General features: G+C 40.7%; 2 protein-coding genes across 3 annotated transcripts; both read right to left on the bottom strand.

The window, feature by feature from the left end:
* Positions 1–14,357: 14,357 nt before the first annotated feature.
* On the bottom strand, positions 14,358–15,962 carry LOC132884583 (general transcription factor II-I repeat domain-containing protein 2-like). Its single transcript, XM_060918433.1, has one exon. It carries the CDS (start codon positions 15,960–15,962, stop codon positions 14,358–14,360), a length of 1,605 nt encoding a protein of 534 aa, XP_060774416.1.
* A 45,014-nt stretch (positions 15,963–60,976) lies between these two features.
* Positions 60,977–140,966, bottom strand: mst1ra (macrophage stimulating 1 receptor a). Of its 2 annotated transcripts, XM_060919282.1 has the most exons (21): positions 140,689–140,966; positions 127,650–128,923; positions 98,357–98,527; positions 98,142–98,267; positions 97,170–97,340; positions 92,229–92,389; positions 92,019–92,154; positions 91,699–91,835; positions 91,425–91,601; positions 84,898–84,991; positions 84,615–84,815; positions 84,313–84,459; positions 81,820–81,973; positions 80,785–80,865; positions 80,273–80,479; positions 76,823–76,903; positions 76,324–76,505; positions 74,959–75,068; positions 63,599–63,764; positions 63,307–63,443; positions 60,977–62,954 (listed from the first exon to the last, which is right to left on the bottom strand). In XM_060919282.1, the coding sequence occupies exons 2-21, from the start codon at positions 128,841–128,843 to the stop codon at positions 62,708–62,710; spliced, it is 4,080 nt and encodes a 1,359-aa protein (XP_060775265.1). In that variant the 5' UTR covers positions 128,844–128,923; positions 140,689–140,966; the 3' UTR covers positions 60,977–62,707. The 2 variants fall into 2 exon arrangements, with proteins under 2 accessions (XP_060775265.1, XP_060775266.1); XM_060919283.1 differs by lacking the exon at positions 80,785–80,865.
* Positions 140,967–144,179: the final 3,213 nt, after the last annotated feature.

Below are 144,179 nucleotides of genomic sequence, written 5' to 3'. Positions count from 1 at the left end.
GGTCAGCAAACCATTTGGTAGTAGTTTTAGCACTGTGGGCATGTGCGAAGTACTGCTGGAAAAGGAAATCGGCATTTCCATAAAGCTTATCAGCAGATGGAAGCATGAAGTACTCTAACATCTTCTGGTAGACACCTGCGTTGACTTGGAACTTGATAAAACACGGTGGATCAACAACAGCAGATGGCATGGCATCCCAAGTCATCACAGACCATGGAAACTTCACATTGGACTTCAAACACCTTGGATTCTGTGCCTCTCCACTCTTCCTCCAGAGTCTAGGACCTTGATTTTCAAATGAGATGCAAAATTTACTTTCATCTAAAAAAGAGGACTTTGGACCACTGAGTAACAGTTCACTTCTTTCTCTCCTTTGCCCAGGTAAGATGCTTTTGATGTTGTCTTTGGTTCAGGAGTGGCTTGATATTAGGAATGTGACAGTTGTGGCCCCTTTCCTGAAGATGTTTGTTTGGGGTGCATGGAGTGTTGACGCGTTAACTTTCAGATTCTCCGCTAGTCTTAGAAGGCAATTTGTAAGTCCTGATAAGCCTAAATGCCTCTCACACTTAAGCCATACTCCAACTCCGTCAATAGGACAGGTGCACCCTGGGGAGCCTGGCTTTGCAGCTAGGCGAGCCAACGGAGCCACTGGCGCTAAGTTGTGAAGTAGCCTCTTCCTTCTTAGTTGGAAAGCTCAGTCAGAAATTTTTTGGAGTAGCTTTATTAAAAGGTTGAAAAGTCCTAGTCCTCTAGTCGGGATGACCATTTAAATATTATCTGGATATTAGTATCCGCAGCTAATCTTATTGTATCTTCTACCCACTTATATAGTTTGATTTATTTTCATTTACATTTAATTGCATTTAGTAGATTGTCTTATGAGTATGGTGGAATGCCACCAAACTGCAAAGCATCATAAAGCAAAACGGAAACCTAAGAATTACCATCGTGTCAAGATTGGAACAATAAATGTAAGAACTTCAAAATGCGAGATGTAGTTGGCAGAACATGTATTGCAGATTAAGAAATTACAACATGATATATGTTGTATACAAGAAACTCTCATGACAGGCCTGGGAGAGGTTGAGTTTGGGGATGATGTACTGAAGGGTTGGCAGGTCTTTTACTATGGGCTAAAACGAAAAGCTAATGCCGGTGTGGCAATAGTGTTGTCACCCCATGTTAAACTTGTTGATATTGAACACCTTATGGAAGGCAGAATTATTCTGGCTAGAGTGGCTCTGCATGGGATTAAACTTACCATAGTATCATGCTATTTTCCAAATGAAACATATGCCGCCTCGAGTAAAGAATTATTCTACAATACCCTCTCAAGGGTCATAACAACAGCAAAAAAATCACATCCTTCCTTCAAATTAGTTGTCTGTGGCGATTTCAATGCCACCATAGGAAAAGATTGCAGCCAGAGTAACAGCTGGGTATGTGTTGGCCAATTTAATGATGATGAGCCCACAAGTTTCAATGGCATGAAGCTTATTGAAGTTGCTGAAAACAATGGTCTCTATATTCTTAACACCTTGTTTGTTGCCAAGACACCTCAGCATAGATGGTCCTTTAAATCTAACTTAGGATACTTTAGACAGCTTGATTACATAATGGGAGAATGGTTTGTCAAAAGAGCCTCACAGAATTGCAGAGTGTATCCAAGTGCCAGTGTTCCTTTTGAATCTGACCACCGGGTAGTGGTCCTTGATGTTATGTTTCCAACTAAAGGCAAAAGGAAAATCATTTTCAGAAAGAAGTCATGCGATAGAGCCCGTCAGGTACCAAACATGCAAGTACTCAGGGACTCTGAAGATGTTAGGGTTGAATACAGTAGGCAACTTGATGATATTCTTAAGCAACCTCCATCCACTAAAGCTATAGATGAGATCACACAAGATATTGTCAGTGCTATCCACATAGCCACAGAGGAAAAGATTCCAACACTGCATAGAAACACTGACAATAAACCTTGGGTGGACAAGGAGTTCCTTACCCTTCTTGAGAAAAGGCGAAAAACAACTGATGCCATGGAAAGAAAACAACTGTCTAACCAGATACGTAAACTCCATCTTAAGTTGAAAAGCACATACTATAAAGTTAAAGCAAGTAAGATCAACTTTCCCTGTGAGCAGAGGAATACTGAAGAGGAATTCCGTCTAGCTAAAGACTATTCTGCACTTCAAAAACTGAGTCGACAGGTTATACAGCCAGAGAAATTGGAGGAACATTTTGCACAACACTTGGGAGAGAGAACATTTAGTATGCAACCTGAGATGCTGACCCCTGATCATTTCCCTCATATAGTACCCCCTTGCGATGTAGATTGTATTAACGAGAATGCACCTGGAGCCTCAGAGTTAGGGGAGTGCATGTCAAAGTTAAAAAATGGGAGATGCCAGGGAACTGACAAGATCTTCAGTGAGCAACAAAAGTATTCATACTCGAAACAACTTATCCTCTACATCGTGTTTCTGATGGGAATGATCTGGGAATGTATTATGGTCCCAAGTACGTGGCTGCTTTCTTCAATCACATGTCTCTACAAGAAGGGACTGAGGTCTCTAGCAGAAAACTACAGGGGCCTGTCTATTATTGCAACACTCTCTAAGTTAATATCTATGGTTGTTATTCAGCAAATAAGATCAATTTATGAAATGATAATAATGCCTAACCAGTTTGGCTTCAGAAAAAATCGTTCAACTTGTGATGCAATCTGCATAGTGCGGCACATACTAGAAAAAGAGAAACACCTGCTCTATGTGTGCTTCATTGACCTTAAAGCGGCATACGACTGGATCCCAAGAGAAGCACTGTTCCGTGTTCTAGAAATTTGTCTCCAGTGCCCCAAATTGATTTCTATTATGAAAGCCTTGTACACTGGCACAATGGCCTGTATAAAGGGTACTGGTCACTACTTTAATACCTATGTAGGCTGTCGTCAAGGTGCACTTGAAAGCCCTATAATATTCAATGTGTATATGGACTTTGTTATGCGATGTGCTAAACACGAGATCTCCAAACTGTTTCCTCAGACTGGTGCACGTATCGAGTTTGTCATACCAAATGAAGTTTCCCCTCGTGAACTTTGCACCAGTACAGTGTATGATGTGACCAGAATAACAGAGCTCATGTATGCTGACGACATTGTAGTGTTCTCCGAAAACATAGATGAACTGAAGAAGATCTTCGAGATCTATGACAACATGTTCTCTAGATTTGGGCTACAGATGTCCTACAAAAAGACCGAGACAATGGCCTTCAATGTGGAGGAGAATATTAAAGATCAGAAGAGCCTACTGACTGTCAGTGGTGTAGAAATCAAGAATGTGAGGCAGTTCCGCTATCTTGGCCACCTCCTTACTAACACTGGAAAATCATCATTATTCATACATCACAGGATCGCCTTAGCATATGAAATATGGAACGAGCTGAAACATGTACTTATTGATCACGAGATTCATCTGAATACCCGCATGAAAATCTTGACAGCATGTGTACGTTCCTGGCTATTATATAATGTTCAGACATGGGAGCTTCCCACTATCGAACTCCAGAAGATCAACGCTGTCTGGAATGGGTTCCTGAGAAGAATGATAGCTGGAGGCTATGCAAGGAAAAATGCCCCTACCAGAAACCAACACAAAAAGGGTATCGACCCATCATCCCAAGTGGATGGGGAACTGAACTGGGCATCTAAAATCTAACACGAAACTTTATGAAATTACCCAATCTCAACTTATCGAGGAGTTTTGCCACGTACAGTACTTAAGATATCTATTGCATGTACGGTATGTCGCATGCCAAATGATGCACTGCAAAAAAATTTTTATTTGACAAAAGGAGGAGTTGGAAGAAAACAGAAGAGTTGCTCGGGGTCGACCGTAAACAGGCCTTCAAAACCATGATGGACAAAAAGGATTTTATGCGACTGCTGGAATGCAGATTCCCAACCTCCAGACAGTCACGCCCCTAGGCCGATCTCGTGCCAGGTGGGAAACGATGATGATGATTTATGTGATGGCTCTTGATGCACTGACACCAGCATCAGTCCACTCCTTGTGAAGCTCTCCCAAATTGTTGAATTGACTTTTCTTGACAATCCTCTCAAGGCTGTGGTCATCCCTGTTGCTTGTGCACCTTTTCCAGTCAGCCTTTTCAGGAATGACCTTCTGTGGCTTACCCTCCTTAAGGATGGTGCCAATGATTGATTGTCTTCTGGGCCACTGTTAGATCAGCAGTCTTCCCCATGATTGTGGTTGCATGTACTGAACTATACCGAGAGATAAACGGTACTGTTTTACTCAAGCTCAAAATGAAATATTCTAATATTTTGAGATTTTTTTTGTGCTGTAGGTCATAATTATCAAAATTAAAATTGGAAAATTATTGAAACATTTTGGTTCACAAGTAATGAGTCTAGAATATATTAAATTTTCACTTTCTTAAATAACTGATGGAATATATTGAACTTTTTCATGATATTCTAATTGTTTGAGATGCTCTAGTAGATAATCAGGCAAGGTTCAGGCGAGGCACATAAAGGATATCAAGGGCAGAGGCAAAAGAGCAAAATCAAAAAACACAGACAAAATCAAAACAATAATCAGTACAGAAATCTATGGTTTGGTAAAGCCAGTTCAGCGGAACTGGGCATTTATTTCGCAAGGTGCATGTGCAGTGAATGTGCTTATTTAGTGTGCTGTGGTGATAGAGTCCAGGTGAGTGCAATCAGTTATCAGGGGACTGTGAGCAGGGAAGTGCAGAATGGGTGTTGTAGTCCATGGTGGCCATATTGAAGGCTGCTATGAATGCTGGGAAGTTGGAGTCTCGAGTGATTGTAGGTGCAGACATGACAGAACTACCCCCTCACTCTGGGAGCAATATCTTTTCTTGAGCAGGCCCGGGGCGAGGGCCTGGTTTGTTGGGATGCCTGGCATGAAATTCTTGACATAGGACTGGGTCCAAGATGTCCTTTGCAGGGACTTAGCAGTGCTCTTCAGGGCCATAGCTCTCCCACTCCACCAGATACTCTAGTTTGCCCTCTTTGTGGCAAGAATTTAATTTGTCATGGACAATATAGACTGGTTGTTTGTCAAGGGTGAGGGGTGCAGGAGGTGAGGTGGTGGGAACATTGGTGGCTAAGTGACTTGGAATGGCAGGTTTCAGGAATGATATGTAGAATGTGCACAAGAGCCTACTGTATCCAGGCAGGTCCAGCTTATAAGTCATGTGGTTGATGCATTGTAGAATTTTAAAGGGGCCAATGTATTTGGCACTGAGTTTCTTGCAAGCTTGTGGGTTTCTGATGTCCTTGGCTGACAGCTATACTCAGTCTCCTGGGTTATACTGGGGAGGGTTTCTCCCCTGTGGCAGTTACCATAGTGCTTCTAGCTTTGCACCACTTGCTCTAAGTGCTGGTGGACACTCTCCCACACTTGTTCACTGGATTTGAGCCATTAATCTACTGTGGGTATATCGGTGGAAGAATTGTCCCATGGGAAGAGGGAAGGTTGATAGCTGAGTACACATTGGAAGGGCATAAGATGAGTGGCAAAGTGAGGTAAAGAGTTCTGGGCATCTTCAGCCCATGGTAAGAACTGCATCCAGTTCCCCTGGTTTTTGGCACAAAAGACTCTGGGGAAACACTCAATCTCTTGATTGGCTCTTTCCACCTGTCCATTTGGCTGTGGTGATAACCAGATGTTAAGCTCACCAAAACTCCCAGTTTGTCCATGAATCTTGACCAGCATTGTGATGTAAACTGAGAACCAAAACCACTAACTATATCTTCAGGGATGCCAATGTATTGACACACATGGGAAAAGATTAATTCTGCCATTTTACATGCTGTGGAGAGACCAGGTAGAGGGATAAGTCTTAAAGACTTTGAGAATTGGTTGATGATTATCATGATTACTGTGTTGCCTTGGGATGTGGGAAGTTCTGTGATTAAAGCTATGCCTATGTAGGACCAAGGACACTGAGGCATGTGAAGTGGCATGAGTTTGCCTGCTGGAAGTGCTGAATATGAGGAGATGAAATGATTGATATCTGTTAACATATTTGGCCACCAGTATTTAGTTCTTAGCAGTTGGTAAGTGCACTGGCTGCCTGGATGCCCAGTGGCAGGAGTACTGTGTTCCCGGGTGATCAGCCAGCCCCAGAGTCATTGAGGAACATAGGCATTGCTGCTGGGGCAATCAGTAGGAACATGATATGGTAAAGCTTGTGTGAGCTCTTGGTCTATCTCCCAAGTCAGGGCTTTCACAAAGCAGGCTGGAGGGATAATGGGTTCTGGATCCTGATCTGTAGCTGTAGATGGGTGGATATGGGACAGAGAGTCAGCTTTTATGTTCTTAGAGCCAGGCCTGTAGGCTATGGTGAAGAAGAGGGCCCAGCTGGCTTGATGTGGATTCAGTCACTTAGCAGTCTTGAGATACTCCAGATTTTTGTGATCTGTGAAAATAGTAAACAGATAGGTTGCCCCCTCCAGCTAGTGTTGCCACTCCACCAGTGTCAGTTTGACATCCAAAAGCTTCCAGTTACCAACATCATAATTTTGTTCTGTGGGGATAAGTTTCTTGGAGTAGAAAACTACAGGATGCAACTTGAGCTTTTCACTGAAATACTGAGACCACACTGCTCCAACTGTGGACTGAGATGCATCAACCACTACAATAAAAGGCTTAGTGGGATTAGGGTGTTTCAGAACAGAAGCAGACGTGAATGCTGTCTTGAGTTAGGAGAAGGCTTTTTCAACCTCTTGGTTCCAGTGTAGGCCCTTGGGACCTGTTTTGAGCAGGACTGTGAGTGGAGTGGCAAGGGAACTAAATTCTCTGATGAATCTCCTGTCGAAGTTGGTGAATTCTAGGAAATGTTGGAGCTACTTGACTATGGTAGGAGTGGGCCAAGTAGTTACTGAGACATTGTTTTTATCCATGGTTACCCTCTCAGTGCTGATAATGTATCCCAGGAAGGATATCTGGGAGACATGAAACTCACACTTCTCTGTTTTGACAAACAGTTGGTTCTCAAGGAGTTAAGATAGGACCTTTTTGACATGGTGCACGTTACTTTTTTGAGTAGGATAATATATCAACATATTGTCTATGTAGGCAATGATTAATTTTTTGAGCATGTCCCTCAAAATGTCATTAATTAGGCATTAGATGACACTTGGAGCACAGGATAGCCCATACAGTAGCACATAGTGGCCAGAGATGGTGCTAAAATCTGTCTTCCACTCACCACCCTCCTGGATGTGCACATAATTTTAAGTGCTGCATAGGTCGAGCTTAGTATACTTTAGCTGAACATAGTTTTTTCAAGAGCTGAGGGAACTAAAGGCAAATGATAGGGGTACTTTACTGTGATATGATTGATTCTTCTATAATCAATGCACAGCCTAAGGCCTTCTCCATTGTTCTCCATGAAAAAGAAATCAACAGAAGGAGGTGATGCAGAATGGCTGACAAGATAATTGGCCTACTGCTCTGACAAATATATTAATCAAGCAGTTAGTGCAGGTGCATAGAAAAGAGAGAAAAAAATTACCAAAAGTGAATCAGGATCTTTGATGCTTTGGGGCTTGTTGGCTGCCTGGATAATATGTCCAGGAACCTGCTTGTTTCTGGACTTCCTTATCAACTGATGTATGAAAGGGTAGGAGATAGCAAGGGTCTTCAAAAAAAATATCCCAACTCTAAACCTACTTGTTAAAGAAAAAAATCAATCCTGGACAAGGAAAATGTATCATTTTAAGGCAAGAACAGTTATGTGTGAGGAGAAAAGCAGACCACTTAAAGCATCCATATTATATGTTGTATAAGTGAAAGAATCTTGTTGTTATGTGGACAGAACTGGTCACAAATGAGAATAAATATAGACCTTTAAAATTAAAATGTGGTGGAATCCGGATAACACAAATTACATTCAGGGATCTCTGCTCATTTGTACCTTAAAGCTGCTATACAACATAATGCTCCACATGTATAATCACAGGACTTAAACAAGATTTGAGTCATCATAACTCTTCTTCTGTTTTGTTCTTGTCATCTGTACTTGCCAGGGGCATTAGCTCAGACAATTTATAATTCCCCTTTATGGATCAAGATATTTTTTCTAATGAAGGGACTGAACCTCATAGCTCTGTCAATAGAAAATGATTGCTCTCAGTAGGGCTACAATTGGTGAACAGGTTTGACAAGAGAGGTCAGACAAAGAGCAATGAAAGTCACAAAAAGACTAATAAGTGTACCCTACCCAGATTTGGAATATGGACACCCACCCCTGGAGCCTGGCCTGGAGGTGCTGTCTGGAGATAAGTACCTGGTGACCTGGTCACCTTTGTAACCCAGTCAGGCTTAACCCAAAATGGCAGATTGGAACCATGTTCTACAGAGGGATAATAGAGAGAGGATCTGATATGATAACTTTAGTCTTGGACTGCAAGGCCCTACAGCAGATTGTGATAAGATGTCAAAGTCATTGTGGTCTCTCTACTCACCACTGACACCTCCTACCGGGAATGCTGCATGTGCAGTGCCACCAGCATTATGGATGATCCCTCCCCATCCCCTCATGGACTTTTCACTCTCCTGCCTTTTGGCAGTAGGAGGCAGAGTATCCATGCCACAACCAACAGTCTGCAAAACAGCTTCTGTCCTGAGGCAGTCAGACTATTCAACACACTGCTGCCTCCAACATCCACCTGGATTAGCCAAACCCTTCCCAACACTCACAATATGACAATAAAAACCCATTTGGCCTGACTTGATATTGTGGTCTTATGGGGGTCATGTGCAATGCCAGTTGGGCAGCGGTCGTGTGATGGACACTCTTAGGGCTAAACCTTTGCAATGGAAACTGGATTTAGGAATGTGGAATGACATTTTGCTGGCAGGAAAAAAGCTTATGTTAGTTTGTGAAACAAAAAAGTATGGACTTGATTTAGTCATCCTTAGATCCACACATAGTACCAAACTATTATATTTTTCCACCAGCTATAGGCCTCACCAGTTCCAGGCTGATAACCTAAGTACAGTTTTTCCCAGTGGACAAAGGGGTTGCCTATATAAGGTTTCAGATGTCAGGAAGGAAAACTGTATTTCTGTGCATGCACCAAATAGAGTATTCAATCTTCTTGGAGGAAGAAGAGCAGGTGACAAGAGGTTACCTCCTACAGATTCTATAGTGCTACTGGATGACTTCAGTGCTTATATTGGAGGAATGTGATTGGGAGTAACAGCCTCTCAGATTTGAACCTGAGCTGTGAAATTATTTTTTTAAGCAAACAAAAATTATACAAGAACAAACACACTGTTTGAACACAAGGTTGCTCAAAAGAGTACTTTGTACCAGACTAATAACATACCTCAGCAAGTGATGCAACCTGGACACATCTTCAGTGATGTTACCTGGGGTCTTCGAGTGTTTTGGGTCTTTCAAACATCATACACTCTCACCCAGGCGACCCAGCCAGGGGTGATCAAGCCCCAGCTTGTGTCCAGGTAGCGCTACCCTGCCCACGGATCTCCTCTTTTGATCCACAGCCACCGTGAGGCAACTTCAGCTGCCTCAGTGGCTTCCTTTATGGCCCTTGCCCCTGTGATGCCCAGCATGTTATAAGCCCGACAGAGGGACTGGCCTGCAAACCCTCTACATCCAACCTCAATGGGTTCACATCTTGTCCCCCACCCATTGCGACGGCACTCCTCCACTAATTGAGCATACTTAGCTCTCTTCCTCTCATTAGCTTCCTCAATGCGCTCCTCCCACAGGACAGTGAGCTCCAAGAGGACCACCTGTTTGATGGTTTCTGAGGTGAGGACTAGATCTGGTCTTAGTGTTGTTGTGGCTACCTTTTCCGGGAACTTAAGTTGCCTTCCCAAGTCAGCTCTCAACTCCCAGTCTTGAGCTGTTGCCAACAAACCAGAATACTTGGTCCTGGCCACAGCTAGTGGTTTCTCCCTGGCTCTCACAAAAGCGATGGTCTGCTTTGCAGGGCGGAGGCACTTGCACTGGTTGATTCTGTTGCAAATGGTATTCGCAATCGCCCTTAGTACTTGATCATGGCACCAGTGGTAGCGTCCCTCACCCAAAGCTCTTGGGCAGCTGCTAAGGATGTGCTCCAATGTCCCCCTTTTCTGGCACAGGGTGCAGGCTGGTGACTCTACCTTCCCCCAGCTGAACAGGTTTGATGGGCTTGGTAACACATCATAGACAGCCTGGATTAGGAACCAAATGCGCTGGGGCTCTGCTCTCCACAGCTCATTCCAGGAGACTTTACGGTCTAGTGCATGCTCCCATCGAGTCCAGGCTCCCTGCTGCCGCATCCCCACCACCTTGCTGGCTCGTTCCTCTTCGATGAATGCCCGCACCTCTTTCTGAACCAGTGCTCTCCTGTCCTCTCCCTTTACCTGGTCGAAGCGAGGTGTTACATTGCTGCCAAGGCCTTCTCTATCTTGAGCCACTGTCTCAACCAGTGTCCTGTATCGTAGCCGTGATTCAGCCACCTCCACAGCATCCACAGCTCTCCACTTCTGCCCCGTCCTAACTTCAATGCCGGCCTGAGAGACCTTTGGGTCCTTTGACTCTCAGTACTGCAACACCTCCCTTGTACGGCTCACTTTAAACTCTTCCAACAGGCTGCTAGTTGGGAGTTTCAGAGCACCTTGTTCAAAAAGACAATGATCAATTTTTTTTTTTAATTGTGTCAGGTTATATCAACTTAAGGCTTGAACTATGTTTTGGCCTAGAAAACTCAGGACAGCCTTCTGGTTTGCTTGGGAGCATCTTGCAAAATCTTCAGTGAGATACCTATTTAACTCTTTAAAGTCCTCACCTTCGTACCACATGAAGTTGAAAAGTTCAAATCCTAAATCATAGAAAGAACCTAAGGAGTTGTGGCTGTCGAAGCCTGTCATGGTGGTCACTAGGTGGGAAGGTGAAGCTATCAAGTTGAAGAAGGAGGCCTTCTGAGCAGGTGGTAAAGTATTCAGTTCCCCCCCCCCAACATGACACTGAAATAGTTTATGGTGAGTCTGTCTTATCTCCACTTCTACTTCTGGTTTTCATGTACAGAATATTAAGATGTTACCAAGAGATATGTCCAGAGTATGGGAAGCTAGAGGCAACATCGCTGTTAGATGTTGCTGCTCTCATTCACCTGAATCCCAACTACTGGTATAAGGATATGTCATGAGATATGAAACATGAGAGTAAGAACTTGATATGTAAGTTTCAAAATGCCACTAGGACATTAAGATCAAGAAGCCATATAGTTAAAATGGCAGTATGAAAAATGTGAAAAATCATGAACACAGGATAAACACTGACAAACCACATCAACAAAAGATACTTAACAGGATAGCAGTTGGAGAGACTTGCACAAAAAATGAATACATATCAGCATCCGTATGAAACAGTCTCAACAATAACTGTATTTTGTGCAGCACAGAACTGGAATTTAAGCATGACTGTTATTTGGAAATTGCTTTGTGTCTAAGTTCAGTGAACAGGGTACCACTGGTTGAATGGTACAGTCCCAGTTCCCTGACCATCTCATCTCATCTCATTATCTCTAGCCACTTTATCCTTTTCTACAGGGTCGCAGGCAAGCTGGAGCCTATCCCAGCTGACTACGGGCAAAAGGTGGGGTACACCCTGGACAAGTCACCGGGTCATCACAGGGCTGACACATAGACACAGACAACCATTTACACTCACACCTACGGTGAATTTAGAGTCACCAGTTAACCTAACCTGCATGTCTTTGGACTGTGGGGGAAACCAGAACACCCGGAGGAAACCCACGCGGACACGGGGAGAACATGCAAACTCCGCACAGAAAGGCCCTCGCCGGCCACGGGGCTCGAACCCAGACCTTCTTGCTGTGAGGCAACAGCACTAACCACTACACCACTGTGCTGCCTGGTCCCTGACCAATGCAAAAAAACCAAACAAACAAAAAAAAAGGAATTAAAATCAATGCTTCTAAAAATATCACATTTCAGTTTAACTGAAATACTCTGGTCTTGCTAACCCAAGCAGTTTTGTTTGGGGACAAACGTTTTTAGTGCTTGGTCTACTTGAACAACATTATTGTTGCTAGAATGATGCACAGCTTCTAGTCTTTAGTCTTTTATGCTGTTATTCAATAACATGTTTTGTTCCTCTAAGAAAGAACTAAATTGTAAAGTGTCGTTATTGAATTCAGCTGTATAGTACACAAAATATTTAGTGAACAAAGGGGTGTTTGCAAGTACAGTGTATATACAGTGGTGCTTGAAAGTTTGTGAACTTAGAATTTTCTATATTTCTGTATAAATATGACCTAAAACATCATCAGACTTTCACACAAATCCTAAAAGTAGATAAAGAGAACCCAGTTAAACAAATGAGCCAAAAGTATTATACTTGGTCATTTATTTATTGAGGAAAATGATCCAATATTACATATCTGTGAGTGGAAAAAGTATGTGAACCTTTGCTTTCAGTATCTGGTGTGACCCCCTTGTGCAGCAATAACTGCAACTAAACATTTCCGGTAACCGTTGATCAGTCCTGCACACCAGCTTGAAGGAATTTTAGCCCATTCCTCTGTAAAGAACAGCTTCAACTCTTGGTGGGTTTCCTCACATGAACTGCTCGCTTCAGGTCCTTCCACGACATTTCGATTGGATTAAGATCAGGACTCTGACTTGGCCATTCTAAAACATTAACTTTATTCTTCTTTAACCATTCTTTGGTAGAACGACTTGTGTGCTTAGGGTCATTTGTCTTGCGGCATGACCCACCTTCTCTTGAGATTCAGTTCATGGACAGATGTCCTGACATTTTCCTTTAGAATTTGCTGGTATAATTCAGAATTCATTGTTCCATCAATGATGGCAAGCTGTCCCGGCCCAGATGCAGCAAAACAGCCCCAAACCATGATACTACCACCACCATGTTTCACAGATGGGATAAGGTTCTTATGCTGGAATGCAGTGTTTTCCTTCTCCAAACATAATGCTTCTCATTTAAACCAAAAAGTTCTATTTTGGTCTCATCCATCCACAAAACATTTTTTCAATAGCCTTCTGGCTTGTCCACATGATCTTTAGCAAACTGCAAATGAGCAGCAATGTTCTTTTTGGAGAGCAGTGGCTTTCTCTTTGCAACCCTGCTATGCACACCATTGTTGTTCAGTGTTCTCCTGATGGTGGACTCATGAACATTAACATTAGCCAATGTGAGAGAGGCCTTCAGTTGCTTAGAAGTTACCCTGGGGTCCTTTGTGACCTCGCTGACTATTACAAGCCTTGCTCTTGGAGTGATCTTTGTTGGTCAACCACTCCTGGGGAGAGTAACAATGGTCTTGAATTTCCTCCATATGTACACAATCTGTCTGACTGTGGATTGGTGGAGTCCAAACTCTTTAGAGATGATTTTGTAACCTTTTCCAGCCTGATGAGCATCAACAATGCTTTTTCTGAGGTCCTCAGAAATCTCCTTTGTTCGTGCCATGATACACTTCCACAAACGTGTTGTGAAGATCAGACTTTGATAGATCCTTGTTCTTTAAATAAAACAGGGTGCCCACTCACACCAGATTGTCATCCCATTGATTGAAAACACCTGATTCTAATTTCACCTTCAAATTAACTGCTAACCTAAAGGTTCACAGACATTTGCCACTCACAGATATGTGATATTGGATCATTTTCCTCAATAAATAAATGACCAAGTATAATATTTTTTTCTCATTTGTTTAACTGGGTTCTCTTTATCTACTTTTAGGACTTGTGTGAAAACCTGATGATGTTTTAGATCAGGGGTCCCCAAACTTTTTCCTGTGAGGGCCAAATAACTTTTCCCTTCTCTGACGGCGGGCCGGGGCCAGTTTGTAACAAAAAGTGAGACGATCGCAGAGGTGTCTAAACGTAAACATTTATTGTTTTCCAGAAAGCCACACATAACCAAAAATTAACCCTTTCTGGGATCTTGACAGGAAAAAAAATCTGAAAATAAATAATAACATTATTAATGAAATATATAACACTATTTATGAAATAAATAATAACCAAATAACCATTTTCAAGTTTTTCACAGAAAAAAAGACCATGGAACATTAACTTTCTTGTAGACACAACTGTTTGCAGCTCTCTCTCATCATCTTCACTCTGAAAACCAGAAAGCAAGCAGGCTATGAAACCGAACTGATACCAACACCTACCAACACAATACATTTCACTACCAGTATGGTTGTAGAACGGATTTTATCTCAGTAGATTTCATTATGATTATATTTGTTTGTACTCAGAATGGCTCGTTCAAGTCAGAAAAGTAAGCTTACCTATATATGTTCATCAGTGTGAACTGTGGGCCTGCATCTGGCTGGTGAGAAGTTCAATGTCAGGTTCCATTTTAGTCACAGCAAGTCTCAAACACTGATGGAGATGTTCATCTGTCAATCTTGATCTCATCGGAGTTTTCAGGTGGTTCATGCATGAAAAGGTTTGCTCACAGATATACGTGCTGCCAAAAGCTGTGGACATCTTCATTGCGTGTTTTTTAATGTTTGGGTACGTGTTGTTTGGGAGGGCGGCATAGAAGTCAATGAGACTGTTGGGCTTGAATGCATCTTTCAGGGCATCACAGTTCTGTAACTCGGCCAACTCAAACTGATAAGAAGGCTGGGCTTCGTCAATGTCGGAAACAAAGGGGTTCTGGAAAAGGCGGATATCTTTTGCATTAACATGTAGTTCACGGAATCGCACACCGAACTCCGCCTTCAGCATTTCCAGTGCTTCCACACACTTTTCAGCTGGGAACGGGACCGCTGGGTTCTCTGTAGAGAGGTTTTGGGTAGCAGGAAGATGGATGAAGTTGTTGTTTTTCACTTGATCCAAAAGCAGCGCTAGTTTCACCTCAAATGCTTTTATGTGGGAATACATGTCGCAGATTAGTTTCCCTTGGCCTTGTAGCTGCAAGTTAAGGCTGTTCAGTATTTCTATCACGTCTGTTAAAAATGCTAGGTGCCATTTCCATTCTGGGTCGATCAGCTCGGGGACCATTTTGTCTTTTGAATGAAGAAATGCGTTTATCTCAGGTAGCAGCTCATAAAAACACCTCAAAACTCTGCCGCGGCTCAACCATCTGACCTCTGTGTAGTAAAGCACATCGCCATGCACAGACTCCAGTTCAGACAGGAATTGTTGGAACTGCCTGTGTTTAAGTCCCTTTGCCCTGATGAAGTTTATGCATGACGCCACAATCTTCATGACAGAATCCCACTTCAACACTTTGCAGCACAGTGCTTGCTGGTGAATTAGGCAGTGGACTTGTAGCGGGGCGATAAGACCCCGTTCTTCCATCTCCCGGTTCACGAGCCCGATCAGACCCCGAGACGTGCCCACCATACTAGGAGCTCCGTCAGTCGTGATGCTAACAAGCTTTGACCAGTCCAGATTCAAGTCTTCCATGGTTTGGCATACTTTGCCAAAAATATCCTCCCCCGTCGTAGTCCCTTTGAGACTTTGGAGGGCTGCCAGATCCTCGCACATTTCAAAGTTTGCGCTAACTCCACGAATAAAAATTAGCAGCTGCGCTGTGTCCTGCACATCTGTGCTCTCATCCAGTGCTAATGAAAAAAAGTCATATTCTTTCGTCTTCTGCTGCAGCTGGGCATATACATTACCCCCAAGTTCTTCAATGTGTCTTGTGATTGTAGTCACCAACAGACTCACGGCATTAAAGACATCTTTCTTCTCGGGACACACCTCCTCCGCGACAGCATTCAAACATTTCTTGACAAATTCTCCATCAGTGAAAGGTTTACCGCTGCTAGCTATCAGTTGAGCAACCCGAAAGCTCGCTCGAACAGACGACTGGTTCAGCTGAGCTTGGCGTACAAATGTATTCTGCTGAGCTAACAGTATACTTTTTAGCTTTGAGAGTTTGTCTGCTCGCATTTGGCCTTGCAAGCTATCATACTTGTCTTTGTGACGGGATTCATAGTGTCGGCGCAGATTGTATTCTTTGAATACAGCCACTGTCTCTTGACAGATGAGACAGCCTTTTCTTTGCATTGAACAAAAAAATAATTGTTTGTCCACTGCAGGTTAAATACCCTGCATTCTGAATCTATTTTTCTCTTACCTAATCTTTTCGCCATTATTCCGTGTTATTTGACAGTGGTGTGTCCAGGATTTTTTTTTTTGAGGGAGGGGTTTCAGATATGGCACAGACTGCAGAAGGGTGGAATAGAATGTTACGTTTCTATGCATGTACAAGTTGCGATCACGCGGCCAGACTGGAAAAAAAAAATCATAATGCATCTCTGGTATTGTTCAGGGGGCCGGGCAAAATGTGGAGGCAGGCCGTATCCGGCCCGCGGGCCGTAGTTTGGGGACCACTGTTTTAGATCATATTTATGCAGAAATATAAAAAAATTCTAAAGGGTTCACAAACTTTCAAGCACCACTAATATATATATATATATATATATATATATATATATATATATATATATATATAAATCAGTAAGAAAGCTGCAGTTTTTGTGTGTTTATACAGATTGAACAGTTTTTTTTTTTTTTTCAAGGCTGCTGTCTTGTGGATTACCTCAGATGAGGGCATGTCTTTCCACAATCAATACTCTACACCAGTGGTTCTCAACACTGGTGTGCCATAAAGCAAAGTGAAGTGTGCCGCAGAATTTTGAGGAACTCAATTCATTTTTATTCAGGCTCATAAAATATTTTTAAATACACCAATGATACTGCTTCCTAACTAAAACCATTCGTAGGTAGTCACTTATTTACAAATTTTACAATATGTTTTTACTCTAAATGGCCTTTAATACCATTCTCACTTTGATTAAAAAAAATTAGTCCATGGAGGATAATTATTTTTGTAACAACCGTAAAATGCGGTCATTCTAATTGTTATTCTTTCCACATTGCAACCACAAAGGGACTTGGGACTGTTAAAGTTTAAGCTAGTGGTTGGGGATAACTAACAATGAGCCACCATCGCCGAGATTCCTGCAGTAATTGATCACTTCCAGTATTCATAATAGGCATACATCATGTACAATTGCCTGTGCAATATGGATTAAATCTCACTAATGACATTATAGCCTATCATAATGTGTGTGACATTCTTCATATTCGATAACCAACCTTAATTTGGTGTGCCTTGGCATTCTAGTTTGGCCTTTCATGTGCCTTAGCCCCAAAAGTTTTAAACCTTTGCTCTATACTCTGAGCCATCCACTAGCATGCTCCATAAACTAGCAAAATACAAAAGCAGAGGTTACATAATCTCTCTTTCTCTCTCCTCCTTCCCTCATAATATTAATTAAGGCTTCTTTGTAATTCAGTCAGCTGAACTGTCATTTACTTTATTGGAGCAGTACAGATGGGTACATCAGTCTGCAGAGAAGACATGTTCCATCAGTGTCATATTAGCACTCTTCAGTCCTCACTCTCCAGTCACACCAACACAAATATTCAACACCAAATGCTCTGAAGCAGTGGCCTTAAATCTAAAGACATTTCGGCAGAAAACACTGAGAATGTTGCCAACTATAATAATAATAATAATTAGTATATATGTACACACACTCACTGTATAAAATGAGTATGTATGATGAGCAAATATGAAAAAATTACTTGTAGTGTTAACAGAAATTCAGTTTCAAGGGTATGTTGTACCAGATGGAAAAACATAACTACAAAGTGCTTAATGTTTAGAGGTACTGTTAGAGCAAAGAATACAAATGATCCATTTTCTAAGTATGGTATGGAAAGACCTCCCATAATTCGCACTATAATTGACTTGAAGCAATTGAGGCGACTGCCATTATGGGCTCTGCTTGGTTTCCTTGACAACGATTGTCTCGTCTTTTGCCAACATCATAACAGCATAGAGCTGAGAGGACAAAAAGCTTTTAATAACTAACAAGCCAAAGCTCAGTGAGAACAAACTGTCTTTATCACATGGATTTTTTTAAAAAAAAATCAATTTAGTACAATGGAGAGAAATAAAGGAGGTTTTCATGGTAAGATGAGTAGTGCAATATGACTGGGTGTTTTTGCTTCTTAACCTTTAAGTATACTCCATTACATTTAACACCAGTGCATCAAAGTGTAGTTTATTGCCACAAAGTGAGCAATAAGCAGTTGAGACAATGAACTTTATTTGGATCAAGGGTTAACACATGAAGCATTAACTGTAAGATTAAAGTGCAGTCTGCTTTGAGGGTCTTTGCATTTATGTTATGTGAACCTATAGTAATTACAGCTACTTTATATACAAAATCCCTGCATGATAACCCATATGTGTACTCTCAATCTTTTTAACCTAAAACCCTTAAGAATTCTTCAGTTTGTCACTCTGTGAGAACCTTAAGGTTTATGCAGGACTTCACAACTGTATTTTCCTTTCAGAGAAGTTTCATAAAGTGGACAGATGGATACAAGTGTACATTTCCTGGTTTTACTTAAACCAATATAGCAAACAAACAAAAAGGCAACTAAGTAGTCAGAAATGGGAGGTAGACAAATGGTCAGATGATTGGCAAGCAATATGAATAGGACAGGACAAAATCAGTAACTGTGAAGCAGGATGTGACTTTGCAAAGTGAGATAGGATGAGAAGTCTTTGGGGGATTTTGCTTTCAGTCTTGCATTCAGTAAGTAGAGGAGAGCAGGGAGACTTGGGACAGTTTGTATTCCAATAACTTAATTTCAATCAATCAGGTTTTAGATTAGATCAGAAGTTAGATGTTGACCCTTACAGTAACCTACTTCCTTTGGAACCACAAAGATGGACACTGTGGTAAGGTCTGTGGAGTTAAATATTTTTGTCAACCAAAACTTGTATTTTCTATTTCACAGTCCACCTCCATTCTATGGTGTAATATCTGCTGATGAATTCAGGATTTATTAGGAATTAAAGTAAGTAGCCTAGAGTTACCGTATGTAGTATAATTTATTAAACTTAAATTCTGAGGGGGAAAACATTTAACCCTTTGATGCAAAACATATGCACACCCCTTCTAATGCACAACAAGGGTCAAAAAACGCCCTGCGATGACCTGGTGTTTTGTCCAGGGTGTACCCCGCCTCTCACCCATAGTTAGCTGGGATAGGCTCCAGCTTGCCTGCGACCCTGTAGGACAGGATAAGGAGCTACAGATAATGGATGGATGAGTGGACTTCCATCCTCAGTATTCAGCAGTTTGATCTAGCACATCCTCAATGCCCATTTTCTGGCTATCTATGATTTTTGCCATGAATCTGTCTGTGCATCCATCTGAGTCTCGTAATATGTCAAGAATAGGTGGTTGAATATTTGTATGTTTTCTACAGAATTATCATTGTAAACAAAGGATGTATGATTAGATTTTGGAATTGATCCAAATGTCATGGTAATGGTCACAACAAGTTCAAATGTCTGAAATTATATATATATATATATATATATATATATATATATATATATATATATATATATATATATATTCAATAGCTTCCTTAGTGTTTGATAAAGGACTAGACTTTTGGCAGAAGCATCTCTGTCAGTACTGGTAGCATTGGGTTATATTTGTTTTATATTATAATTCAACAGTTAATTGTGCACACATGTTGCCACATAACACTAAATTGTGGTTATGAAATCGCAATGTGTTTGTGGGATGTAGGCTATTTATTTTTATCATGCTTTTAATTTGCTATTTTGATCTGCTGATGTGGTAAAATAATGTCAGTTTTTTATGTTCATTTGTTGCACTTTCCTGTAAAGAAAATATAGCAAAGGTTTGAAGAATAAACTGACCAAGAATTTCATCTGCTATAATTGCAGCTCAGTTACAGCTGGCAGAAGTAAGTGTCATTCATTATCTCATCCACAAAAAAGTATCCATTGTCTTCAATTAAGATACTGTCCCCTGTTAATATGAATATCCATGTGTGATAAACATATTTTCATAAACTTTAAAGGAACAATATGCTACTATTAATTAATTACTTAATTTCTTCCCAATATGGGCACCTGCTAATTCCCACCCACCAACCAGTGTATTTTGTCAGACATGTGTGAAGTTATCCAAACACAGCTTTTCAAACTGCTGCTCATGTTACACCACAGGGTAGCATAACTTTCAGTGGAAAGTGCTATCTGCTCTCTTCCACATACACGAGCTCACAGACACCCCTGATTGGCTAGTGTTGCTCTAATTGACAGGGGAGAGAGTGAGGTTAATTATCCCACAAATGGCTGTGGCTTTGTTGCAATTCGAACTTGTGATCTCTGGACAGTTGGGAGACTGGTTTTGTATTGCACCACTTGGGAAACTTATTTTTTATTTGTATTAAAAAGAAATTTCATATGGTATTTTAGTCCTTGGGGCGGCATGGTGGTGTAGTGGTTAGCGCTGTCACCTCACAGCAAGAAGGTCCAGGTTCGAGCCCCGTGGCCGGTGAGGGCCTTTCTGTGCGGAGTTTGCATGTTCTCCCCATGTCCGCGTGGGTTTCCTCCAGGTGCTCCGGTTTCCCCCACAGTCCAAAGACATGCAGGTTAGGTTAACTGGTGACTCTAAATTGAGCGTAGGTGTGAATGTGAGTGTGAATGGTTGTCTGTGTCTATGTGTCAGCCCTGTGATGACCTGGCGACTTGTCCAGGGTGTACCCCGCCTTTCACCCGTAGTCAGCTGGGATAGGCTCCAGCTTGCCTGCGACCCTGTAGAACAGGATAAAGCGGCTAGAGATAATGAGATGAGATGAGATTTTAGTCCTTATGTTTAGACAAAGGTAGCAAAGCTATGTTTAAATTATTTCACAATCCATTTAAGAATGAATGTCGTGTACATAAGATCACAACAGCATAATCTTTCTGCTTTTACCTGTGTGTGTGTGTGTGTGTTTTGGTTGCCACACAGACACTGAGTACATAATACCCTTAACACTTAGCCACTGTGGGTGACAAGTGTGTTGCCATGGTTACCACAACACAGATGCCCTAGTTATGTCCAGCGCAATGAACATTGGCACATTATCTATTACAGCGAGTGTCACAACACTCATACAACACAAATGAAACCTCAGTAAAGTGAGTTTTGAATCCAAGGTTGTTGTTTCTGGTTTAATACCCCTACCCTGTGTTTGGTTTGAGCAATCTAGCAAGACTTATCTGTGGTTGCAAGATGAAAAAAGTAAGAGTTAAAGTAATATGCAAAAGCCTTTGCCAAAACTAATTTTATTACTTGTTACAAAGTTATCAGTATCATGAAGACTGAGAAACTTCACTTCAGAGCTGAGGGTGAGTGATTAATCAAGATGATACCATGAGTCCAGTAATCTTGATTTGTTACTAACAAACACTCAAAATAACCTAGATGACTAGAAAATGTTCTAGGCATATAAGAGGTTGTGTATGTATACAGCAAATGAAAATGTACATTATATGGTCAAAGGTTTGTGGACACCTGAACATCACACCCATATGTGGTTCTTCCACAAACTGTTGCCACAAAGCTGGAAGCACCCAGTTGTATAGGACAGGTGTTCTCAACCTTTTCTGCTTTGAGGCCCACCTATTCACACTTGTACCAAATTGAGGCCTGTTAAAAAAAAGATCTCCAATTAGTTTGGCTCATCTATTCTGTTCAAATCTAATAAACTATTGTAAAGTGTATTAATGGGATGCAACATCACTCCCTGTTACAGATGGGAATTAAATAAATGCAATAAAAACTCATTTTTAGATTGTAGGTATTGTATTTACAACTGTATGGATGTGCCAGAAGCCAAACCATTCATGCAGGGCATTCTCAGTCAAAAGGAATTAATGATCCAAAAGTGGAGTCTGATCGATTAACACAAGAACTTATTGCCATGTTTGTGTTCAGCAAACAAGCTAGTTATTAAAACCAAGAAGTACACTCAAAAGAAGTGGATATAGAAACCACTCAATGGGATTAGATCCTTACACGCTAACAAAGAAGGATTTTTCTGATGAAAGAAAAATTTACTCTATAAATTTGACATTAGTAGAATAAAATTTGATCCTACTGCAGCCATAACTAAATACAAAGACAATAGTTATGCATGCTATTAATTAACTTAATGTGAAGATTATTAACATATAATCAACAGATTTTAAGGTTTGTTTGTTTTTTTAAAAGATTGTGTATATTTTTAGTCTTTTGTATTTGTAATTATTTGTATCTGTATACGACCCCACCAGCTCTGCTGATCAACTTATCCTGTTTAAATAAAGTTATTCATTCATTATGAGTTGGAAAATTATCCATCTGTTGAGTTCCCCGACATCTCAGACTACCTGGTGCTGCAGACATTGTTCTACATGGACACAGAGATGAAAACCTGGAAGAGCATGGAGGAGTACAACTTTTTATATGTGGCTAGGTTAAAGATCTGGGGATCAGGACACTACAAGATAAATCCTGTATTGTTTTTGCCTGGGTAAGGAGGAATTTCTGGGCTTTTTGTCCGCGTCTTTGTGATGGTTGGTAGGACGCTACAAGTTTTGGTACTGGGTGTAAACAAACCACAGCCGCTTGATTCCCAATCCTCCCTGCTCTTCTCTACCAGCAGGCATCACAGATCCATAGAATTTACCCACAAATGTATTTATTTATAGCGCTCTGTGTGTGTGTGTGTGTGTGCGTGTGCGTGCGCATGTGTGCACATGTGTGGGTTCAATGTAGAGGAGAAATGTGATAAAGTAAAGGCTTGTTCATCTTAATTTACCCACAAACGTATTTATTCCACTTGAAAAGTGTTTGGCAGGGGCGTCGTGGCTCAGGTGGCTAAGGCGCCATACCATAAATCCGGGGACCCAGGTTCGATTCCGGCCCGCGGTCATTTCCCGATCCCTCCCCATCTCTCTCTCCTGCTCATTTCCTGTCTCTACACTGTCCTATCCAATAAAAGTGCAAAAAGCCCAAAAATATATATTTAAAAGAAAAGTGTTTGGCAAACCAGCTACCGGATTTGGGACACAACAACATCCTGAACTATTTAGTATTTGGCTTCAAACTTGGAAAAAAATTCGCAGCCCACTAGATGGCACTTCGCAGCTCACAAATGGGCCGCGGCCCAGTGGTTGAGAAACACTGGTATAGGATGTCTTTGTATGCTATAGCATTACAATTTCCCTTCACTGGAACTAAAGGGGCAGCACGGTGGTGTAGTGGTTAGCACTGTCACCTTACAGCAAGAAGGTCCTGGGTTCAAGCCCAGTGGCTGACAGAGGCCTTTTTGTGTGGAGTTTGCATGTTCTCCCTGTGTCTGCATGGGTTTCCTCCGGGTGTTCCGGTTTCCCCCACAGTCCAAAGACATGCAGGTTAGGCTAATTGGTGGCTCTAAATTGACCGTAGGTGTGAATGTGAGTGTGAATGGTTGTTTGTCTCTGTGCCAGCCCTGCGATGACCTGGCAACTTGTCCAGGGTGTACCCTGCCTCTTGGGTGTTCCGGTTTCCCCCACACTCCAAAGACGTGCGGTTAGGTTAATATGGGACGGCCTTGGGCTGAGGTGCCCTTGAGCGAGGCACCTAACTCCCAACTGCTCCCCGGGCGCTGTTAGCATGGCTGCCTACTGCTCTGGGTATGTGTGTGTGCTCATTGTTCACGTGTGTGTTCACTGCTTCAGATGGATTAAATGCAGAGAGGAAATTTCACAAGTATGTGATGAATAAAGTTGTGCTTTCTTTTTTCTTTTTCTTTCTTTCTTAGTAATTTAGTGTTAATAATCCTACTAATGAATACGACTGTCCGTTTGTTCCGTTCAAATTACTTCTACCAGCTGATGAAGTGCCTCTATTTGTGCATTTATCTCTGCTGAATATTTTGTCAGTAAAATACCCTTTACTGATATGTTGATACCCAAATTGCATCAACCTATGGGGTTTTGTTACATGTTCCCTGAATTTTGAATCATAAAATGCCTGCATTATTTGTGAAAAGATGTAGCTGCCCTCCCTGTAGGCTATAAATATTCCATGGTTTCTCCTATAGATCCACTTCAATGCATTATGGCACCAGCTTCTCAGCTCTAGTATCTTCACTTCTCCAGTTGAAGTGCTGAAAGCCTAAAGCTTCTACCGTAGCATTACAGCTCCCAACACTACAAACCTAAGGCTAACACTGCATTAAATAAATAAATAATGGCATTGCAATTAATAGTTTGTTTTTACAGGGTATTTTAATGAAAACTTTTTTTTTAAATGTGTGACCAGTGGTTAACTGATATTATTGGATTTGATTTTTTAAAAATCTGCACCATGTTGTCGTCATTACAGATAAGGAAATGCCTCATATATTCAAGGGAGGAAAAAAAAAAGCCATACGAATCTGTAAAGCTTTGCTTTTACCTTCCTACATATTCAGAGTCAAAGCAAGGTTGCCATAGCAATGAGCTTGGAAGCCAAAACAGGGTCCTTGGATGACAAGTGTGCATGTGTAGTTGCATGTGTGAGGTAGAAGAGTAGACTAGGATTAAGGGAAATAGAATTAAGCTCTTGCTGCACCCCCTACCTCCCTAAGTACTTAAGGCCTTTCAGGTCAAATAATGACTCATATCTCAAAATTTGCTCAATTCACTTTAATTGTAAGCATCTTTGATACACAGAGGACATACTAGATACTGCAGCTTTTCTCAGACTGCTTTTTAACTACCGTACAGTTTCATCATTGAGCGTTCACCAGGCAAAATTAGATAATTTATTACAATGATAATAAAGTACCATTAAGTATCAGAAAGACCTGAGGTACTGCATGTTATGTATCCTTTCCTGGACACTCTCAGTATTCTACATTGCAAATGATATAACAGAGCTCTTCAGTATTATCCTCACAGGGCTGGTGTGGCTGGAGGGTGTTTTTCCCCCCAGCAAAATAGGAGCCATGCAAATTAGTCATTTGAAGAGCAAAACCAAGGGAAAATGTCTGCTTCTGATTGGCTGAAATTAAATCTGCAGTCACACTGACCCCCTGTGGATAAGATCGAAGACCCTTTAACTTGAAGGTAAAATAAAAGATACACATTTAAGCGTTTCATTAGCATTTCATAAATATATTTTTTTAATTGTGTGGCAGTAACAAGTATGTGTGCAGCCTCTTGGGACTTGGGCTTTTTCCATAATCAGATCAGGATACAGACAAAGTTATCACTGGTCATAATCAGAGTTAAGACAGATGTTCAGGGATCAAAACCAGATTACTTATAAAACAGGAAGTTCATATGGTCACCTCCAAGCTGCTTTCACCGATAGGGTTCATTTTCACTAAAACAAGGAAATATTGAGAGAAATATCTTGCTTCATAAAGATAGATGATGTAGACAGAGCTCATCATTCAATAATCTCTTGTAGAATATAAAGTCCTATTGCTGTGCCTGTTATGTAACTAAGAGCAGGTCATTAATAATGACTTATTTTATTTTGAAAATATATATTACAGTTTCATTCGGGCATAGGTTGGGATCTAAGTAGACAAGAACATGAGAATAGTGAGACATGCTTATAAGGATATGAGCTGTGAAAAATGTTTCTTAGTCACTGGTTGATTATGACTATGACTCATCCCTGCTTATCTCCCTGGGAGAAATAAAAGGCTTAAATAAGCCTTTAGATAAGATAATCAAGTTCCAAGGTGACCAATACATTGAAAGATACATTAACAAATTAAAGGACATATTAAATAGACTACATTATGTGCACAAAACAATCAACAAAATCAACACTTCTGTAAGAATAGTACAGCCGCAATTTACTAACCCTGACAACCTCACTAAAATAAAAATGTAATACTGCTGTCTCCTTCAGGGTGTATAGCTTTAGTGTATTGCACAGAGGTCTGAAATATAACATCTTCAAATAAGGAATCCTAAAGCAAAAAACAAACAAACAAAAAATCGCCATGTCACTACTATGTACTGTAGTTTCCACAAATATGAAACAACATAAGAAGAATCTGTCAAACAAGATTAGGGAAATTGGAATATTGTGAAACGGCAATAATGTAGGCAATGTGACAGACAAACAGGCAGATTTTTAAAAAAAAATCAGTTCTATTAATGCTTGAAAAATAAACAGAATAGTTTGATGAAAATATTTGATACTTGTTAATATTCTAATATTGTAAACATGCTATTTTTTTTCCCTCAAATAAAGCTTTGTGCTTACCCTCACTTCCTCATTAGAATGAGATTTCAGAGGATTACTCTTAAATCACTAATCACTCATCAAAGCTTGTTAATTATACATTTTTAAAGTGCCAGTGTCACAGGAACTGGAAAATTCTCCCAAATCTTTAAGGACTGATGTATTACAGCACTTTGGCTTTCTGGTACATTATGACGCTGAGGGCCAGTGAGTTCTGGACCAAATATGTGTACAGTAAACTGACCCTAATACCACAAACATACCCAACATGATTCTTCTGTGTCAGTTTCTAAAACTAACTGAAAACAGGAAACAATGCAAACACATAGACACATGTTTATGGGGGGCAGCCATGGCCTGAAGGTTAGAGAAGCAGCCATGGACCTAAAGGGTTGCCAGTTCGATTCCTGGGATCTACGGTAGGTACCCAGAGCAGTGGGCAGCTATGCTACAGTACCCAGGGAGCAGTTGGGAGTTAGGTGCCTTGCTCAAGGGCACTTCAGTCATAATATAGAGGGAGGGATTCATTCACTCAAGTCCCCTCACATTTGTCCTGCTGTTCCCAGGAATTGAACCAGCAACGCTTTAGGTTCCTTGTTCGTGTGTGTGCATGAGTGTGTTCACTGCTTCAGATGAGTTAAATGCAGAAGAGGAATTTCACTGTGTGTTTGTGTGTACATGTGACAAATAAAGGCTTCTTCTTCTTCATACACAATAAAGTGTCTGCTACGTTAAGGCAGTCTTTGGTCTGATTGAAGCCAGGCTAAAGAAATCACTGTGGTTCATATTTGGTGAGCTATGTGACTCAGACAGTATAACTATTTAATAGAAGATAGAGGTAAGCTGGATGGTGAGATACCTCACAAATAATCTTGTGGCTGAATGAGCACAAATCCCCACTGCTGTGCTCCAAAATCTTCCAGGAAGCATGGAGGTTATTATAACAGTAAAGTGGGACTAAATCTGGAATTGGGTTTTCGAAAAGCACATATGGGTTTGATGGTTAAGTGTCCACAAATTTTTGGCCATATAGTGCCAAAATCAGCTTGGAACCCTATGCTTTTCTACCAGCAAACCACCACAGTGAGCTAATGAAAGTACAACAAGATCTAATTATTATCTAATATTTTGGCTTGTTTGTTTTATTGCCAATGATTTAAATAAAATAAAAACTGCAACCCATGTATGAGCATCAATGGGGAACACAACATCTAACTAACAAGGTTTTCTGAAGCCTCCTACAGCCCTCAGGTGTTGGCCACTTAAAAAAGCTTTAGGGAGCAGGAAAGAAAGAATAATATAGTGTGGAATAAGTTTTCAAAGGCGATTCAAAAGACACAGTGGAATCACAGTCACAGAGAAAATAGGGTAAGGCATTCTCCAGTTTGGGGGCCATGGCACTAAATATCTTACCACCCACTGAAGAAAGCCTGGAATGGCATACCTCAAGCCATCTGCTGACAGAGTGCCTAAAGGTGCAAAATTCCATTTACAGATGGAGAAGCTCAGAAACACTGACAGGAGCAAGACCATAATCAGCTTTGAAATACAGAATAAATAGTTTATATTGAATGTGGGAAGAAACAGGCAACCAGTGTAACAGATACAACACCAGTGTGATATACAGTAAGTAGATAACCTTTGGATGTTTGTATACCAAAAGCAGAATTTCGGATGAAGATTGTTAGGATTTTAGCTGAAATAGCACTAATGAGAGCGTTACTACAATCAAGAACTAATAAAAGCATTAACTAGATAGAGATTAGATTAGATAAAACTTTATTGATCCCTTTGGGCGGGTTCCCTCAGGGAAATTAAGATTCCAGCAGCATCATTACAGATAAACATCTCATCTCATCATCTCTAGCCACTTTATCCTGTTCTACAGGGTCACATGCAAGCTGGAGCCTATCCCAGCTGACTACGGGCGAAAGGTGGGGTACACCCTGGACAAGTCGCCAGGTCATCACAGGGCTGACACATAGATACAGACAACCATTCACACTCACGGTCAATTTAGAGTCACCAGTTAACCTAACCTGCATGTCTTTGGACTGTGGGGGAAACCGGAGCACCCGGAGGAAACCCACGCGGACACGGGGAGAACATGCAAACTCCACACAGAAAGGCCCTTGCCGGCCACGGGGCTCGAACCCGGACCTTCTTGCTGTGAGGCAACAACGCTAACCACTACACCACCATGCCGCCCTACAGATAAACAGAGAAAATAAATAGAGAAAACTTCTAGATAAATTAAAATAAATTATTTACATATACAAATGTAAAAAGAATAAGATATGGGGAAAGGGGGGAAGGGGGGGCGGCGGCAGGAGAGATATTGCACTTTATATTGCACATTATATTGCACATTGTCCGGTATTGCTTATTGTTAGGCTAGGCTACTGCTCCTTCCCATCCTCTGTCCTCCTGTTACCCCTCCTCCCCCCCAGAGAGGAGTTGTACAGTCTGATGCCGTGAGGGACAAAGGAGTTTTTAAGTCTGTTCATCCTGCACTTGGGAAGGAGCATGCTAATGCTGTAGCATAGTTTATACAGTGTCTTGCAAAAGTATTCATCCCCCTTGGTTTTTGATCTGTTTTGTCGCATTACAAGCTGGAATTAAAATGAATTTTTCGGGGTTAGCACCATTTGATTTACACAACATGCCCACCACTTTAAAGGTGAAAATTGTTGTTTTATTGTGACACAAACAATAATTAAGATGAAAAAACAGAAATCTGGAGTGTGCATAGGTATTCACCCCCCAAAGTCAATCCTTTGTAGAGCCACTTTTTGCTGCAATTCCAGCTGCAAGTCTCTTGGGGTATATCTCTATTAGTTTAGCACATTTAGCCACTGGGATTTTTGCCCATTCCTCAAGTCAAAACTGCTCCAACTCCTTCAAGTTAGATGGGTTGCGTGGGTGTACAGCAATCTTCAAGTTATGCCACAGATTCTCAACTGGATTGAGGTCTGGGCTTTGATTAGGCCATTCCAAGACATTTAAATGTTTCCCTTTAAACCACTCAAGTGTAGCTTTAGCAGTATGTTTAGGGTCATTGTCCTGCTGGAATGTGAACCTTCATCCCAGTCTCAAACCTCTGGAAGACTCAAATAGATTTTCCTCCAGAATTGCCCTGTATTTAGTGCCATCCATTTTTCCTTCAGTCCTGACCAGTTTTCCTGTCCCTGCAGATGAAAAATATCCCCACAGCATGATGTTGCCACCACCATGCTTCACTGCAGGAATGGTGTTTTCAGGGTGTTGGGTTTGAGCCACACATAGCATTTCCCATGATGGCCAAAAAGATCAATTTTAGGCTCATTTGACCAGAGAATCTTCTTCCATGTGTTTGGGGAGTCTGCCACATGCTGTTGGGAAAACTTCAAACATGGTTTCTTAAGCAATGGCTTTTTTCGGGCCACTCTTCCATAAAGCCCTGCTCTGTGAAGTGTACGGCTTAAAGTGGTCCTATGGACAGATACTCCCATCTCTGTTGTGGATCTTTGCAGCTCCTTCAGTGTTATCTTTGGTGTTTTTGTTGCATCTCTGATTAATGCCCTCCTTGCCTCATCTGTGAGTTTTGGTGGGTGGCCTTCTCTTGTCAGGTTTGTAGTGGTGCCATATTCTTTCCATTTTGCTATAATGGATTTAATGGTGCTCCCTGAGATATTCAAAGTTTGGGATATTTTTTATAACCCAACCCTGATCTATACTTCTCCACAACTTTGGCTCTGACCTGTTTGGAGGCTCCTTGGTTTTCATGTTGCTTGCTTAGTAGTGTTGTGGAGTCACGGTCCTTCCAGAACAGGTTGATTTATACAGACATCATGTGACAGATCATGTGACACTTTAAGATCCACCTGTGTGCAGTCAATCAATTAATTGTGACGTATGAAGTGAATTGGTTGGACCAACTCTTATTTGGGGGTTTCATATGAAAGGGGGTGAATACTGATGCACACTCCAGATTTCTGTTTTTTTTTTCATCTTAATTATTGTTTGTGTCACAATAAAAAAACTATTTGCACCTTTAAAGTGGTAGGCATGTTGTATATATCAGATGGTGATTCCCCCCCCCCCCCCCAAAAAAAAAAAAAAAATCCATTTTAATTCCATCTGGTAATGCAACAAAACAGGACAAACACCAAGGGGGATGAATACTTTTGCAAGACACTGTATTTCGGAAAGAGGAAGGCAATGTTACAAAGTACAAAGAGAGATTTGTAAAATTAGGAAGAACAGATTTAACAGACACACCATGAATATCAATAGAGAAATCAGACAGCAATCCTTTGTCTTGTCTGTGTTTAATCTGAAGAAAATTTAGGCCCGAAATGCATGCTGTCAGTATTAGTATTGCTGGTATGATGGGAGACTTATTGTTGGGAACTGTATTCATATTTGCACTCATATTTCATATAACTGAATGGCTTCAGTATAATATTGAAAGTTGTGACCATCGGCACGGTGGTGTAGTGGTTAGCGCTGTCGCCTCACAGCAAGAAGGTCCTGGGTTCGAGCCCCGGGGCCGGCGAGGGCCTTTCTGTGTGGAGTTTGCATGTTCTCCCCGTGTCCGTGTGGGTTTCCTCCGGGTGCTCCGGTTTCCCCCACAGTCCAAAGACATGCAGGTTAGGTTAACTGGTGACTCTAAATTGACCGTAGGTGTGAATGTGAGTGTGAATGGTTGTCTGTGTCTATGTGTCAGCCCTGTGATGACCTGGCGACTTGTCCAGGGTGTACCCCGCCTTTCGCCCGTAGTCAGCTGGGATAGGCTCCAGCTTGCCTGCGACCCTGTAGAAGGATAAAGCGGCTTGAGATAATGAGATGAGATGAGACCATGACCATAGTAAATTTGTCCAACAAGTAGTATGGATACAATAAAAGTTAGTTAGTTAGTTAGTTAAGTTAAAAAAAGGAGGGGACCAAGAACTGAGCTTTGGGTCACCCCTTGAATGATAGGACCAGTACCTTTGTATAAGGGGGACTCAATCATTTGACCAAAGTCATCACATATATTGAGAACTCGATACTTACGACTCTTGGGTGAGAGTATGCAAACCCTTTCATAATACAGAACCAGTCCTCTGCTTCTACAGCCAATAAATTTGAATGCCCATGGCATGACTATCAGGATGCTGGTGGTATAATTTAAACAACAAAAGAATTAAATGAGAAAGCACAATGATAGAACATGCAGCCATTGCGGATGTTTATGTAACTGCATACATATTCTGAGGACACTGAGAGAATAGTTTTGAGAGGGCTTTCGACTGAGCACATTTCATTACATTGCAATGTTGCCAGGTTAGTTTTGCCATGACCTACTTTTGTAGTCAGCGTTTTTCATCATTTTTCATAATTCTCATTAACATGTACGACAAGACATTCCTTTGAAATACAGTGCATTTTGTAACAGTGGCCATGGTGTGTATAGGGTATGGTTGGAGTTTTCGACCCATTTTGCCTGTTTTTTTTTTTTTTAATACAAGGAAGAGTTTGCAGATTTGATTTTTGCCTCAAACATGTTTGCTTTGTTGCTTCAAAAAAAAAGTTAAACCTGGTAATCAAACTGTCACTTTATGCAGTGACAAGCAACTGTCTTATATTTAGACTACTCTCAGGCAGAGGAGCTCTCACTACAAAAGACACATTGAGTCGTATGCTGACCTTGGAAACTTAAGATCCTTCTGTGTTCTGCCAGTGTCCCTCAGACTTCTAGGGAGATTCACATGCATCTCCATCCAGATATCCATTGTAATACATCTCCATTGTTGATAACAACATCTAAATATTTTTCTACACCCACATTTCTTCTCACTTTCTGAATAGGAACTTATTCTTCCCTTCATGCAACCAAAAATTTTTTTTACCTTGAGCTTCTCCTCAAAAATAAATTTTGCATGTCTCAACTGAGGTTTCTTTTATTTATGTATTTTTTAAATTTCTTCTCGCAGGTTCCAAGTCAAGTCCTAAGTCTGACAAAATATAGAATTATATACAGTATCTCTGTTGTTTTGTCACTTAGGTTTGAGGTAATTCAGCCCATCAGATAAATTGTATTTGATTCCTTTTGATTTGAAGGTTAGCACAGAAAAATGTGCCCTTGCAACTTTCCCCTTGGATTGAAGAGAAGGTGTTAGAGTGAATGCAACGTTATAAATACAGTAACAGTCTCAAGACTCAAGAGCACATTTTTCTGTTTTATTTTTGCCTGATTCAAGATTATTGCCCAAATAGACATGCACATTACTTCTTGAAACACTTGTTTCAAGATAATAAAGTCTCATTTAATGTACATATGGGAACTGGTCACAACTTGAATGGCCGGTCTCATTTGACGGTCACCAGACATAATAATGGCTACAGGGTGTCAAGCTTGTTAAGAACTCACCCAGTGCTTCAGTGTGTATTTTTGAAATCCTGATGGTGATGCAAGAGTCTTCAGAGTATTGTACATGTGGCATGTTTACTGTCTTGACAGTGACATTTACCGTACTAGTGTGTTTCTGTGTAACACTTCAGCTAGGAACCTCTGATGCTTTATTCTGCAGTATCATTGGGCATAAGCCCCAGAGCTTCTCTGTTTTTCACTGATTACTGGTGGTCTTTATCACCTGCAGTAAAAGTACTTCATCTGCAACACAAGCACCAGAAAGAAGCGGTTTCAATTTTTTGTGCTTGACTCCAGCCCTTGGTAGAACAAAGACATCATTCAACCAGCAAATACTGCATTTAATGTCAGAATACACCTCATGTAGGCTGTTTTATACCTTTTTAGCAGCATACTGTTTAGTATACATCAGGTTGTGAGATTGTTCTGTGCTATTTTTTTTCTCCAAGGGGAAGTGATTTCAACTTTTCACTGCAGTCAGTGTTGTGAGCTTCATATCTAACCTGCTTGCTTACATCTGTATGAAAGCAGAAGGATCCTGTTTGCTCAACTCTCCTCTCAACCAGATGCCCTGCGAACATTTCTGGCAAGCTGTAAAACAAAACAAAACAAAACAAATAAGCAAACAAATAAATAGAAGAATAGTGCACCTCTGTTTATTATTCTGTTTAGATTATATGTTTATTCTGAATAATGTATTTGGTTACATCACTACTTGACAGTGGTCTTTTGTGATGTGTTTGTCTTTTTTTCTATGTCAGTGACAAAATTGTATTACCTAATTGTTAGGTTTATGGATTATAGGATTATGTATATGATGACTTTGCTTTCTTGTGTTTTGGTCACTACAGTGAGTATGTGAGCTGGAATAGATAGAAACTGAGGGATAAGACTGAAACATACTATGTATCTTAATGTAATCAAGTCATGAGGATTAATTTCTACAAAGTCACTTATTCCTAGTTGCCATTAAGGTTCAATTCAGGTTCGAGCTAAATGGTTCCTAATAATGTCAGGAAGTATTTTTCAGCACCATTCCTGTGGGACCCTTGTAATGCAAGCATTTTTATTTTTCCCCTAATTTTCCAATACAGCTCTCAGAAACTTAGGCCTACCTTCTACTGATTAAATAAATAAGTTCTTTAAGAGGACATTGCAGCACTTCTTCTTCTTTCTTCAAAGCAAACTCACTTGGAACCGATCATTGACTAGCTGCCTCCATGAATTCCTATCTTCCATCACTTTCATCAAGTTTCTCCTGTTCATCCATCCATTATCCATAGCCGCTTGTCCTGTACAGGGTCGCAGGCAAGTTGGAGCCTATCCCAGCTGACTATGGGCAAGAGGCGGGTTACACCCTGGACAAGTCGTCAGGTCATTGCAGGGCCAACACAGAGACAAACAACCATTCACACTCACATTCACACCTGCGGTCAATTTAGAGCCACCAATTAGCATAACCTGCATGTCTTTGGACTGTGGGGGAAACCGGAGCACCCAGAGGAGGCACACAGACACGGGGAGAATATGCAAACTCCACACAGAAAGGCCCTCGTCGGCCACTGGGCTCGAACCCAGGACCTTCTTGCTGTGAGGTAACAGTGCTAACCACTACATCACCGTGCCGCCTTCTCCTGTTCATATTTGTATCTTCTTGGAGCTGATTAGGGGGCAGCATGGTGGTGCAATGGTTAGTGCCGTCACCTCACAGCAAGAAGGTTTTGGGTTTGAGCCTAGTGGCTGATTGGGGCCTTTTTGTGTGGAGTTTGCATGCTCTCCTCATGTCTACATGGGTTTGCTCCGGTTTCCCCCACAGTCCACAGACTTGCGGTTAGGTTAACTGGCTACTCTAAATTGCTCATAGGTGTGAATGTGTGTGAATGGCTGAGAGGAGTAAACCTTTATAAATAATCCAGTAGAAGGCAACAGGAAACCACTACTGTAATTCTTCCCTAGAAACTGGGACCTGCCATCAGGCAGAACACTAATAGGGTAGTCACACTAGAGGCGGAATAAGCCGGAATGCCGTCAGAATGAAAATTCTTCGTATATTCTGGGATATTCGAAGTGCATTCTAAAAATTCTGACTGCATTCTGAGTGCATTCCAAACATTCGGGCCCATTATTGTGGCCAGCCCGAATGTTTTGCTTATGCTCAAAACATTCAAGGTGCATTCAAAGAGGAGAAATATCGAATGGCATTCGAAGTGTATTCTAACTGCATTCTGACTGCATTCTAAATATTCTTACGGCACTCCAACAGCATTTGAAACATTCTGATCGCATTCGAGGGAAAAATCAAAATAGCAAGCCACTTCAAATCCTGCCAGAATGTCCCAAATGTGCCTCGAATGAGGTGGAATGCCATCAGAATGAAAATTCTTCGTATATTCTGGGATATTCGAAGTACATTCTAAGTATTCGAGCTGCAATCTCTTTGAATTCTTAGACATTCGAAACATATTTGGCGGCTATTCCAGGAGCATTCTGACTGCGTTTGAGGTGAATTCGTACAGCATTCAAGGCACCTTTCGACCAGACTTCAGGTGGTATTCGGACAGCAATCAAACTGCACTCGTACGGCATTCGAAGTACATTCTTAATATTTTTACTGCATTCTGACAGCATTCTAGGTATTCCTACTGTGTTCCAACTACATTTGAACTGCATTCGAAAGCTAATACACCCGGAATGTGCAAGAATCATTCGAGGCGGGTTCAAAGCGCATTCTAAGTATTTGAACGGCATTCTTACAAAGCTGTAAGAATGATGGTCAGTTTGAAATTCCTAACTGAATGTGGCACGAATTTTGAAAAATTTTTCATTCCAGCTGGTTCTGCTTGATTCCTGCTAATTCCAAATAAGTGTGACGGGGGCCTAAAGAAGAAGAGGAGCTGATTAATGTAGTTTTTTCTTGGTCTGCCATGACTTCTTCCATGAGTCGGCTCCCACAGCACCAATTTGTTAGCTACTTCATCCTTTTTTTCTTCAACAGTGACCTGCAAATCTCAATCTACGCTTGCGGATTGTTTCACTAAGTGGTGGTAGATCTTTGTATAATGCATTGTTTGTGAGTTTTTGCCACCACAATACATTTAGAACAATTCTGAGCATTTTTGTGTTAGTCCCATTGAGCCTTCTCTCAAGAGCTTCTGTTAGTATCCAGCATTGAGCTCCATATAGCAATATGCTCTCCACTGCTGCTCTGAAGAAGTTGATTTTCACTGCTCAACTCAGACTGGACTTCCATATCAATGACAATTTATTCATGGTTGCCCATGCTAGTGCAATTTTTACTTTGTCTTGACTGGAGCTGCTAATCCAAGACCCCAGGTACTTGAAGTCTTCCACACAGTTCAATAGTTGGCCCTTTCCATCCATCCATCCATCCATCCATCATCTGTAGCTGCTTATCCTGTTCTACAGGGTCGCAGGCAAGCTGGAGCCTATCCCAGCTAACTATGGGCGAGAGGCGGGGTACACCTTGGACAAGTCGCCAGGTTATTGCAGGGCTGACACAGAGACAAACAACCATTCACACTAGTTGGCCCTTTGTTTATGTTAAATTACCTTCAGGTTGATTGAATACCATATATTCTGTCTTCAAATCATTGACATGAAGACAATCTTTAACATACACACATGCTGTAAAGCAGTGTACTTTCATAGGAAATATAGAAAAAAATATATGAAGCATTTGGCAGGCAAACTAAGATAAGCTCTGGATTTGAACTGTTCTCTCCACTGTAGATATTCTCTATACTCCAGAGTGCCCACATTGGCTTGCATGGCCTTGAATCTTTCAAAAGCTCCTTTTCATGGTGCAGCAAGCATTTTTCAATTAACTCACATTTACAGACACATTCAACTCCTGTGAATGTCAATAACAGCCTTGGCTCCCTGTGACCATTGTTTTTTATATATATATATATATATATATATATATATATATATATATATATATATATATATATATATATATAAAACCCTCACCACTGTGTGATAATACTGAAAAAGATGTGGAGGAGGTTAAAAAAAAAGTTCTGCAGCTGTTATTCGGTAGTTGCACTCCAGCTCAAGGCTAAATTAAAGGAATCTGAAAGGAAAAAGTGGAGGTAACTCAAGTGTACACATGAGGATGTGGTGGAGTTAAATGGATCCATGTGCAGAGCTTAGAGGTTACCCACATCTACAACATCCAAAAATCAAATCACGTTCGTGTGATCAGAAGCTGTAAAACTGTCCAAGTTCAAAGTAAAAAAGCAGAGTGAAATAGATACAGAGAGTAATACAAAGTCAACTAGAAGGGCACTCGGTAGAGTGCATACTTCCACTAAGCCACATATGTGGATTTGCATCAAAATCTCACGGGCGATTGCTCTAAGACAACGAGGGAGGCTCAGCCTCCTCTAAAAATGACGAACATCGTGTAGGATGAATTGCGCTAGGCTTATGTTATAGCCGACCTTATAACATTGCTATTTCAGATCCAGAATCATAGAAATATATGTGCTCAACCCAACTACAGTGCGAAATCATTCCGTTATAACTTTCCCCAGTTCGCCTAATGTGTGCGTGAGTTTTTCCCCCTCGTGACAACGCGATGCAGTCCAGCCTCAGTGCACTTCAATGGCATTTGGGAGCTATGCGCTTTTCAATATCAAAATCCAAGACGGTTATTGGACAAATACTGCGAAAATGCCCGCCTACAGATTCTGAGCCTCACAGTGGGAGGGACATGGCAGTTTCCGCGAGGAGACTGGTGATTGGTGAAAGCGGCCGGATATTTTCTTTGATTGACAGCTCGTTTCAAATATAGACAGACAGCGGTGAATCTCAGTTCAGTCCCATGCGGATTCGCAAGTGCTGTGGTGTATTGTAAGAGATCAGCTTACATTTCGATTTCATTCATTACATACCAGCTTTTTTAGTTTGTATATATTTTCATTGTAAATGAAGTGTAAATATAGTGTTGTCAAGTTTGCTATCTTAGTTCCAGAAATTTCGTTTATTTGAGTGACTGAACTTGAACTTGAGGGGGCTAGTCAGCTAGCAAGAAAGCTGCGCACGGATGCCAAGCATTGCTGATTTAATTTTGGTGAAGCCATTTGCCAGTCTTCCTTTCGAGGAAAAAATTAAAATTAAAGAGCAGGGTAGACCAATGTCTCAAATTGACTTGGTGAAAAAGGTAGGGAATAATACTCATTCCTTTCAGCTCTCCTGGTACGAGAAAGTGAATTGGCTAACAGCCAGTGACCCATATCAACAACAGTAAATAGGCTACTTTAGTAATGTGTCATGGATGGACCAAAAATATAGAATCTATTTAAAATATTTATGCTGAGTATATTATATTGGAATATATATTTTTCTGGATATGAATTAAACACAGCTACAATTTGGAAAACATTTTTAAACAAAAACACAGCCGAGAACATTTCACACTACAGACCTGGATTAAAAGTGAAGGGTTATCAAAATTGTCAATAAAACATTTCTCAGTCAAAATAAGTAAAATATAGGGAAAGTGTCATTGAATGAAATGTGTGGCACCCAGCTCTATGTTTGGCTCCCCAAGGTCAGTGCTTGTGCCTATTCCAGAACACTCTGCTGTTACTGCTGAGGTTCCTGACAAAGAGCTGCTTTCAATAATGATCAATTTTTAAACAACATGCCACAATTTTAAAATATAAAATGTTAAAATATACCCCCCAACATCATGTATATTGGACAGTAGGCTAATGGGCCAAAAGAACCTGTTATTTCACAGTTTGTGACCCTGCCAACAATCAGCCAGATCAGAGGCAAGAGTATGGGCAAAATTGATGTGTTTTTTCTTTTTTCTTTTAAAATCTGGAAATATCGTAACCGACCAGCCTCCCCTGTTTGAAAGACTACCAGCCGCCACTGCAAAATCTAATCAATTGTTCCTTGGCCCATGGCTCACCTTTCCTCAAAATTTCATCAAAATCTGTTCACTGTTTTTTCAATTATGTTGGGAACAGACAAACAAATGGAGGTGAAAACATAACCACCTCCAACAAACTTGGTGGAGGTAATTATTAGAAAAACAATTCAAGGTCAAGAAAACTGAGAATAAATAGAGCAGTAACCTAAGAACTATTAGCCTAGCCTAACTAATGAACTGCCAAAACTTTACAGCAAACACTCTGAAAAATGCTGTCTGTATAGAAAAGGAGTAGCAGGTGTGAAAGCACTCATTAACAAGAGAATGAGTGCTGAACTCCAGAGACTGAGACATCTGGTGGTGGAGTGTGGAGATGTGGCAATAATAGAGATATTTTCACTCTTTTTCTTATAAATACATTCCCTCTGCTTCTTAAAGGACACCAGTCTCGTCTCATCTCATTATCTGTAGCCGCTTTATCCTGTTCTACAGGGTCGCAGACAAGCTGGAGCCTATCCCAGCTGACTATGGGCGAAAGGCAGGGTACACCCTGGACAAGTCGCCAGGTCATCACAGGGCAAAGGACACCAGTAAGCAGTAAAATAAGACACATTAATTTGGACTGTAATGTGCACTCTCCACACCAATGCTTGTGTTACAAGTTCCATGCCAGGTAACACATAGCAACTTAGAGTTCCCTGGAAACACACAGGGCAGTACTGTGATGCAATGGTTAACATTATCACCTAGCAGCAAGAAGGTTCTGGGTTTGAACCTTGTTACTGACTGGGGCCTTTTTATTTAGAGCTTGCATGTTCTCCCAGTGCTTGCGTGGGCTTCCCCCTATAGTCCAAAAACATGTGGATTGGGTCAGCTACTCTAAATTGCCTCGGTGTGAATGTGAGTGTGAATGGTTGTTACCTCTGCTAACTTTGTTGAACGAGGTTATGTTTTTGCCCCTGTTTGTTTGTTTGTCTGTTCCCAGTGTAACTCAAAAAGTAGTGAACAGAGTTTGATGAAATTGAGGAAAGGTGGGCCTTGGGCTAAGGAACAATTGATTAGATTTTGATGCAAATCCAAATGTGTGGCTTGGTGGAGGTATACACTCTACCGAGTGTCCTTCTTGTTGGTCTCTGTGTTAGCCCTGCGATAGATTGGTGACCTGTGAAATCAAACTTTCGGAAAAAAAATCTACCTGCTATAGCGGTAAAATATCATATTAAGGTAGTGGAATACAACATATGTACAATGGTAAGGACATTCTGGTTTGGGGTACTGAGCTCATTTGTTAAAGGGTCTAGGTTACTGATCAGAAGATTGTGAGTTCCAGCACCAGTGAGCTGCTACTGCTGGACCATTAAGAAAGCTGGGGTCCAGTATCATGGCTGACTTTGCGCTCTGACCCCAGCTTACCAACAAGCTAGGATAGGCAAAGAAAAAAAAAATCACTATATTGTAAATGTAAGGAATGAATCAAAATAGATTGTACTGTTATAAGAAAATGATCACACTACCCCAAAGTTGACTGTTTTTCTTGAACAGCATGTCCATAAGTGTTGCCAGTAACTCCACTTTTTCGAACACACTCTGTCTTGAAGACTCAACCATTGTGGAAGACTTACTAACTCTTATAAAGCACTGACATGGGCTCCCAAGCTGTGCAAAAACCAAAATGTTCACTTTATTGATGAGAGATCAGAAGTTCAAATTCTTAAAGCCATCCATTTGTGTGATCGGGGCAGAGCTAGTTAGTGGGTGTGAACTGGCAAGATCAAATTGGTGGAAGGAATGGGGGAAAAAGCATTGACACACAAGCCTTCTTCCATGAAATGTGAAATAATCATCTCCTTAAAGATAATGTCAACAATTATACATTTTCCTTTGTGAAATAACATTTTTAAAATCCATTTATTAATTTTCTTAGATGTTTTGGTACATCTGTTGCTAGGAGCAACCAAGTTAGCTGTTAAAATAGAAACAAAAACATTAGAGCAAACATGTTAATATAAACCATTAACTTACACTGCTCCCTGGGTGGTGTAGGGGTTAGTACTGTTGCTTCATAGCAAGAAGATTCCAGGTTCAAACCTCATGGCTGACGGAGGCCTTTCTGTGTGGAGTTTGCATGTTCTCCTTGTGTCTGTGTGGGTTTCCTCTGGGTGCTCCGGTTTCCCTGACAGTCCAAAGACATACAGGTTAGGTAAAATCCCCAGCCACTGGGGTTGTACAAGCCAGTGCATACTTGGTGCTGGGATAGATGGAGGAGGGTTGTGTCAAGAAGAGCATCTGGTGTAAAAAAAAAAAAAGCCTATGCAGAACAGGTCTGCTGTGGTGAAATCTGTCAGTTAGCTGATAGAATAATAATAATTTACACTACTCCCTGAGGTAGTATAGAAAATTAATTGTCTTCTGACCAATCAGACTTGACAATAAATGATTTATTCTTTTCATAATCATCTAACAGTCAGTTGATATTTGTACAGAAATGAAAGCTCCACATTTCTCTGACATGACACTCGTGTATTACACTCACATTCACACCTACGGTCAATTTAGAGTCACCAGTTAACCTAACCTGCATGTCTTTGGACTGTGGGGGAAACCGGAGCACCCAGAGGAAACCCACGCAGACACGGGGAGAACATGCAAACTCCACACAGAAAGGCCCCCGTCGGCCGCTGGGCTTGAACTCAGAACCATCTTGCTGTGAGGCAACAGTGCTAACCACTACTACACCACTCTGCTGCCCTGTATTCAAACTTGTATAGTGTAATAGTTTGGATATAGATATTATGCAAGTAAATTAATGCAGATTCATGGTGGAACTGTATGTAAATAAATAGACCAGTTACCTACTCCTGCAGTTTTGCACTCATATTCTATTTTCACACACTTCACACACACACACACACACACACACACACACACACACACACACACACACACACACAGAGAGAGAGAGAGAGAGAGAGAGTGTCCTGTAGATGACAGATACTGACATTGCTGATCTTAGAGCACTAAATGCACCTAAAACTTAAATGCATTACCTTTTGTAACTATTTCTCTGGGGTCTAGATTTCATTAGTATTGCTACACACACACACACACACACACACACACACACACACACTGCCCACTTTATGAGGTACACCCATCCACCTGCTGTTTTATGCATAATCCACAATGCATAAAATCATGCAGATACAAATCAAGAGCTTCAGATAATATTCACTTCAAACATCAGAACAGGAAAAATTGTGATCTCTGTGACTTTCACTGTGGCATGGGTGTTGGTGCCAGATGGACTGGTTTGAGTATTTCAGAAACTGCTGATCTCCTGGGGTTTTCACACACAACACTCTCTAGAGTTTACACAGAATGGTGTGAAAAACAAAAAACACCGAGTGCATGACAGTTCTGTGGGTGGAAATGCCTTGTTGATAAGCGAGTCAGAGGAAAATGGCCAGATTGGTTCAAGCTGCCAGGAAGGATAAAGAAACTCATAGCAGCTCTTTATAACCATCGTGAGTGGAAAAGCATCTCAGCATGCAACAGCAGAAGGCCACATTGGGTTCCACTCCTGCCAGCCAAGAACAGGAATCAGACTCAAGAACAAGTTCTGATTAAAGTGGCCGGTGAGTTTATATGTCCAGCCCAATGAAGTCAAAAGGATCATTTAACAGTCAAACAGGGTTACCTATAATATGCCTTCTGCTTTAAACATTATTTTCTTCTGGAAAAAGGTCAAATGAAAAAACATGAAACATAAATATTTGGAAGTTTCAAAATTCCATATTTTATTCAGAATAGAACATAGATGACATATCAAATGTTTAAACTGAGAAAATGTATCATTTAAAGAGAAAAATTAGGTGATTTTAAATTTCATGACAACACATCTCAAAAAAGTTGGGACAAGGCCATGTTTACCACCGTGAGACATCCCATTTTGTCTTTACAACAGTCTGTAAACGTCTGGGGACTGAGGAGACAAGTTGCTCAAGTTTAGGGATAGGAATGTTAACCCATTCTTGTCTAATGTAGGATTCTAGTTGCTCAACTGTCTGAGGTCTTTTTTGTCGTAGCTTCCATTTTATAACGCGCCAAATATTTTCTATGGGTGAAAGATCTGGACTGCAGGCTGGCCAGTTCAGTACCCGGACCCTTCTTCTACGCAGCCATGATGCTGTAATTGATGCAGTATGTGGTTTGGCATTGTCATGTTGGAAAATGCAAGGTCTTCCCTGAAAGAGACGTTGTCTGGATGGGAGCATATGTTGCTCTAGAACCTGGATATACCTTTCAGCATTGATGGTGTCTTTCCAGATGTGTAAGCTGCCCATGCCACACGCACTAATGCAACCCCATACCATCAGAGATGCAGGCTTCTGAACTGAGCGCTGATGATAACTTGGGTCGTCCTTCTCCTCTTTAGTTCGAATGACATGGCGTCCCTGATTTCCATAAAGAACTTCATATTTTGATTCATCTGACCACAGAACAGTTTTCCACTTTGCCACAGTCCATTTTAAATGAGCCTTGGCCCAGAGAAGACGTCTGCGCTTCTGGATCGTATTTAGATATGGCTTCTTCTTTGAACTATGGAGTTTTAGCTGGCAACGGCGGATGGCATGGTGAATTGTGTTCGCAGATAATGTTCTCTGGAAATATTCCTGAGCCCATTTTGTGATTTCCAATACAGAAGCATGCCTGTATGTGATGCAGTGCCGTCTAAGGGCCCAACGATCACAGGCACCCAGTATGGTTTTCCGGCCTTGACCCTTACGCACAGAGATTCTTCCAGATTCTCTGAATCTTTTGATGATATTATGCACTGTAGATGATGATATGTTCAAACTCTTTGCAATTTTACACTGTCGAACTCCTTTCTGATATTGCTCCACTATTTGTCGGTGCAGAATTAGGGGGATTGGTGATCCTCTTCCCATCTTTACTTCTGAGAGCCGCTGCCACTCCAAGATGCTCTTTTTATACCCAGTCATGTTAATGACCTATTGCCAGTTGACCTAATGAGTTGCAATTTGGTCCTCCAGCTGTTCCTTTTTTGTGCCTTTAACTTTTCCAGCCTCTTATTGCCCCTGTCCCAACTTTTTTGAGATGTGTTGCGGTCATGAAATTTCAAATGAGCCGATATTTGGCATGAAATTTCAAAATGTCTCACTTTCGACATTTGATATGTTGTCTATGTTCTATTGTGAATACAATATCAGTTTTTGAGATTTGTAAATTATTGCATTCCGTTTTTATTTACAATTTGTACTTTGTTCCAACTTTTTTGGAATCAGGGTTGTGTATATATATCAGGGCTTTACATTAGCACCAGCCCACCCGCCAAATGCGGGTAAAATTCGGCTTTGGCGGGTAATGACTTTAGTCCCACTAGCCACTTTGGCGGGTGGTTTATTCTGTGGTATGACAATATATTTTAATTGTAGTTTTCTCTGAAGGCATCTGATATAATAAACACATTGCAATGTAATATTACGTGCCTACAACTCTTATGAGCACCTGCATAAACATTCTGACAACGTGTTAGAATTGTTGAGAACGTTCGTTAATGTCTCAGATAAAATCAGCGATACGGTAACCTGCGGTTAATGAACGAAGCAACAAAGTTGCTGACGACTGACAAGCGTACTATGTGGCGGCATATAGCTGGATTCAAACCCTGCTGCTCAGGAAAAAAGGGGCAGAGATGATCAGGGCCGGAGGCAGCATTTTAAAATCCCTGAGGTCCGTGATGCGCAAAGCGCGCACCAAAAATGTTCGCCATATTTAAATGAGAGGGGTGAATTACACATCACACAAGAGATCTATTCCTGAAATTACTTTTAATGGTGTTTGAACTGAATATAATCAGTTCTGGAAAAAAAATCATGTATGTGGCAAGAGTAAGAATAATTTAAGCTTGTTTAATGGTTTGATCTGGCCCAAGCAATGAGGACAAAAGATACCCTAACCATGTAGCCTATGGAACTAAGATACATTAACAATCTGGCATCCGTTACACCTACACAAAAAAAAAAAAACATTCTGGGGAAAAAAAAAAACAGTATACACCACCATGTTTTAGGCAAAGTTATCCAAGGCAAACATAAGTTGAAACTTTCCACTCTATTGCTTTGGCTTATCGAATGATTTATTTTTAAAATCACAAACAAGGCAGGCTACAACTGCGCTGCTTCGAAAATGTCAATTTAACAGCTTGATGAAAGCATGCTGATGGTTACCATGGAAACCCCATGTCTCCTGCACTGCATTCCTCCACCGAGTTGCGCGCTCATTCGCTTTTGTGTTCTTGGTCTCAGAGCCGCACGCACAAAACAGAATCAACTTTTTTTTTCACCTTTATTGGATAGGATAGCGTAGACACAGGGACAAGGAGAGATCAGGAAATGACCTCGGGTCGGAATCAAACCCAGGTCCCTGGATTTATGGCATGGCGCCTTATCTACCTGAGCCATGACGCCCTCAGAGTCAATGTTTAACGTAATTAACAATGCACTTTTTACGGAGACGTTTTAATGTTATTCTTTATTTTTTTATCCAGTTGAATATTTAGCGTACAAATGTATTTTCAGCTCTTAAAAATGACCGAGGTCTGGACTGCAGGGGCCTCAGAGCTGGCTCCGGCCATGGAGATGAACAAGACACTAATAGGAAGATAAGACAGTTGAATTACAAATGGAAGTTTGGGCGAGATTGGCTAGTTCATAGCAAAACTGAAAATACCCTGTACTGCGAAGACTGTAGAAAGTCTGGCAAAGACAGGCACCAGTAATTTTAAACTCGAAACTATAAAGGACCATGAAAAGTCAAATGCACACATCGGTACTATAACATCAAAACAGGCGGAGACGGCTGGTTCACTACAGGACAGCATTGCTTTCAGTCCCTGGCTGTCATGAAGTCGGCTGAGCTGGAAAGGATAGAGCTGCTGTTTAGAAACGTTCATGCGATTGGAAAGAAGTTGATCCCATCCCAGCTATCAACTTATGGCATGCTGGAAGCCTCAGGTCACGAAGACCATTTTTCATGGACCATTCAGACTCATCTGATGATGAATGTAATGAGGACATTTAATGTCTCTCTCTATACATGTTCACACACACTATTAATAGATAATACATAATATACATAATAATACTTGATAATACACATCATACTTGCATATCAAAACATCAAATGTTTTTCAGTGATAAATGCTTTGAATGGGACTTTTAATATTAGAATCAGTTCAGTTGTACTGAATGTTATTTTTCATGTTATATATTTCATATTGTAAGGGGCTTGAATTTGAGTTCAATAAACAGAATACTCTGTTTATATTTTTGTCTGAATTGGTTCCATGTTTTCATATAGGGAGCTACCTTAACAGCACTAAATACTTGAGTGCTACTGTAGAGATACATTATACGCTGCCATTCATAATTAAATCTAGATCTTCCAAACTTTAATGTATCATGCTGAAGAAAAAACTGCGATTTCCTGGCAACAAAATTGTGGCTAGTGAAAAGGCTGAATGGCTAGTGACTCAGGAAAACCACTAGCCACAGTGGCCGGTGAGCAAAAAAGTTAATGTAAAGCCCTTATATGAGAGAGAGAGAGAGAGAGAGAGAGAGAGAGAGAGAAAAGGGTTGTCTTGCACCAGATATTAACTTTGTTTCATTCGTTTTTTTTTATGTTGAGACATTTCACTATTTTTTAAGCCATTTTTGGTTGACAGCATTACATATAAAGAATTACATGTGCCTAAGACTTTTGCACAATACTGTATACTGGCTACTTCATAAGGAACATCATACTAATACTGATTTGGACCCTCTTCACTCAATAGCCCCAATTCTTCTTCACATGGATTCCACAAGAAACAGAAATAGAAACATTTCTTTAAGACTCAGATCCATGTTGACAGGATCACATCACATAATTTATACAGATTTGTCAGCTGCACATTCATATTGTGAATCTGTCATTTTTCCACATCCCAAAGATGCTCTACTGGATTTAGATGTAGATCTGGTGACTGGGAAGGTCACTAAAGTGCAGTGAGCTTATTATCATGTTCATGGAACCACTTGTGCTTTGTGATATGGTGCATTATCATGCTGGATTATAGTATCTATTATAAGATGGGAAAATTGTGGCTATAAAAGGATGCAAATGGTCACCAACAGTCCTCAGATAAGCTGTTGCATTCAAACAGTGCTTGATTAGTGCTAAGGGGCCCAATGTGTGCCAAGAAAACATTCCCCACACTATTACACTACTTCCTACCTGAACTGTTGACACAAGGCAGGTTGGGTTCATGGATTCATGCTGCTGATGCCTACATATTCATTCATCCAACCATTCATCTTCATTTACCACTTGATCTTGGTCAGGGTTGTAGCCATAAATAAATTAAAACCTATAACAGTTGCAAATTAGCCAAATAAGCAAACTAATGGACATTTTTGAAGAAAATTTGACACACACAAAAAAAAATCAGAATTGATCCTATCAGCCTAGAGCTGTGAGGTGGCAATGCTACCTTCTGTACTACCATGAGAATAAGGTGTAAAATAAGCTTATAACCACTGGAGCCACAAAACATTACATCTGTGCTAATTTTAGCTTTAGCAAATTGCCTATGCTTAGTAACCCGCTGCATGCAAGGATTGATCTCTGACTGTTATACTGCAGCATTCCAAAAATCAGAATGTTGATTATTTAAGTCTCTAATGAGCAAGCCATTGGTGACATACCGTATGTGGAGCAGTGATTCCCAGTTTTTTTAGCTGTTCTTCTGCTCAACCCAAAAACGACACTATGGTTGCTTTATGGTTTAACAGCCCATAGGTTGAACATCAATATTTTAATGATTTCCCCAAATATTCCAATGTTCTCCAATGTAAATTCACGTGCAGTTATTTTATAACATAGAACTTTATCCAAACGTATAACCACAAAATGTTATAAAACATGAAATGAACTACATTTCCAGTTCTGCAGTTCACCGCCATCTGCAGAGTAAGCCATGTAATAAACTCATTAACTACGAATTAAGCAAAAGCTTACCCTGGAGAATTGCTGGCAGCGGTTCCTCACCTGAATCATTTTGAGCCATTCTCAAAAGTTCATCACAATACACAGTACAACTGCAAAGCAATTTCTGGCAAATGTAGCACCAGAAAGCTCTCCCTCCCCATTCAGATGTCAGATGAAAAAAAAAAAGAAAAATATAATAATAATAATAATCTCAACAATTACCTATACCGCTTACCATGAGGGCCACAATGGAAGCTGGAATCAATCTCAGCTGACTTCAAGCGCGAGTTGGGGTTCACCCTGGGCAGGTCACCAATCTATCACAGGGCTACACAGAGATGAACAACCATTCACACTCACATTCACACATATGGGCAATGTGCAAGGGTGGCACGGTGGTGTAGTGGTTTGCACTGTCACCTCACAGCAAGAAGGTTCTGGGTTCAAGCCCAATGACCTATGGGGGGACCTTTCTGTATGGAGTCTGCATGTTGTCCCTGTGTCTGCGTGGGTTTCCTCTGGGTGCTCTGGTTTCCCCCAAAGACATGCAGGTTAGGTTAACATGGGGCAGCTACAGTGGTGCTTGAAAGTTTGTGAACCCTTTAGAATTTTCTATATTCCTGCATAAATATGACCTAAAACATCATCAGATTTTCACACAAGTCCTAAAAGTAGATAAAGAGAACCCAGTTAAACAAATGAGATGAAAATATTATACTTGGTCATTTATTTATTGAAGAAAATGATCCAATATTCCATATCTGTGAGTGGCAAAAGTATGTGAACCTCTAGGATTAGCAGTTAATTTGAAGGTGAAATTACAGTCAGGTGTTTTCAATCAATGGGATGACAATCAGGTGTGAGTGGGCACCCTGTTTTATTTAAAGAACAGGGATCTATCAAAGTCTGATCTTCACAACACATGTTTGTGGAAGTGTATCATGGCACGAACAAAGGAGATTTCTGAGGACCTCAGAAAAAGCATTGTTGATGCTCATCAGGCTGGAAAAGGTTACAAAACCATCTCTAAAGAGTTTGGACTCCACCAATCCACAGTCAGACAGATTGTGTACAAATGGAGGAAATTCAAGACCATTGTTACCCTCCCCAGGAGTGGTCAACCAACAAAGATCATTCCAAGAGCAAGGCGTATAATAGTCGGCGAGGTCACAGAGGACCCCAGGGTAACTTCTAAGCAACTGAAGGCCTCTCTCACATTGGCTAATGTTAATGTTCATGAGGCCACCATCAGGAGAACACTGAACAACAATGGTGTGCATGGCAGGGTTGCAAGGAGAAAGCCACTGTTGTCCAAAAAGAACATTGCTGCTCGTCTGCAGTTTGCTAAAGATCACGTGGACAAGCCAGAAGGCTATTGGAAAAATGTTTTGTGGATGGATGAGACCAAAATAGAACTTTTTGGTTTAAATGAGAAGTGTTATGTTTGGAGAAAGGAAAACACTGCATTCCAGCATAAGAACCTTATCCCATCTGTGAAACATGGTGGTGGTAGTATCATGGTTTGGGCCTGTTTTGCTGCATCTGGGCCAGGATGGCTTGCCATCATCGATGGAACAATGAATTCTGAATTATACCAGCGAATTGTAAAGGAAAATGTCAGGACATCTGTCCATGAACTGAATCTCAAGAGAAGGTGGGTCATGCAGCAACACAACGACCCTAAGCACACAAGTCGTTCTACCAAAGAATGGTTAAAGAAGAATAAAGTTAATGTTCTGGAATGGCCAAGTCAAAGTCCTGACCTTAATCCAATCGAAATGTTGTGGAAGGACCTGAAGTGAGTAGTTCATGTGAGGAAACCCACCAACATCCCAGAGTTGAAGCTGTTCTGTACGGAGGAATGGGCTAAAATTGCTCCAAGCCGGTGTGCAGGACTGATCAACAGTTACCGGAAACTTTTAGTTGCAGTTATTGCTGCACAAGGGGGTCACACCAGATACTGAAAGCAAAGGTTCACATACTTTTGCCACTCACAGATATGTAATATTGGATCATTTTCCTCAATAAATAAATGATCAAGTATAATATTTTTGTCTCATTTGTTTAACTGGGTTCTCTTTATCTACTTTTAGGACTTGTGTGAAAATCTGATATTGTTTTAGGTTATATTTATGCAGGAATATAGAAAATTCTAAAGGGTTCACAAACTTTCAAGCACCACTGTATGGCTTGAAGGTTGGGCTGAAGTGCCATTGAGCAAGGCACCTAACCCCCATAGCTGCCCACTGCTCTGGGTATGTGTGTGCACATTGCTCACTTGTTTGTGCATGTGTTCACTGCTTCAGACGGGTTAAATGCAGAGGAGGAATTTCACTGTGTGCTTGAGTGTACGTGTGAATAAATAAAGGCTTCTTCTTTGTAATTTAGAGTAGCCAGTTGACCTAATCTACATGTCTTTGCACTGTGGGAGGAAACAGGGGCACCTGGAGGAAACCCACACAGGCGTGAGGAAAACATACAAGCTCCACACAAAAGGCCACAGTCAGCCATGAAGTTTGAACCCAGAACCTTCTTGTTGTGAGGTACATGTAGCAGTGCCAACCACTGCACCACAGTGCCAGGAGAAGAAGGTGGTTCCTATAGTCAGAATATGATATACAACAATTTTATGCCCACACAATATTATCATGGACATTTTAAAACACAGTTTTAAAACAAGTTACAACACTACAGTGCACTAGATTTGCAATGTTTTCACTTTTTTTTTTTTTAAATCTACACACACCATTCCACTCCATTGGTCAGGGCTTTCATACTTCAGAGGTCACTTTTCTTTCTGTTGTTTTATGTCAAATATGAGACAATATTAAATCTGCAAAATTTATTATTTTTGAATTACTGATTTTACAAGGGATCAGAAATACCAATACCAGTAGCTACTTACCGGGTAGATTTAGTCTTGAAGTGATGCATGTAAAATACAAACTCACTCACATACAAATAAATCAAGTTCTGATACAAGAAATTCTAAAAAAAAAAAAAATTGCATGACTAAAATACAGTGGTTCTAAGACCTTGTTTAATATAGCACACACTCAGCACTCACATTATTTAGTTTTTACTGACCTCTGTTGGTGCATGGAACAAAGATGAGCACAAACAGAATTCTGCAATGTTCACAACCCTCTGTACGTGCTGCTACGGGTGGTTTACGGTAAAAAAAAATTTGGCAAAACCGTGCTTGAGATTTGCGCGACACTTGCGTGTGTTCAGTGCTATAGAAGGTCGCAGACTGCCTGTGGAGACTTTTGGTCCTGTACATGCAAATTGTACAGGTCTTGCGACAAATCAAGAACACATACACTATGTACGGGACCCGTACTCCTTTTGTACGCCTGAACCAAGTCAGCAGCGCGGCTAGTAGGGGCTTTTTGCGATGACAGTAAGACGCATGAGTGACGCACGGTCATTGTATGAGTGACGTGCCTCAGAAATACTACACAAGTATCCACACTTGCTATTTGTGCGGCGCGCAAGACAGAAGTACATCTCACTTTCTAGCCCTATGTGTGGTGTGTACACAGCACACGCGACCTGCACGCGACACGAGGGGGAAGACTCTGGGTATATATACTGGGGAGAAACCAAGGAACCGATCATGTAGTGTGTAGCATTGTAGAAAGGAAGAAGACCACCTCATTTGCTGTTTTTATTTGAGTATATGTTTACCATGCAAACGTCAAATAATAAAACATGAGTACAGTATAAGGGAATAACACATTATATTACATTGTAAAAAAATCCCAACTAAATAACCCAACAGTTTGAGCACCGAAACACACTCTGACTCCGAGCTGCTGTCCTGCTCCTACTCCTGCTGAGTGGTGGGATGGGGTGTCGGGATGTCCTTATCCTTATCACTGAGCATGGCACAATGGCCTGACAGCGACGATGGGATTTCAATGTCCTCACTTCTGGGCATCGTTAGCTGAAACATACATGAAAATCAGCATACAGTATATATATATATATATATATATATATATATATATATATATATATATATAATTTACCAGCTGGGAGGTCCGTATCGTGAAATACCGTGACCGAGGTCTTGAAAGTATTGAGCGAGGCCCTCTGGGCCGAGGTCAGTATTCAAGGCCGAGGTCACGGTATTTCACCATACGGGCCGACCTTAAGCTGGTAAATTATATTTATTTTTTCTTTACCAAATTCTAACAGAAAACGAGAGCGCCCGAAAGGGAAAACCAAGCCGAGCCGAGGCGAGCCACCATTCTGAATCCTCATTCATGGCTATAATGCAAATTGCTTCCTTATTCTGGTTTATGCAAGTGTACTTCCATGGCAGGAAAAAAACTACATTTTGCCGCCTATGTAGTCCCCTATTTATACAAAATTGAGTCAGAGATGAGACATGAGGATTCAGCCATGTTTTTGCTCAGCGTTTTGACGTGGTGTTTAAACGCTTATTGACGTGGTGTTTAAAGAATCAGATGAAAATCATGAACACGATTTTAAGAACAAAGAGAATCCACCGTGAAACATGGCGACATGCTCGAACTGGGAAATGGAAAAGAGTGGATTACATATGCACCACCAAGTGGGTTTCAAGATTTGTCCATTCTTGTCGAGTGTATATTGGACCCTCATCCTTATTCGATACTGATCATCGGTTACTAGTGATGAATATTTAATTCCTAAGTACAAAACAAGAATTACATCACCAATTGAACAAGATATGTACATGTAATAAAAAGCCAATGGTTGATTTGCGGGCACTAAGGATCAATCTAGATATCCAACAAAGATTAACAGAGAAACTGGCTAGAGCATTCCAGGGACTTGAATGTAATGAAATGAATGAGCTGAATGAGCGAATAGTAACAATGGTAGTCAAAAATATTGATGAGGTTTGCCCGAAAATTGATCCAGTAAAGAAGAAAGAACCTTGGGAAGATATGATCCTTCAACAACAGATGAGAAGTTTATGAAATTGTACTAAACATGATGATATGAGAAAGCTTCAGAAAACGATCAAGAAGTGAAGAAGAGAGTTGAAGAATAATTATTACAAGGAAATGGCGGAGAACATCAACACAGCAGCAGAAGCAAGGATGGTTGAGAGGGAATTTGCAATTGCAAAAAAGTACTTTGTACTAAAATCCAAATCAAAGTTATTGATATCAAATGAAAAACTGAAGATACACTTTGAAGATCATTTCAAGGCACAACAATTACCACTCCCACCTGAGCTTGCAAACCCAGAGGAGTACCCACATCTGAGGGATGAACTAGTATATATCAACAAAGATCCTCCTGATGAACAGGAAATAAAAAGGGTTTTGAAGAGTTTTAAGAACAACAAAAGTGCTGGGACTGATAACCTGAAAACAGAGGGACTGAAATACAATGAAAGTAAGAACTTGGTGAGCGTGATCCTGACGTTGATAAAATTGATCTGGACTTGTGTTCAGGTCCCAAACTCATGGCTACACTCCAGTATCACCTGTCTCTATAAAAAAGGCAAGAAGAGCGTAGCAGCGAACTATCGTGGATTAGTCTATTGGAGCAAATATGAGCCGTATCCTTGCAAAAATTATTATTAACAGATTACAAGGTGCATATGAAACACACATCAGCAAGTGTCAGTATGGATTTCGTCACAATCGATCTACATCAGATGGAATCTTCATTGTAAAGACAGTGATTGAGAAATATGGAGGACCCCTGATCATAGTGTACGTTGATCTTAGTGCAGCATATGACCATATATCACGTAATTTTCTTTTCCGAGTACTGCAGATATGAACAGGAGCCACTCATTTGGTAGCCATACTACAAAAATTATATGAAGGTACCACCGCGTCGATACAGGGAATGAAAGAAAAGTTTGATGTGCTCATAGGATGTAGACAAAGTGGACAAGAATCTCCATGCTTGTTCAACTGCTACTTTGACTACGTTCTGAAAGTGGCCGCCTATGAAATTGACAAAGCCTTTCCTGATGGCTGGGGTATCAATCTCAAATTCAATATCCCGTATATGTGCACCAACAGGGAGCAGCGGTGTGCTGGAAGAATGCGTGGAGTGGAGATAATGAGGTGGATACTTTATGCAGATGATGCTGCTCTTTTCTGTAAAACAACGAGTGAGGCACAGCAACTTCTCAGCATAATAGATAATGTGTGCCAACAATTTGGGCTTCAAATTTCATTCAAGAAGACCAAAACACAGGTATTTAATGATGACGATCTTGCAAAACAGCCAACACTATTCAGCATTAACAGTCAAGTCATGGAAAATGTCAGAGAATTTATGTACCTAGGGCAAATGATAACAACTGAGGAAAAGGGATGTTTCACTGAAATTCGTGTGGCCAGGGCAAATGCAAAATTCAATGAGCTTTGCACTGTCTTAACGGACAACAATGTCAACCTGTGCACAAGACGGAAAATCCTGGAAGCGTGTGTTAATTTATGGTACACAAGCATGGTTTCCTAACGAACAACAACTAAATAGACTTGAAGTTTGTTGGCACCAGATACTACAGAGCATGGTAAAAGGAGGGTGGAAAAGAAAGAAAGCATCAGAAGATTCAGAAGAAGTTTACAGCTTTGTCTACACAAATGATGAAATCCAGAATATCATGAAGACGATATCCCTCAGAGATTTCATTTACTCACAATATCTGAAGTACATTGCGCATATATGTAGAGCTGACAACACTGCAATCACAAAGAAGGTCCTATTTGCGAAGCCGAGTAGGAGATATTACAGGGATCCATGGATAAAGATCGGACGGTTGTTGGGAACATCAGTGGACCAGGCAAAGAGATTGGCACAGTCCAAAAATGAGTTCAGCAGAGTGATCCACCAGCGATTCACTCTGGCTCCTCATTGACTAGGTCAACAACAGAGAAAATAAACTGTACTGTACTGTTAGCAAGTTACAGGTTTTTAGCTTTCTCCTGAAATGTTTTATTTTATTTTGTCTTCCTCAGGGTAGTAAAACTCGCTTTCGCTGTGAACACTGTCGTTATTGCCATCCATGCTGTAAAATTAATGCTATTTTGAATCCTCATTCACGGCTGTAATGCAAATGGCTTCCTCCTCGGTATACAAGTGCACTTCCATAGCAGGAAAAAAACCCTGCATTTTGCCGCCTATGTAGTCCCCTATTTATACAAAATTGAGTCATTCAGGATTCAGCCATGTTTTTGCTCGGCATTAGCAAGTTACAGGTTTTTAGCTTTCTCCTGAAATGTTTTATTTTATTTCTTCTTCCTCAGGGTAGTAAAACTCGCTTTTGCTGTGAACACTGTCGTTATCGCTATCCATGCTGTAAAATTAATGCTATTCTCTTGAGAAATGCGAAAATAAATGTTGACAAAAATTGCTACTATGTTTGTTGTTGTTGTGAACAAGCGAGTCGCCAGAGGTCCGTAACTGGGGTCCGTATTGTTGGATACGGACTCGCTCGCCAGCCAATCAGAGTGCAGGATTTGATGGAAACCGGACCACAAAAAATATATATATATTAATTACATAAGCATATAGATCCCGAAATGAATGTTTAAAGCAGGGCTTTTCAAAGTGTGGGGCGCGCCTCCCCTAGGGGGTGCCAGAGTTCTTCGGGGGGGCGCAACATGAGGAAAAATAAACCAGAATAAGTTACTATTGCGGACATTTAGCAAACTTCAGCTAGCCTTTGCTAGAGACAAAATGGATCGATTTTTAGTACCTAAAGCTACAGTGAGTGAGGAGACAGAGTCTGGGCCAAGCAAAAAAAGAAGGAAGTATGACCACGATTATTTAAAGTTTGGATTTTCATGGACTGGATCTGAAGATGCTCCACTGCCACAGTGTGTTGTCTGCCAAGAGGTGCGAGCTAACAATGCTATGAGATGTTTAAAATGTGTAAAACAAGATGTTTTTTTAAAAAAAGCACAGATGTTTAAAGTGTGTAAAAAATGTTTTAAAAAAGCACAGATGTTTAACTGTGTAAAACAAGATGTTTTTTAAAAAAGCACAGATGTTTAAAATGTGTAAAATAAAAAAATAAAAATGTGTACAACAACCATTTTTTTTTTTTAAATACGAATGGAACATTAAGTATAGCAACAACAAAAATTGTGTGTGTGTGTGTGGGGGGGGGGGGGGGGGCGCTGTTGTTTATTTGCTCTCTGAGGGGGGGCTGACTCTCCCACACTTTGAAAACCCCTGGTTTAAAGCATGTGTATTTACCTGTGAAAATCCCTCTGGCGGGGTGCTGTGCCTTCTACCGGCTTGAAGGCATACTTCTCCCTGTCCGTGCAGGGCTCGCTAGTGCTGCTACCATCATCATCAAATTCTTCCTCCTCCTCCCCCTCTGCTGTTTCAGGCTGGATTACTTCACTTTTGCTCGCTTCTTCTTGGGTCCCATTTTCTAAACTTTAAACTGAAATTTAAAATTTTTCCTACAAAATAGCCAATGTTGTTCAGTCGAAAGACAGATGCAGAATGCTGCAGACACGCTGGTTTTATACCCACTCCTGGCTTGCATCACATGCAGGTTATGAGTGATTGTAACGTGCTAATCACATGCATCACACACGCTTCACATGTGCGGCCCGTACTCCTAATGCAGGAAACTGGTAAAATGCAAGTCACACGCACTCCACACTCACTGAACACACACTGATCACGTGCGTCAGATATACGCTTTCCACGGGCTAATGGCGTAATTTTTCCCACGCCTCGAGGAAGTCAGGTGTGCAACCTGTACTTGACAAGTACTTTGTCCATACTCCTCCCCCAAACTTTCCCCCGGGTTCACTGCAACCCTGCAGCACAGGTGCAAGCTACCAAACCCTGCGACCTGTGCATGTCCAAAACACTTATGGCGGGTTGTGAGCTTTAGGGTCAATAAAGAATGAATGTTTTCTGTTAATTATTATTCCTGATATTATTCAAATGTACATAAGATAATGCAAAAGCCCTCCTCATTCCATTGACAGTATTTTTAATTTGTAAAAGGTCTCCAGTTATACTCTTTCAGCATTTAAAGCTTTATAGTATTTCGGCCCAGTGTATCCTACTGGGTTGCGTCTACCTGTCCAATAAAAGACACATTTTTGCATTTTCTCTACTATATTGCACTAAACTCATCAGGTAATAATGAAGACCTTCATGAAATGAGTCATCAGCAACACTGCAGTAGGGAAAGCACAAACATTTGTAATGCATGGAAACCAAGAACTGGTCTTAAAAAAAAATAATCACATAGTAACAAACAGGTTTATATAATACTCTGGCCAAAAAATTTCCTTGGCTGAGCGGACATGACTACACTGTTCCCTCCGAGATTACTGGAACAGCAAGGATGATTCTTTTGCTTTGGTTACACACTGAATACAAACACAGTTTGAGTTCAAAAGATGAACATGAGACAACAAGTCAGAGCATCATTTCCCAATGTTGACATCTAGATAAAAACATGAATGATCATATTTACAAGAGGAGACTAAGGGGGGGGGGGGGGGGGCACGGTGGTGTAGTGGTTAGCGCTGTCGCCTCACAGCAAGAAGGTCCGGGATTGAGCCCTGTAGCCGGCGAGGGCCTTTCTGTGCGGAGTTTGCATGTTCTCCCCATGTCCGCGTGGGTTTCCTCCGGGTGCTCCGGTTTCCCCCACAGTCCAAAGACATGCAGGTTAGGTTAACTGGTGACTCTAAATTGACCGTAGGTGTGAATGTGAGTGTGAATGGTTGTCTGTGTCTATGTGTCAGCCCTGTGATGACCTGGCGACTTGTCCAGGGTGTACCCCGCCTTTCGCCCGTAGTCAGCTGGGATAGGCTCCAGCTTGCCTGCGACCCTGTAGAACAGGATAAAGCAGCTACAGATAATGAGATGAGATGAGACTAATGGGAGAAACCCCCCAAAACAAACAAACAACTGAAAGAAGCTGCAGTACAAGCCTGGAAAAGCATCACAGAAGAATAATGCAAACATTAGGTGATGGTCAGTGGATTGCCAAATGTATACAGTTATTAAAAGAAAGGGATATGCAATAAAATATTCCAGTTATTCCATGAAATCGAGTCGTACATGAGCTGATAGCCGATGAGGCACATAGCAAGTCGGCTATAAGCAATGTACGATGAGCTTGAGTGGAATAATTGTTTTATTACATTCACTGGATTTTGAGAAAGACAGTATTTTTATTTTTTGCAAATTTGATAAATAAAAACTTTATACAAAACATCCGACAAAATCATTTCCGCTTCGGCAGACTTCTTAAAAACCGAACGATGACTGCACGAATTGACTTTAGTGTTGTTTTTTGTAGAAAGTGCCATCTTGCTGTCTTGCCGGGGTATGGAATAGCTTTAGACATTTATTTAATTCTTCCTGTGACATTTCAGTTATGTAATTTTCAAACTTCTTTGAGCTTTTGAACCCCTCTAAAAAAAATTCAACAAATTTTAATGATTAAAGATGGAGAATGTTCACAAACTGGCAAAATGACAGTAATAATTTGTGGAAAATGCAGTAATAATAATTCTTGAAAAATAAAAAAGATACATTCTTACCATGAAATACTTTAATTCCATATTTTGTTGCTTTTTTGTGTATTTTGGGGGGTTTTGTTTTTGAGTAGAGTTTTTATTTCGTCCTCGGTTGGTTCAGCAACACACTCTGACATTTTTGTTTTTCTCTATTCACAATATATGAGCTGATAGCCTAGGAGTAGAGTAACCAATCAGAGTCTGCAATTGCTCATATCCAGTGAATGTAGATATAATAAGTGTTAAGACTATCTGTTCCAGTACTTTTGCTCACCTAAAAACAATCATTGGGTGGTCTGCTACCAAAGGTGCCGTGTTCTACGTTGTTTAACACATCGAGATATAAATACATCAATCCATTATCTGTAGCCGCTTATCCTGTCCTACAGGGTCACAGGCAAGCTGGAGCCTATCCCAGCTGACTACGGGCGAAAGGCGGGCTACACCCTGGACAAGTCACCAGGTCATCACAGGGCTGACACATAGACACAGACAACCATTCACACTCACATTCACACCTACGCTCAATTTAGAGCCACCAATTAGCCTAACCTGCATGCCTTTGGACTGTGGGGGAAACCGGAGCACCCAGAGGAAACCCACACAGAGCATGCAAACGCCACACAGAAAGGCCCTCGCCAGCCGCTGCGATCGAACCCAGGACCTTCTTGCTGTGAGGCGACAGTGCTAACCACTACACCACCATGCCGCCCTGAGATATAAATACAGTATCAGGAAATTCTAATTTACCACCTCATATTCATCTGTATAGCAAAAACAAAAGAATTGACCTTGCCGTTCCAAATCATTCAGAGGGGACTGTATAAATTTCCTTTTGGTTTTGATACCTATAGCTGAGGACAAAAGTTTACATTCACCTAAGCTACCAAAATTCAAACACAATTTTTTAAACAACAGTATATGTTTCATGTCACCATACATTTCCTGTTTTAAGACAACTATTGTAACTCAGGTTTGTCTGGCCTCCTTACTCAGACACGTTTTTTCAGTCCATATACCGTACTCTCTGTCAGATTCTGGTCAGGGTTTTGTGATGGCCACTCCAATACTTTGTTGTCTTTAAGCCATTTAGTTACACCTTTGGAGATATGCTTAGGATCATTTTGCTGCTGAAAGACCCAGTTGTTTTAACTTTCTGGCTGATATCGAGGTTTTGCATCAGTATTTCGAGATCATTCTCCTTCATCGTGATGCCCTCTATTTTCTGAAGTGCACCAGGACCTTTTCCAGCAAAACAGCCCACAGCATGATTCACAGTTGTGATGTGATGGTGTTCTTAAGATTAAAAGCCTCAGCCTTTTTCATCCATACGTACTGCTGATCTGTATGTCCAAACAGTTTATTTTTTGTCCTTCAAAAGGCAATGTCTTTGTCATGGTGATCACCTGCAAACTTCAGTCTGACTTTTTAATGTCTTGGAATAGGGGTTTCTTCCTTGAATGCCAGTCTGTCAAGCCTTGACGAGATAAGACTCTCTTGACGGTGGACGTCCATGTTTGGTAGCTGATGCCTCCAGCTCCTTCACCAGATCATTTGTTGTTGTTATTGTGGGGTTCAGTTGAACCTTTCAGACCAAAATTAGTTCATCCATGGGAGTTCATCTGTGCCTCCTTCCTTCTTGAATGATGCAATTATTCAATCTGTATGGTCCCAATATTTTTATATTTCCATTCAGTTGTTTGTACAGATGCTGATAGTACCTTCAGTTGTTTGGAACTTGTTGCTAAGGGGGAAAAGTTTAGTCTTGGCTGGATTGTTGGTATTTTTCCAAGGTATCAAGGGCAAAAATGCACTGTCTCTAAAGATAAGCCCTTTTCAGCCACATATGTGCACCTAATTAACTCCTAGTCGTGTGATATTACCAAATCAAAGCTTCTAAAAATGTCATTACATCAATGTCTGGAATTTTCCAGACTGTTTTAAGAGACAGCCAACTTGGGGCATTATGGCTCAGTTGGATAAGGTGCCATACCATAAATCCTGGGTTCGATTCTGACCTGAGGTCATTTCCTGATCTCTCTCCAGCTCATTTCTTGTCTCTACACTGTCCTATCCAATAAAGGTGAAAAAAGCCCAAAAAAATCTTTAAAAAGAGAGACAGTCAACTTGGTGTATGTGAACTTTTGACCCACAGGAATTGTCATTTAGCGAATTAAAGCTGAAATAAAATATGACTTATCAATTATTTTAAAATTGCCTCTGATTTGAACAAAGTAGATGCCTTAATTGATCTTCCAAAAGAAATGTATGGTAACATGACGTGTGGAGTTGTGAAAAAACTGAGATTGCATAGTTTTACCTTCGGTGTATGCATACTTTTGGCCTCAACTGTAGTTTTTTCAAGGAATCCAAGATTAGGAATAATCTCAAATAGCCATACATAATTTGACATGCCCATTTTAATTTGCTCATGTTTTCACCTAATTCTTTGGAACCATATACAGTGTAATTGATATGTCCACCACATTATCATCATCAGATAATTAGAACTGGAGCAAGTAAAAATGAAAGGTAAAAGACACACAGATGGTGCCATCATCTAAATAGGACAGAACAGTATTCTCATTGTATTATGAGTAAACGTCAGGATTATGTAATCACTGGCTATTTTAGGATGCTGTAATTGTTCTATACTTCTACATTCAATAAACATAAAATCTCAACACTTTGTTGAATGTGTGATCATGAAAAGAATGAAGAGAGAGTATGTAAGGCATCTGTCCAAATTGTCAGAAAAACAGTAATGATACAATGCTACAAGCAACAATATACAGTGTCTTGCAAAAGTATTCATCCCCCTTTGTGTTTGTCCTGTTTTGTTGCATTATAAGCTGGAAGTAAAAGAAATTTTTTGGAGGGTTAGCACCATTTGATTTACACAACATTCCTACATTTTTAAAGGTGAAAATTGTTGTTTTATTGTGACACAAACAATAATTAAGACGAAAAAACATTAATCTGGAGTGTGCATCGGTATTTACCCCCAAAAGTCAATCCTTTGTAGAGCCACCTTTTGCTGCAATTATAGCTACAAGTCTCTTGGGGTATGTCTCTATTAGCTTAGCACTTCTAGCCACTGGGATTTTGCCCATTCCTCAAGGCAAAACTGCTCCAACTCCTTCAAGTTAGATGGGTTGCGTTGGTGTACAGCAATCTTCAAGTTATGACACAGATTCTCAACTGGATTGAGGTCTGGGCTTTGACTAGGTCATTCCAAGACATTTAAATGTTTCCCTTTAAACCGCTCCATTGTAGCTTTAGCATTGTCCTGCTGGAATGTGAACCTTCATCCCAGTCTCAAACCTCTGGCTAACTCAAACAGGTTTTCCTCCAGAATTGCCCTGTATTTAGTGCCATCCATCTTTCCTTCAGTCCTGACCAGCTTTCCTGTCCTTGCAGATGAAAAATATCCCCACAGCATGATGCTGCCACCACCATGCTTCACTGTAGGAATGGTGTTCTCAGGGTGTTGGGTTGCACCACATATGGCATTTCCCATGATGGCCAAAAAGATCAATTTTAGTCTCATTTGACCAGAGAATCTTCTTCCGTGTGTTTGGGGAGTTTGCTCCTTGGTTTTCATCTTTCTTGCTTAGTAGTGTTGCAGAGTCAGGGTCCTTCCAGAACAGGTTGAGTTATACAGAGATCATGGTGACAGATCATGTGACACTTTGACTGCACACAGGTGGATTTTAATCAACTAATTATATGACGTATGAAGTTAATTGTTTGGACCAGCTCTTATTTCGGGGTTTCATACGAAAGGGTGTGAATACCTATGCACACTCCAGATTTCTGTTTTTTTTTTTCATCTTAATTATTGTTTGTGTCACAATAAAACAACAGTTTGCACCTTTAAAGTGGTCGGCATGTTATGTAAATCAAATGGTGCTAACCCTCCAAAAATCCATTTTAATTCCATCTTGTAATGCAACAAAACAGGACAAGCAGCAAGGGACAAGGTTACTTTGTCTTCTGAATACAGTAAACATCTAGTCCAGATTGACTAGAGCAAACCTGAGGACAAATGTGGTACCATAGTTCATTTTCATAGTCAATGTGATGCTACTGTAATCTGCAAGGCGGAGTTAATCTTGTTACAAAAGTGGAAGTTGTTGGAAGTTGCAGTCAAAAATTACACAACAGCAAATAAAATATGATCAAAAGCAACAATATCAAAATCTTTCAAAATCTTGAACATTCAAGTAGTAAGAATACAATCAAACTTACAAAACAAAAAGAAAATCATTATCTCCCTTGTTTCTCTAATTTGCTTTTTTTTGGTTAGTATTTTTTTCTTCTCAACTTCTTGAATCCTTCCTTTACTTCTTTGAATCAAACTTTTGGCACATTACGTACATGTGTGATTGTCTATAAGCAAGACACCAAAAATGTCTAATGGTCAGTTAGAATTTGGAGTGACAAGTCCTCTGAACCTAGCCACGCCCACTCAAAAGACTATGGCATTTCATCCAACATGATGGATTAATCTGGATTCGACACAATAGTAACTCCATGCTGTAAACCGACACACTGCCGAATTCTTTAGTACCCCAAACTCTGTCCAAATGGCAAACATTCCACAAGTGTCTTTAAGTGAATCCCTCAGTGATGCTGGCTGAAGGTTAGGTTTCTCCACTATTCTCTAACTGATGCAGTGTTTCAGTACTTTGGCTCTCAGGTACTGAAGGAGAGGCCAAAGCAATAGAGGGGTAGGGACGTCCCTGCTCCAAGTTCACGTAAGTCACCTGCAGGTTAACATAGTATTCTCCTTCCAGCATAGAGTGGATTTCCTGCAAATTATTCACCAGCATGGAGAAAGTTGGCCTGAAATCAGGCTCCGGGTTCCAGCACTGCAACAGGATACACCACCTGCAGGGATCCAAGAAATAACACATTGCACAGAGCCAGTAAAACACACTTTATGTAAACATAATGAAAATATGTTATGCAGAGATACATGGCAGTGAGTGCTTCCTTTCTCATGATTTAAATAGTTAAAGAAGCACAAACTGACCTCTAATTCTGCCCTGAACTGAACTAAAAACAGTTAAATAAACATTTTATCTAATAGTGTAACACTAATAAGTAACAACTGAAGAAAGAAGTTTTCTATAAATGAGGATAAATGCAAACCTAATAAGATAATAAGATGGTCTATAGAAACAGCATTCAACAGTTAAATTATGATTAATAATAATCGCAGATTTCCACTTTTTCTTACAGCGAGTCGAGGCAGTATTGGGGCTGCGGCAGTCGCCGTCCCTGTAACAGATATGGTGTCATATCATATGGGTCAACATCAGGATACGGACTTGCTCCTCTGGTCAGCATCTCCCACATTAACACACCAAATGACCACTAGAGAACACACCAGAGACAAGGTGTCAGATTTATGAAATAAGATAATGTTTTTCACAAATAATATGATGATCACAATACAGTGAACATATGTACAAAAACAAATCACCAGTGCACTGCTCACAATTATTTTCAAAACCATTACAATTACTTACTACATCAGATTTGGTGGTAAATTTTTGAGTTTGTAAACTTTCAATGGCCATCCATTTGATAGGTAGTTTGGCTCTTTTGTGGTCTTGAATGCTGTAATACTCTTTATCGAAGATATCCCGTGCCATGCCAAAGTCAGCCACCTTGACTGTAAATGTCTCATCCAGCCTGGAACAACAGTGTTATGAGACTTAAAATATGCAGCTCTATAACACTGTGTGTTTGTTTAGTATCATATATTTATATATAAATTATATACAATACCCATCAGATGTTTGTACACCCCTACCCATTCACAGGTTTTTCTGTATTCTAACTATTTTCTACATTGTAGAACAATACTGGGCGGTATGGTGGTGTAGTGGTTAGCATTGTCGCCTCACAGCAAGAAGGTCCGGGTTCGAGCTCTGTGGCCGGCGAGGGCCTTTCTGTGCAGAGTTTGCATGTTGTCCGCGTGGGTTTCCTCCGGGTGCTCCAGTTTCCCCCACAGTCCAAAGACATGCAGGTTAGGTTAACTGGTGACTCTAAATTGACCGTAGGTGTGAATGTGAGTGTGAATGGTTGTCTGTGTCTATGTGTCAGCCTTGTGATGACCTGGCGACTTGTCCAGGGTGTACCCCGCCTTTTGCCCGTAGTCAGGTGGGATAGGCTCCAGCTTGCCTGCGACCCTGTAGAACAGGATAAAGCGGCTACAGATAATGAGATGAGATGAGATGAGAACAATATTGAAGACGTCAAAACTAGGAAATAACATATGGAATATATATGGAAATTTGTGGTAAGCAAAAAAAGTGTGAAAAAACAAAATAAGTTTCATATTTTAGATTCTTCAAAGTAGCCAGCATTTACCTTGATGACACTTTGCACACTACTGGCATTATCTTAACCAGCTTCATGAGGTAGTCACGTGGAATGCTTTTCAATTAACAGGTGCCTCGTCAAAAGTTAATTAGTGCAATTTCTTGCCTTCTTAATGCGTCTGAGATCAAACAGTAAATAGTAAATAATAAAAATACAGCAAATAGCCCTATTCCACAACTGTAGTAATCAACACTGTCAAGAAAAGATCCATCATTGCTTTAAGACAGGAAGTGTCTTGATAAAAATAAAGAAAAACCATTGAATTAGAAGGCGAGTCCAAACAGAAATTTTGCATGGAAGAGTGGCCAAAAATTTCAGCAAGCCAATGTTAGAGACTGGTGAACAATTTTGCAAAACGCTGACAATAATTTTTTTTCTGTTAAAGGGGACAATACTGGCTTCTGAAGCCAAGGGTGTACTTACTTTCTCCAGAGAAGAATATTACATCTATTGATATTTTTGTTGAATAAATGATTGAAAGAGATCATTTTCCTTGTTGTTTCATTCAAGTATGTCACCTTTATCTGTAGATACTTTATCAAAAGGCTGAAATGTTTGCTTGTTTAAATATGTTGAGAAAAGTTGACAATTTCCAAGGGACATACTTATATTTTCAAATGACTCTGTGTGTGTGTGTGTGTGTGTGTGTGTGTGTGTGTGTGTGTGTGTGTGTGTATTCCCAAATTGTGAAACGGGGGGGCATGCTGTAGAAGAGGCACTCAATAATATACTTCATCTGGGTGGTAAAACCTCGACTACACAAACACTACCTGGGAAAGTATTTAAAGGCTTAGAGGATGAATGGAACTAGTATACTGGCAGCTACAGGTACAAAGTATTACCCTCTATTCTCATATGCACAATATCATCAGCTTTTTGCTTTCAATAAATAATAACTAATTGTATCCTTGTTAGTTCCTTAAATAATTAAAATGTGAAATGCTGAGAAATTAATACTGTAAAATATTTAATTGTGGAGCTTGAACATATCAACACATGATACAAACGTTCAGTTCCGTGAAAAATACCCACTAGCTTACTCATACTGTTGTAATGTTATTCCTGTCCAGATATGAGAGCTGTATCACTGTTGAGACATGTTAAAAACTTGTTACAGGCACTCCCCTGATAAAACTACTCTAATCCAAATATGGCTATTTTTTAAAAGAAGTAATACAAAAGACAAATCAGTGCAAATATGAAAATAAAGTGTCATTGCCAGAATAGACCATGGTGAGAACTTAACACACAAATTGTGCCCATGGATATTAAAACCTCAGCTGTCTGACCATGTGATGTAACCACAATATGACATGCTTAAATAATTTTTTGGCCTTTATAAATACACTCAAAAACCTTGGAAATGTCATTTTAGGCTAATATTAAATACAGTGGTGCTTGAAAGTTTGTGAACCCTTTAGAATTTTCTATATTTCTGCATAAATATGACCAAAAACATCATCAGATTTTCACACAAGTCCTAAAAGTAGATAAAGAGAACCCAGTTAAACAAATGAGGCAAAAATATTATACTTGGTCATTTATTTATTGAGGAAAATGATCCAATATTACATATCTGTGAGTGGAAAAAGTATGTGAACCTTTGCTTTCAGTATCTGGTGTGACCCCCTTGTGCAGCAATAACTGCAACTAAACATTTCCAGTAACTGTTGATCAGTCCTGCACACCGGCTTGGAGGAATTTGAGCCCATTCCTCTGTACAGAACAGCTTCAACTCTGGGATGTTGGTGGGTTTCCTTACATGAACTGCTTGCTTCAGGTCCTTCCACAATATTTCGATTGGATTAAGGTCAGGACTTTGACTTGGCCATCCCAAAACATTAACTTTATTCTTCTTTAACCATTCTTTGGTAGAACGACTTGTGTGCTTAGGGTCGTTGTCTTGCTGCATGTCCCACCTTCTCTTGAGATTCAGTTCATGGACAGATGTCCTGACATTTTCCTTTAGAATTTGCTGGCATAATTCAGAATTCATTGTTCCATCAGTGATGGCAAGCCATCCTGGCCCAGATGCAGCAAAACAGGCACAAATCACGATACTACCACCACCATATTTCACAGATGAGATAAGGTTCTTATGCTGGAATGCAGTGTTTTCCTTTCTCCAAACATAACACTTCTCATTTAAACCAAAAAGTTCTATTTTGGTCTCATCTGTCCACAAAACATTTTTCCAATAGCCTTCTGGCTTGTCCACATGATCTTTAGCAAACTGCAGATGAACAGCAATGTTCTTTTTGGAAAGCAGTGGCTTTCTCCTTGCAACCCTGCCATGCACACCACTGTTGTTCAGTGTTCTCCTGATGGTGGACTCATGAACATTAACATTAGCCAATGTGAGAGAGGCCTTCAGTTGCTTAGAAGTTACCCTGGGGTCCTTTGTGACCTCGCCGACTATTACATGCCTTGCTCTTGGAGTAATCTTTGTTGGTCGACCACTCCTGGGGAGGGTAACAATGGTCTTGAATTTCCTCCATTTGTACACAATCTGTCTGACTGTGGATTGGTGGAGTCCAAACTCTTTAGAGCTGGTTTTGTAACCTTTTCCAGCCTGATGAGCATCAACAACGCTTTTTCTGAGGTCCTCAGAAATCTCCTTTGTTCGTGCCATGATACACTTCCACAAACATGTGTTGTGAAGATCAAACTTTGAGAGATCCCTGTTCTTAAAATAAAACAGGGCGCTCACTCACACCTGATTGTCATCCCATTGCTTGAAAACACCTGACTGTAATATCACCTTCAAATTAACTACTAATCCTAGGGGATTCACATACTTTTGCCACTCACAGATATGTACTATTGGATTATTTTCCTCAATAAATAAATGACCAAGTATAATATTTTTGTCTCATTTGTTTAACTAGGTTCTCTTTATCTACTTTTAGGACTTGTGTGAAAATCTGATGATGTTTTAGGTTGTATTTATACAGAAATATAGAAAATTCTAAAGGGTTCACAAACTTTCAAGCACCTCTGTACATTAATTTGACACTTTATTAATTTGTACTATCATCACTTTAAAGTTCAGGAAAGGTTTTTTTGTTTGTTGTTTTAAAGCATGGAGGACATCTGAGGAGACAGCACCTTAATCAGAGACAGTACTTTTTTCAGTCAGCTGATCTTTCAAACTATCTCCATATTTTCTTTACAGGAAAGCAGAAATTCACAAAAAAGTCATTAGTTTATTAATTTGACCAATCAAACTCGAAATCAAATATCAAAAAAATAATATGTGCTCCACCAAGTCTTATTTTAGAGGAATTAAGATTATGAGGGTGGAAGTCATATTGTTAAATTAAACCAAATTTGCAGTGATTGCAATTACCACATTAATTAAAGGTAGACTGCGTTTCAGGTTTTTCACATGGAGGTCAGAAAAATAATTTTCCCCAACACCCAATTATTTTTGTTTAGTGGACCAAAAGTGACTGAATTCAAATCACAGACTTCCAATTTTATTAGTTATTTTTTTAAATAGAACAATTAATGAATTTAAGGCCACGTGTCCCTAAATTCTCCACTATTTTTTCCTGCTTCACCATGACGCAATTCAAGATACTACGTCATGCATCAACTGGTGGGCTTTCCATGTTCGTGTAAGGCATTGTGGGATACAAATTTGAAACAGGAGAGGAAAATGGAGGACATGAATGAAACGTGAAAGACCAACTACAGTAATGGAAAGCGAGAAGAAAAGACGTTATGTTGCGAAGGAAAGGAAACACAGGACCAAATTAATAAATTTCAGCGGTCAGCGAGCACCTCGGTGTGATCAGCTGTTCGTTTGGCGACAGAATGATGTAACTGTCAGTGCATGGTCAATATCAGGGCCGTCGACAGGGGGGGACAACCGGGTATTTTGTCCCGGGCCCAGGCATGAGGGGGGGCCCAGAACTGGTCCCTCATGAAGATGCCATTAATCATTCTGTTTCATTTCAAAATGTGTTGATTTTGGGGAGAAAAATGTGCTATATTTGCATTCAATGAATGATTTCTGGTTCTTTTGCCTTTATTGTCTTCGAAAATAGATTCAAGAACCCACCTACCACCCCTAATGCAGAAATGGTTTGGTCTTTGATTAAGGCGCCAAATAACACGGCACTATTCCGTCATAACGCTTCGACAATAAGCGTGCGAGCCCGTTTGCCAACATGCACAAGTCAGGAGCAAAGAAAAGAAAAGAGAAAAAGAGATGAAGAAGCCAAGAGCCTCAGGGGCTCACTGCATAGATATTTTAGAAAAGATTTAGATGATGCAGCAGGTGGTGAAGGCAGTGGGGCAGCTGAGCCAGGTAAGACACAGATAACTTTTTTCCAGCCCCGTAATGTAACCCCAGCACGCGCGACACGCCATTCATAATTATAAAGTAGGGGACAGCAGGGTACACTGAGTGAATACTGAAATGCACAGGGCATTGAATTATTTCATAAACATATCGGTTTAATAACACTGTGTTGCATATATCTCAATGAAGCAAAGAATAGCACATTGGCCCGCAATCATATCCAAATGTTTTAGGCACGCTTGCTGAGCTGCGCTGAGCTGGACTCCGGTTAGCTGAAAGCCCGTGGAACGCTGCGTCTTGTTAATTAAACCTTATTTTGTTGGAAATCATCCCGTGTAGATATGATGGCATGTGAAATTGCCAGCTAGATAGAGTTTAATGTAACGAATGGGCTATAAATGGGGTGTTTTGAGGTTAGTCTGTTGCAAAACATTAAACTTTCGCTTAGACTGGATACTCTTCAAACAGTTCCCTTGCTCAAGTGAAAAATGATAGGCCTGTATGAAAAGCGCAATTAATGAAAGTAGCCTAATAAGCCCTAAATGAATAAAACAACCTCTGTTTTATTGTTGTTGCTTACACGTTAAGATTTTGAAATCTTCTCGGTCCAGTTCTATATCCAGGGAACGTTGTAATCCTTTTGGTTTATCCGTAATAAACGTGTCAGCCCCCAGGTCAGATAGGCTAATGTTACGTGGTTGGGAGGGTGTCAATTTTTTTTGTAACATTCTAAATCGAGTACGGAAAGGACGTTTATGAAAAACAAGACAAAAAAAATACACTGAAAAACTCACTGTACACATCACTAGTGGCACACACGTACTGGCCATCGGGAGTAGCGGGAGTTTTCCCGGTGGGCCGGTGGTTCAGTGTGGGCCGGCGGAGAAAAAAAAAAAAACAGTTGCGCGCTGGCTTTTAATATGATAAGCAATGTTAACAGTTTCTTTAAGAAACTGTTAACATTGCTTATTACAGTTGCGCGCTGGCCTTTAATATGATAAGCAATGTTAACAGTTTCTTTAAGAAACTGTTAACATTGCTTATCATATTAAAGGCCAGCGCGCAACTGTTTTTTTTTTTTCTCCGCCGGCCCACACTGAACCACCGGCCCACTGGGAAAACTGCAGCTACTCCCAATGGCCAGTCCGTGTGTGACTAGTGGTGATGCTTCTATGTTCAGATTTTGGGAAAGCCATAACTCCGTTCTCATTGAGGCCCAGTTCCATCCCGTAAACAATCATTTTGGTTTATCAACTACCTGCGCTCAAACATGTCACAGGAGAGGCTCAATGGGCTGGCTATGCTCTCTATAGAGCGCGAACTTGCAAAGAAGCTGGACTTCAATGACCTTATTGACGACTTTGCCACAGCAAAAGTCCGGCGCATTGCATTTCGCACCTGAATAGTTGCAGACTAAGGAAATGTTCAAACTGTAAAATATGTTGAAATGTTGAAATAAAATGGTTGACTGTTATAATGGGCTTGGAATACCTGTTATTTAAGGGTTGGAGTGAATGGAGACTGTGAAAAGAGGGGTCGGGTGTGGGTGGTTGCTGTGTGGCGATGTGCGTGCGCGTGTATGTGTGTGTGTGTGGGGGGGGGGGGGGGGCACTCAGATTATTTGGGGGGGGCCCACTCAGATTATTTTGTCCCGGGCCCAGCCAAAGCTGTCAACGGCCCTGGTCAATATTATAATAATATAATAATATAGATGTCAGTACTGCAACACTGTGGATGCCAGCTGCTGTAAAACCCAAAAGAAGAAGAAGAAGAAGGTAAACCTGCACATGCGCACACCGGACTTCCTCTGTCTGCTTGATTGCGCAAAGCAAGCGATTTCATGCACATTATTTGTTCGGGAATCTCCTCAAATTAAATAACTTCCCAGCCACAGAATGGCCTGTTTTTTTTTTTTTTTTTAGATATTCTAGAAATAAACATATATCACAATGACCAAATTTCAGAGGGAACTAAATTTCACTGATTTTATGAAATCGAAAGGCCGTCTAGCTTTAAGACAATTCATGCAGCAATATATTGCCAATTTACTGCTGTAACATGCAATAGTGAGAGGCAGGTCACAGACAATATATTCAGTGTATGAGTTATTACAGGCAATCCATGACTAAAATCCATAACAGGGGTCAGGAATGAGGCAGCACAAGCATAATCCATTATCAAAAGTACATACTGGGAGAGGGTCAGTACCAAGTAACAAAACATGTGGGGGAAAGGCACATACTGTACTTAACGAGGCAACTAGACAAAGACAAAAGGGTATAAATAAACAAGCAATCAAGGACTGAACAGAGAACAAGTAATAACAATCAGGAAATACACCAATGACAGGACAGGGGTGGAGACAAGACTAGAATCAAAACAAATGCACATGATCAGACACAAGCACATGACATGAGTTTAACCTCCTGACATGAACTCAGAACATGGATGCACTGCTTGTCACACTGTGCGCAACGGCAAGGGCCTTTCTGTGTGGAGTTTGCATGTTCTCCCCGTGTCTGCGTGGGTTTCCCCCACAGTCCAAAGACATGCAGGTTAGGTTAATATGGGACGGCCTTGGGCTGAGGTGCCTTTGAGCGAGGCACCTGACTCCCAACTGCTCCCCGGGCACTGTTAGCATGGCTGCCCACTGCTCTGGGTATGTGTGTGTGCTCATTGCTCACGTGTGTGCATGTGTGTGTTCACTGCTTCAGATGGGTTAAATGCAGAAAGGAACTTTCACAAGTGTGTGATGAATAAAGTTGTGCTTTCTTTCTTTCTTTTCTAGAGTGGCGGCTACAATTATCAACACCTTAACGATCTTTTGGCCATTGCAAAAGTAGAAAAGACTTTCAGTATGTAAATTATGCATGAATAATTACTCAAACTTCCACTGGAAAACAATGAGTTGATTCCCGATTACTTAGTGTATCAGATCACGTGACACCGTTCCACAATTATCAACATCCAGATGATTATTTATTTTTTTTTAAATCGTTAAGTGGTATTAACAAAACATAGTTTTTATTTAAATTTTGTTTTACATAGACTTATATTGAGTACAAAATATCTTTTATATAAATATATGGATATCGGTGCTGAACATAAATGAGGGAGTAATTCTAATGTTTGTAAACAAATGAAGTGATAATGTTTAACCTGTCAGAAAATCTTTTTGTTCCACTTTCTACCCACTTTCTAAGGATTTTCGTGGATCACATTTTGTTAATCATTCATTGTTGTTTGTATTAATTTCTAGTTTTGTAGTTTACCAATAAATATCAACAGGCAAGCGACAATGTAACCACATGAAAATCCAGGTCAAAGGTCACATGTCATTCCTCAAATGATAAATATAAAATCATATAAATAAAAAAATATAAAATGTCTACTGATATTGTAATATGTAGTAGATATTTACAACAAACTGCAAAAAAAAAAATTCTGAATGGAACAGAAAAATCTGAATATTTTATGCATGGAATTTTTTTATATACTAGGAATTTAATTCTGCTCTAATTCTATTTATTGCAATCGGATTCCAAATACTCTGTAAACATTCAATTCTGTTATAAATCAGAAAAAATTATCATAAATCACAGCACTTTCATTTTTTTAAAGTATTTCATCTACTTCAACAATGTTCCACAAAGATCGATCCATAACAGTTGTAAATGTCACTTGATTCCTCACTTAAAATGTCACTTAATAATGGTGGACACCGGTGAAAGTGATCACTATTATCGACTCCTCATGTGATTCTCAAACACGCATTTAGATACAAAATGGCAACAGTCAAATGAAAGAGTAAGAAACAAAGTAGATTTCAACAAGGAGATCATGAAATATCCGTGAATTTGATAAATAAAAACATGTCTATGATCTTTCCACCATGCTTACCTGCAATGATAACATCCAGGTTTTCCTCAAATTGCTGATCGTGCGAAAAAAAAAATTCCATCTCAGGTAACGAGCTGTCATCAGACGACAAGATCAAAGGGCGAGGCGGGTCCTCCGGTTGATTGATTAACCAATAATAACTGTTGTAACTGAAACTCACCTTTTGTAAAATTGTTTTTTATTGGTAAATCTGAAAAGGTGTCGATAATTATGGACTGTCCGTAATTGTAGCCGCCGCTCTATTTTCTTCTTAAGTCCACATTTTCTGTCCCTGATTTTTTCTGGCTTAAGGGCAAGTGCTTGTGTTTAAAGATAATGTTCTAGATACTATTAACACTATACACTGAAAATGTGCATGGATTTTAATATTTGCAAAAACAAATTTGCAAATTAATGCAAATGTCCCCATATAAATATCAAGATAATTTAAACTTAAAGATCTGATGACACGAACATGACTCTATGCAATTTCTTAAATAAACTATACAACATGGCAAACATGTTAGATTTCTGTTATAATTACGTGAAAAGAAGCTGTTGTTACGCGAATATCCAACTTTTAATTGCACAGCGCAAGAAAACTGGGTCCGTGGCTCGCGGCCATGTTGTGACGTCAGCGGAAGAACACGCTGCGGTTCACTGGCTGTCTACTCAATGGAAATGGCGCATGAAAACGCCGGTGAACTCTCTAGCTCTTCCTCTTCTGGGAGTCTAGAATTGTGTTGTGAGTGGGATAGATCGGAAGAATCAAGTGATGACGAACACGGGTGCATCCAACTGTACAGGTTTGAACCTGTTACTGTGCAATCTGAGAGCGACTCCGACCCCGAGATGGACAGCGGACAGGCAAACAGCCCAGCATTGAACACCACAAGGTTGGATAACAAGGATTGGTAGGTCAACCCGTATTTGTTCAAAATGTTACGGAATCAATATTTTAATATTGTGTATTGTTGTCTTGTATGTGTAAACACTGCTTATATCATGTAAGCCGTATGCTACACTGAATACATAGTTCCTAATGGAGCATGCAAACGGCTAACATAATAAGCTTACGACTATGCCTGATCCGTGATACATTTAGGATAATATTGGCAGGCACGTCTTCTAGTTTATGGCTTCTTAGTTTTATCCTTGAATGAAGCAAAATATTTGATAACCTACATCAGCGTAAGCAAATGACAATCTGTAGCCTACTTGTCTGGCTAAGTTAGCTTTCCCTCAGTGTTTGCTTTGAGAAACAAGCTTTCACAAGCAAATACATGACTGATATCACGCCGACTTTATGATTACATTTATGATTATCATGAATGTGTACTCTATGATGTGTACTCTATGAGCGCTCTGGAGCGAGTCACTTCCAAGATGGCCGCGCAGACCGCATGGTTACTATTTTTAGCATCATGTCGGAGCACTCTATAGCTCTACGTACCTTTATCTTATGTTGTTTCTCAACACATGTTCTGACAGTTGGACTGTCTTTGGAGGAGTCGCCTTGTCCTAGGCGACTGCTGGATCCGGCATAGCTACTAGTAGACCCCCTCCGGAATACTGCAGGCACTGCTGATGGTAGCGGCACACGTTTGTGCTGAACTGAACACCCAAGAGATTCCTTTAAGCTGGGAAGGGTGTCAAAACAATCCAAATCGAAGTGTTCAGAGCACAGGACGGATGTTGGTGAGGGCTCCCACTTGTCACGAGTGCGCCTGACTTGCTTCACCCACTTCGCATGCAGCTCGGGATCTCTGGGAAACTTGAATAAACTTACCCCATCCTTGTGGGTTTTGGAGCAAAAGCCGGCAACACAATGCGAAGGCATAATAACTAATAACTATATATATATATATATATATATATATATATATATATATATATATATATTATAATAATGTATAATAATAATACTAATAATGATAAACTGAACACCTCTCGCATCAACAACAAACTGGTAAGTGAGGAGGAAGAGTCTTTCGATGACGTCATATAGCCCCTCCTCCTCTTTCGTCTCCTGGGTGCTGCAGCCCCGTCAAATTTGCCCAAATAGCCGCGTTTTTTATCATAACTTGTAAAATAGGCGCCTTCGTGAATTAATATATGGATCATCGGGAATTACTTTTTATGTTATAAAACATCACCAAAGATGTCAGAAACGTGTCATCAGCCCTTTAAGTCACCAATATTCATTTTTTAAAGGTTTCAACAATAGCAGCCTGAACAGAAACTCATGTATACTAGTTACTCCTTAACAAAACAATCCTTATTGCCACATTGAGAGAAAAAATAGCCACTCACATGCAATTACGTGCTGCCAGGTCTCTGTGCACAAACTTCTTCTGTGCTAAATATTCCATTCCCTGAGCAACCTGAAGCCCAAAACCAATCAGCTCCTTCACTGTGGGATTCTAAAAGCAAAGCATATTAAAATTATGTGGATATATTTACGGTATCAACCACTGACACAAAATAAAATAATCTGCCACTTTAACCCTAATGCTCTGTTTACTACATGACCGTGAGTATCCATTTACCCCAGGTCACCTCTTTGGTTGTATAGCAATGCAGTTATAAACCATGATAAAACTGTGATATTTTCGACTATGTACAGACTTTCCTGAACATAAATATTTTTCTCTTTTGCAGGTGCAGTTGAGGCCAAATGTTACTTTATACATTTTATATTTAGGGATCCTCTGAAAGCAGGAATGTACAAGTTCAACTAAGGGATGGAGGTTATGTATCAGGGACTAAATAAACTTTCATAGGTTGTAACGCTTGCTTCAACTGAAGTCTACTTGTGCTTGCTGTTAATTTACATTTTTACAATCAATGGGAGGGGTGGCACGGTGGTGTAGTGGTTAGCGCTGTAGCCTCACAGCAAGAAGGTCCGGGTTCGAGCCCCGTGGCCGGCGAGGGCCTTTCTGTGTGGAGTTTGCATGTTCTCCCCGTGTCTGCGTGGGTTTCCTCCGGGTGCTCCGGTTCCCCCCACAGTCCAAAGACATGCAGGTTAGGTTAACTGGTGACTCTAAATTGACCGTAGGTGTGAATGTGAGTGTGAATGGTTGTCTGTGTCTATGTGTCAGCCCTGTGATGACCTGGCGACTTTTCCAGGGTGTACCCTGCCTTTCACCCGTAGTCAGCTGGGATAGGCTCCAGCTTGCCTCCGACCCTGTAGAACAGGATAAAGCAGCTAGAGATAATGAGATGAGACAATCAATGGGAGGGGTGGCACGGTGGTGTAGTGGTTAGCGCTGTCGCCTCACAGCAAGAAGATCCGGGTTCGAGCCCCATGGCCGGCGAGGGCCTTTCTGTGTGGAGTTTGCATGTTCTCCCCATGTCTGCGTGGGTTTGCTCCGGTTTCCCCCACAGTCCAAAGACATGCAGGTTAGGTTAACTGGTGACTCTAAATTGACCGTAGGTGTGAGTGTGAATGGTTGTCTGTGTCTATGTGTCGGCCCTGTGATGACCTGACGACTTGTCCAGGGTGTACCCCGCCTCTCGCCCATAGTCAGCTGGGATAGGCTCCAGCTTGCCTGCGACCCTGTAGGACAGGATAAAGCGGCGAGAGATAATGAGATGAGATGAGACAATCCATGGGTTGCAGAAATACAGCTGGGCTGAAGAATTAAAAACAAAAAAACCCCACCAAGCCATCCATACCCTTTCTTTTGAGCGGATAAAGTGCCGGAGGTCTCCATGTTTCATGTATGGCAGGACCACAAGAGGAAGGCCATCAGCAGGTAACAGGATTCCGAGCAGTGAGAGCACATGAGGGTGGTGAAAGGCTTTCATCAGGATGCCCTCTTTCAAGAAGAGCTCCACCTCCTCCATATCTGTAATCCCTGTCAGTACAGAACAAAATTCTTTATACCCCATATATTATCACTGATCACACCATCATCTAAAACTAAACTTTTTAAATGGTCGTGAGCTTAATATTTTAAACGGTTGATATTTACAACTTAGAAATCAATAATAGACTTATTATTTTAAATTGTGCATCACTGTTACCTAGTTCAAGGAATAAGTTTTTTTTTTTATTTATAGCAGTACATTATATTTGTATTATAGAAGTGTACAATTCTGGAACCCACTGTAAAACTAATACAAAAAGTATAGTTAAGGATCATTTGGTGCCATAAGTTATGAATTCACTCACTGTTTAATGACTTGACTGCACAGTGAATTTCATGGTTGTCACCATCTTTAAGGTAGCCATGATAAACTATTCCAAAATGACCTGCAGGGATCAGAGAAATAAGGAGATGGGAGAGGATATCAAATGAAGATAGGGTTTGTATAACAGAAAAAAGAATGATGACTCAATATAACTAGATACAGTGGGGCAAAAAAAGTATTTAGTCAGCCACCAATTGTGCAAGTTCTCCCACTTAAAAAGATGAGAGAGGCCTGTAATTTTCATCATAGGTACACTTCAACTATGTGAGACAGAATGGGGGGAAAGAATCCAGGAAATCACATTGCAGGATTTTTAATGAATTAATTGGTAAATTCCTCGGTAAAATAAGTATTTGGTCACCTACAAACAAGCAAGATTTCTAGCTCTCACAGACCTGTAACTTCTTCTTTAAGAGGCTCCTCTGGCCTCCACTCGTTACCTGTATTAATGGCACCTGTTTGAACTCGTTATCAGTATAAAAGACACCTGTCCACAACCTCAAACAGTCACACTCCAAACTCCACTATGGCCAAGACCAAAGAGCTGTCAAAGGACACCAGAAACAAAATTGTAGACCTGCACCAGGCTGGGAAGACTGAATCTGCAATAGGTAAGCAGCTTGGTGTGAAGAAATCAACTGTGGGAGCAATTATTAGAAAATGGAAGACATACAAGACCACTGATAATCTCCCTCGATCTGGGGCTCCACGCAAGATCTCACCCCATGGGGTCAAAATGATCACAAGAACGGTGAGCAAAAATCCCAGAACCACAAGGGGGGACCTAGTGAATGGCCTGCAGAGAGCTGGGACCAAAGTAACGAAGGCTACCATCAGTAACACACTACACCGCCAGGGACTCAAATCCTGCAGTGCCAGACGTGTCCCCCTGCTTAAGCCAGTACATGTCCAGGCCCGTCTGAAGTTTGCTAGAGAGCATTTGGATGATCCAGAAGAGGATTGGGAGAATGTCATATGGTCAGATGAAACCAAAATAGAACTTTTTGGTAAAAACTCAACTTGTCATGTTTGGAGGAGAAAGAATGCTGAGTTGCATCCAAAGAACACCATACCTACTGTGAAGCATGGGGGTGGAAACATCATGCTTTGGGGCTGTTTTTCTGCAAAGGGACCAGGATGACTGATCCGTGTAAAGGAAAGAATGAATGGGGCCGTGTATCGTGAGATTTTGAGTGAAAGCCTCCTTCCATCAGCAAGGGCATTGAAGATGAAATGTGGCTGGGTCTTTCAGCATGACAATGATCCCAAACACACCGCCCAGGCAACGAAGGAGTGGCTTCGTAAGAAGCATTTCAAGGTACTGGAGTGGCCTAGCCAGTCTCCAGATCTCAACCCCATAGAAAATCTTTGGAGGGAGTTGAAAGTCCGTGTTGCCCAGTGACAGCCCCAAAACATCACTGCTCTAGAGGAGATCTGCATGGAGGAATGGGCCAAAATACCAGCAACAGTGTGTGAAAACCTTGTGAAGACTTACAGAAAACGTTTGACCTCTGTCATTGCCAACAAAGGGTATATAACAAATTATTGAGATGCACTTTTGTTATTGACCAAATACTTGTTTTCCACCATAATTTGCAAATAAATTCTTTAAAAATCAGACAATGTGATTTTCTGGATTTTTTTTTTCTCATTTTGTCTCTCATAGTTGAGGTATACCTATGCTGAAAATTACAGGCCTCTCTCATCTTTTTAAGTGGGAGAACTTGCACAATCGGTGACTGACTAAATACTTTTTTGCCCCACTGTACATTGGAGAAATGAGTCATAAAATGATACATACAGGTATGTACAGTGGTGCTTGAAAGTTTGTGAACCCTTAGAATTTTCTATATTTCTGCATAAATATGACCTAAAACATCATTAGATTTCCACACAAGTCCTAAAAGTAGATAAAGAGAACCCAGTTAAACAAATGAGACAAAAACATTATACTTGGTCATTTATTTATTGAGGAAAATGATCCAATATTACATATCTGTGAGTGGCAAAAGTATGCGAACCTCTAGGATTAGCAGTTAATTTGAAGGTGAAATTAGAGTCAGGTGTTTTCAATCAGTGGGATGACAATCAAGTGTGAGTGGGCACCCTGTTTTATTTAAAGAACAGGGATCTATCAAAGTCTGATCTTCACAACACATGTTTGTGGAAGTGTATCATGGCACAAACAAAGGAGATTTCTGAGGACCGCAGAAAAAGCGTTGTTGATGCTCATCAGGCTGTAAAAGGTTACAAAACCATCCCTAAAGAGTTTGGACTCCACCAATCCACAGTCAGACAGATTGTGTACAAATGGAGGAAATTCAAGACCATTGTTACCCTCCCCAGGAGTGGTCGACCAACAAAGATTACTCCAAGAGCAAGGCATGTAATAGTCGGCGAGGTCACAAAGGACCCCAGAGTAACTTCTGAGCAACTGAAGGCCTCTCTCACATTGGCTAATGTTAATGTTCATGAGTCCACCATCAGGAGAACACTGAACAACAATGGTGTGCATGGCAGGGTTGCAAGGAGAAAGCCACTGCTTTCCAAAAAGAACATTGCTGTTCATCTGCAGTTTGCTAAAGATCATATGGACAAGCAAGAAGGCTATTGGAAAAATGTTTTGTGGACAGATGAGACCAAAATAGAACTTTTTGGTTTAAATGAGAAGCGTTATGTTTGGAGAAAGGAAAACACTGCATTCCAGCATAAGAACCTTATCCCATCTGTGAAATATGGTGGTGGTCGTGTCATGGTTTGGGCCTGTTTTGCTGCATCTGGGCCAGGACGGCTTGCCATCATTGATGGAACAATGAATTCTGAATTATGCCAGCAAATTCTAAAGGAAAATGTCAGGACATCTGTCCATGAACTGAATCTCAAGAGAAGGTGGGTCATGCAGCAAGACAACAACCCTAAGCACACAAGTCGTTCTACCAAAGAATGGTTAAGGAAGAATAAAGTTAATGTTTCGGAATGGCCAAGTCAAAGTCCTGACCTTAATCCAATCGAAATATTGTGGAAGGACCTGAAGCGAGCAGTTCATGTGAGGAAACCCACCAACATCCCAGAGTTGAAGCTGTTCTGTATGGAGGAATGGGCTAAAATTCCTCCAAGCCGGTGTGCAGGACTGATCAACAGTTACCGCAAACGTTTAGTTGCAGTTATTGCTGCACAAGAGGGTCACACCAGATACTGAAAGCAAAGGTTCACATACTTTTGCCACTCACAGTTATGTAATATTGGATCATTTTCCTCAATAAATAAATGACTAAGTGAAATATTTTTGTCTCATTTGTTTAACTGGGTTCTCTTTATCTACTTTTAGGACTTGCGTGAAAATCTGATGATGTTTTAGGTCATATTTCTGCAGAAATACAGGAAATTCTAAAGGGTTCACAAACTTTCAAGCACCACTGTAGATATGTACCTTTGCCAATGATGTCGTCCTGCTGGATATTGAGCTGCTCGGGAGGGATCAGCACATCCTTTACCTCTTCCAGCAGCTCAGGTCGCAGGGCTGACAGGGAGATGGTCTGAGGTGACACCAGAGGAAGTGTGGCAGGGTCTACACCACTGGTATACACCAACCCAGAGAATGCCATGCCCGATCCATGCGAGGTACCAATGGGCAAATCTAAAAGGCAGGAGAAACTGCTAACTTATATAGTTATGGCTATAGTCCTGATGTACCAATATTTGTGGCAACATACTGTATATGTTTCATCATAAAATGACAATTTAATGTACTGTTTAAAATTCTGGTATTGTTTTTTTTAATCATATGTTTGACCCTTTTCTGCCACTTTACTCTCATGCCAAAGTGATCCAAACATATTATATTATGAAAATGTCAGAATTATATTCATTTCTGGATTCACTGTGAAATCTAGTAAGGTGTAGCAGAGATGTGACTGATCATCATGATAATGTCGCTTTTACCTCGTCTGTAGTCTCCTATAGGTGATATGTTCCCATTGCGAACGGAATACATCGATGACAACCGAAACTCTGCCTGCATAGCTACAGGTTTTACATGATAATTTATTAGTATTATTCATTTGTATAGGTTTATTACAATTGAATTATTACATAAATAATTTACCACGCAAACTTGCTCACTTGACTAACAGGAACTTCAGCGAGCTGATTTCATTCACTGATACTTTATGTGAACATTAACTATTAAATACATATCTTGGGTCACAAGCAGCCTGTAACCTCATTCCCATCCATCTTCCTCATCTGATTTGTAGCTAGGCATTTAACTTTAAACTGATTTTATCATTTTGATATTGGATGGCAGAAAAAAAAAAAACACATGGTAGATTCATGATAAAACATGCTAACTAGGTTATTTCACATCACACAGTAAGTCACAAGTATGCTGCAGTTCTCGACATAATTATTCTAATCACATTCACTGGATATGAGCAATCGCGTGCTCTAATTGGCTACTTTACTACTAGGCTATCAGCTCATATACCGTGAGTCGAGAAAAACAAAATGGGGGAGTGTGCTGCTGAACCAACCGAGGATGAAATAAACTCTACTCGAAAACAAACCCCCCAAAAATACACAAAAAAAAAAATCAACAAAATATGGAATAACTGTATTTGATTGAAAGAGTGTATCTTTTTTTTAATTTTTCAAGAATTATTATTGTAGCATTTTTCACAAATTGATACTGTCATTTCACTGGTTTGTTTACATTCTAAGAGCAAATTATTTTGTCAGACATTCTGTATAAAGTTTTTTATTTATCATATTTGCAAAAAATAAAAATAAAACTGCTCCGTTTCTTAAAAGCCAGTGAATGTGGACAGAATAAAACATTTATTCCACTCAATCTCGTTGTACATGGCTTGTAGCCAACTCGGTGCTACCATACATGCCTTGTCGGCTATGAGCTCATGTATGACTCGATTTCGTGGAGTAACTGTTAATCATGAGTAGTTACCAAGTACATCGCCTCACCTTTCTTCCTCTTGCGCAGATGGGTCATTACTGCAAATGCTAAAGCAGCCCCTACTGCCAGTGCTGCAAGAATACCCAACACGATACCAACAGGGAGGTTGCTGCTGGAATACGCCACCAGGCCAACATCATATACCTCCCCATTCACTGACACCTGGAATGATGAAAACTATTTTAGAATTAAATAATTCTCTTGTAGGTGTGCTTTAGATTGAATTCAACTGAATGAAAGTAACATGAATCAAGCTAAGCTATACTCTGTACAGAATGACCCAATTGGTCCAATTTCAGTTACTGACAACTTACTTGACTTTACCTTACTAAAAGTGGAACAATGCTAGAAAATATATATATTTTTTCCCAACATGATACTTCATACAACCCCGATTCCAAAAAAGTTGGGACAAAGTACAAATTGTAAATAAAAAAGGAATGCAATAATTTACAAATCTCAAAAACTGATATTGTATTCACAATAGAACATAGACAACATATCAAATGTCGAAAGTGAGACATTTTGAAATTTCATGCCAAATATTGGCTCATTTGAAATTTCATGACAGCAACACATCTCAAAAAAGTTGGGACAGGGGCAATAAGAGGCTGGAAAAGTTAAAGGTACAAAAAAGGAACAGCTGGAGGACCAAATTACAACTCATTAGGTCAATTGGCAATAGGTCATTAACATGACTGGGTATAAAAAGAGCATCTTGGAATGGCAGCGGCTCTCAGAAGTAAAGATGGGAAGAGGATCACCAATCCCCCTAATTCTGCACCAACAAATAGTGGAGCAATATCAGAAAGGAGTTTGACAGTGTAAAACTGCAAAGAGTTTGAACATATCATCATCTACAGTGCATAATATCATCAAAAGATTCAGAGAATCTGGAAGAATCTCTGTGCGTAAGGGTCAAGGCCGGAAAACCATACTGGGTGCCCGTGATCTTTGGGCCCTTAGACGGCACTGCATCACATACAGGCATGCTTCTGTATTGGAAATCACAAAATGGGCTCAGGAATATTTCCAGAGAACATTATCTGTGAACACAATTCACCGTGCCATCCGCCGTTGCCAGCTAAAACTCTATAGTTCAAAGAAGAAGCTGTATCTAAACACGATCCAGAAGCGCAGACGTCTTCTCTGGGCCAAGGCTCATTTAAAATGGACTGTGGCAAAGTGGAAAACTGTTCTGTGGTCAGACGAATCAAAATTTGAAGTTCTTTATGGAAATCAGGGACGCCGTGTCATTCGGACTAAAGAGGAGAAGGACAACCCAAGTTGTTATCAGCGCTCAGTTCAGAAGCCTGCATCTCTGATGGTATGGGGTTGCATTAGTGCATGTGGCATGGACAGCTTACACATCTGGAAAGACACCATCAATGCTGAAAGGTATATCCAGGTTCTAGAGCAACATATGCTCCCATCCAGACGACGTCTCTTTCAGTGAAGACTTTGCATTTTCCAACATGACAATGCCAAACCACATACTGCATCAATTACAGCATCATGGCTGCGTAGAAGAAGGGTCCGGGTACTGAACTGGCCAGCCTGCAGTCCAGATCTTTCACGCATAGAAAACATTTGGCGCATCATAAAACGGAAGATACGACAAAAAAGACCTAAGACAGTTGAGCAACTAGAATCCTACATTAGACAAGAGTGGGTTAACATTCCTATCCCTAAACTTGAGCAACTTGTCTCCTCAGTCCCCAGACGTTTACAGACTGTTGTAAAGAGAAAATGGGATGTCTCACAGTGGTAAACATGGCCTTGTCCCAACTTTGAGATGTGTTGTTGTCATGAAATTTTAAATCACCTAATTTTTCTCTTTAAATGATACATTTTCTCAGCTTAAACATTTGATATGTCATCTATGTTCTATTCTGAATAAAATATGGAATTTTGAAACTTCCACATCATTGCATTCCGTTTTTATTTACAATTTGTACTTTGTCCCAACATTTTTGGAATCGGGGTTGTAGGTTTGGTTCAGTTACACTAACAAATAAGGAAAATAATATTTGAAAATCTGCTTATATTACAGAAATAATACTTTTGAAAATTGTCTTGAAAGATGCCCATGGTTGTGAAGGGGATTAAACGCTATGCATACACTGTAAAAAAAATATTTGTTGTTTTAACTTAAAAAAGTTAGTGCAAGGGCTGCCTTAAAATTTTGAGTTCACTGGAATTCACATAGTAAGTTAAATTGTTGTGAACTTACTATATTAATTTCAGTGAACTCAAAATTTTAAGGCAGCCCTTAAGGCAACCCTTGCACTAACTTTTTTAAGTTAAAACAACAAATCATTTTTTACAGTGTACTGTTTACATTACTAACACTCCAGCTATGACATTTTGTATTGTAATCTCTCACAATTGCACTGCTGTAAAATTAATAGACATGGCCTAACTCAGTGGGACATCTGTTGCTAAGCAGTGAAGACAGAATACAGCAAAAGACAAATAGTAGTTGAAGTTGGTTCTCTCACCCTGACTGGTGCCCCCTCTTTGGGGATCAGAATATTTTTAGGGATTTTGCAGAACATTTCATTTTTCGAAATATGAGCATTGCAGTCCACGCCATTTATTGTCATGATGATGTCCATGCAATGGCTCACCAAGTTCAGTCTCTCGTGCTGAGGTCAATAATCACAGTTGTATCCAGTCATAAGCACTCAACAAATAATGCACATAACATATCCACTTCAAGTACAAGATGTAAACTTTGTGTGACTGCAGCCAAATTAAATAAACATTCATATACAGAAAATAGATGCAAATGCAGACATACATGTAGTGATACTCTGTCCGTCCCAGGTCCGAGTAGAAGCATGTCGTCAAAGGGGATTGGCTTGCCATTGTGGTAGCAGGAAAAAGGCAGAGAAATAAGATTTTTCGCTCCATCCATATCCACTGAGAGGACACCATCTGATTCCTCACATGCTGGACTCACACACTCCATCTGTGTTGGGCTCACAGGACCCACGCACACCTGAGGGATTTCAGCTGAGTTAAAATTGGTGGCAGCATACACAGTATGTTATGTAAAGCAGGCAATGTGCTAAAATACTTACACTTTGGACAGGATTCGAGTTCTCGGGTGTGTAATAAATTGTAGTCTGGGATGCGATGTCCAGATTTTCCCCCAATATGATGATTTTGGAACCACTGCATAAGACATCCAAAAAAACATATTTAAGTACCTCAAACTCATTGCATGTCAGTTGGCTACTTCTCATCTCATCTCATTATCTGTAGCTGCTTTATCCTGTTCTACAGGGTCGCAGGCAAGCTGGAGCCTATCCCAGCTGACTACGGGTGAAAGGCGGGGTACACCCTGGACAAGTCGCCAGGTCATCACAGGGCTGACACATAGACACAGACAACCATTCACACTCACATTCACACCTACGGTCAATTTAGAGTCACCAGTTAACCTAACCTGCATGTCTTTGGATTGTGGGGGAAACCGGAGCACCCGGAGGAAACCCACGCAGACACGGGGAGAACATGCAAACTCCACACAGAAAGGCCCTCGCCGGCCACGGGGCTCGAACCCGGACCTTCTTGCTGTGAGGCGACAGCGCTAACCACTACACCACCGTACCGCCCAGTTGGCTACTTGAAACACTATATAGCCAAAAGTTTGTGGACACATGACCATCATGCCCATATGTATTTTTTTCTCCAAACTGCAACATTATAATTTCCCTTCACTGGAGGGGACCCTGACTAAAATATGATCCAGTATGACAATGCCCCTGTGCACAAAGTGTGGCCCATGAGCACATAGCTTGCCAAGGTTTGTGTGGATGAACTCAAGTGGCCTGCATAGAGCCCTGTCCTCAACCCAAGTGAACACCTTTGCAATAAACTGGAACCCTGTCTTCAAATCAGACCTTCTTGCCCAACATCAGTGCCTGACCTTATTAATTCTCTTGTGGCTGAATGAGTACAAATCCCCACAGTCACATTCCAAAATCTAGTGGGAAGCCTTCCAAGAAGAGTGGAGGCTATTGTAACAGCAAAGGGGAACTAAATCTGGATATAGGTTGTTCAAAAAGCACATACCGTACGGTTGTGATGGTCAGGCATCCACACACCTTTGGCCATATAGTGCACAATGTATATGATTGAAATTTGTTTTTGTAAGTACAATTGCATGCCATATTATGGTTTATTTCTCAATCGATTTGACACATTTCTCACAACAAAAACAGCATTCTCACAACTGTTCATCAAATTCTCACAGCAACAATGCATGAGGTCACAGCACACTCAAATTTCTCTTTGTTTTATCACAACCTACGAATGCTGAGGAATGTATTGCAAAACTCCCAACACATTCTTCATTGTGTAGTGCATTTCTCATTCAACTCTGAGAAACTCATCAAAACAGTTTGAACATTTATCAGTCAACTTAAAAAACAACTCTCGCACTGAAACAGTAGTTCATTGCTTTAATCACAGCATAATAAACACTTCATGCATGCAGCTTTTGCATAATCCCTTCACACAGGATAAAGCTGGTGTGAAGAAGCACAGAGCAAATGTTTGTAGTAGTGTTTCCTCCTTTTCAAATGATTGAATGCTGTCAATCTCATTCCACAGGTACATATCCTCAGGCTAATTACTCCCACACATACTGACCCTTTATGACGTACTGGAGTGCTACGTGGAGCAGGAAGCTGTGGCACAGGAACAAGGCATGTTGAGAGGACTGGGTCTGAGATTATGTGGATTATAAGGCGATAGTGCTAACCATTACACCACCATGCCACCCATACCAAGTTTTGATGAACAGAAAAACATTACTGTGGTATAAGCATTTGTAAATGACAAACATAATTGAACCATTTGGTCACAGTGTTGTAGTGACTGATCGACTTTGGTTAGATTTTAAGAAATGCATTATTTGTTTTGGGCGGCACGGTGGTGTAGTGGTTAGCACTGTTGCCTCACAGCAAGACGGTTCTGGGTTTGAGCCCAGCAGCTGACGGGGGTCTTTCTTTGTGGAGTTTGCATGTTCTCCCCGTGTCTGCATGGGTTTCCTCCGGGTGCTCCGGTTTCCCCCACAGTCCAGAGACATGCAGGTTAGGCTAATTGGTGGCTCTAAATTGACCGTAGGTGTGAATGTGAGTGCGAATGGTTGTTTGTCTCAGTGTCAGCCCTGTGATGATCTGGCGACTTGTCCAGGATGTACCCCGCCTCTCACCCACAGTCAGCTGGGATAGGCTCCAGCTTGCCTGCAACCCTGCACAGGATAAGCGGTTACAGATAATGGATGGATTATTTGTTTTGAGAAATGCTTTCACAGTCATGAGAATGGCATTTTTGGTTTGAGAAATGTGTCAAATCAATTGAGAAAAGGATCAGAGGTGTTGGAATCCCATTGTTTTTGCTCAAATTTTTCTTATTCTTAATTTTGTCCCCTAAAAGTTGTAGAGATGTGAAACTTGGTCAATACATAGTACTACCTCCTGCTACTCCTCTACCCCATCGGCTTTATGGTAACACGATAGCTCAACACTATACCTATCAAGAACCTTCAGGCCTAGAGGCAAAATTCCATTTTTTTTGTCTGATTCCCACTTAGATTTTGACATGATTTACATAATGTAAATTAGGTAACTTTTCATTATGCAAATTATTATATGTAACCTACTTTTGCAAATTTGTTTTACGATTTTTGCCATATATAGTGGTGCCAAAATATTCAGTCGGAAAATGAATAATTGTATTGGGATTTGTAAAATCTCATTTTACTCAAACAGATTTAACTCAGGGTGGCACGGTGGTGTAGTGGTTAGCGCTGTCGCCTCACAGCAAGAAGGTCCGGGTTTGAGCCCCTTGGCCGGTGAGGGCCTTTCTGTGTGGAGTTTGCATGTTCTCCCCGTGTCCGTGTGGGTTTCCTCCGGGTGCTCCGGTTTCCCCCACAGTCCAAAGACATGCAGGTTAGGTTAACTGGTGACTCTAAATTGACCGTAGGTGTGAATGTGAGTGTGAATGGTTGTCTGTGTCTATGTGTCAGCCCTGTGATGACCTGGCGACTTGTCCAGGGTGTACCCCGCCTTTTGCCCGTAGTCAGCTGGGATAGGCTCCAGCTTGCCTGTGACCCTGTAGAACAGGATAAAGCGGCTAGAGATGAGATGAGATGAGATTTAACTCGGGACTGGATGCATTGATTTGCACAAAATTGGAAAGACATTCTCAGGACAAAGTCAAGCTGAAATTTGGTGTACTGCATCATTGTGCTCATCTGTAAGTGGATTTGTATTGATAACAGAGTTATTTCAAAAACATGGCCACCATCAGCCAAAAAGATTTCATCAGGTATTTTATCCTGTTAGCATTGAGCCATTGTCACAGAACCTGACATGTATGTTCATCTATGCTTTCTTTATTGCTGTACAGTACCATTCAATATTTGGACACACCTCCTAATTCATTTAGGTTTTTTTTAATTAATTAAAAAAGACACCGCATATATTTGCACAATATTGTAGTCATGTGACTTTTCTTAGCAGTTTTAGCGGAAGTGAAATAGCTGGTGATCTAAACGGCTGCTGTAGTGCAAACAACTAGTGATAACTTATCAGAGTGTGTTTGTAATCTAGAAGCCACTGCTCGGTTTAGATATATTCAGAAGAGTGCCATGTGCAATGGAATCGATCCCTATAGTCTGGGAAAGAAGGATTTGTCATATGATCCTGAAAACTACCCTTCAGTCGAGTTCCCCGACATCTCGAACTACAGTGGTGCTTGAAAGTTTGTGAACCCTTTAGAATTTTCTATATTTCTGCATAAATATGACCTAAAACGTCATCAGATTTTCACACAAGTCCTAAAAGTAGATAAAGAGAACCCAGTTAAACAAATGAGACAAAAATATTATACTTGGTCATTTATTTATTGAGGAAAATGATCCAATATTACATATCTGTGAGTGGCAAAAGTATGTGAACCTTTGCTTTCAGTATCTACTGTGACCCCCTTGTGCAGCAATAACTGCAACTAAACGTTTCCAGTAACTGTTGATCAGTCCTGCACACCGGCTTGGAGGAATTTTAGCCCATTCCTCCATACAGAACAGCTTCAACTCTGGGATGTTGGTGGGTTTCCTCACATGAACTGCTCACTTCAGGTCCTTCCACAGCATTTCGATTGGATTAAGGTCAGGACTTTGACTTGACCATTCCAAAACATTTACTTTATTCTTCTTTAACCATTCTTTGGTAGAACGACCTGTGTGCTTAGGATTGTTGTCTTGCTGCATGACCCGGCTTATCTTGAGACTCAGTTCATGGACAGATGTCCTGACATTTTCCTTTAGAATTTGCTGGTATAATTCAGAATTCATTGTTCCATCAATGATGGCAAGCTGTCCTGGCCCAGATGCAGCAAAACAGGCCCAAACCATGATACTACCACCACCATGTTTCACAAATGGGATAAGGTTCTTATGCTGGAATGCAGTGTTTTCCTTTCTCCAAACATAACGCTTCTCATTTAAACCAAAAATTCTATTTTGGTCTCATCCGTCCACAAAACATTTTCCAATAGCCTTCTGGCTTGTCCACGTGATCTTTAGCAAACTGCAAACGTGCAGCAATGTTCTGTTTGGAGAGCAGTGGCTTTCTCCTTGCAACCCTGCCATGCACACCATTGTTGTTGAGTGTTCTCCTGATGGTGGACTCATGAACATTAACATTAGCCAATGTGAGAGAGGCCTTCAGTTGCATAGAAGTTACCCTGGGGTCCTTTGTGACCTCGCCGACTATTACACACCTTGCTCTTGGAGTGATCTTTGTTGGTCGACCACTCCTGGGGAGGGTAACAATGGGCTTGAATTTTCTCCATTTGTACACAATCTGTCTGACTGTGGATTGGTGGAGTCCAAACTCTTTAGAGATGGTTTTGTAACCTTTTCCAGCCTGATGAGCATCAACAACGCTTTTTCTGAGGTCCTCAGAAATCTCCTTTGTTCGTGCCATGATACACTTCCACAAACATGTGTTGTGAAGATCAGACTTTGATAGATCCCTGTTCCTTACATAAAAGAGGGTGCCCACTCACACCTGATTGTCATCCCATTGATTGAAAACACCTGACTCTAATTTCACCTTCAAATTAACTGCTAATCCTAGAGGTTCACATACTTTTGCCACTCACAAAGATGTAATATTGGATCATTTTCCTCAATAAATAAATGACCAAGTATAATATTTTTGTCTCATTTGTTTAACTGGGTTCTCTTTATCTACTTTTAGGACTTGTGTGAAAATCTGATGACGTTTTAGGTCATATTTATGCAGAAATATAGAAAATTCTAAAGGGTTCACAAACTTTCAAGCACCACTGTATCTGGTGTTGCAGACGTCCTTCTACACCGCAAAACAGATGAAAGTGTGGAAAAGTATGGAGGCTTACAACTTTTTTTTGTATGTGGCTGGGTAAAGGACCTCGATATCAAGTTGCTGCCGAATAAATCTTGTATTGTTTTTGCCCGTGTAAGTATGTTTTTTAAAGGTTTTCGTTCGCATCTTTACAACAAAGTGCTGCAAGATGAAGTGTAAACAAACAACAGTTCACTTGATTCTCACTTGTGTTGGCTCTTATTTCTCAGGTAACTCATTCGCAAAGATCATCAGAAACCCCTTTAAAGACCTGGATCTTAGTTAAACAAGACGGAGAAGTGATCACGGCGCATTGTAACTGTACGGCTGGGGAAGAATTTTGTCGTGACCTTCATGCATATGGACTTTGTGAGGAGTGAGGAATAAACAAAGAAACAGCTGGGGACTTTAGCGCTTAGTGACTAAAAAAAGTACCATAAAATAACGACACATAGCAAGAAAAGCACTTGGAAAACACTAAGGACATAGCTGAGAGGGAGATACAAACCTTTCACCAAGTGATCACTGCAAACTCGAGCATGCTTTGACTCAGCTGCCTTCGATTTCAGTGAGAGGCTCAAAAGCCACCTTTCTTGATTTTTTTTTTGTGAAATCCTGTGTTCGCTCACCGTTTTTTATTAGTTCACGGGGAACCCTGAAGAAATTTTTATCAGTTTCATGGTTTGATCGATCCGAACAACCTAAAACAACGCAAGCGTAACGCATTTTTCACACGAGCAATGCACCTTCTCCGTACAAACGCTTTGTCAACTGAGCTTTGGTAGACCACCAGCTAAAGTTTTGAATAACTAATGAGGCGGATGCGACGTCACGTGAAACTCAGCAATTGGCATTATCTTAATCAGCTTCATGATGTAGTCATCTCGAATGTTTTTCAATTAACAGGTGTGTCTCGTCAAAATATAATTAGTGTAATTTCTTGCCTTCTTAATGTGTTTGAGATCAAGCAGTAAATAGTAAATAATAAAAATACAGTAAATAGCCCTATTTGACAACTGTAATAATCTATATTAAATCAAGAACCGCTCAACTAAGTCAAGAGAAATGACATCCATCATTACTTTAAGACATGAAACGACTTTTAATTCATAAAAATAAAGAAAACCCATTGAATTAGAAGGTGTGTCCAAACTTTTGACTGGTACTGTACACACACACATACACAATGTTATTCTGGGTCTCACCTGCTAAAGCTGCAGTTAGGCATCAGCTCTTTCACCCTAGGATTCTTCCTGTAGTTGAATTGTTGGGTTGGAAATATAACTGATTTGTCAATTAGAAGGGTCACATTCACTTGTGTCAGATCCTCCACTCCCTCAGACACAAAGACTACAGAGGACCAGGTCCCGTTTTTGGATGTGCTGTAAAAAAAAATTATTTGGTTCATGATAGAAGGCCAAGAGTAAAGTATATTCCATAATCATAAACATGCTGTATTTCTTTAAAAAAAAAAAAAACCTTTCAACACGGCAGATTTTGTCTCCCATATGGACTGTTCTTGTTTGTCCAGCATCCAGGTATTTCCCTGACAGTGTAATCCTGGTACCACCAATCTTGGGGCCATAGTTGGGACTGATATCTGTGACAACTGGCGTCTAAATATGGAATTTGTATATTTCATAAAAAAAAAATTGAGACACACTGCTAGCTTTGAAAAAACTTGCAATCAAATGAATGAAAAATAGCACAGTGAATAAAAATTCAGCTAGATTTAATTTACTTTCTATTGCATTGTGTATAGTTTGGGTTACAAAGTCTTAAAAAGAACCTCTCCTTACCACAAAGCTAAAGCCTTGCAGGCGTGCCTGTCCAGAGATGGAGAAACCATGCTCCATTCTCTTTTCATTCACATTCACGTTAATCTCTACATCCTGCGTCACATCTGAGGACTGAGGAAGGATCCTGCATACCAGCCTGAAAAGAAAAATAGGACATGGATTCAATGTTGGTGCACATACAGTATGTAAGCGTGTGTGTGTGTTACTCACTCTGTGCTTTTACACTTTTTTGGTATTATGGTGCAGCTTGTCTGTCCCACGCTGACTTGGTGAGTAGATGTAGTGATGGCAGGTTTCATGAGAGATTGTAAATCCCAGCCACACAGTGTAATCTCTGTTTCACCATCAGGTGGTGCAGTTTTTGGAAAAACCTAAACAAGCATGATAGAAAATGGTGAAAGACAGAAAAACAGATTTCAGGATAATTAAGTTGTAGTCACAACAGCAAAATCACAACAAAATGGAATCACAATGACAATCATTGACCATCCTCTGAATTTAAGAATCAATAGCCTTAACTTAAAAAAAAAAAACTTTTGCTGTCTTTGTACTGTTTTACACAATCGTAAATCAGAAAAAAGTTTTGACAGCATGGAAAATGCAAATAAAAAAGCAAGCAGTGATTTCTAAATTTACTTTGACTTGTATTTCATTGCAGACAGTATGAACCCAAGATATTTCTTTTTTTTTTTCTGATCAACTTAATTCATTTGTTAATATACATTCATCCCTGCATTTCAGGCCTGCAACACATTCCAAAATATGTTGAGACTGGGGCAATTTAGGCCTAGTAATGAAGTAAAACAATTAGATAATGATGTGATTTGAAACAGGTGATGTCAACAGGTGATTGTAATCGTGATTTAGTACAAGATCAATATCCAGGAAAGGCCTAGTGTTTGAGGAGCAAAGATGGGCCAAGGATCTCCAGTTTGTCAACAAATCTGCTTCTTCTTCTTCTTTTGGCTGCTCCCGAGTAGGGGTCGCCACAGCGGATCTTTCGTCTCCATTGCTCCCTGTCTTCCACATCCTTCTCTACCACACCTGCCACTTTTATGTCCTCTCTCACCACATCCATGTATCTCCTCTTTGGCCTTCCTCGTTTTTGTATGCCCGGCAGCTCCATCCTCAACATTCTCCTTCCAACATGCTCTGCATCTCTTCTCAGGATGTGCCCATACCATCTCAGTCTCATCTGTCTTAGCTTAATTCCCAAGCTCTCCACATGTGCTGTCCCTCTGATGTGCTCATTCCTTATTCTGTCCAACCTTGTCACTCCCATCGCAAACCTTAACATCCTCAACTCCGTCACCTCCAACTTTGCCTCCTGTCTCTTCGTTAAGGGGACGGTCTCCAATCCATACAACACAGCTGGTCTCACTACTGTCTTATACATCATACCTTTCACTTTTGCTGGGACTTTCCTGTCACAAATGACTCCCGAAATCCTTCTCCAACTGCTCCACCCTGCCTGCACTCTCTCTCTCACCTCACTATCGCAGCCCCCATTTTCCTGCACAGTTGACCCCAGGCACTTGAATTCACCAACTTTCTTTACGTCTACTCCTTGCATCTTCACTACACTCTCATCCCCATTCTCACTGATACACATGTATTCTGTTTTGCTACTGCTCACCTTCATTACTCTTCATTCCAATGCATACCTCCATCTCTCCAAACCCAACTCAATCACCTTTCAACTTTCACCACATATCACAATATCATCCGCAAACATTATGTTCCATGGTGACTCTTGCCTCACTTCGTCCGTCAAGCTATCCATCACTATGGCAAACAAGAAAGGACTCACAGCAGATCTTTGATAAAGTCTCACCTTCACCTTGAACCATTCAGTTGTTCCAACTGCACACCTCACTGCTGTTTCACTGTTCTCATACATGTCTTGCACCACTCTAATATACTTCTCATTCACTCCACACTTTCTCATACAATACTATAACTCATCTCTCGGCACTCTATTGTATGCCTTCTCCAGGTCTACAAACACACAATGTAGCTTTCTCTGGCCTTCCCTGTACTTCTTTATTAACATTCTTAAAGCAAAAATTGCATCCAACGTGCTCTTCCTTGGCATAAACCTGTACTGCTGTTCACAGATTGCTACCTCTCTTCTCAATTTCACCTCCAATACCCTTTCCCATAACTTCATGGTGTGGTTCATCAATTTTATCCCTCTGTAATTACTGCAGCTCTGTACATCTCCCTTATTGTTGTATATCGGGACTAGCACACTCTTTCTCCATTCATTCGGCATTTTCTCATTCTCTAAGATCTTATTAAACCATCTCGTTAGGAACTCCACAGCCGTCTCACCCAAACATCTCCAAGCCTCAATCGGGATACCATCTGGTCCGACTGCCTTCCCAGTCTTCATTCTTTTCATGGCTGCCCTCACCTCATCCTTACTAACCAACTCCACTTCCTGATTTGCTATCTCCATCGAATCTGATCTCTTCTCTCTCCAGTTTGTCAACAAATGTGTGAGATAATTATTGAATATTTAAAAACAATGTTCCTCAAAGAAAGATATTAAGGGATTTGGATCTTTCACCCTCTATGATGCATAATATTAAACGATTCAAGGAATCTGGATGAATTTTGGTGCATAAAGGGCAACAGCACAAGCCTAAGCTGAACACCCGTGGTCTCCGATCCCTCAGATGGCACTGCATCAAGAACCGTTATTCATCTATAGCTGATATAACCACACAGGCTCAGGATTACTTTGATAAACCTTTGTCAAATATTACAGTACAGAGTTACATCCACAAATGCCAGTTAAAACTTTTCTGTGCAAAAAGAAGCTTTATGTTAACTGTGTCTAGAAGCACCATCAACTTTGGGCTCAGGGGCATCTGGGAGGGACCATCACACAGTGGAAACATGTATTATGGTCAGACAAATCAGTATTCAAGGTCTTTTTTTGTCAGAAATGGACACTGTGTGCTCTGGACTAATGATGAAAAGGACCATCCAGACTGTTACCAGCAACAAGTCCAAAAGCCAGGGTCTGTCATGGTATGGGGTTGTGTCAGTGTCCTTGGGAAAGGTACCTTACACTTCTGTGATGGCAGCATTAATGCAAAAAAGTGCACTAAGATTTTGGAGCAACATGTGCTGCCTTCAAGACGACATCTTCTCCAGGGATATTTCAACAAGACAATGCAAAACCACATTCTGTAGACATTACAAAGGTATGGCTGTGGAGGAAGAGGGTGCTTGTTCCCTCTGTCCCCAGTCGAGAATGTGTGGTGAATTTTGAAATGAAAAATATGACAACAATAACCCCATACTATTGCACACCTTAAAACCTGTTTGCAGGAAGAATGGGACAAAATAACATCTAAAATGCTTCATCACTTGGTGTCTTCAGTCCCTAAACATCTTTTAATTGCTGTGAGAAGGAATGACAACATTACAAAGTGGTAAATGCTTTACTGTCTCAACTTTTTTTTTAAATGTGGTGCAAGTATCAAAATTTAAATCAGTGTTTATTTTGAAAAAAAAAACACTTCATAAGGTAAAACATCAAATAATGTTCTGCTGTATTGTTTTGAGCACAATACAAGTCAAAGATTATTTATAAATCATTGTTTTCAGTTTTAAAGGTGGCATGGTGGTGTAGTGGTTAGCACTGTTGCCTCACAGCAAGAAGGTTCTGGGTTCGAGCCCAGTGGCCCATGGGGACTTTTCTGTATGGAGTTTGCATGTTCTCCCTGTGTCTGCGTGGGTTTCCTCTGGGTGCTCCGGTTTCCCCCACAGTCCAAAGACATGCGGGTTAGGCTAATCGGTGGCTCTAAATTGACCGTATGTGTGAATGGCTGTTTGTCTCTATGTGTCAGCCCTGTGATGATCTGGCGACTTGTCCAGGGTGTACCCTGCCTCTTGCCCATAGTTAGCTGGGATAGGCTCCTGTGACCCTGCACAGGATAAGCGGATGATGGATGTTTTCAGTTTTAATTTCAATTCCAACATACTATCGCAATGTTTTCTTGTACTTTTTTGGGTTGTAATTTTGAGCCCTGGTACTTCATGCTGTAGCATTATTCACTCCCACCCAACAAGAGCATGATTCTTTGCAATGCAGTGACAACATGTAAAAACTTGATTCCCTTCCACTCAGTGGGAACATGATTCCCTTCCTCAATGACATCATGATTCCCTCCCATTCAGTGAGATGATGATTCCCTTCCCCAGTGAGAGCATGACTACTATCCATGGAAAGCATGATTCCCTCCCAACCAATGAGAGCATAATTCCATGCTACAATGAGAGTATGATTCCAAGTGAGTTTGATTCCTGTATTCCACCCAACCTTCCTAGCCAGTGGCCCCATAATATACAAATTTGTGGCGCTCCTAATGCTGACTGATAGTAACTGTTTTGTACTGTGCTAAATAGTGCCTCATGTCCAATGGTCTGAATCGTCTGATGGTCTAACTATAAAGCATTTTAAGTATCTGTATTTGTCTATGTGTCAGATGAAATGATAAAAGAAGCTATAGGAACAGGACATTTCAACTTAATTTAAGTTTAAATTTAAATCCTGTCCTCTTACCTGTGACACTTGGGCACAAGTTCAAAAATACTGTTTCTCAGGTGTCACTGAAAGACAATCTTTGTTTGTGTTTCTGTCCCGAGCCGAAAAACATGGATGTATATACAATAAATTTACCATTGGTAAATATATCAGTGGATGTGGATTTAATGCTAATAATAATTACCCATGCCACTATGTACCATGCATTAACAGCATGGTTTCTTGATGTATGACTCTACTTAATTTATTCACAGTAATTAATTATCATTAGTGTTACTTTCTTTGTATGTATGACATGCTCCTGAAAGAGCAATGAGTGTCTTACATTAACATGACCAAATCAACAATCTGGTTGTTTTTACATGTTTTCCCAAATGCATGCAGATGTTGAACTGAAGACGACAGTCATTATTTACCACTACAACATCAGAATTTAAACCCCTGTCCAATAAGGTCTAGCAAATGTATTATTATTGATTTTGAACTGCTTGAGAACAAACCATTTGCTCAAACATTCCATTTGGCAATACATTCAAAATATTATCATAAAGTGCAGAGATGCTTCAGGTAATTTGAGAATTGTGAATCACCTTGGTGATAAATGGAGGGCAAGTGTTGTTACTCCACTGGCCCTTGCACTCCGTTATTTTTGCGCAGACCCCATCACACCATCCACAGCCCATAAAGCGAGGGGCTTCCATACACGCTGAACAAGTTAGCAGATGTGTGCAGCCAGGTCCTTTAGGAGACACGGTCACCATCTATACACATCCAGACACAGAGACAATGCTACAAACACTTACATACATTTTTATACAGGACAAAATACACTACATAATAAGCAAAACTCCACTGAAGAATGAAGGGAGAGTGGGAGAATAAGAGAGAAAATGAAAGCAGGAAAAATCTGAAGACTTTAAACAGAGGTTTACAGATAAAGCAGACTAAAAACAATGGCATCTTGACCTTTACAGAAATGTTAGTCACATAGATATTGCATTGTAAATTGTGGCAGCGTGGGTGTGGCCAAGCATCAGTTTGTGAATGGAGGGCGGAGCCAGGGAAGGTGAGTGGCAAAGTCAGTACAACTGTTGTCGATTAATGTTGTGTCTGTGTGTTTTGCAGTGAGGATGGAAGGTAGAAAGGAGGGAGAGAGCGAAGAGAGAGGAGGCTCCCAACCCGAGCACGTGTGTGAGCAATCGGATGAAAGTAGCAAAGCTGAAAAGCAAGTGAGGACGTGAAAATAAAAGTCTGTCTGAACATCATTTCCCACCTACTGCGCTTCAGTATTCCACCCACATCAGAGATTCGCTACATAAATATTTAAAGCTTAGTCGTTTTGCTCTGATACTTGCTTGGAGGTTAGTCAAATGACTTACAAATTAGTTACAAATGCTGTGAAATCGGTCAGCGTCCCCAACAATAAGTATGCAAAAGAGAGAGGAAGGTAAACAAAGAGAGCAAAACACAACATGACTTTCGTACTGTATGATGAGGTTCTACCCTGAGTTATGAATAGTAAGGTCACAACAGGGAGAGAGACAAAAACAGAGAAACAGTACCTTGTTTCCAACCACGAAGAGCAAAGACTCCTCAGAGTGCACTGCGGCAATGGGGGATACTCTCTCTTTCTTTTCCACAAGAGAGTAATTGGCAAACACAAGAGGTCTTGAGTATGTCAGAATGACCTGCATGAAAAATGAATACTCTTAGACACAAATTAATTCACAAACAGTAAATCAGAAGACTATTTCTGGGGCAATGGTGGAGTGATCACCTGTAGCAGTCTTCCATCTTTAGTGCCAATGTGTGCTATAGTGTCACCACCAATCGTGGTAACCAAAATGGAGGTGAGTACATCTGTCATCTGCCCATTGAAGAAATCTGATCTAGAGTGAGGTGTAGCCACCATGGTGGGCACAGCTTCACATTCCTGTCTGTTCACTCCCTCCAGGGAAACATGGAAAGTATAAAAAAAAAAACATCAACTACAAAAAACTAATAACAGTTTTACTTTAAAACGTATTGAATATTATTTTGCTGAAGAAACTCTTTCAGCAAATTACCTTGACTATTGAACAGCTATTCCACGAAATTGAGTCGTACATGAGCTGATAGCTGACGAGGTGCAGAGCGCCGAGTTGGCTATAAGTTATGTACGACGAGATTGACTGGAATAACTGTTTTATTCTATCGACATTCACTGAATTTTGAGAAATAGGGCATTTTTCTTTTTTGCAAATTCAAGAAACAAAAACTTTATACAAAATGTCAGACAAAATCATTTCCACTTAGAATGTAAACAAACCAGTGAAATGACAGTAGCAATTTGTGAAAAATGCTGTAATAATAATTCTTAAAAATAAATAAATAAATGTTCTTACCATCAAATACTTTTATTCCATATTTTGTTGCTTTTTTGTATTTTTGGGCTTTTGTTTTCAAGTGGACTTTTTATTTTATCCTCGATTGGTTCAGCAACATGCTCCGCCATTTTGTTTTTCTCTACTCACGGTATATGCAGGGCTCTCAAGTCTCACGCATTGAGCGTGACAGTCACGCTTTTCGGTCTTTTGTCATGCACTCCCGCCACACATTGTATTTCTCACGCTGATTAAATTGTATAATGTAAATTTCTCTGGTGCGCCGCTATCGCTATGGAAACGGCAGGAAACAAGCGCGTCTCCCATGAGTCGAGCCTGCCACTTACCAGCCAATCAAAAAAAGGAAAGGGGCGGGGCTACACAATAGCCAATCAGAAGTACTATTGTATCTGGGTCGATAACGCAACAACCAATGAAAAAAGCATTGTCATCCCGGGAATTGTTCACGTGATTCTGCTACAACCATCTTCTGAAAGTTTTGTTCAGTGGACACCATGAGGATGAGCTCCGAGTAGCACAGAGACCAGAGGAAGTCATATTCTGTTTTAATGTTACAACAAATTCACAACTTGTTTGATACAAGAAATGACAACTCGCCTGCTGTGAGAGAATGTTGCCCAGATAATTAGCATGGACATGGTAAGGTTTTACAGGAGCTGAGCTGTATTGCACCTGTTTAAATGATCCCCTGGCGAGCAGCTCCACTTGTTCACAGGCAATAACAGATGCTGGTCAGTAATAATAACAGCGACACTAACGTGTGTTTAAAGCAGCATGTGAATACCAGCAAGAGTGAAGATTTTTTTTTAATTTGTCAGCAGTTATGAAAGACCCGTTTGTGAAAGATTAAGTTTTTATTGTTCATAATATAGAAACTGCGTGACTCCAGGGGAAGATATAGGGAAGAGGAAAGTCCAACTATTACAGATTACAGGACCCAACATCCTTTGACGTTGAGGAGTTTTGGGGAAGAATGTCCTCAAAAAAGAACAAAGTAAGAAATCTTTTGCACACAACATGACTTGCTCATTATTAAGATAAAAGGAAAACATTTAAGTAATAGAGGCCCTTGGTTCCTTTTTCAAAGGTGACTGGCTTGAACCAATTTGCAGGGATGTGATTGGCCAAGGACAAAAAAGCAGGAAAATATATAGACCCATAATGCGACACGGCAGCAGTGTGGTGTGGTATGGCGTGGCAACGACGCAGTGCGGCAACAGTGCAGCCACTACACACAGTAACCTCATTTTGACACTTTTAATGAAAAGTGCAATACGCAAACATTTAGTGCCAATTTTCATCATTGGAAAACAATTATTTTGAGGGCAAACAACCTCAAACATCAAACAATAGGTGCAGATATTAGAACAGGTGATGAGCACACACTCACAGTGTCATCATTTTTTCAAAATATGCACAATAACAATGTCAGTAAGTGTAGTATAAAGTCAAGAAGTGTTAGGGTTTTGCTGGGGATCGAACCCGGGTCGCTGGTGCAGTGATCCAGCAAACCCCCACTAGGCCACCAGGGGAATGACTCAAGTGCAGGGGAGTGTGGCGAAAGTAGAGTAGAAAAACAGTTTATTTACAATATTTACAATCCAAGGCAAAAACAAAAGTATAATCCAAATGCTCAGAAGATAACCGGGAAAAAACCAAAAGTCCAAAGTCGAAACAAAGAGCCAAAAACCAGAAAAGAAGACGCAAATATACCAACGCTCAGAAGATCCAAAAATGGTAAACACAAAGTCCAAAAGAAAGCAAAGTACAAAACCACAAAGACACAGGCGAGGAACACAGAACAGAGTTTACTGGAGCTAAACATAACAGCACAAAGACTCTGTGACAAGAGGCTAAACTGAGGAAGTATATATACACAAACTAAATAGGACACAGGTGACAATAATGAGGACTAGGCGGGGCACAAGGCACATGGAAAAACAAAGGCACATGGCTGTCAAAACAAAAACACAAAACACAGAAACAGTGGCGGCCTCTAGAGGCCAAAACAAACATGACAAGATAAGGAAATAACAGCGGCCTCTAGAGGCCAAAACAGTCCCAGTCCTAACAGGACCCCTCCCTCAAGGAGCGTCTCCTGCCGTTCCCAGGGCGATCCGGATGGGCCGAATAGAATTCCCGACACAGCTCCTTGTCTAAGACGTCCCGAGCGGGAACCCAGCAGCGCTCCTCAGGGCCATAGCCCTCCCAGTCCACTAGATATTGGAGCCCGCCACGGACCCGGCGGGAGTCCAGCAGACGGCGCACAGTGAACATGGTCTGACTCTGGAAGATGAGGGGGGGCGGGGGATTCCTAGGGGCAGGGGCATACGTAGGCAACAGTACGGGCCGCAACAGGGAAACATGGAATGTGGGGTTGATCCTTAGAGTCCGGGGCAACTGGAGCCGGTAGGCGACAGGGTTCACCCTGCGCACAACCTTGAAGGGGCCAATGTAGCGAGGAGCAAGCTTGCGGTTCTCCACCCACAGTGGAAGGTCCTTGGTGGACAGCCAAACCCACTGCCCAGGGCGGAAAACATGGGCAGGCCTTCTATGGCGGTTGGCCTGAGTCTGGTTGGACCTGGAAGTCTGGATGAGGGTCCTTCTGACCTTGATCCAGGTCTTGCGACACCGTCTCACGTACTGATTGACCGAGGGCACCCCAGCGTCCTCCTCCTGTTCAGGAAACATAAGTGGCTGGAACCCGAACTGGCACTGGAATGGCGACAACCTGGTGGCAGATGACTGCAGGGTGTTGTGGGCGTACTCTGCCCATGGCAGCCAGGTGCTCCAAGATGTCGGGTTATCCATCGCCAGGCCTCGCAGGGTGGTTTCCAGGTCCTGGTTGAGCCTCTCAGTCTGGCCGTTGGACTGGGGGTGGAACCCAGAAGAGAGGCTGGCAGTGGCCCCGATGAGTTTGCAGAACCCCCGCCACACTCGGGAGGAGAACTGGGGCCCCCGGTCTGAGACGATGTCCTGCGGAAGACCAAAGACTCGGAAGACATGGGTAAATATATTTTTGGCTGTTTCAAGAGCAGAAGGAAGTTTGCACAGTGGTATGAAGCGGCAGGTTTTGGAGAATCTGTCGACAATGACCAAAATGACCGTGTTACCTTGAGAGTCTGGAAGGCCCATGATGAAGTCGACAGCCACATGGGACCAGGGACGCCGGGGAATGGGCAGAGGGTGCAGGAGGCCCTGGGGATGCTGTCGTGGGTTCTTGGTTCTGGTGCACACATCACAGGACAGGACGAAAGACCTTACTTCCTTCTCCATGCTTGGCCACCAGAAGCGTCTTTTCAAGAAGTCCAAGGTCCTCCGAGCTCCCGGGTGGGCGGTGAGAGGGGACGAGTGACCCCACTGGAGAACCTTGGCCCGGGCTTGATGAGGGACATACAAGAGGCCCGGTGGCCCCGTCCCAGGATCGGGGTCCTGGCGTTGAGCTCGTCGGACGACCTCCTCGACACCCCAGCGGACAGGGGCCACAATCCGGGACACAGGGATAATAGGCCCAACTTCACTCTCCCTGTTGGTGGCAGAGAACAGCCTGGAAAGCGCATCAGGTTTGGTGTTCTTAGAGCCGGGGCGGTATGATAGGGTGAAGTCGAATCGGCTAAAGAACAAGGCCCACCTAGCCTGTCGTGGATTCAGTCTCTTGGCTTGCTGGAGGTACTCCAGGTTCTTGTGGTCCGTCCAAACCAGGAATGGATGTTGTGCTCCCTCCAACCAGTGCCTCCACTCCTCAAGGGCCAGTTTGACTGTGAGCAGTTCCCAATCCCCCACATCATACCGGGACTCCACAGGGCTCAGGCGGTGGGAGAAGTAAGCACAGGGGTGCAGCTTTCCCTCCAAATGTTGAGAGAGGACCACGCCGACGCCACTGTCCAAGGCGTCCACCTCGACGACGAATGGTTGTGATGTGTCTGGGAGGACCAGGATGGGTGCCGTGCAGAAGTGGTGCTTGAGGTCCCTGAATGTCTTTTCCGCCTGAGGAGACCAGACAAAAGATCCACCTGTTTTCTTGGTGAGGTCCGATATGGGCGCTGCTACAGAACTGAAGTTCCTGACAAACTTGCGGTAGAAGTTAGCAAACCCTAAGAACCGCTGAACTTCTTTAATGGACTTGGGAATGGGCCAGTCCCGGATGGCCAGGGTCTTGGCTGGATCCATCTGGAGTTGTCCCGTTCGTACAATGAAACCCAGGAAGGAGACCTTGGGGACATGAAACTCGGATTTCTGGGCTTTGGCAAACGGATTGTTCTGTAGCAGCCTCTTGAGAACCTGGCGGACATGGTGGCGGTGCTCCTGCATGGTCTTGGAAAAGATTAGGATGTCATCGAGGTAGACGAAAATGTACTGATTGATCATGTCCCTCAAGACGTCGTTGATAAGGGCCTGAAAAACAGCTGGTGCATTGGTGAGTCTGAAGGGCATCACCTGGTACTCGTAGTGCCCTGACGGGGTGTTAAAGGCAGTCTTCCACTCATCTCCCTGTCGGATACAGATGAGGTGGTATGCGTTCTGTAAGTCCAACTTGGTGAAGACGGTGGCACCTTGGAGCAGGTCGAATGCTGTGGACATCAGCGGAAGGGGATAGTGGTTGCGCACAGTGATCTTGTTCAGGCCCCTGTAGTCAATACATGGTCGGAGCCCCCCATCCTTCTTGCCGACAATGAAGAAGCCGGCACCAGCGGGTGAGGTGGAGGGTCGAATGAAAACAGAGGCCAAGGCGTCCTTGATGTACTCCTCCATGGCCTTGTGTTCTGGCTGAGAGAAGGAAAACAGTCTGCCACAAGGAGGGGTAGCCCCAGGGAGCAAGTTGATGGCACAGTTGTAGGCACAGTGCGGAGGAAAAACGGCGGCCCTGCTCTTGCTAAAAACTTCTTTAAGATCCCAGTACTCTGTGGGAACTTGAGATAACTCGGTGAGGTCAGGAGGCTCGGCAGGAGACACAGGAGAGCTAGAGAGCAGACAAGAGGCATGGCATGCAGGGCACCATTCCACAACCTGGCTAGTTACCCAGTCTATGCGAGGGTTGTGGCGAGTAAGCCAAGGAAGGCCTAGAATCACTGGGAACTCTGGTGAATGAATCGGGTGCAGGGAAATTTCTTCTTTGTGTGCTTGAGACTGGAGAAAGACTGGAGAAGTTACTTGGGTGACTCTTCCATCACCTAAAGCTTGACCATCAAGGGCAGACACAGACAGCGGGACTTCAAGAGGTGCAGTAGGGACATTGATTCTTCGGGCGAAGTGGATATCCATAAAGTTTCCAGCCTCCCCGGAGTCTAGCAAGGCCTGACAAGAGTGGACGGACTCACTCCAAGAGATGGAGACGGATGTAGACTCCTTGGCCGGGAAGTTCGGGAGAGAGGGTAGGCCCCGTCACAACCCTCCCTTGGCTGGACGGGGCGGTCCTTTTCCCGAGAGCTTGAGACATGATGCTCGGAAGTGGCCAGGCTTGCCACAGTAGATGCAGCACTTGTCCCTCCTCCTGCGCTCCCTTTCAGCTGCGGAGAGACGAGTACGGCCAACTTGCATGGGCTCTGGACAGTCACTGGAGGAGGTGGACGGACTCCAGGTTGAGGCAGTGAGGCAAGGGGAACTCAGGACTTGGTGGCACTTTCTAATCCAGTTATCGAGACGAATGGCATGCGAGATCAGAGTTTCGAGGTCACTTGGGCATCCGATAGAGGCCAGGCCGTCTTTGATGGGGTCAGACAGACCATGGTGGAAGGCTGAAACCAGGGCAGTCTCATTCCATCCGCTGACTGCTCCGAGCGTCCGGAACGAGACGGCATAGTCTGCAACGCTTCCTCCTTGCCGGATGGACATGAGCTTTCTGGCTGCGTCTTTACTGATGTCCGCCTGATCGAAGACACGAAGCATCTCTTCCGTAAACAGCTTGAAATCAGAGCACTCAGGTCCCTGTCTCTGCCAGATGGCCGTTGCCCAAGCCTTACCAGCTAACAAGGTTATCACAAAGGCAATCTTGCGGCGATCCGTAGTGTAGGTGGTAGGCTGGAGCTCAAAGGTGAGTTGGCACTAGGTAAGGAACTCCCGGCACTCACCGTAGTTGCCATCATACCTCTGTGGTGCAGGAAGGCTGGGTTCGCAAGGTGAAGGAGGCAGCGTGGCGGGAGCCAGATCAGGATGAGGACAGAGGAGTCAGCTGTGCCAGGGTTTTCCCAATTTGCTGGGGCAGTACTTCGTGGCGAACAAGGGCCTCACGTTGGCTTGCAAGTGTTTGTCCATGAGTGTCCATGGTAGCTCCGAAGCGTGTTAAAGCAGCCATAATTCCCTGAAGGTTAGCCGGGTAGACCATTGAAGACGCCTCTGCTGAGTCGGTCATGACGGAGTCTTTCTGTTAGGGTTTTGCTGGGGATCGAACCCGGGTCGCTGGTGTAGTGATCCAGCAAACCCCCACTAGGCCACCAGGGGAATGACTCAAGTGCAGAGGAGTGAGGCGAAAGTAGAGTAGAAAAACAGTTTATTTACAATATCTACAATCTAAGGCAAAAACAAAAGTATAATCCAAATGCTCAGAAGATAACCGGGAAAAAACCAAAAGTCCAAAGTCGAAACAAAGAGCCAAAAACCAGAAAAGAAGAGGCAAAAATACCAACGCTCAGAAGATCCAAAATTGGTAAACACAAAGTCCAAAAGAAAGCAAAGTACAAAACCACAAAGACACAGGCGAGGAACACGAAACAGAGGTTACTGGAGCTAAACATAACAGCACAAAGACTCCGTGACAAGAGGCTAAACTGAGGAAGTATATATACACAAACTAAATAGGACACAGATGACAATAATGAGGACTAGGCGGGGCACAAGGCACATGGAAAAACAAAGGCACATGGCTGTCAAAACAAAAACACAAAACACAGAAACAGTGGCGGCCTCTAGAGGCCAAAACAAACATGACAAGATAAGGAAATAACAGCGGCCTCTAGAGGCCAAAACAGTCCCAGTCCTAACAAGAAGTGTAACAAAGTACAAAGTCAGGAAGTGTAACATGGACATACAAGTGAAAAAACACTAAACTCCCTCATCAACAGCTTTAATGTCAGGGCTGTTCACTGCAAGTCTGGCCATAAGTCCAAAATATGCTGGAAAAGATATAATAAAATAAATTATACAATTATGACACAATCCCTGCATATTTTAGCCAATAAACACAAACTGCAGTACACATGAACTTGGTCTATCACCAGTATACTGACATTGTTATTATGCAGCATGTATGATAATGTGCTATGCAGCCAAGATGGACTATAATAATAGTTCAAGTTTTGAAAGTTTGAAAGTTTATTTATTTAACAAAGGGACAGCATATATTAATAACATTTAAAAAATGCAAAATATACAAGATTGTAGCCAAAAGGCTAATTTCCATCTTTTGTCCCTAGACAGGTTGATGGTCCCTAAAAAAGTAAAAGCAAATATTGCACAAATTGTTAAAATAAATAAGTAAAAAATATTACACACATTGATTAACTAATGTAAAATTAGTTAAAAACAAACAAGAAGAAAAAAACAAATGCAAATACATACTATGCAGAATTATGTTGACAGTATTGATTATCCAATAGCCATAATTTTACCTGTTTACTAAATGCGTTGAACGTTTGTAGTTCTCTGATTGTGCTGGGAATGGTGTTCCAGGTGTGAGAGGCTCTGTATGAGAATACAGCCTGACTAAAGGTGCTCTTCCTAAGTGGAACAGAGCAATCACCCCTGGAACTGGCTCTGGTTGCCCTGTTTGTGCTTTTCGTGATAAATGTCTGTAGGGGAGGAGGGCCAGACCATGAAGGATTTTATAAATTAAGATGGGGTTTACATTAGACCGTATCAGCGGATCATCAGATTAACGTTTTTAAAAACGATTAGCGTGCACACAGCAACGCCAATACACGATTCGCGTGCACACAGCAACGCCAATACACGGATACGCTAATCACATGACTAATTAGACGGCACGTAAGTTGAAATGTAATGTGTAAATTTCTCCTCAGCGTCTCGGCTCCGCAGGCATCCTGCGCTCCAAATCACTCCGCCCTGAACAGCGAGTGCCCTCTGGAGGGTGCGCACTCCCCGGCCCTGCACGGCTCACAGAGCACGCGAGTGAAGCGCACGAGCAGTGATTCGGGACTGAGCCGCTGTGTGTGTGATCCCAGTGCATATCGGGCATGCGCAAGTCACTTACCACTTGCAAGTGGAAGGATGGCAAGCCTAAAGACAATCATAACTACACAATGGGCAGTATTTGCATCAGTATTTGCAGTATTTTCATACTTTTATACTCTTTAATGAAAGGTGATACAAGGCAGAAGTCCGCGCCGTTTTTCAGCAGTCACGTCACATGACCAACGCCAGCGAATCAGGAAGGTGGATGTCACAGTGACGTTGTCCAATGACGATGTCAGCTAGAGCTCAGCACAGCATATCCTCGTATCTCAATGTTTACACAGCACCGGATCAGATACGAACTGGGTTGAATACGTGGGCCCTGGCGGATTCCCGTTTCCCGGTGTTTCACGGCGTTTTAATGTGAACGGACAGTGTATCCGCGAAGAAAACGAGACAGATACGGTCTAATGTAAACTTGGCCTAAAACAACATCATTGTATTTAACATAGTTATTCCAGTCCAATAGTTTGTGTTTTTTCAATATATGACAGTGATGGTATGTTTTGGGTTTTCTGTCTAGAATTTTCAGTGCTTGTTTGTGTAATGTTGTAATGGCTTTTAAAGTTGTGACATTAGCTGATGCCCAACTGGTTAAACAGTAAGACATATGTGACATAATCATTGCATTAAAATACAATTTAGCTGACTCAATTGTTAAATTGTTCCTAATGTACCTAAAATTAGATAAATTAAATTTTATTTTGGCAATAGTTTTCTTCACATGTTGCCTAAAACCAAGTTGTGAGTCAATGATTACTCCAAGGTACTTAAATTCTTGAACAACGTCCAGTTTCTCACCATGCGCCATGACGTTGGGATCAAGGTCAGTGCTAACTCTTTTTGAGAAATACATACAGTCTTTGACACATTAAGATGAAGGTGTGAGTTTTGCAACCATGTACACACATTGTTCATGACTGATGTTAACTGTTGTGCTGCTACAATTTTGTCTTTTGCATAGACGTACAACACTACGTCATCTGCATATAACTGGCAGGTTACTGATGCAGGACAGCAACTTGACAGGTCATTAATATACAGGCTGAACAATAGTGGGCCTAGTATGGACCCTTGTGGTACTCCAAGATGGTTTGAACATGTTGTTGATGTTGTGTGTTGCACTCTAACACACTGCGTCCTTGATGTTAGGTATGACTCCATCCATTTCAATGAGTCACTAGAAAAGTTAAAATGAGTGAGCTTTTGTAACAGTATCTGATGATTGACTGTATCAAAGGCTTTTCTAAAATCGAGAAAAACAGCCCCAACAACACTACCTGCATCAAGTTTATATTTGACATTTTCCAGAAAGAAGCAGACAGCTGTCTCAGTTGAGTGATGTTTTCTAAACCCAAACTGCATGCTGTTAAGCATAAGACTATTATTTAGGTGCTGAATGAGTTGTTCTGCCACCAGTTTCTCAGTTATTTTAGATATAGAGGGGAGTATACTAATTGGTCTATAATTACTAGTTATTATTGGGTCACCAGATTTGAGGATTGGAGTAATTACTGCACTTTTCCAACAGTCTGGAAATACCTGCTGGATAATAGAGTTATTAATAATATTTGTAATTGGTGAAAGGAGGGGTTGCTTATAAGTTTTAATAAATAATGTGTCCATGCCATAGGCATCTTTAGCTCTAGAGCTTTTTAGCCCACAGATCACCTTGTCAATCTGTGACTGCGACACCATATGTATGTTAAAGATTGGTGCTGTGGTGCTGATGGGCATCTGGCTTATCTGACAAATTTCAGGACCTGAGCTCTGTATTAGATGTGTTATAGAATCAATAAAATATACATTGAATGCTGTTGCAATAGCCTTAGGATCCTGGACTACAATGTTATTTATCAACAACTCTTTAATTTCTCTGTGTGTGTTACTGTTATTTGTCGTTTTTTTAATGTTAGTCCATATTTCTTTAGCATTTCCCTTAGCACTACTGATTACATTGATGAAGAAGTTTGCTTTCGCAGCTCTGAGAGCCCTCACCACCTTATTTCTCAGTGACACAAATATCTGTCTGTCATGCAGTTTTTTGTTTTAAGAGATGTCTTGAGTGCGTAGTCTCTCTGTTTCATCAGTGTCCATATGTTTTCATCAAGCCATGGTAGATGGTTCTTTTTGTGAGGTTTTTGTTTAACCTTTTTCACAAACTGCGCCATAGTGTCCTTTATCACCCTCATAAACTCCTCACAATTTTTGTTTGCATCACTATTGACCAGATGGTCACACCAGTTTATTTGATTTAAGGCTTGTTTTAAGTTTTCAGTCTCACTCTTGCGTATCCTTACATGTCCATTCCTTTGGGTGGGTGGGCGTAACAGTCTGTTTTTAGACAGTTTCCTTGAGAACAGAATCAGGTTGTGGTCTGACAAACCTGTAAGCAGACTGTATGTTTTCTGGATCCTATCACATTTATTACTAAAAACCAGATCTATACATGCTTGTGTTGTATTAGTTATTCTAGTAGGACATATTATTAACTGAGACAAGTCAAACTTTGCTGCAAGAGTTTTCAGAGGCCTTCGTTTCACTTTGTCAAACCAGTTTATATTAAAGTCCCCAAGTAAAATAGTTTCAGTTTTTGAATTACATTCTTTCAGTATGTCCTGTAGGTCATCATAAAAACCATTGCAGGATGATGGTGGCCTGTAGATTCCTATCAGTACAACAGACATTTCTGGAGAGAGGATTATTTTCAAGCCAATACATTCCAGGTTGTTTACAGAAACCCATTTTAACTGATTGCATTTGAGGTGTTCCTTCACATAAAACATTACCCCTCCACCCCTTCCCACAGTCCTGTCCAGTCTGAAAATGTTGTATCCTGGTATATTTAAGCCAGCTATTGGAGAGTTGCTGTGTAGCCACGTTTCAGAAATAAATAAAAAATCCAAGTTTGAGTCACTTAACAAATGCTGAACTTGATCACTTTTTGGTATAATACTTCAGATGTTTATGTGACCACCGAGCAGTCCCTTGGGCTTACATTTTGGGTCCCAAATAATCTTGGCATGATTGAGAGTATGATATAACTTTATGGATTTTTGTTTTTTAAAAATGATCTTAAGTGGAACTCTAGGTGTAATGCCATTGTCATATAAATGTTCTGACCTGATAGGATGTGCTTGATCTGGAGTCACAGTGCGCTCTGCTTGGAATTTGCTGACACGATAATCCATTTGCTGATATGCGGAGAGATGTTGGGCTTGGTGACTTACAGGGGAGCGCATAGATCGCCCGAGTACAGGAGCTTGGTTGTTGTCATTCACCGACCGTGAACGCCTCAGGTGTCCAGTCCGAGGCTGCCACTTACTCCCCCTCGCCTGTGAGACAACTGGCACCCCGGTGCCAACCCGCGCCATTCACGCTTTGGTGTTCTCTGGTTGTGGAAATCTCACCATCGGTAGGGCTAATTGCACCACCTCACCTCCACTCCGTGGCCCCGGGTCGCTGCTGGTTTGCCTCCCCTCCACTGCAAGGGAATCCACTTCTTCTAGCATCCTAGCTGCCAGCGCTTGAGTGTTTTGGCCAAGTTGTTGTACTGAGCCGTAACCCAGTGACCCGCTGGTCTGAGAGATCCCCACAGGCATACCTCCAATGCCATCCGATAATCCTGGGTTATCAGCTGGTGGTAATAGGCCCGGGTTTAACTCCGGGTCGCTGTTGATTAGCCATCGTCTGGTTACCAACTGAGGTCGCCTGATCTCCGCTGCATAGGAGGCCCCAGCTAGCATCCTGATTGCTAGCGCTTGAGTGTTTTGGTCTGGTTGCTGTAACAAGCCATATCCCAGACCCCCGCCAGCCGGATAATTCACCTCAGATATTCCATCCTTGCCGTCCGATAATCCAGTATTACCAGAAAGAGGTAAAGGGCCCGGGTTTAACTCCACATCGCCAGCCAGAAGCAGTGTCACCACAAAATACACATTTCTGATAAAAGTCCGGTTTGGGCCAGTGTCCCATTTGATGGTGGGAAACCTGGCACTACCATTTTTCAGAAAAGTTGAGTATAGTAGATGTTGACTACCATTCGCAGGAGAGCAGAGTGAGGTGCCGTTACCGGTGGTAACTCGATGTTTGGTAGTGCACACGAATACAGCTATGCACAAACCTACAAAAAACTGAAAATTATTCGCTGGTTACATTTCGGTTTTTTTACCCCTGTTGAGTTATTAGGAGGCTGACAAGGCAGCTTTCGCGGTGCATTCTTAGCACCTGTCCAACTTCGAACGCACCGACCCTGGCTACCTGCCGCCATCTTGTTGTCCGAGTCATATAAGTCGTACAGTATGTAGTATTTTTAGGGCTGTCATTCCCTGGATGTGCCAGAGCTACAAGTTTTTCATCAGCATCAATGTTGATGTTGATATTATGTTGCCTACACTGTTGTTGTTATGTTATTATGAACCACATTGAACATTTTGTAATTAAGCAATATAACAAGGGTGGGAGTGTGGCTGTTCCTGGATATCCTCACAGGTGTGGTTTAGCTGCAGGCATGAAGCCGGGGCTGAGAGTAATCAATGAGTATTGCTATCTTGGCAAGGCATTCCAATCATCTCTACCAACTCAACTACAGAACAGGGTATACTGTACAGCAATCCTTAAATTAAATTTAATACCTTTTTTTTTTACTACCTTTAGATTTTTACACCATCATGACAGAGTTGCAAGTGTTAATCAGCGACCTTTTGTAATGTGTACACAGATTTTTAACATATATGCTATACATACTAGTGTTTCAAATGACAAACAACCAGTGAATTGCTATGACGTCGGCATCAAACTGTTGAGACCTCAGGTTTGAGACGATAATCTTGATAGGCTAAAGCCCACCATTTAAACAAACTGATGCGCATTGTAGCAGACAGAATTTCAATCAAATTAGGACACCTCATAGTCAAAAAAATAATACCTCTACAACCAAATTTAACACTTTTAATTGCCTTGTTCACTTAACATTCACTTAATGCTAACATTCTAAAACCTTAGTAACATTAGGAAGCCATCTCATGAGAACGGCTAAGCAATTGCTAGGCAAACAATTTTGTTAGCTGTGGCAAATCATGTTGAATGCTGACACGCGAAACTTTCCTTTCCCAAAAACAAAAAAATGCCTTTTTCCAACTATACAAGTAAATCATCTAAACACTTTCAAGAGGAGAAATGTTTACTCACTGATACCTGCCGTTTTCATTTTTTTCAACCTAGCCTGGTAGCTACACATTGACTAATCTGGCTAGTACCATAACTGGCTAACTAAGAAACATTTGACTAACGTTAGCATTAATACCACCGTGGCAAATCTTGGACATTGAGATCAGTGAAAAACTATTAGATAATAGACATGCAAACAAATACATGAAAACAATATTAGCATAGGCCTACCTGAATCATCCAAATGTCGATCCTACTGACAACTGAAGACATCGAAGACACTAATGCTATGTCACACACGAGAGTAGGGTGACCGCTGTATCCATTCCAACAACAAACTGACTACTAACACGCGTGCATCTTACATTACTTGACTCGGGTCACATGAAGGTTACTCTCGCGTTATGCATAATGGGCTTTTTTTATTATTATTGGTACTGCTTAACCTAGGGTAGGTTATTATGCGCACGCGTGGCTCATTGGAGTTGCCTATGGATAATGTGGTAATATGGTCCTACCCTAAAAATATTTTAGTCTGGCTTGCCAGGCTAGTCCTACCCCCCCCCCCCCCCCCCCAAAAAAAAAAAAAGAATTCGCATGATTCACGAGGGTCGCATTTTTATGCCTGAAAATCCAGAATTCCGGAAAAATCCGGAAGAATCACATCCTCAAATTTGGGAGGCTATCAAAGATAACAACCTTGGTTTTGGTGCTTCCTCATTCAAATGCTGATGCCGAGAGGGTATTTTCAATGGTCAGTCTGAACAAAACCTCAACCCGAAACAGCTTGTCTCTGGACGGGACATTGGCCTCTATCATGACCCTGAAAATGGCTGGACTTGAGCCGAACTGTTTTAAGTGGGAGCCAACAACACAAATGATGAAGGACTCCAAAAAGGCAACAAACACTTACAATAAACAACACCAGTCATAATCTCTCTCTCTGCTCTCTCTCACACACACATACACTTATTCAATACACGGAAATTGAATAAAGACTTTGTATTTGGTTGAGTTGTCAGTGCCGTGTGTTATCCTTTCTTCTGCAAGTCTGAGCAGTTATTAATAACAACAACACTAATAATAATATTATTATTAATAAAAGACCACCATTCCTGCGACCCATCCAACCGGACCCCCCAATGAGGGGGGGGGGGGATGTCACTCTTGCCTGCATTCAAAACTTGAGAGCCCTGGTATATGAGCTGATATCCTAGTAGTAGAGTATTCAATCAGAGCGAGCGATTGCTCATATCCAGTGAATGTGGATAGAATAATCTTGAATGTATGAGAACTGATGAGCATTACACAGCAGGAAATACTTACACAACCTCCCAAAATGACAATACTTCCTCCACAAATTATATAACTGAACTAATAAAAGGGCCTAATTATTATTTGGTGAGAAAACAACAAATAAAGAAACATAAGATTGGCTTACAAAATTACTTATAATGCGATTTAATGCATTTTTGCTCGCATAATCTATGTCCCATTTTAAAATGAGACATTTCACATGCAAGTGAATGATAACAATTTCTAAAGTTTTGAAGAGGTTTACATAAATGATGAAGAGAGAGAAAAAGTCCTGGGATTGAAAGCATGGATACTTTTCACATTCAAGCCAGTAAAACAGGATGTAGCAGCTACATATCAGGAAGTCTGCAGATGCCAGCTGGCCACTTTTCAACACTTCTGGAGTCATGAACCTAATAAGATGTAATGATAGTATACATAAATAATGACAATGTCAAATATTTTAGGGGTTGCAGCATATGCGGTATTATGTTAAAACCATCTTTGGCTATGTACGATATTTTCACCTGTGGCATTACTATACCTTACTATAAATATTTTTTTTTTGAAATACAAATAAAGTTTTCTTCTCATTTATGAACATGATCACTTAGTCAACCTTTTGTGGTATCTGCATCTTTATAAAAGCTGGTGGTATTGTTATGGTTAAGGTTTTTTTTATTTGCCATTTCAACCATGCACAGTTGGTTCAGAACACAGTTAAAACGAAACAACGTTTCTCCAGGACCATGGTGCCACATTAAACATCACAGGACTACAATCTACAATACAACATAATATTGTTCATATAGAATAAAAAAATAAATGTTCATAGAGGGGCGGCACGGTGGTGTAGTGGTTAGCGCTGTTGCCTCACAGCACGAAGGTCCGGGTTCGAGCCCCGTGGCCGGTGAGGGCCTTTCTGTGCGGAGTTTGCATGTTCTCCCTGTGTCCGCGTGGGTTTCCTCCGGGTGCTCCGGTTTCCCCCACAGTCCAAAGACATGCAGGTTAGGTTAACTGGTGACTCTAAATTGACCGTAGGTGTGAATGTGAGTGTGAATGGTTGTCTGTGTCTATGTGTCAGCCCTGTGATGACCTGGCGACTTGTCCAGGGTGTACCCCGCCTTTCGCCCGTAGTCAGCTGGGATAGGCTCCAGCTTGCCTGTGACCCTGTAGAACAGGACAAAGCGGCTAGAGATAATGAGATGAGATGTTCATAGAGAAAAACACATTGTTCTTGTTGTGTAAGAGACAGTGCTAGAAAAGCAGCCCTGTGTCCTGACCCATTGTGCTTACAGTACCAGTCACAGGAAGGACACACTGTCACTAGGATTGCTTATTGGGCAGAAAATAAATCGTTCTGTTTACTTGTCAAACAATAGCAGTTGGACACCAATAATGTGTTAAATATGCACTATAGATATTGATATACTGTAGTTATCATATGCAGTAGGTATATGCATCAATTTCAGCCTCCTGATTATACATTATATCATGTGTTAGATGTTTAGAAGGTGAATGCTTCTTAACGCCATACAGAATTGCATACCTAATACAATTGTATAAAAGTTCTTTTAATAGCAGAGCTCAAAGCACGTGCGGCACGGAGCCCCATACTTAAGATAAATGCATCAACCTGATTTTTGATGGCTTTGACCACATGACATCCTTACGTACGTATAAACGTCAAACGTGTACCACTACAGGGAATCTGACCGTAAGTGCAAGTCAACTTATCTCAAACACTTGACCACTAGACAACGAAATTGGTATCTTTATTTACATAAGATAGATGGGTTTTTATCCAGCGCTTATTTGTAATTGTTTTTTTTAATAATGTAGGATTATTTACTAACACAATTTACAGAAAATACCCATGATAGTTTCATAAAAAATTAATTAAAACAGTTTTATTAGTCCACCAGCTTGTTGGACAGTTGACAGTTTCTGTCATGTAAGGGTGATAGATGGATGTAAGTGCAAAAATAATTTTTACTGAAAACATGCTAGCAAAAGGAAGCACGGTGGTGTAGTGGTTAGTGCTGTCGCCTCACAGTAAGAAGGTCCGGGTTCGAGCCCCGTGGCCGGCGAGGGCCTTTCTGTGTGGAGTTTGCATGTTCTCCCCGTGTCCGCGTGGGTTTCCTCCGGGTGCTCCGGTTTCCCCCACAGTCCAAAGACATGCAGGTTAGGTTAACTGGTGACTCTAAATTGACTGTAGGTGTGAATGTGAGTGTGAATGGTTGTCTGTGTCTATGTGTCAGCCCTGTGATGACCTGGCGACTTGTCCAGGGTGTACCCCACCTTTCCCCCGTAGTCAGCTGGGATAGGCTCCAGCTTGCCTGCGACCCTGTAGAACAGGATAAAGTGGCTAGAGATAATGAGATGAGAATGAGATGAGACATGCTAGCGAACAGATCCAAAACAGAGACAAAGGCAGAGTCAAAAAACAGGTAGTGGTCAAGTGAGGCACAGACAGGATATCAGAGGTAATAGTTTAAGTCCAAAAACACAAACAGGGTCAAAACCAGAAAAGCAATATAAAACACAAGGCTTTCGCAAAGTCTCTCCCTGTGTCCAAAATCGCTCACTTGTTCACTACTCCCTACTCACTCTATAGGGAATTACTATATAGTGAGCTCATTAGTAAAATGAAAAAACGCTTTCGGACACTTGTCCGGCATGCTGGTATTTACGTCATTACTGTCGCACAGTTAAAACGTGCCAGATCGGTCAGCTGGTGGATTTTCAAAATAATAAACACATGCATGTATTTTTGTGATAAATACATATTATACTGAGCGTATTTCCCACATTAATAAATATAAAGTACCTACAACTTTCAGGTTTTTTTAAATCAAGGCTGAATACTTTCTTCTTTGCCGCTGCGTTTTATTAAATCAAAGTTGAGACTTTTAATTTGATTTCTTTCAGCACGACGCAATGCATGATGGGATATATTGCTTGGTTAGTGACCATCGGTTGTACACTACTTTTCGTGATGCATTGTGGGATACTTTGAGTGCACTATATAGGGTGTAATAATCCTCACTATTGTTTCGGACAGTACTACAAAATTGTGTCCTCACTATTTAGTGCCCTGTATAGTGAGTAGGGAGCGATTTCAGACACAGGGTCTGTGTGACTCAGAGTCCTTATATGCTGAAGGACTGTGATTGATTGGACGCTATGATTGAGCTTGAATCAGAAACAGGTGCATGCTAATCAGTCCTAATGACGTGTGCGTGCTTTGCATTCTGCAGCTTTGCAATCTCTGGGCTCCAAAAGTGCATGGAAGTGAATGATATAACCAGACAACTGTTTGACATTAAGTTTGGTATTCAATCGTAACTATACAGTACTGATGTAAAGTGAAAGCGCTGGTTCACTGCTGTCCACCAGGCACCCAGCAGAGTCACATCATAATAACTGTCATGGTGTTGTTTCTGGCACATAGCATGCGGTGTTAAAGAAAGGATTAAATAGGTATTTGTAACTGTGATGTGTATCTCATTATTGGTATCACTGTCACAAGACAATGCAACAATTTATTGACATGAAATACACTGACGCTACACAATTCAATGGTTCATATGCTATAATATTATTATTCTATTCGGGTTGGTTTGGTGCCCTTGTAAATATTTTGCTCAGACACTCATTAGGAGCTCCACTTTTAGGCAGTGCTAAAATATTACAAGTCCTCTTATGAATAAATCTGTCAAAAAATCCAGCAGCTCTAGAAAAAATTAAGTGACCACTGCAAAACTATCAGTTTCTCTTGTTTTAATATTTATAGGTATGTGTGTGAGGAAAATAAACATTTTTGTTTTATTCCATAAATACGGAAGCCGCGAGAGGCCCTTCATATAATCTTTTTTATTCACCTTGTTATCCCGAGATAACGACATAATTAATTCAGGATCTCGAGAAAACAACACAACTAATTCGAGATCTCGAGAAAACAAAACCGTTATTCCGAGATAACGACATAATTAATTCAGGATGTCGAGAAAACAACACAACTAATTCGAGATCTCGAGAAAACAAGACAATTATTCTGTGATCTTGAAAAAACAAAACAATTATTTCATGATCTCGAGAAAACAGCTGAGATTTCTAGCAGAGCTGCGCCCCCTTAATGCAATCTCTCCCTGTGTCAACCCCTGATCAAAATATTGCCTTATTAGGTGATCGATTATTCCAGACATTCTAATGACCAAAGTTGCGTCTGTACAGAATGAGAAATAGCCCCAAAGTCAGCATATCACAAGTCTCTTGGCGCACCTGAATGAACCATTTCTCAGCTGTTTACTCGAGATCATGAAATAATTGTTTTGTTTTCTCGAGATCACAGAATAATTGTTTTGTTTTCTCGAGATCTCGAATTAGTTGTGTTGTTTTCTCGAGATCCTGAATTAATTATGTCGTTATCTCGGGATAACAAGGTGAATTAAAAAAAAGGATTATATGAAGGGCCTCTCTCGGCTTCTGTACATAAACTACTGACAACATTTTCCCAAAATTTCACATAAAAGCATTAGAGCATTTAATTGCAGAAAATGGCAACTGGCCAAAATAACAAAAAAGATGAAGTGTTTTCAGACCTTGAAGAATGCATAGAAATCAAGATCATATTCAATTTTAAACAGCACGATACTAATATTTGAACTTAGGATGGCTTCAGAAATCAAGATTTGGTGGAATAACCCTGACATTTAATCACAGCTTTCATGCATCTTGGCATGCTCTCCACCAGTCTTTCACGCTGCTCTTGGGTGACTTTATGTCAATCCTGGTGCAAAAATTCAATCAGCTCAGCTTTGTTTGATGGCTTTTGACCATCCATCTTCCTCTTAATCACATTCCAGAGGTTTTCAATGGGGTTCAAGTCTGGAGAATAGGCTGGCCATGTCAGGGTCTTTATCTTGTGGTCCTCCATCCACACCTTGATTGACCTGACTGTGTCGCATGGAGCATTGTCCTGCTGGAAAGCCCAATCCTCAGAGTTAGGGAACACTGTCAGAGCAGAAGGAAGCAAGTTTTCTTCCAGGATAACCTTGTATATGACTTGATTCATGGGTCCTTCACAAACAAAAATCTGCCCCATTCCAGCCTTGCTGAAGCACCCCCAGATCATCACCGATCCTCCACCAAATTTCACAATGAGTGCAAGACACTGTGGCTTGTAGGTCTGTCCAGATAACCAGGTGATGGGAAAAGCTGAAAATTGGACTCATCAGAGAAGATAACCTTACTCCCATCCTCTATGGGCTACCATATGGCCTTTAGCAAACCTCAGCCTGGCTCTTCCTTGCTTCTCACTGATTAAGGGCTTTTTTTCTAGCTTTGCATGACTTCAGCCTTGCCCGGTGGAGCTTGTTTCATACTATCCTTGCCCACCACTTAACCCTAGCTGCCATTTGCCATTTTTTTGGTGGGTCACTTGATGCCATCCTCCGATTCTTGAGTGACATTCAAATGAGTTGACGATCATCCCGGTCAGTCAAGGGTTGTTTTCACTCTCTGCCAGTCTACAATTTTGTTGCCCCCAATGTTTGCTGTATGACCATGTTCTTATGAACTGCCGTCTTTGAAATTTTGAGGACGAAAGCAACCTGACGCTCACTATATCCCTCTGCCAGTAAAGCCAGAACTGAATCTTTCTTTTTCTCACTCAAAACTTTTCCTTTTAACTCCTCTGGCATGATGAATAGATATTTTTGTATTCCACAGCAGTGGTTTTTATACTTTCTCGTTAAACAAGATTTGGTTTAGGTGATCGCCTAATCAGCACCTCATTACATAAAATGAAGTGTGCTTGTGTTGGAATTCCAGAGCTGTCGATATACATGTTTAATCTTATGTAGGGCTGTCGCAAATTATTATTTTTATAACCAAACATTTGGTTGAGGGCGGCACAGTGGTGTAGTGGTTAGCGCTGTCGCCTCACAGCAAGAAGTTCCGGGTTCGAGCCCCGCGACCGGCAAGGGCCTTTCTGTGTGGAGTTTGCATGTTCTCCCCGTGTCCACGTGGGTTTCCTCCGGGTGCTCCGGTTTCCCCCACAGTCCAAAGACATGCAGGTTAGGTTAACTGGTGACTCTAAATTGACCGTAGGTGTGAATGTGAGTGTGAATGGTTGTCTGTGTCTATGTGTCAGCCCTGTGATGACCTGGCGACTTGTCCAGGGTGTACCCCGCCTTTCGCCCATAGTCAGCTGGGATAGGCTCCAGCTTGCCTGTGACCCTGTAGAACAGGATAAAGCGGCTACAGATAATGAGATGAGATGAGACATTTGGTTGACTATTAAAATTATAACCGTCAATCAATTACAGGAACAAACTTAAATCACAATTTGAATCTAACAAAATTAAATAATGACCAAATATACTTGAAATTAAAAGATTTCAGTGGATTGTGTTTATCTTTCCATATACTGTACTATACAGACTAAGGAAGTGTATTGCTGCCACACCAGAAAAAAGAAAAAAAAAATCAGTATCACGTAATAACATGGAAAGTTTATTGTTATAACAATATATTTTTCATGCTATAACAATATATTTTCATGTTATTATGTAAAACATTTCATGTCATAAAGTGATAGTTTGGTATCACATTATAACATGATTATTTATATTGTTAAAATGTGAAACGTTTCACATTATGACATGATAACTTTTAAATCATGTTTGAATCCATGGTTTGAATGAGGTGTGTGGAGAATAAACTAGGTAATATGGCTCACTTACATGATTTAATCATTTAAAAAGGCATGGGGCTGTACAGAAGGAAGGAGGCAGCATTATTTCTCATTGATCAGCTGGAGGGGCATGGGCAGCTCTATGGTTACAAGCACGGGCGATTGCTCTAAGACAACGAGGGAGGCTCAGCCTCCTCTAAAAATGACGAACATCATGTAGGATGAATTGTGCTAGACTTATGTTATAGCCGACCTTATAACATTGCTATTTCAGATCCAGAATCATAGAAATATATGTGCTCAACCCAACTACAGTGCGAAATCATTCCGTTATAACTTTCCCCAGTTCGCCTAATGTGTGCGTGAGTTTTTCCCCCTCGTGACAGCGCGATGCAGCCCAGCCTCAGTGGATTGGGAGCTATGTGCTTGTCAATCTCAAAATGCAAGACAATTATTGGACAAATACTGCGAAAACGCCCGCCCACGGAGTCTCACGGACTCCCAGCCTCAATGGACTTCAACGGCATTTGGGAGCTATGCGCTTTTCAATCTCAAAATGCAAGACGGTTATTGGACAAATACTGCGAAAATGCCTGCCCACGGACTCCGAGCCTCACATGGGAGGGACATGGCAGTTTCCGCGAGGAGACTGGTGATTGGTGAAAGCGGCCGGATATTTTCTTTGATTGACAGCTCGTTTCAACTATAGACAGGCAGCGGTACAGCGTTGCCAGATTGGGCGGTTTCCCGCCCAATTGGGCGGTTTTAAGTGCATTTTGGCGGGTTTTGAACATATTTTGGGCTGGGTAACGTCAGCAGTATCTGGCAACATCAGTTCAGTCCCATGCGGATTCGCAAGTGCTGTGGTGTATTGTAAGAGATCAGCTTACATTTCGATTTCATTCATTACATACGGTTTCTACCAGCTTTTTTAGTTTGTATATATTTTCATTGTAAATAAAGTGTAAATATAGTGTTGTCAAGTTTGCTATCTTAGTTCCAGAAATTTCATTTATTTGAGTGACTGAACTTGAACTTGAGGGGGCTAGTCAGCTAGCAAGAAAGCTGCGCACGGATGCCAAGCATTGCTGATTTAATTTTGGCGAAGCCATTTGCCAGTCTTCCTTTCGAGGAAAAAATTAAAATTAAAGAGCAGGGTAGACCAACGCCTCAAACTGACTTGGTGAAAAAGGTAGGGAATAATACTCGTTCCTTTCAGCTCTCCTGGTACGAGAAAGTGAATTGGCTAACAGCAAGTGACCCACATCAACAACAGTAAATAGGCTACTTTAGTAATATGTCATGGATGGACCAAAAATATAGAATCTATTTAAAATGTTTATGCTGAGTATATTATATTGGAATATATGTTTTTCTGGATATGAATTAAACACCGCTACAATTTGGAAAACATTTTTAAACAAAAACACAGCCGAGGTCAATTTTTAAACAACATGCCACAATTTTAAAATATAAAATGTTAAAATATACCCCCCCCAACACCACCATCATGTATATTGGACAGTAGGCTAATGGGCCAAAAGAACCTGTTATTTCACGGTTTGTGACGCTGCCAACAATCAGCCAGATCAGAGGCAAGAGTATGGGCAAAATTGATGTGTTTTTTCTTTTAAAATCTGGAAATATCATAACCGACCAGCCTCCCCTGTTTGAAAGAATACCAGCCGCCACTGGTTACAAGCTATCTCCAGTGGGTCAGACTCATTCTTCCTTCTGTACAGCCCCATATATTTTAAAAGCTTCTTAGAGTGTGCATACTTATTACAGTGTCATCCACCATGTTCAGTAACAGCCGAATCTTGCCATGTCTCAACCCAAGCATGAAAGAGAACTTGATTAAATCAGGTAAATGAGCCATGTGACCCAGTTTATTCTCTGTACATCTCATTCAGACCATGGATTCAAATATGAATTTCAAGTTATGGTATAACATGAAAAGTTTCGTGTTTTAGCAATATAAATGATCACGTTATAACGTGAAACCAAATTATCATGTTATAACATGAACCGTTTCATATATTGTTATAACATGAAAAATATAATAAACTTATAACGTGATACTGATTTTTTTTTTTCTGGTGTGACAGCAATGCACTTCCATAATATACAAGTGTGTGACAAAGGGAAAAAATGTAAAGTCATTTGTATAGTGCTTTTAACAACAGACATTGTCGCAAAGCAGCTTTACAGAAAATTAAAGGCATGAGCAGGGTGTTATTTGGATTGTGTCGTGTGTTCGTGTGTGTGATGTACCATCAGGACCCTTCCCCTTCAGTTAGTCCCCTCTGCTGCTGTAAGCTCCAGCTCTGCTCCTGTCCTCCTCTGCTTTCATTAGTAGGCTACTGGGCTTATTGGACACTGTGCAATGTTTTACCGTACTTGCAGCTACTTGTTCTTATGTTTTGTGTGTATATTAACACTGTCTGTCTACTCAAACTGCTGCTGGTGTACTGCTCTATCAGTTGGTGGAGCTACCTGTCTGTCATTTGAAATCAAATTGGTAATAAAATGTATACATTATTTATGGAATCAAGTCTGTGGACTTTGAAGTGTTTTTGAACCTGTGTGACGTTCTTGGGTCCATAGTGGTTAAACATCTTAATTTCCTTAGGGTGGAATTTCCCTTCGGTGACATAGTCGACACTATAAACTCCCCTCACCCCTGCCCCTCATCCCTGGAGCCCCCACCTCTGGCCACAATCTGATATAGACCCCTTGCACTGATGTCACATTTACCTTAGCAACCGTTGCTACCCTTATCCTGGGGGACAAGTAAACTTTGTTTACATACTGTTCACATACTGAAGCCAAGCGAAGATGTCCGACGTCTGTTGCTGTTGTCCGAAAAAAACTACAGCTAAAAAAGTTCTACTACCAGATTACTTGGATAATCTTTGTCAGAAAGAAGCAAAGGATAGATATCCGCAGAAATTAGAGTTAATTAGCGGTTATGAGCCGTACAAAATTCCTTGAAATGATTGGAGTGATGGTGTAGATTTGTAGCCTAACATTAGCTACATGTTGGAATGAACCTTTTTTTTTTTTTTGAAGTGTCCCTACACGGAAGACCAGTTAAAAAACTACAAAAGCAAGAAAACCTTCTTTGTAGAAAGAATTTTTCCCGACATCAGCTTTGGGGAACAGAGTGCTACAAAAGCCAAAGCATTTACTCTCAAAGGACTCCTACCCGAACTGTGGGCTAGATGGTATTCCTGCCCCTCCATGTCTCAACAACCCCACGGACATCTAGTTATAGAGCTATTTGCACTCTATCATTTATAGATTGATACTTATTATTATTATTATTATTATTATGTTTGTTACTGGGGCGGCACGGTGGTGTAGTGGTTAGCGCTGTCGCCTCACAGCAAGAAGGTCCTGGGTTCGAGCCCCGGGGCCGGCGAGGACCTTTCTGTGCGGAGTTTGCATGTTCTCCCTGTGTCCGCGTGGGTTTCCTCCGGGTGCTCCGGTTTCCCCCACAGTCCAAAGACATGCAGGTTAGGTTAACTGGTGACTCTAAATTGACCGTAGGTGTGAATGTGAGTGTGAATGGTTGTCTGTGTCTATGTGTCAGCCCTGTGATGACCTGGCGACTTGTCCAGGGTGTACCCCGCCTTTCGCCCGTGGTCAGCTGGGATAGGCTCCAGCTTGCCTGCGACCCTGTAGAAGGATAAAGCGGCTAGAGATAATGTGATGTGAATGTGATGTGTTTGTTACTTGCGAAAATCAAAGATTTTTGCAAGTATCTTGATCTGTCCATTTGTCCGTTTGTTTGTTGGTGCTCTAGCGTCGTCATTTCTGGACCAATCTTCACCAAAATGCAGAGGACAACTCATTAGGGTCACACAAAGACATCATTAGTTTTTGGTGGGTCAGCGTCAAAGGTCAAGGTCACCAAGGTCAAATCTTGTAAAAACACCTAATCGGCCATAACTTCCGTTTCTTTGTGATTTTCACAAGTATCGTGCTCTGGACGACTTTTCATTTGTCTGTTTGCTTGTGGCTCCGTTATGCTTTAAGGTACATTTTGCTGATGTGTTTCAGGCCCACTCAAGCCCACTGAAAATCTATAAACACAAGATTTATGCATACTGTTGACAAATCAGTGTATGTATGTATAAATATTTGACACTGTTTGGACACTATCTTTTTTATATAAATGTTACTACATCAGTACAGGCTACACATATGCATTGTCTTACCATCAATCTTAAAAAAAAAGCCCAAAAAAATCCCACACACTCACCAAACTCCCACACTACTTTGACCAAACCGGATCAAATTTAGTAAGCCACTTTCATGAAAGATTATGCAGTAGTGCTCCCAACAGCTTCAGTAGTGTTTACATTCTACCCAGATATACACTACCGTTCAAAAGTTTGGGGTCACTTTGAAATTTCCTTATTTTTCAAAGAAAAGCACTGTTCTTTTCAGTGAAGATCACTTTAAACTAATCAGAAATACACTCTATACATTGCTAATGTGGTAAATGACTATTCTAGCTGCAAATGTGTGGTTTTTGGTGCAATATCTCCATAGGTGTATAGAGGCCCATTTCCAGCAACTATCACTCCAGTGTTCTAATGGTACAATGTGTTTGCTCATTGCCTCAGAAGGCTAATGGATGATTAGAAAACCCTTGTACAATCATGTTAGCACAGCTGAAAACAGTTGAGCTCTTTAGAGAAGCTATAAAACTGACCTTCCTTTGAGCAGATTGAGATTCTGGAGCATCACATTTGTGGGGTCGATTAAATGCTCAAAATGGCCAGAAAAATGTCTTGACTATATTTTCTATTCATTTTACCACTTATGGTGGTAAATAAAAGTGTGACTTTTCATGGAAAACCCAAAACCCAAAACTTTTGAATGGTAGTGTAGGCATATAGTGTAAGTTCTCACATTAGACCATGCTATAATGTGTTTTTTAAGTAAACAACCCGTCAACTATAAAAATCCATGTTGAAGAGCTGACTAATCGTTGTAGCCCTATACTTAAGAAGTAAAAATTCTAAACCAGAATTTTACCATATAAAACGATGCACGACAGACCTCCACCTGAACACCTCACTTTCCTAACAGCCAGTTTCTGAAAAATTCCATCAGTTTTAAAAAGAAAATGAACACTATCTGTGTATTTTCTCAATAACTTCAAGTTGCTGTGCACTTTATAACATATTTCTTTCCTGTGTGCTGTTGGATTTCATGACCTTTAGATGTAAGGAAAGCCAGAAGTCATATTATTGTTATCCGTCTCAGCAGGTGTGATGCATTGCACTTGAAACCACACTCAAATATTGAAAAAGTTGACAGTATGTTCATAAATCAAACTTGTGTCTGTGTCTGTAAGCAATGCTCTAAAAGAACTTGACTGCATACATTGAATAGACAGTTGTTTCAAGGTTTTCAAACTTGTATCCACAAGCTTTTGGGAAGGTTTGGCATTGTAATGCAATAAGTGTGCACATCACTTTAACAAACAATAAAATGAGTCATTTCCTGGTCGCGGCCACAATTTTATCTTCTCGGTTTATGTACACAGGTAATATTACACTTTGTTGTTCCAATCTGAACAAATGACTATAAGGTCATATACTACCTCAAAATGTGGCAAACTGCATTGCAGTTGCAGAGTATATATATACACACACACAGTGTCTTGCAAAAGTATTCATCCCCCTTGGTTTTTGTCCTGTTTTGTCACATTACAAGCTGGAATTAAAATGAATTTTTGGGGAGTTAGCACCATTTGATTTACACAACACTTTAAAGGCGAAAATTGTTGTTTTATTGTGACACAAACAATAATTAAGATGAAAAAACAGAAATCTGAAGTGTGCATAGGTATTCACCCCCCCAAAGTGAATACTTTGTAGAGCCACCTTTTGCTGCAATTCCAGCTACAAGTCTCTTGGGGTATGTCTCTATTAGTTTAGCACATCTAGCCACTGAGATTTTTGCCCATTCCTTAATGCGAAACTGCTCCAACTACTTCAAGTTAGATGGGTTGTGTTGGTGGACAGCAATCTTCAAGTTATGCCACAGATTCTCAATTGGATTGAGGTCTGGGCTTTGACTACACCATTCCAAAACATTTAAATGTTTCCCTTTAAACCACTTCAGTGTAGCTTTAGCAGTATGTTTAGGGTCATTCTCCTGCTGGAATGTAAACCTTCATCCCAGTCTCAAACCTCTGGATGACTCAAAAAGGTTTTCCTCCAGAATTGCCCTGTATTTAGCGCCATCCATCTTTCCTTCAGTCCTGACCAGCTTTCCTGTCCCTGCAGATGAAAATTATCCCCACAGCAGGTTGCTGCCACCACCATGCTTCACTGTAGGAATAGTATTCTCAGGGTGTTGGGTTTGTGCCACACATGGCATTTCCCATGATGGCCAAAAAGATCAATTTTAGGCTCATTTGACCAGAGAATCTTCTTCCATGTGTTTGGGGAGTCTGCCGCATGCTGTTGGGTAAACTCCAAACATGTTTTCTTAAGGAATGACTTTTTTTCTGGCCACATTTCCATAAAGCCCCACTCTGTGTGGTGTACGGCTTAAAGTGGTCCTATGGACAGATACTCCCATCTCCGCTGTGGATCTTTGCAGCTCCTTCAGTGTTATCTTTGGTGTCTTTGTTGCATCTCTGATTAATGCCCTCCTTGCCCGGTCTGTGAGTTTTGGTGGGCGGCCGGCCTTCTCTTGTCAGGTTTGTAGTGGTGCCATATTCTTTCCATTTTGCTATAATGGATTTAATGGTGCTCCCTGGGATATTCAAAGTTTGGGATATTTTTTAATAACCCAACCCTGATCTATACTTCTCCACAACTTTGTCTCTGACCTGTTTGGAGGCTCCTTGGTTTTCATGTTGCTTGCTTAGTAGTGTTGCAGAGTCAGGGTCCTTCCAGAACAGGTTGATTTATACAGACATCATGTGACAGATCATGTGACACTTTGATTGCACACAGGTTGATCTTAATCAACTAATTATGTGACTTATGAAGTGAATTGGTTGGACCAGCTCTTATTTAGGGGTTTCATACGAAAGGGGGTGAATACCTATGCACACTCCAGATTTCTGTTTTTTTTTAATATCTTAATTATTGTTTGTGTCACAATAAAACAACAATTTGCATTTTTAAAGTGGTCGGCATGTTGTGTAAATCAAATGGTGCTAACCCTCCAAAAATCCATTTTAATTCCAGCTTGTAATGCGACAAAACAGGACTAACACCAACGAGGATGAATGCTTTTGCAAGACACTGTATGTTGTAGATTGAATATCTTTTTAAGCACTGATTAAGAGATCTATTTACCTCATGAGGACAGCTCGTGCTCGGTTGGAAGTGAGACAAGCCCCGGGAGAGTCGTCCAGATCTATTGCTGCAGCACGCATCCAAACCTTGTTCAATGAATAGGTTTATATTCACTATGGGAAATGCACAAAGGGCAGACCTTGTAGAAGTTTCCTGTTGGTCAGTAAGAGTAAATACTATGTACAAGACGCTATTATCTTTCTCATCCTTCATGCCTAGTTCATTTGCCAGAGCCTTCTCTGCTTTGCTGAAATGGGCTGCTTGGGCTACATTGTACAAAATGTTCTCAGAGCTTCTCCTTTTCCGTTTGGGCCTGAAGTGGCACTCTAAGATGACCTCTCGATACATCCAGGCTTCGCTATCCCTATTTGGCAGCCGCCCCAGATGAGTCTGGAGATCAGAGGTTTTGTCTAAGGGGTTCTCTCTCTGGACAGACAAAAAGTAAGTATAAAACTTAGTGGTGAAGGTATAAATATATTCAATAGGATACGGATCCTGGAACATAGGAAGTACTGTCAGACCCTTGACAGCAACATCAAATCCATCTTCTGTGGCAAGTAGACGTCGAATTGAGATCGAACGTCTGCCATAATCTCTTGCAATCGTGCTATTGATGGTGGCAGCCACATAGAAGTAAGATGTCTGGCCTTCTTCTACAATGCTGACTTTTGTTCCGAGAGGACTTGCAATGCAATCAGGACAAAATGTGTGTGAGCTACTGTCTTTATTGAAAAGACATTTGACTTTAGATGGTTTTACATGTTTTTCAAGTTCAGCAAAAGTACAAATCCCATACTGATTGCTCCCACATATGTACAGGAAGGGCAAAAAAGGTTTAGGGTCCAAAAGTAGAACCTGATTGTCTGTGTCCGCTGATGCATTTGGATCAGCCTCAATACCACAGTGGCAGGTCTGACAATCTGGACTATATACCGGACCAGTATGTAACTCCCATATTTTCTCAAGATTGCTGTTCAGGGCCTCGATCACATTTTGTGAGGCTATATATACCTCAGAAAAATCTTGGTACACCACTATGTTCTGGATGGGTTTCAAAGTTTGAAAATGACGTGAGGGATATGGAACAGTAAAATCAACAGCCTTTCGATGGTCTTCAGGACAGGTTTCAGCATTCGAGGTCACATGGATCTGGAGCCAGACACATGCTAAGAACGCCCAGGCCCCGAATAGCATCTCTGTGTCTGCTGTCCTTCGTGCAGCTTAAGGAAAATAACAGTCACTGTTCCTCAAACCCTCTTGATCATCACCAGGATCTATGAATAAAACAGTTGGACAAAGTCAGGGGAAGGAAATACAAGTCGAGCACAAGTAGTACTGTATTTTTGTGGGGTTTTTTTTTTAAATGTCATACGATTTTAAGGAATTGTGATCACAGATGACCACAATGTGTGAAATGGGGCGTTCAGGAATGTCACTGAACAAATACACATTTTTAATGTGCTACTCTTACTGCTTAGGTTTACAGTCACTAGTGAAGCTCACATTTCCTCACTTTTTTGGCAAAATCACCCTGTTTACTGAGGGACTTGGGAACAAACACTGTAAATAAATGCTTTAATTATTTTCACATACATTTATGCGTCAGAAAATGTAAACAAATTATGTGTCCTATAACCTAAAACTGCTATTTTTGATATACAGTACTGTGCAAGAGTCTTAGGCACCCTATTTTTTTTCATACAAACTTTATGTTTCTATTTTATGACTTCTACATTATCGAATCAGTACAAAAACATTTTAGAGTTACAAACATTGATTTTCCAGCACAAAATTAAATGTCACAGAAAAAATAAGATGTTTGTATCTGAGCAGCATATTACATAAGAGACCACTTTTCCGATTAAAAAAGAAAACATACTGTAATGAAGGCTACTGGATTTTGGTGCAACATTAAGAAGCGAGTGTGACAGTCAAAGTGTCCAGAAGAACCGTGGCTGGTTCTGCAAGATGCTCAGTAAAACCTACAGCTCACTTCTTTATAAAACTGCACTCATTGTACCTGTTTTTTAAACAAAGGGTCGTCTCACACCAAATATTGACTTTGTTTCATTTATCATGGCTTACTGCTGTTTATAGTATTTTTTTTAATGTTGAAACATTTCATTTCATTATTTTTAAGCTGTTTTTGGTCTACAGTATTTCTTTACATGTGCCTAAGACTTTTGCACAGTACTGTATGTGAATTAAATAGTTAATGTCATTTTTAGAGGGGCGGCACGGTGGTGTAGTGGTTAGCGCTGTCGCCTCACAGCAAGAAGGTCCGGGTTCGAGCCCTGTGGCCGGCGAGGGCCTTTCTGTGTGGAGTTTGCATGTTCTCCCCGTGTCCGCGTGGGTTTCCTCCGGGTGCTCCGGTTTCCCCCACAGTCCAAAGACATGCAGGTTAGGTTAACTGGTGACTCTAAATTGAGCGTAGGTGTGAATGTGAGTGTGAATGGTTGTCTGTGTCTATGTGTCAGCCCTGTGATGACCTGGCGACTTGTCCAGGGTGTACCCCGCCTTTCGCCCATAGTCAGCTGGGATAGGCTCCAGCTTGCCTGCGACCCTGTAGAACAGGATAAAGCGGCTACAGATAATGAGATGAGATGTCATTTTTAGAAGGAAACTGGCGTCTTTATGGTGAACAGTGGCAATGCCTATTTACACCTTATTTTTATTGGTTATTATGTATAAATTCTGATAAGAATGAAAAGGAATGCAAACCAGTATCTTGTAACAAAATGCTATTTGCGAGTATGCCTTTTAACATTGAATATTTTGGTGGACAAAATTTTGTAAAGGAATTTCATCGGACTGTTTTTGAATGATCTGTGACCATTTTCTGATTATAAGAATGACATATTTGGTTTAAATGCCATACATTGTTTTTTCCAGGAAACAATTTTACTGTAGTAAAATTACATTGTAGATCATTCATTTAACAGGTCTTTAAATGAATGACAATTATCACTAACTGCTGAATGAAATTCTTTTTCCGTAATTGTATATTTATTGATCATTCAAGTGAGACTTACAAATGAGTATGAATAACATTTATTTAACAAAACATGAAATTATCTCATCTCCTCCACTGGGCTCGAACCCAGGACCTTCTTGCTGTGAGGCAACAGTGTTAACCACTACACGACACATTACTCAAAAGTTTATACTTGGCAATAATAGTAATAAAACTATTTAGATCTATAGGTACAATATCTGTTATATCATAGAAATCCAATACAAATATCTCATCTCATTATCTCTAGCCGCTTTATCCTGTTCTACAGGGTCGCAGGCAAGCTGGAGCCTATCCCAGCTGACTACGGGCGAAAGGCGGGGTACACCCTGGACAAGTCGCCAGGTCATCACAGGGCTGACACATAGACACAGACAACCATTCACACTCACATTCACACCTACGGTCAATTTAGAGTCACCAGTTAACCTAACCTGCATGTCTTTGGACTGTGGGGGAAACCGGAGCACCCGGAGGAAACCCACGCGGACACGGGGAGAACATGCAAACTCCACACAGAAAGGCCCTCGCCGGCCCCGGGGCTCGAACCCGGACCTTCTTGCTGTGAGGCGACAGCGCTAACCACTACACCACCGTGCCGCCAACATGAAATTATAATTAGTTTAAATTGTGACATTGGGTTTTGTAAGGAACATCTTAAACCCTTTAAGAATCATGAAGTGTGTAATTACAATAAATAGGTGAACATTTCCTAAAGGGGGAAAAAAAAAAACTTACGACCCTTGATACTTCAATTCCTGTCTGCATTTACAGATACAGTCATGCACATGTGGACTTTGAACTGGTCAAAACAAGGTCTCCCAGCCAGAGAGTATTTCTAATATTGCTTTGTTTGGAAAGATTTTTTTCTTCTCTCTGTCTAAGTTTATTTAGTTCACTAACACTGTCTAAACTTTATACAATAACATTATTGTTAGGGATTGAGCACCAAGTTGGCTTGTTGGTTATCTTGCCATGTTTGTATAGCTTGTATTAGAGACACATCTGACGAAACATATTATCCAATCGTATTATCAAAACCTCTTATGTGCTCGTGGTATGTGGTGGCAGTGAAGAATGCTATTGTCAACACAACCAAGATCTCTCATCAGTCCTAAAAACTAGATATTTCCCCAATACGACTGTATAAATTTTTTCCATCTGAGCCATGTGCCTTGTTGGAGTTCACTTTCTGACATTTATACAACTAAGAAATGATTTTGTTAACTTGTCTCTTGTAGCCAGATGCTCCATTTTAAGGGAATGTCGATTTGCCTTATCTGACTACAACAAACAGTATTAAGGTACATTATTAGTATCAGCGTGGGCGGCACGGTGGTGTAGTGGTTAGCGCTGTCGCCTCACAGCAAAAAGGTCCGGGTTCGAGCCCTGTGGCCGGCGAGGGCCTTTCTGTGCGGAGTTTGCATGTTCTCCCCGTGTCCGCGTGGGTTTCCTCCGGGTGCTCCGGTTTCCCCCACAGTCCAAAGACATGCAGGTTAGGTTAACTGGTGACTCTAAATTGACCATAGGTGTGAATGTGAGTGTGAATGGTTGTCTGTGTCTGTGTCAGCCCTGTGATGACCTGGCGACTTGTCCAGGGTGTACCCCGCCTTTCGCCTGTAGTCAGCTGGGATAGGCTCCAGCTTGCCTGCGACCCTGTAGAACAGGATAAAGCGGCTAGAGATAATGAGATGAGATGAGATTAGTATCAGCATTTGCTCATTTCTTTGGTGTCAGCTGGAATAAACAGTCAGACAAACCGACTATGTACTAGAAAGATACTGTAGGAATTTTGAAGTCATTAGACATACAGTATGTATTTTTTAGTGCATCGCAGCAGACGCATTTTCCACATTAAACTTAACAAGGTTACCGATGTCAGGAAGTAGTCTGCTGTAAAGCCAAAAGATATTGCTCATTGTAAATTTGACAGGCTTGGATGGAGAGGAAAGTAAACTTAACAGTGTCATCCAATAAATATTGTATATATCCAGTGACACACCTTCAGCACTCCGCATTCCAGGAGATCCGACTCTGCGTGTGTCTGTTTTGTTTTTGGTTCCTTCACCCCCTTTATGTGAATTGATTTTTCCACCTTACTTATCTGTTTTACATACAGTAGCAGTCAAAAGTTTGGGCACACCTACTCATTCATAAGATTTTCTGTATTTTGACTGTTTTCTACACTGTGGAACAATACTGAAGACATCAAAACGATGAAATAACATCTGGAACATATATGGAATTATGTGGCAAACTAAAAAGTGTTTAAAATATGCAGGCTATCATATTCTGTTTTCATTAATAAAGAGAACCCATTGAATAAGAAGGTGTTTCCAAACTTCTGACTGGTACTGGATATACACTGGTCAGCCATAACGTTATGACCACTGACTGACATATGAAATGAATAACATTAATTATCTCGTTACAATGGCACCTGTCAACGGGTGGGCTATATTAGGCAGCCAGAGAACAGTCAGTTCGTGAAGTTGATAACATGCAAGATGAACCAACAAGAGCATGGAATATCACTAAACATGAAACAGAAATATTAGATAGATAGATAGATAGATAGATAGATAGATAGATAGATAGATAGATAGATAGATAGATAGATAGATAGATAAACACACACACACACACACACACACACACACACACATACATAGTGGTGCTTGAAAGTTTATGAACCCTTGAGAATTTTCTATATTTCTGCATAAATATGACCTAAAACATGATCAGATTTTCACACAAGTCCTAAAAGTAGATAAAGAGAACCCAGTTAAACAAACGAGACAAAAATATTATACTTGGTCATTTATTTATTGAGGAAAATGATCCAATATTACAGATCTGAAATATAGAAATATTAGCACCACTGTGTGTGTGTGTGTGTGTGTGTGTGTGTATTATATATATATATATATATATATATATATATATATATATATATATATATATAGGAGTCATTCTATAATTAGGGGTACATCTCAAGTCCATGTGCTGTATTTGTCAATTTCACTAACTATTAACTTCAGCCAATGATCTTTTGTACATTAGCACACATTTTTCTTTTATATAATACAAAAAGTCAACAAATTACATCATTTTACTCTGCAAAAATGCATATATAATACTGGAATTTGGTGTTTTTATGCTGTCCGATTTTCCAAATGTCAGGTTTGGTCTTCATATTTACATTTTAAAAAAAGGTTTTTGTTTAAAATTTTTACAAATATTTATTCATGGTAATTATTATAATATGACAAAAGTGTTTAAAAGCCTAAAATGCTTTATATTATAAATTAAATGAAGAATTTTGTGTGCGTCCGAGAAACTTATGTCAACTGTGTTACCCACTGAACCCCCCCCCCCCCCCCCCCCCCCCCATAAATCGGCAAATGGTTTGGTCCTAAGTCATGTGACCAACATCATGTGATGTCATATCCTCTTTGGTGGGAAATTTGAAGACCGTGTGGTAAGTTTTGAGTTCACCTCTTCAATATTTTCATCAATACTGTTGTATAGTCCTAGAGAGGGTTACTTGTCTGTCAACTGTGTTGTCAACATATTCATATAAACCTGATTTAGAAATTGTATTTACAAAGTATACAGCTAAAGATAATAAAAATATGAATTGATTAAGGTCTTGTAGTGAAAGCTCTGAGGTCTGCAGTTAGCACAACACTCTAAAAATGGCCGAAATGTCAACTGTGTTACCGTCAACTGTGTTACCCATCAGCTATGACACAGTTGAGGAGGAGTATGTTTTTGTCACTTAATCTTCATATTGACAGACAAACAAACAGAATGATTTAATATGTTCAATTTGTTAAATAAGCTACGTTTCTCTGAAATTGTGTCTAAATGTTGTTTTAACAGTTCACCTGAATTCATCAGCTTATTTGTAGTTAAATTTAAAACAATAAAAAGCTCTTTTTATCCTAAAAAGTGTCCTCTTGTTCTTCTGCCCTGTCAACTGTGTTACTCCCGTCAATTGTGTTACATTGCCTGTCAACTGTGTTGCAAGTGTTTTTTGTGCTATAAATCTCTTATGTGTTTGATGAACTGTAAAATAAAAGATTGGGGATTATCTCTGGATAGGGAAGTCTTGTATAAGGAGGGAGAATAACTCTAAATTCGACGTAACAAGGATTTATGTTGAAAAAAGTGTCATTCTGCATCACAGTGAACCATAAAATCCTATTTATGAAGCTCAAAATTCATATTTTCCATAACAGTTGTACAGATTAATTAAAAACATCTTGTTAATGGACTTAAGCACTTTCAAACAAATGTGTTTTCAAATGTGTAGTATTTTTATATATGTTTAATATGACATAACATTTGTCCGTAACAGGGTTGACAAAATAAACAATCAAATGTTCATTTTCATTAAAATATTTTAAAAGTAATTTAAGATTAAGCTTGGCAATTAATTTGTTTAGGAACTTGAGGGGGCGGCACGGTGGTGTAGTGGTTAGCGCTGTCGCCTCACAGCAAGAAGGTCCTGGGTTCGAGCCCCGGGGCCGGCGAGGGCCTTTCTGTGTGGAGTTTGCATGTTCTCTTCGTGTCCGCGTGGGTTTCCTCCGGGTGCTCCGGTTTCCCCCACAGTCCAAAGACATGCAGGTTAGGTTAACTGGTGACTCTAAATTGAGCGTAGGTGTGAATGTGAGTGTGAATGGTTGTCTGTGTCTATGTGTCAGCCCTGTGATGACCTGGCGACTTGTCCAGGGTGTACCCTGCCTTTCGCCCGTAGTCAGCTGGGATAGGCTCCAGCTTGCCTGCGACCCTGTAGAAGGATAAAGCAGCTAGAGATAATGAGATGAGATGAGGAACTTGAGGGTATATACCATGGAAACATATAGGTTATTTATTGAAAAAGAATACTGATATTTTGAGATTTTGCTTTACATGAAATGTACCCCTAATTATAGATTGACTCATATATAGTCTGAGGCAAAAGTCTTTGCTAAAAGTCTTCAGCACCCTATTTTTTTCCATACAATATTTGTTATTGATTTCTATTTGATAACTTCTACATTATCAAGTCAGTACAAAAAACATTTTAGAGTCCAAACATTCATTTTCCAGCACAAAATTAAATGTTACAGAAAAAAAAGTTTGTATCTGAGCAGCATATTACATAAGAGACAATTTTTCAGACTAAAAAAGCAAACATAATGAAGGCTACTGGGTTTTGCTGCAACATTAAGAAGTGAGTGTGACAGTCAAAGTGTCCAGAAGAACTGGGGCTGGTTCTGCAAGATGCTCAGTAAAACCTACAGCGCATTTCCTTATCAAATGGCACCAACTGTACCGGTACCTGATATCACGATTTATTTATTTTTTTAAAGCAAAGGGTCGCCTCACACCAGATATTGACTTTGTTTCATTTATTATGGCTTACTGCTGTTTAAAGTGTGGTTTTTTTTAAGCTGAAACATTTAATTTAATTATTTTTAAGCCATTTTTGGTCAACAGCATTTTTTTTTACATGTGCCTAAGGCTTTTGCACAGTATTGTATTTTATACATATATACATTGTGACAAGTCATGGAATCCACGGACACATGTTGGCCGAAACAAATCCGAGAAAATTGCAAAAGAAGCATTAATTAATTAATTAATTAATTAATTAATTAATTAATGCATGCTTCTTTTGCGATTTTCTCGGATTCATTTCGGCCGACATGTGCCCGTGGATTCCATGACTCGTCACACACACACACACACACACACACACACATATACATATATATATATATATATATATATATATATATATATATATATACACACACACATTAGTGATATTCCATGCTCTTGTTGGTTCGTCTTGCATGCTAGCTTGTTTTCATGTTAAGTGTCATGTTTTTTAAGTCATTAGGCAGTATGTATCTATGATGTATTTTTAATTAGGATTTTAAGGTTCCATGTGTTTACTGAGGAATACTACTTTTCTCAACCTATCAACCTGTCTTCTTGTCTGCTTACTGCTCCTGTAGCATATGCACGATTGCTATGAATTTAAAAATTGTACATATAAAATTAGTTTAATACATGCATGAGTTTGTCTCGCTGAAAAGCTGCTTATTTATGGGTAACCTGCTTGATTACACAGTAAATCTAAATTTAAAAAGTTGATTGAACTTATATTTGCTGTTATTTTTCTGATAATTAAAATTGCAAAATCATATTGATAAAACGACAGCTAAGTTCTTTATAAATATTATTGAAAAACAGTTAATATGCTATCTGCTTTTTTCCCCTGAATGTTAACTTGCTAATATCTACATCCCCAGATCAGAAAAAGTTGGGATGATATGGAAAATGCAAATAAAAAAAGGAAGCAGTGATTTCTAAATTTACTTTGACTTGTTTTTCATTGCAGACAGTATGAAAGTAAGATATTTACCTCCGCCAACTTTATTGGAGGAGGTTATGTTTTTGCTTCCATTTGTTTGTCTGTTCCCAACATAACTTAAAAAGTAGCAAAAGGATTTTGATGAAATTTTGAGGAAATTTGGACCATGGGCCACGGAACAATTGATTAGATGCTGATGCATATCCGAATATGTGGCTTGCAGAGGTATACACTCAACCGAGTGGCCTTCTACTTCATGTTTTGTCAATATTATGTCAAGAACCGCTCAACTGAGTAAAGCGGAACAACAGTCCATCATTACTTTCAGACCTGAGGTGTCTTTTAATAAAGAAAAATAAAGAAAAACTACTGAATTATAAGGTGTGTCCAAACTTTTGACTAGTAGTAGAGCGGCAGTTACAATTATCGACACCTTTTCAGATTTACCAATAAAAAACAATTTTACAAAGGTGAGTTTCAGTTACAACAGTTATTATTGGTTAATTAATCAACCGGAAGACCCGCCTCACCCTTCTCTCTTGTCGTGTGATGATAGCTCGTTACCTGAGATGGAATTTTTTTCACACGATCAGCAATTTGAGGAAAACCTGGACATTATCATCGCAGGTAAGATCATGGACATGTTTTTACTCATCAAATTCACAGATATTTCATGATATCTTTGTCAAAACCTACTTTGTTTCTTACTCTTTCATTTGACAGTCGGCATTTTGTATCTAAACGCACGTTTGAGAATCACCTTAGGTGTCGATAATAGTGATCACTTTCGCCGGTGTCCACCATTATCGACACCCTGTGGAATTAAGTGACATTTACAACTGTTATGGATCGATCTTTGTGGAACATTGTTGAAGTATTTAAAAAATAAAATTGCTGTAATTTATAATAATATTTTTTCTGATTTATGACAGAATGGAATGCTTATAGAGCATTTGGAATCCTACTGCAATAAATAGAATTAGACCAGAATTTAATTCCTAGCATATAAAAAAATACATGCCTGATATATTCAGATTTTTCTATTCCATTCAGAAAATATATATTTTTTGCAGTTTGTTATAAATATCTACCACATATTACAATATCAGCAAACATTTTATATTTTTAGATGTAAAAACATAAAGTTTTGGTTCAAGGAATGACATGCGACCTTTGACCTGGATTTTCATGTGGTTACAATGTCAATTTCCTGTTGATATTTATTGGTAAACTACAAAACTAGAAATTAATGCAAACAACAACGAATGATTAACAAAATGTGATCTATGAAAATACTTAGAAAGTGGGTAGAAAGTGGAACAAAAAGATTTTCTGACAGGTTAAACATTATCACTTCATTTGTTTACAAACTTTAGAATTACTTCCTCATTTACGTTCAGCACCGACATCCATATATTTACATAAAAGAGATTTTATACTAAATATAAGTATAGGTAAAACAAATTTTATATAAAAACTGTTTTGTTAACTTAATAACACATACTGATTATTTTTTTTAATAAATAATCATCTGGATGTCGATAATTGTGGAACGGTGTCGATAACTGTGGACAAAGGTGTCGATAATTGTGGAACAGTGTCACATGATCTGATACGCTAAGTAATCGGGAATCAAATCATTTTTTTCCAGTGGAAGTTTGAGGAATTATTCATGCACAATTTACGTATTGAAAGGCTTTTCTACTTTTGCAACGGCCAAAAGATCGTTAAGGTGTTGATAATTGTGGAAGGGTGTCACGTGATCTGATACGCTAAGTAATCGGAAATCAACTCGTTTTTTTTCTAGTGGAAGTTTGAGGAATTATTCATGCACAATTTACCTATTGAAAAAAAATCTTTTCTACTTTTGCAACGGCCAAAAGATCACTGAGGTGTCAATAATTTTGGAACGGTATCACGTGATCTGATACTCTAAGTAATTGCGAATCAACTCGTTTTTTTCTAGTGGAAGTTTGAGGAATTAGTCATGCACAATACGTATTGAAAGGCTTTTCTACTTTTGCAACGGCCAAAAGATCGTTAAGGTGTCGATAATTTTGGAACGGTATCACGTGATCTGATACTCTAAGTAATCGGGAATCAACTCGTTTTTTTCTAGTGGAAGTTTGAGGAATTATTCATGCACAATTTACGTATTGAAAGGCTTTTCTACTTTTGCAACGGCCAAAAGATCGTTAAGGTGTCGATAATTGTGGAAGGGTGTCACATGATCTGATACGCTAAGTAATCGGGAATCAACTCGTTTTTTTTTTTTTCTAGTGGAAGTTTGAGTAATTAGTAATTATTCATGCACAATATTGAAAAAAATCTTTTCGACTTTTGCAACGGCCAAAAGATCGTTAAGGTGTCGATAATTTTGGAACTGTATCACGTGATCTGATACTCTAAGTAATCGGGAATCAACTCGTTTTTTTCTAGTGGAAGTTTGAGGAATTATTCATGCACAATTTACGTATTGAAAGGCTTTTCTACTTTTGCAACGGCCAAAAGATCGTTAAGGTGTCGATAATTGTGGAAGGGTGTCACATGATCTGATACGCTAAGTAATCGGGAATCAACTCGTTTTTTTTTTTTTCCAGTGGAAGTTTGAGTAATTAGTAATTATTCATGCACAATATTGAAAAAAATCTTTTCGACTTTTGCAATGGCCAAAAGATCGTTAAGGTGTCGATAACTGTAGCCGCTGTACAGAAAAAGGTATGAATGTATGCTTTGAAGTATATGTGCAAAAGTGTCAAATCTATATGTACTTTTATGTGACTTTTCTGTCATCAATGAACATTTATTATTACAAAATATTTAAAGCATATTATCCCAAGATGAAATCTTACATTTGGGAGTATTTCAGTAACCAGTCTGAACCGGTTATAAGGTATTCAGTGTGGGTTTGGCCAACCTGTACCTTACGCAGTGATTAGAATTTTGAGTGATTCGGATCATTTCACCAATAAGAGCCGACTCCCCACCGCCCCACTGCCATGTTGTCCTGAACTGGAGAAAGTTTGCACAGAGTGACACTGTGTTTTTTCCACATAAATGATTAACAACTCACATGTCTAAACATAAATGGTCGAAGTGGACAATGGTGCGCAGATTTGACAGCCGAAGAATCGAAAGTTGATTTGATTCACGAACGCAAAACCAAACGACACCGCGATCCTGAACCCGACCAGAATAAAGCACTCACTGGGAATGAATGAGTCACATTACTAACAAATAACTCAGATGTTGAAAAGACATTTCCATGGACGCATTTTAGGTCAAATACACTGCCAGGACAATAACATGACCTACAGTTTATAAAAAGAAGATGTACTCAAACTTCAGCCATGAATCGATTCAAAGAGCCGACTCATTCACGAATAACAACTAAAGAACATCGTAACTGTTATCTATCTATCTATCTATCTATCTATCTATCTATATATATATATATATATATATATATATATATATATATATATATATATATATATATATATAATTTTATTATTTTTTTAAAGGTAATTCTGTAAAGTTCCCTCTGATTTGACTTGTATCAGTGCTGTTATTATGGTTAAACACTAACTATATTATATTATTAATAAGAGAGAGAATGAATAAATACTGTAGTTTGAAATGAGACTCGAACCTACCTGAAGGGCACCTATGACAGCGCGCGAGACAACACCTCACCCTGTCTGGAAGAACACCATCTTACTGTCTTTCACGTTCCAGGTTCAATAACATGCCATATAAACTGTCATATCAGTCAGTTTTGTTGCTGTTGTTGTTATCCAGTAAAGTTCCCAAACTCCACAAAATGTCAGGAAACGTTTCTGAAGCTGTAAACACGTCTTCATTTGTCCTCGTTTGTCGAAAACACTCATTGACAAGGTCCACGCCTTGACTGAGCTTCATAAGGAAGTAATGCAGAGATTGCACAATCTTCACCTCCACTCAGTTTCTATGAGAGACACTGTGATTTAAACATCCTCCACACTACAGCACAAGGATGTCCTAAGGCTGTGACTTTCAGTGCAGTAAAGTTCTTCCTACAAGCATGAATGGAATGTGGTTTGGGAAAAAGGAAAAGAGAAGGAAAGTATGCTACAAGGTGGCCAATGTGCACACACACACACACACTCAATCCATTCAGCCAGTTATCTCACACAATGTATAAAATCATGCAGATAAAGTTCAGAAGCTTCACTCAATGTTCACATAAAACATCAGGGGTGTAGCTGGGAGTCCTGGGGTGCCCATGACCCCCCGTCAGACCATACACTACCGTTCAAAAGTTTGGGGTCACTTTGAAATGTCCTTATTTTTGAAGGAAAAGCACTGTTCTTTTCAATGAAGATCACTTTAAACTAATCAGAAATCCACTCTATACATTGCTAATGTGGTAAATGACTATTCTAGCTGCAAATGTGTGGTTTTTGGTGCAATATCTCCATAGGTGTATAGAGGCCCATTTCCAGCAACTCTCACTCCAGTGTTCTAATGGTACAATGTGTTTGCTCATTGCCTCAGAAGGCTAATGGATGATTAGAAAACCCTTGTACAATCATGTTAGCACAGCTGAAAACAGTTGAGCTCTTTAGAGAAGCTATAAAACTGACCTTCCTTTGAGCAGATTGAGTTTCTGGAGCATCACATTTGTGGGGTCGATTAAATGCTCAAAATGGCCAGAAAAATGTCTCGACTATATTTTCTATTCATTTTACAACTTATGGTGGTAAATAAAAGTGTGACTTTTCATGGAAAACACAAAATTGTCTGGGTGACCCCAAACTTTTGAACGGTAGTGTACATTTTTTCAATAGCCGCATAAGAATTTTAGAAAAGTGCACACTGCAATTTTTCTAACATTTTTTTTTTAAACTAGATTGTCACCTCAGGCTCATTAAGGTTTCTATAACCTTGTATGGACTTCCTGTGGTTTGGGCGCGAAAACCCAGTTCTGCGCAAGTGCAACACAATCGCACTAGAAAGCATGGTCAAGCTGCCAGTGTAGCTGCAGTCTTTTTAGTCGCGAATTATGAGTATTTCCTCTTGTGTTAATAATTCACCATGTCAAAACAAGCGAAACTTTCCTCCTTCTTTCGACGCGAAGAGAGGTAACCAATTTCATCTCATCTCATCTCATTAACTCTAGCCGCTTTATCCTGTTCTACAGGGTCGCAGGCAAGCTGGAGCCTATCCCAGCTGACTACGGGCGAAAGGCGGGGTACACCCTGGACAAGTCGCCAGGTCATCACAGGGCTGACACATAGACACAGACAACCATTCACACTCACATTCACACCTACGGTCAATTTAGAGTCACCAGTTAACCTAACCTGCATGTCTTTGGACTGTGGGGGAAACCAGAGCACCCGGAGGAAACCCACGCAGACACCATGCAAACTCCACACAGAAAGGCCCTCGCTGGCCACGGGGCTCGAACCCGGACCTTCTTGCTGTGAGGCGACAGCGCTAACCACTACACCACTGTGCCGCCGGTAACCAATTTATTCTATATTTTTTTCCATCAAAGTTGCATTTTGTGGTTTCGAAGCAAGTTTTAGTGTGCCATTTATAGAACACAACATCAAGAAAACGTGGAAGAAGCAGCAATAATGGAAGAGCTGGTTTCTAAGCTACCTAAAACTAGCAATGGTAATTAGTTTTGTTACATATTTTTCATAGTTCTATTCTAGTACTAAGTCAATTTTTTTATGATAAAACAGATTCATAACAAGATGCATCATCGCCTTCGGCAGACCAAGAAACACCGGCCCAAGCTTGGTTTGCTTATGCTATGGTCACTGTTGTTTGGTTTGATAGAATTAGCGCAAAACATTAGTACGGTCAGTAAGCTCAACCATTCTTTTTGGTCGATGTAGGCTTTCTTGATTTGCCAGATGAAATAATCTTGAAGATTATGAAGCACCTACCACTCTCGGCAGTGTTCCATAGCTTGTCGAGTACCTGCAAAAGGCTGCTGCAGCTAAATATTTTGGCCGATGAGCAGTAAGACAACAAGAATAGAGAGATCTGCATCGTTTGACTAGGGTAAGATGACGAGCCACAATCCATACACTGCCGGATAAAGTTGATTTGGCCTAATCATTGTCTGACATCTCAACAGCTCGCAACATGAGATGAAAGAATGATGCAAAGACCGCGTTATTTTCTCAAATGTATTCAATGTATTTTTTCATTTACAAATCTGCAGGTATGTACTCAGGCTGCCAGTCAGTGTGTGACCCCCCCGAAAAATCCTAGCTACGCCCCTGAACATTATAGTAATGGGAGAAAGAAAGAAAGAAAGAAAGAAAGAAAGAAAGAAAGAAAGAAAGAAAGAACAACTTTATTCATCACACACTTGTGATATTTCCTCTTTGCATTTAACCCATCTGAAGCAGTGAACACACACATGCACACACACACGTGAGCAATGAGCCCACACACATACCCAGAGCAGTGGGCAGCCATGCTAACAGCGGCCGGGGATCAGTTGGGAGTTAGGTGCCTTCCTCAAGGGCACCTCAGCCCAAGGCCGTCCCATATTAAGTGAACCGCATGTCTTTGGACTTGACATTTCAGTGACTTTGACTGTGCTGTGGTTGATGCCAGACAGGCCGGTTTGAGTTTTTCTTAAATTACTGATCTCCTGGGATTTTCACACACAACACTCTCTAGAGTTTACACAGAGTGGTGCAAAAACATCCAGTGAGCAGCAGTTCTGTGGGCAGAAATGCCTTGTTGATGGCTACAATTGTTCACAAAAACCAAACAACTGGAGAGTGGAAAAACATAGCTTGGTGCTTTTCCAAGCTTTCCAATCTTTAACATCCTGCCAGCTCAAACCAGTCAGGACACTGTCTCCTGACCTTGCTGAATGAACAATTGCATGAATTACCAGGTGTATAGGTGTAGGTGTTCCTATTAAAGTGGCCAGAGAAAGAGAGCGAGACCAGCCTATGGAAAGGACACCAGTCTATTCTTGGGTTTCAGTCACGTGACTTTTCTTAGCGATTTCACTTCCTGTAAAACATCTGGTGGTCAAGCAAACCAAAATGGCTGCCGTAGTGCAAACAACTAGTGATAACTGATCAGAGTATGCTAATAATCTAGAAGCCACTGCTCACTTTAGATA

The sequence above is a fragment of the Neoarius graeffei genome, chromosome 4, assembly GCF_027579695.1.
Source record: "Neoarius graeffei isolate fNeoGra1 chromosome 4, fNeoGra1.pri, whole genome shotgun sequence".
Lineage (NCBI taxonomy): Eukaryota > Metazoa > Chordata > Actinopteri > Siluriformes > Ariidae > Neoarius > Neoarius graeffei.
Note: the sequence above shows the minus strand (reverse complement) of the source record. Positions and strands in the feature narration are given on the sequence as shown.

Bases quoted from the DNA above. Each gene is read 5' to 3' on its own strand.
- LOC132884583 (XM_060918433.1), bottom strand. From the start codon at position 15,962: ATGCGAGCAGACAAACTCTCAAAGCTAAAAAGTATACTGTTAGCTCAG.
- mst1ra (XM_060919282.1), bottom strand. From the start codon at position 128,843: ATGCTATTCGGGGCCTGGGCGTTCTTAGCATGTGTCTGGCTCCAGATC. The intron at 98,268-98,356 runs GTGATCACTCCA...TTTTTCATGCAG, and splicing joins AAGATGGAAGACTGCTACAG to GTCATTCTGACATACTCAAG. The intron at 76,904-80,272 runs GTACATATCTAC...TGATCCCTGCAG, and splicing joins GGACGACATCATTGGCAAAG to GTCATTTTGGAATAGTTTAT.